Source organism: Neovison vison, chromosome 3 (assembly GCF_020171115.1).
Source record: "Neovison vison isolate M4711 chromosome 3, ASM_NN_V1, whole genome shotgun sequence".
In the NCBI taxonomy this organism is placed as follows: domain Eukaryota; kingdom Metazoa; phylum Chordata; class Mammalia; order Carnivora; family Mustelidae; genus Neogale; species Neogale vison.
This window is the reverse complement of record NC_058093.1, coordinates 234758098-234898089: the sequence shown is the minus strand read 5'-3', so window position 1 is coordinate 234898089 and position 139992 is coordinate 234758098. Positions and strand designations below refer to the sequence as shown.

Genomic DNA, 139992 nt, shown 5'->3' with positions numbered 1-139992 from the left:
CTTTTGAGGCCCATTGGCATGAAAGATGCTTCTCCATCCCTTCACTTTCAGTATGGGTGTGCCTTGAGGTTCAAAACGGGTCTCTTGTAGACAACATATGGATGGGTCCTGTCGTTTTATCCAATCTGCAACCCTGTGCCTTTTTATGGGTGCATTTAGGCCACTCACATTGAGGGTGATTATTGATAGATAGGTTTTTACTGACATCGTGTTACCTTTGAAGTCTTTCTTTGTGTAGATTGTCTCTATATTTCTGTTCAATGCTATTCTTGGGCTTTTTCCTCCTTTAAAGAAGCCCCCTTAATATTTCCTGCAGTATCTCCTTGGTGGTTGCATAGTCTTATTAGCCTTGCCGGTCTTGGAAACTCTTTATCTCTCCATCCATTTTGAATGTCAGTCTTGCTGAATAAAGTATTCTTGGCTGCATGTTCTTCTCATTCAGTGCCCTGAATATATCTTTCCAGCCCTTTCTGGCTTTTCAGGTCTCTGTGGACAGGTCTGACATTATTCTGATGGGCTTTCCTCTGTACCTAAGGATCTTCTTTGTCCTAGCTGCTTTCAGGAGGTTCTGCCTACAATTATAATTCTTCATCCTTACTATTAGGTGTCTCGAGGACTTTCGAGAATCTGTAATCATGGGGGGAAACCTTTCTGCCTCTAGTACATAAACTCTGATTCCATTCACGAGATTTGGAAAATTTTCATGAAGAACTCATTCCACTATATCTTCTAGACTTCTTTCTTTCTCCTCCCCTTCAGGGACTCCAATAATTCTGACATTGGAACGTTTCGTGGCATCATTTATCTCCCTGATTCTGTTTCCGTGGCTTCTAAGCTGTTTGTTCCAGGCTTCCTCCCGATCCTTTCTCTGTATCTGTTTGTCCTCCAGATCACTAATTCTATCTTCTGTCTCAGTTACTCTAGTGTTGAGAGAATTTAGATTAGATTGGAAGTCATTGAGAGCATTGTGAAGCTCATCTCTGCTAGCTTCCAGCTCTTCCCTAATATTGAAAACATGATCTCTGGTCGTTTTCAGTTCGGCCATAATCAATTCCGTTTGGTCATCCATGGCTTTCTCCAACCTAGCTATTGCTTGGATAATTGTTAGCCTGAATTCTCTTTCCAATATATTGTATATGTTGATAGCCATTTGCTCTGTTGCAGAAAGTCCATCCTCTCTATTTTTCTTCTGTTGGGCATTCCTCCTCCTAGTTATTTTGGTGAGAGATGCCTGAACGGGTGTAGCTGGGTGTATCAACTGTTGTGCAGTCAAGGTGCACCCTGGAATGCTTCTGAGCAATCAGGGTTCCCCACTCAAATGAGAGGAAAAAGAAAAGGAAAAGAAAAAAAGAGAGAGGGAGAGAGACGGGAAAGAAAGGTGAGATAAAAGAGAAGGTTTCGCCCAAATGGGCCCCAAGGTAAGATTTACGAAGTATACAAACAGACACAGACAAACAAAAAGACTGATAAAAGTATATGACAAGGGACGCCTGGGTGGCGCAGTTGGTTGGACGACTGCCTCTGGCTCAGGGCGTGATCCTGGAGTCCCGGGATCGAGTCCCACATCAGGCTCCCAGCTCCATGGGGAGTCTGCTTCGCTCTCTGACCTTCTCCTCGCTCATTCTCTCTCTCACTGTCTCTCTCTCTCAAATAAATAAAATAAAATCTTTAAAATAAAAGTATATGACAAGAGAAAAAATATATATATGCAAATAAAGGAAGAACCTCGTCAAAAAGAAGAGTGTAAGATTTATATACTATCAGGACAAACACAAAACCCAGAAATAATGGTGGAAGAAAAAGATGGGAGAGTGGTTGTAAATTCTCAGTGTGAGTGAGGAAGTTTGATTTGATTTGTCCTGGAGGTATCTTGATATCTTTGTTAAAGGACTCAACTTTCCTAAGATAAGGGGGGATTAGGAGTTGGTTTACCTATAGGGGTGGCATTGATTGGGGAAATGGGATTACCTTGAAGTTTAACTCTATATGAATATTAGAAAATAAAAATTAAAAAAGAATAAACTAAACTTATACTAAAATTAAAAAAAATTTAAATAGAAATGCAAAAGGAAAACACAGGTGTATGTATCTAAAAGTTCAGGTGAGAAGGTTATTATGGAATTTGATGTACTGCACATCTCACTGTGATGGTAAATAGGTTAAAAAATTATCTATATAATAATAAAAAATTAACCATATAAAAAAATGAACCAGAATAGTGGGATCGAAATAATAATAAAAATTATGAAGTAGTGGTGGTTGTTCTCTTGTCATTTTTTTTTCCTTACCCAGTTGGTTTTCTGGGGGAGGGGCCTGCCACATGGGTTTTCAGTCCCTGAAGTTCTCTCAGCTAAGTCTTCCCGCCCCCCTCAAGGGGGTGGATCTGAGGAAACTGGTTTTTTCAGGGTTTTGTTCTCTGGAGGTTTTTATATTTGTTCACTTTTGTTTTTATCTCTCGCCTTGACTGCTTTTGATGGTTTTTGTAGGTTTAGAGGAAAGCAAACTGCACCCGGACCTCCCTCTCAGAGAGAAGCCTCAGTCTGGCTGCAGAGCCCATATAAATCCCCCTTGGCAGCTGGCAGAGCAGGTTCCCTGTCGCGGTCACCGGGGACTCAGGATTTTTTGCTTGTACCCAATACCACGGCAGCGGCAGCGGCAGCTGTCTGGGCAGCTCTAGACCGCCAGAGAAGTTCCAAGCAGCGATCGCACAATGAGATTTTCCCGCTGGCCTGGGCTGGGAGTGCCTGGTCTTTCCGGAGAGCACCCGATTGGCGTTTCTGTGCACCTCTCTCGGGAGGGCGCCAGGCAGGACTCGGACTCTGATGACACGGCAGCGCGCTTGCGTGGGGACTGCAAAAAGGCTGTGCTTCTGTTGGCTGGCGAGGCTCCCAGCCCTTCAAGGGAGCCAGGCGCCATGCACTCTCAGGCACGCTGGTGGTTCAGGGATCTAGACCTGGTATCTCTGTCACACTCTCTCTGGCTCTGTGCCAGGGGTGGCTGTCCTGGGTCTGGGGACTTAAGCCCCGACCCTAACACCCCGATTCCCGCAATTTCCCCCCCGGTGATCCTTTGCTCTTTTTGAGTGCTTTCTACCAGACTCCCGAGTTAATACTGGTCCCCAGGCACAGGGCACTCTCGTATTGGGATATTACTTTCCAACGGGTCACCTCTGGTGGCTCCCTCGCCTGTTTGTTTATCCTCCTATATCAGTCCTACTTTCCCACTCTGCTTTACCTGCCCACTGGCGTCGTCTGCTCCAGTACAGATCCAGACGTGTATAATTCTGATATCAGGCTGATTTAGTGGGTGAGGGTCAGGGTCAGGGCTAGGATTAGGGTTTGGGTCAGGCTCACAGTCACGGTCAGAGTTAGGGGTTAGTGTTAGGGTTAGGGTAAGGTTAGGGTTAGAGTTAGGGTGAGGGTTAGGGTTAGACATCTTTAGGGTCAGGGTTAAGGTTAGGGTTAGGGTAGGGGTCAGGGTTAGGGTTAGGTTCGGGGTAAGGTTTAGGGTCAGGCTCACAGTCAGTGTCTGGGTAAGGGTTTGTGTCAGATTAAAGGTCAGTGTCAGGGTTAGTTTTAGGTTCAGGTTCAGTGTTAGGGTCAGTGTCAACATCAGGGTTAGGGTCAAGTTTAGGGTAAGGTCAGCTTTACGTTTAGGTTCTGGGTTAGGATTAGGGTCAGGATCAAGGTAAGTTTTAGGGTTAAGGTTCTGGTCAGGCTCACGGTCTGGGACAGATTTAGGTTTATGGCCAGCTTCAGGGTCAGTGTTAGGATCAGGGCTAGGTCAGAGTCAGGGTTCACTTTTGGGTTAGGGTCAGGGTTCTGTTTAGTGTCAAGTTTAGGATCAGGGTCAGGTTCGGGCAAAGTTCGTGGTTTGGGTTATGGTTAGGGTCAGGTATAGGGTCAGAGTTAGCGTGTAAGTTTTGGGTTAGGGTTAGGGTTAGAGTTATGTTGAGGGATAGGCTTAGACCGTGTTAAGGTCAGGGTCAGGGTTATGGTTAGGGGTTAGTGTTAGTGTTAGTGTTAGCGTTAGGTTTTGTTTCAAGACCCATGTTAGGGTCAGGGTTAGGGTTACTATTAGTGTTAGGGTTAGGGTCAGGCTCACAGGGTCAGGGTTAGTGCTAGGGTCAGGGTTAGTTCTAGGGTCAGGTTCAGGGTCACTGTTAGGTTCAGGGTTAAGTTTAGGGTCAGGGTCAGTGTCAGCGACAGTGTGTAGGTCAGGGCCAGGTTCAGTTTTATGGTCAGGGTCAGGCTTTGGTTTAGGGTCCAGGTTCGGGTCAGGGACAGGGTTAGATTTGGGTCAGTGTTAGGGTCAGGGTTAGGTTTAGGTTCAGGGTCAGGGTCAGGTTGAAGGTCAGGGCCAGGTTTGGTTTTAGTGTCAGGGTCAGGCTTTGGTTTAGGGTCAAGTTTCGGTTCAGTTTCAGGGTTAAGTTCAGGGGAAAGGTTTGGGTTTGGTGTTAGGGTTAGGGTTAGTAGTACGGTTATGGTTAGGGTTAGGGTTAGACAGCGTTAGGGTCAGGGTTAGGGTTTGGGTTAGGGTAGGGTTTAGTGTTACCGAGAGGGTCAGCGTTATGTTTACGTTCTGGGTCCCTATTAGGGTCAGGGTAAGGGTTACCTTTAGGGTTAGGGTTTGGGTCAGGCTCACAGTATGGTCAGGGTTAGGTTTTGGGTCAGTGTTAGGTCCGGTTCAGGGTCACGGTTAGGGTCTGGGTCAGGGTTAGGGTAAGGTAGGTTTAGGTTTAGGTTCAGGGTCCAGATCAGGGTCAGCCCCAGGCTTAGGTTTAGGGTTATGGTTCTGGCCTGGCTCATGGCCAGGGTCATGGTAGTGTCACGGCTATGATTAGGGTGTGGGTCAGGCCCACAGTCAAGATCCACATCAGGGTTAGGGGTTAGTGTTAGGGTTAGAATTAAGGTTAGGGTTAGAGTAAGGTCAGGGTTAGGGTTAGACGTTGTTAGGGTCAGGGTTAGCTTTCGGGTTAAGGTAGGGGTCATTGTGAGGGTTAGGTTCTGGGTTACGTTTAGGGTCAGGCTCACAGTCAGTGGCAGTGTTAGGGTTAGTGTCAGAGTAAGGTCAGGGTCAGGGTTAGGATTAGCGTCAGGATCAGTGTTAGGGTCAGGGTCATGGTCCGGGTCAGGATTAGGGTCATGGTTAGGGTAAGGTCAGCTTTACTTTTAGGTTCTGGGTTAGAATTATTGTCAGGTTCAGGGTTAGGTTTATGGTCAGGTTCACCTTCAGTGTCAGGGTTAGGGTAGTGTCAGAGTAATGGTCAGTGTCAGTATTAGGATTAGGGTCAGTGTCCGGGTTAGGTTCAGGGGAAAGTTTTGGGTTTGGGGTTAGGGTTAGGGTTAGAAGTAGGGTTATGGATTTATGGTTTAGGATTAGTGTCAGGTTTAGGATTAGGGTCAGATTAGGGTTAGAGTTAGGTTGAGGGTTAGGGTTAGAGCGGGTTAGGGTCAGGGTCAGGTTTAGGGTTAAGGGTTAGGGTTAGCTTTAGGTTTCGGGTCTGGCCCGAGTTAAGGTCAGGGTCAGGGTTACATTTAGGGTTAGGGTTAGGGTCAGTCTCACAGTCAGGGTCAAGTTTAGTGTTTGGGTCAGGGTTAGGTCAGGGTCAGGGTTATGAGTAGGGTCAGGGTCAGGATCACAGTTAGGGATGAGTCATGGTTAGGGTAAGGTTAGGGTTAGGTTTAGGTTCAGGGTCCGGATCAGGTTCACCATCAGGCTTAGATTTAGGGTTAGCATTCGGGTCAGGATAATGATCAGAGTCATGGCCAAGGTCATTATCAAGGCTAGGGTTATGGTTTGGGGTCAGGGATAGGGTTAGGTTCAGGGTTAGGTTTAGGGTCTGGTTCACATCAGTGTCAGGGTTAGGGTTAGTGTCAGAGTAAGGATCAGGGTTAGGATTAGGGTCTGGTTCAATGTTGGGATCAGGGTCAGGGTCAGGGTTGGGTCATGGTTAAGGTAAGGTCAGTTTTACGTTTAGGTTCTGGGTTAGGATTAGGGTCAGGATCAGGGTTAGCTTTAGGGTTAGGGTTCTGGTCCGGCTCAAGTTCTGGTTCAGAGTGAGGTTAACAGTCACCATCAGAATCAGCGTTCGGGTCAGCGGTAGGGTCAGGGCCAGGGTTCTGTTTAGGGTCAGTGTCATGGTTCTGTTTAGGGTAAAGGTTAGGGTCAGGGTCAGGTTTAGGCAAAGTTAAGGGTTAGGTTTATGGTCAGGGTTAGGGATAGGGTCGCGGTTGGGGATAAATTTTGGGGTTAAGGTCAATGTTAGAGTTAGGTTGAGGGTTAGGGATAGACCGGGTTAGGGTCAGGGTCAGGATTAGGGTTAGGGGTTAGTGTTAGGGTTAGGGTAAGCGTTAGGTTATGGGTCAGGGCCCGTGTTAGGGTCTGGGTCAGGGTTATGTTTAGAGTTAGGGTTAGAGTGATAATCACAGTCAGGGTCAAGTTTAGTGTTAGAGTCAGGGTTATGGTCAATATTAGGGTCAGGGTTAGGTTAGGGGTCAGGTTCAGAGTCAGAGTGAAGGACAGGGCCAGGGTAATGTTGAGGATCAGGGTCAGGCTTTGGTTAAGGTCCAGGTTCGGGTCAGGGAAAGGGTTAGATTTGGGTCCGTGTTAGTGTCACGGTTAGGTTTAGGGTCAGGGTCAGGCTTTGGTTTAGGGTCAAGTTTCGGTTCAGGGTCATGGTTAGGGTTAGGGGTTAATGTTAGCGTTAGTGTCAGCGTTAGTTTTCGGGTCAGTGCCCGTGTTAGGTTCAGGGTCAGGGTTACATTTAGGGTTAGGTTTAGGGTCAGGCTCACAGTCAGGGTCAGGTTTAGTTTTAGGGTCAGGGTCAGGGTCACTGTTAAGGTCAGGGTTTGGTTTAGGGTCAGGGTCAGGGTAAGGGTGAAGGTCAGTGCCAGGGTCAGGTTTAGGGTCAGGGTCAGGATTTTGTTAGGGTCAAGGTTTGGTTCAGGGTCAGGGTTAGGTTCAGGGGAAAGGTTTGGATTTGGGGTTAGAGTTAGGGTTAGAAGTAGGATTATGTTTAGGGTTAGGGTTAGACAGTGTTAAGGTAAGGGTTAGGGTTTGAGTTAGTGTAGGGGTTAGTGTTAGGGTTAGTGTCAGCATTAGGTTTAGGTTCAGGGTCCGTATTAGGGTCAGGTTTAGTGTTACATTTAGGGTTAGTGTTAGGGTCGGGCTCATAGTCACGGTCAGTGTTAGGGTTAGAGTCAGGATTAGGTCATGGTCAGGGCTAGGATTAGAATCAGGATCAGGGTTACGGTTAAGGATGAGTCAGGGTTAGGGTAAGTTCAGGGTTAGGTTTAGGTTCAGGGTCCAGATCTGGGTCAGTGTCAGGCTTAGGTAAGGCTATGGTTCGGATCAGGATCACGGTCAGGGTCATGGTCAGGGTCAGGGTCAAGTCCAGGTTTAGGGTTTGGGTCAGGCTCACCTTCAGTGTCAAGGTCAGGGTTAGGTGTTAGTGTTAGGGTTAGGGGTAGGTATAGGGTTAGAGTTAGGGTCAGGGTCAGGGATAGACGTCATTAGGGTTATGGTTACCGTTAGGGTAGAGTTGGGGTCAGAGTCACTGTTAGGGTCAGGGTTAGGTTTAGGGTCTGGGTCAGGGTCAGGTTCAGGGTGAAGGTCAGTGCCAGTGTCAGGTTGACGGTCAGGGTCAGGCTTTGGTCTAAGGTCCAGGTTCGTGTCAGGGGGAGGTTTTGATTTGGGTCAGTGTTAGGATCAGAGTTAGGTTTAGGGTCAGGGTCAGGCTTTGGTTTAGGGTCAGGTTTCAGTTCAGGGTCTGGGTTAGGTTCAGGGGAACGATATGTGTTTTGGTTAGGGTTAGGGTTAGAAGTAGGGTTATGGTTAGGGTTATTATCAGGGTTAGGGTTAGTTTCAGAGTAAGGGTCAGGGTTAGGATTAGGGTCTGGTTCAGTGTTAGGATTAGGGTCAGGGTCATTGTTAGTGTCATGGTTAGGATAAGGTCAGCTTTACGTTTAGGTTCTGGGTTAGGATTAGGGTCAGGATCAGGGTTAGCTTTACGGTTAATGTTCAGGCCAGGCTCAGGGTCTGGGTCAGAGTTAGGTTTACAGTCAAGGTCCGTGTTAGGATCACGTTTAGGGTCAGGGCCAGGGTTCTATTTAGGGTTAATGTCAGGGTTCTGTTTAGGGTCAACGTTCGGGTCAGGGTTAGGTGTAGACAAAGTTCAGGGTTAGGTTTATGGTCAGGGTCAGGGATAGGGTCACAGTTAGGGTTAAAGTTTGGGGTTAGGGTCAGGGATAGAGTTAGCTTGAGGTTTAGGATTAGACAGGATTAGGGTGGTGGTCAGGGTTAGGGTTAGGGATTAGTGTTAGAGTTAGGTTAGGATTAGGGTCAGGTTCAGGGTTAGGTTTAAGGTCAGGCTCACATTCAGTGTCAGGGTTAGTGTCAGAGAAAGGGTCATGGTTAGGATTAGGGTCAGATTCAGGGTTAAGATCAGCATCAGGTTTAGGCAAAGTTCAGGGTTAGGTTTATGGTCAGGGTCAGGGATAGGGTCAAACTTAGTGTTAAATTTTGGGTTTTGGGTTAGAGTTAGAGTTAGGTTGAGGGTTAGGGTTAGACCAGGTTAGGGTCAGGGTCAGGGTTAGGGTTAGGGGTTTGTGTTAGGGTTAGTGTCATTGTTAGGTTTTGGGTCAGGTCCCGTGTTAGGGTCACGGTCAGGGTTATATATAGGGTTAGGGTTAGGGTCAGGCTCGCAGTCACGGTCAGGGTTAGTGTTAGGGTCAGGGTCACTGTTAGGGTCAGGGTTAGGTTTAGGTTCAGGGTCAGGATCAGGGTGAAGGCCAGTGTCAGGTTCAGGTTTAGGGTCATGGTCAGGCTTTGGTTTAGGGTCAAGTTTCATATCAGGGTCAGGGATAGTTTCAGAGGAAAGGTTTGGTTAGGTTTAGGGTTAGAAGTAGGATTATGGTTAGGGTTAGGCTTATACAGTGTTAGGGTAAGTGTTAGGGTTGGAGTTGGAATTAGCGTAGGCGATAGTGGTAAGTGGTAAGTCAGCATAGATTTAGGTCAGGGTTCGTATTAGGGTCAGGTTTAGAGTTACCTTTAGGGTTAGTGTTAGTTTCATGCTCACAGTCACGGTCAGGATTAGGGTTAGAGTCATGGTTAGGTCAGGGTCAGGTTTAGGATTAGGGTTAGGGTCAGGGTCAGAGTTACGGATGAGCAGGGTTAGGGTAAGATCAGGGTTAGATTTAGGTTCAGGGTCCGGATAATGGTCAGCGTCAGGCTTAGGTTTAGTCTTAGGGTTGAGTTCAGGATCACTGTCAGGGACAGGGTCAGGGTCACGGCTAGGGTTAGGGTTTTTGTCAGGCTCACAGTCAGGGTCAAGGTCATGGTTAGGTGTTAGCGTTTTGGTTAGCCCCGCACCTGGGTCATTGACCCATCACTGCAGGGTCTCTTGATAAACCTGGGCAGAAGAGTGTGGCCCCGCCACCATATCCCACCTAGCCAGCCTTCACCTGACCCCTTATCAGCCTGCTTCTGCTCGGGTAGTCTCCAACTAGATGAGCTCTCTTTACACACACACACACACACACACACACACACACACAAACACAAACACGGCAAGAAGACCGAAGCCCACACAGGTCGATCAGAAGGTTTGGGACTCTCTGACTCTGAGCCCCCCGGTGTCACCATTTGATTCTTTTTGCCAAAGGGCCAGAGGCGTCGGGGAAGCCTGACATGACCTGCCCAGTGAGGTGGCATGTCTGGAGGGCAAGCTCTCCTCTGCCTGCATCTTCTGGGCTTCGGTAGACAGCACAAGAACATGTCGCTTCCTTCAGGATGTTCCCAGAAATGAGCTGGGCAGCGTGGTTTTCTCTGGAATGTGGGTGCCTGTATACGTGGGTTCCAATTCTGTTGGGCCCTGTCGACAGGGAAGTGAGGTCACCACTGTCTGGGGGCTCCTTACCGGACTTCCTGTTCCCACCCGAACTCTCTGAGGGCGCCCCTCCCCCAGCTGCTCAAGGCTCACCCTCCACCCCATGCCCTGCCTATCCAGTGACCCCCACACATCCTCCCTTAAGTCGCTGAGAGGCCTCGGTGCAGCTGTTGTCCTTGCTGGGAGGGCACAGACCTGGGTTCAGACCGGGCTCCTGCTCCTGCCCAGGACTGTGATCCCGCACACACCCTGTGGCTCTCAGGGCCTCCCCAATCTCCCTGTCTGCACATTGGGGGTATTCTGGCTTCTTCTTCTGGGGATGTCATCAGGGGTAGGACCTCTCCATACGTTCTATCCCCGCTCTCCCAGGAGGCATGTACACACAGTTGGCAAGGTACCTGAGAGCCTGGGGCTGGGCGGGAGAATGGAACATAGCCCAGAGAGGCCTGGATCTGCTCTGGGATCTAGGCAAAGCCACCCTCCTCCTGCCCCGTGGCAAGGTTGCAAGTGCATGGCCTCTGACCTTGGTCACACAGACTTCCCGGGGCTTCCATTAGGTTGAGGTCCAAGCGCGTTGTCTGCACCCATGTGCTGGCCAGCCCCCACAGTGGTCCCCGGGCATTCCCGAATCCATCCTCCCAGGGTGAATGGCCCGTGGGACTGAGAAGGGGAAAAAATGTTTGATTGTCATTTCCATGCTGATGGAGGAAAGTCTGGGACTTCTGCTGGTTCCCTCTCTCCTGTGTTCAGTGTCTCTCTTTGTCTTTGTCTTTGTCTTTGTCTTTGTCTTTGTGTCTGCGTCTGTCTCTGTTTTTGTGTGTCTCACAGGAGCAGGATCTGTGGGCTCCAGGGCTGATGGGAGAAACCTCCGAAGTCTCCCTTGTCCCTGTTTCCCTCTCCTGTGCTGGTGCTTGGTTCCTTGCTATGTAAGGCCTTCTCACCCTGAGCAGAACACTGACTCTGGAACCTCTTCCCAATGGGGGTCCTGAGGCTGCAACAAGGAGGGTCCTGACCTTGGTCCCCAGGCCAGGGGCCTAGTGCTCTGCACATTCTGCAAGCCCACAATATCAGCCCACCAAATCTCCAGGCTGTCTTCTGCTCAGAAGGACCTTGAGGGAGTAGAAAGCATTTTCCCAAGCCTGGGAGCACAGTGGGTATCGGATAGAGATTCAGGCCAATAGGCTCTTCTACAAGCCTTTGGGAGACTAGGGACACCCTGTCTCTATGGCCCCATTGATAGAAGTGTTAGGGGAGGCCTTCAGTGTTGTAGCCCTGTCCACACTGGGTGGTTACCTCTTCCTACTTCCAGTAGTCCAGGGTGGTGATGGACACCATGCCCCAGACACTGTCCCCACCCAGTGCCCTGCAAAGCCCCTGGGCCCCTTGGGGATCCCTTGACCATCAACTCGTCCTGTCTCCCCTCCCCATGCTTTGGATCTTGGTCCTGGCCAGGAGTCTTGATGCCCCTGACCCCATGGGCGAGCTGTTTCCAACCTCTTTCTTTTTTCCCCCTTGTTACCCTCCATTTTCCCAGGATGTCTCCGCCTCTGACCCCTAACTGGTGCACCAGGCTCAAAGACCTCCATTCTGAGAGGGCCAGGTGTGCACAGGAGACATGTACACAGCACCTGTACCATTACCCAGCCTTGTGGTGGATGTGTATGCAACCATGGCACTGTTCCCGACTGATCCCCCATGGTCCCTCACCACTGCCAGGTGGTCTGTGGCCCCATAGTCTGCTGAGCACCGAAACCATGCCTATTCTGGGAAGCAAGGCTCAGGGTACATGGCCAGGCGGGTTGGACATCTGGGGATGCAAAGGTCATCGAGTACTCCCCACCCAGCGGGCCTAGAATTCAGAATCTCTCCCAGGGTCCCGTTCAATGTGGGGTTGAGCCAGAGGACTTGGAGACATCAGTGGAGGCCAAGTCAGGGCAGGGAAATCAGTGGGCCCCTTCCACTTCTCTCTCCCCCTGCTTGGTCTTCCTGGTGGTTCCCTGGACAGAGGTCCAGCCTGTCCTTAGATTTAGCCCTGGCTTGAGTCAGTGGGTGGGAAGGAGGACAGGGAAGGTTAGGGTTTGTCTTAGGGGTTTGGGTTAGGTTGAGGGTCAGGTTCACGGTCAGGGTTAAGGTTAGAGTTAGGGTTAGGGCCAGGGTTATGTTCAGAGACAAGGTCAGGGTCAGGGCCAGGGTTAGTATTAGGGTCAGGGCCAGGGTTCGGTTTAGGTTTAAGGTTAGGGTCAGGGTCAGTGTTAGGGTCAGTGTTAGGGTCAGGGTTCAGTTTAGTGTAGGGTCAGGGTCAGGATGAATTTCAGGGCCAGGTTCAGATTTAGGGTCAGGGTCAGGTTTTGTTTCGGGCAAGGTTCAGGTCAGGGTCAGGGTTAGGTTTGGTTCAGGGTTAGGGTTAGTGTTAGGGTCATGGTCAGGGTTAGGTTCAGGGAAAAGGTTTGGGTTTAGGGTTAGGGTTAGGGTTAGAAGTAGGGTTATGGTTAGGGTTAAGGTTAGACAGAGTTAGGGTCATGTTTCGGGTTTGGGTTAGGGTAGGGGTTAGTGTTATGGTTAGGCTTAAGGGTAGGGTTAGAGTTAGTGTCAGGTTTTGTGTTAGACGTCGTTAGGGTCAGAGTCGGTGTTAGGTTTAGGGTAGGGGTCAGGGTTAGGGTTTGGTTTAGGGTCAGGCTCACAGTCAGTGTCAGGGTTACGGTTAGTGTCAGAGTAAGGGTCAGGGTTAAGATTAGGGTCAGGTACAGTGTTAGGATTAGGGTCAGGGTCAGGTTTAGCGTCATGGTTAGGGCATGGTCAGCTTTATGTTTAGGTTCTGTGTTAGGATTAGGGTCAGCATCAGGGTTAACTTTAGGTTTAGGATTCTGGTCCGACTCACGGTCTGGGTCAGAGTAGGTTTGCGGTCCTGATCAGGGTCAGTTTTAGGGGCAGGGTTAAGGTCAGTGCCTGGATTCGGTTTAGGGTCAGGGTCAGGCTTCTGTTTAGGGTCAAGGTTACGTTCAGGGTCAGGCATAGGCAGAGTTCAAGGATAAGGTTATGGTCAGGGTCAGTGATAGCTTCTGGGTTAGGGTTAAATTTGGCTTTATGGTTTGGTCAGGGTCAGGCTTCTCTTTAGGGTCAAGGTTACATTCAGGGTCAGGTTTAGGCTAAGTTCAGGCAGAAGGTTATGGTCAGGGTCAGTTTTAGGGTCTGGGTTAAGATTAAATTTGGGGTTAGGGTTAGGGTTAGTGTTAGTTTGAGGGTTAGGTTTAGACCGGGTTAGGGTCAGAGTCAGGGTTATGGTTAGGGGTTTGTGTTAGTGTTAGGGTCAGCTTTAGGTTTCGGGTCAGGGCCTGTGTTAGGGTCAGGTCAGGGTTACATTTAGGGTTAGGGTTAAGGTCAGGGTCACTGTCAGTGTCAGGGTTATGGTTAGGGTGAGGGTCAGGGTCACTGTTAGGGTCAGGGTTATGTTTACGGTCAGGGTCAGGTTCAGGCTCAGGGTGAAGGTCAGGCCCAGGTTCAGGTTGAGGGTCAGTGTCAGGCTTTTGTTTAGGGTCAAGGTTCGGTTCAGGGTCAGGGTTAGGTTCAGGGGAAACGTTTGGGTTTTGTGTTAGGGTTAGGGTTAGAAGTGGGGTTAGGGTTAGGGTTAGGGTCAGACAGTATTAGGGTAAGGGTTAAGGTTTGGGTTAGGTTAGGGGTTAATGTTAGGGTTAGGGTCAGTGTTAGGTATAGGTTCAGGGTCCATATTAGGATCAGGGTTAGGGTTACCTTTAGGGTTAGGGTTAGGGTTAGGGTCAGCTCACTGTCACTGTCAGGATTAGGGTTAGGGTCATGGTTACGTCAGGGTGAGGGTTAGGATTAGAGTCAAGGTCAGGGTCATGGTTAGGGATCAGTCATGGTTAGGGTAGGGTCAGTGTTAGGTTTAGGTTCAGGGTGGATCAGGGTCAGCTTCAGGCTTATGTTTAGGCTTAGTGTTCAGGCCAGGATCATGATCTGGGACAGGGTCAGGGTTATGGCTAGGATTATGGTTTGGGTCAGTCTCACAGTCTTGGTCCTGGTCAGGGTTAGGGTTAGTGTTAGGATTAGGGTTACGTTTAGGGTTAGTGTTAGGTCAGGGTTAGGGTTAGACATCATTACGGTCAGGGTTAGCATTAGGGTTAAGGTAGGGGTCAGGGATAGGTTTAGGTTCAGGGTTAGGTTTTGGGTCAGGCTCACATCCTCTTCAGGGTTAGGGCTTGTGTCAGAGTAAGGGTCAGGGTCAGTGTTTGGATTAGGTTTGGTGTCAGTGGTGGTGTCAGGGTCTGGGTCAGGGTTAGAGTCTTGGTTAGGGTAAGGTCAGCTTTACGTTTAGGTTCTGGGTTAGGATTACGGTAGGATCAGGGTTAGCTTTAGGTTTACGGTTCTGGTCAGACTCACGGTCTGGGTCAGAGTTAGGATTACGGTAGGGTCAGGGTAAGATTTAGGGTCAGCGTTAGGGTCAGGGCCAGGGTTCGGTTTAGGGTCAGGGTAAGGTTTCTGTTTAGAGTCAAGTTTAGGTTCAGGGTCAGGTATAGGCAAAGTTCAGGGTTAAGGTTATGGACAAGGTCAAGGATACTGTCACGGTCAGTGTTAAAGTTTCTGGTTAGGGCTAGGGTTAGAGTTAGGTTGAGGATTAGGTTTATTCCGTGTTAGGGTCAGGGTCAGGGTTATGGTTAGGGGTTAGTGTTAGGGTTAAGGTCAGCATTAGGTTTTTGGTCAGGGCCCATGTTAGGGTCTGTTTCAGGGTTACATTTAGGATTAGGGTTAGGGTCAAGTCACTGTCAGGGTCAAGGTCACTGTGAGGGCCAGGATTAAGTTTAGGGTCTGGGTCAAAGTCAAGGTCAGGGTGAAGGTCAGGGCCAGTGTCAGGTTGAGGGTCAGCGTCAGACTTTGGTATAGAGACCAGGTTCGAGTTAGGGACAGGGTTAGATTTGGGTCAGTGTTAGGGTCAGGGTTAGGTTTAGGGTCCGGGTCAGGGTAAGGGTCAGGGTGAAGATCAGGGCCAGGATCAGGTTTAGGGCCAGGGTCAGGCTTTGGTTTAGGGTCAATTTTCGGTTCAGGGTCAGGGTTAGGTTCAGGGGAACGATTTGGGCTTGGGGTTAGGTGTAAAATTAGAAGTAGGGTTATGTTTAGGGTTAGGATTAGACAGCATTAGGGACAGGGTTAGGGTTTGGTTTAGGGTAGGGTTTAGTGTTAAGGTTTGGATCAGCGTTAGGTTTAGGTTCAGATTCCATAATAGGGTCAGGGTTAGGCTTACCTTTAAGGTTAGTGTTAGGGTCAGGCTCACAGTCATGGTCAGGTTTAGGGTTAAGATCAGGGTTAGGTCAGGGTCAGGGTTAGGATTAGGGCCACGGTCAGGGTCACGGTTACGGATGAGTCAGGGTTAGGGTAAGGTCAGGGTTATGTTTAGGTTCAGGTCCGGATTAGGGTCAGCATCAGACTTAGATTTAGGATTAGGGTCCAGGTCAGGATCTCGGTCAGCGTCAAGGTCAGGGTCAGGCCTAGGGTTAGGTTTTGGGTCAGGCTCACAGTCAGTGTCAGTGTCAGGGTTAGGGCTTAGTGTTAGGGTTAGCCCCGCACCTGGATCATTGACCCGTCCCTGCAGGGTCTTAGGATAAACCCTGGGCAGAAGAGTGCAGCCCCCACACCCGATCCCACCTAGCCAGCTTTAACCTGCGGTGTGAAGATGACCTGCCCACCAGGCATCTGACCCCTCATCAGCCTAATCCTGCTCGGGGCGACTCCATCCCTGATGAACTCTCGTTACACACACACACACACAAACACACAAACACACACTCACACACACTGGGAGAAGACCTAGGACTACACGGGTTGATCAGAAGGTGTGGGACTCTCTGACTCTGAGCCCCCCGGTGTCACCTTTTGATTCTTTTAGCCAAAGGGCAGAGGCATGGGGAAAGTCTGACATGACCTGCCCAGTGAGGGGGCGTGTCTGGCGGGTGAGCTCTCCTCTGCTAGCATTCTCTAGGCTTCGGTAGACAGCACAAGGACATGTCGCTTCCTTCAGGATGTGCCCAGAAATGAGCTGGGATGGGGTGTTTTCTCTGGAATGTGGGTACCTGGATATGTGGCTTCCAATTCTGTTGGGCTCTGTCATCAGGAAAGTGAGGTCACCACTGCCTGGGGGCTCCTTTTTTTTTTTTTAAGATTTTATTTATTTATCAGAGAGAGGGAGAGAGCGAGCACAGGCAGACAGAATGGCAGGCAGAGGCAGAGGGAGAAGCAGGCTCCCTGCTGTGCAAGGAGCCCGATGCGGGACTTGATCCCAGGACGCTGGGATCATGACCTGAGCCGAATGCCTGGGGGCTCCTTAACAGACTTCCTGCTTTCACCACACTTCCCTGAGGGCTCCCCTCCCCCAGCTGCTCAAGGCAAACACTCCACCCCATGCCTGTCCTTGCAGTGATCCCAACACAGACTGCCCCCAATCCCTGGGAGGCCTGGGTGCAGCTGTTGTGCCCGCTGGGAGGGCACAGAGCTGGATTCAGGCCGGGCTCCTGCTCCTGCCCAGGACTGTGAACCCGCACACACCCTGTGGCTCTCAGGGCTTCCTCAGCCTCCCTGACTGGACATTGCGTGTGTTCTGGCTTCTTCTTCTGGGGATGCCATCAGGGGTAGGTACTCTCCATGAGTTCCATCCCCGTTCTCACAGGAGTCTGGTGCACACGCTTGCCAAGGCACGGGTGTGCCTGGGGATGAGCGGGGGAATGGAACATAGCCCAGAGAGTCCTGGATCTGCTCTGGGATCCAGCAAAACCACCCTCCTCCTGCCTGAATCCCATCCACCGTGACAAGGTTGCAGTGCATGGCTTCTGTCCTTGTGGACACAGGCTTCCCGGGACTTCCATTAGGTTGATGTCCAAGGGCCTCGTCTGCTCCCATGTACTGGCCAGCCCCCACAGTGGTCCACGGGCATTCCTGGATTCGTCCTCCGAGGATGGATGGCCCGTGGGACTGATAAGGGGACAAAATATTTGGCTGTGATTTCCAAGCTGATGGAGGAAAGTCTGGCAGTTCTGCTGGTTCCCTCTCTCCTGTGTTCAGTGTCTGTCTCTGTCTTTGTCTTTGTCTCCGTGTCTGCGTCTGTGTCTGTCTCTGTTCGTGTGTGTCTCACAGGAGTAGGATCTGTGGGCTCCAGGGCTGATGGACGAAACCGCCGGTGTCCCCCTTGTCCCTGTTTCCCTCTCCTGTGCTGGTGCTTGGTTCCTTGGTAAGTAAGGCCTTCTCACCCTGAGCAGAGCACGGACTCTGGAAACTCTTCCCAATGGGGACCCTGAGGCTGCCACAAGGAGAGTCCTGACCTTGGTCCCCAGGGCAGGGGCCTAGTGCTCTGCCACATTCTGCAAGCTCACAATGTCAGCCCCCAGAGCCTCCAGGCTGTCTTCTGCTCAGAAGGACCTCTAGGGAGTAGAAAGCATGTACCCAAGACTGGGAGCACAGTCGGTCTCGGATAGAGATTCAAGGCCAACAGGCTCTTCTACAAGACTGTGGGAGACTAGCGACACCCTGTCTCTATGGCCCCATTGATAGAAGAGTAAGGGGAGGCTTTCGGTGTTGTAGCTCTGTCCACACAGAGTGGTTACCTCTTTCTACTTCCAGTAGTCCAGGGTGGTTATGGACACCAGACCCCAGACACTGTCCCCACCCAGTGCCCTTGCAAAGCCCCTGGTCCCCTTGGGGACCCCTTGAGTATCATCCCGTCCTGTCTCCCCGCCCCATGCTTTGGATCTCAGTCCTGGTTAGGAGTCCTGATGCCCCTGACCCCATGGCCGAGCTGTCTCCCACCTTTTTCTTCTTTTACCCTTTTTACCCTCCATTTTCCCTTAGTGTCCACCTCTGACCCCTAGCTGGGCAGAGCGGTCTGTGTGTGTGTGTGTGTGTGTGTGTGTGTGTGTGTCTTGCATGCGAGCGCTCAAACACATATGCCTCTAGCTATCTGGGGATGTCTGAAGTCATGTCCCCACATGGGGTGGGGTGGGTAGCTCTCCCCAAGGATCTGAGAAGCTCTCATCCTCCATGCAAACCTCATGGGAGGATTAGGGTTAGGGTTAGAGTTAGTTGAGGGTTAGGTTTAGACAGGGTTTGGGTCAGGGTTAGGGTTAGGGTTTAGTGTTAGGGTTAGTGTCAACATTAGTTTTCAGGTCATGGCCCGTGTTAGGGTCAGGGTCAGGTTTACATGTATGGTTAGGTTTAGAATCAGGCTCACAGTCAGGGTCAGGGTTGGTGTGAGTGTCTGGGCCTGGGTCAGTATTAGGGTGCGTGTTAGGTTTAGGGTCAGGGTTAGTGTCAGGGTCAGGGTGTCGGTCAGGGACTGGGTCTGATTTAGGGTCAGTATCAGGTATGGTTTAGGGGCAAGTTTCAGTTCAGGGTCAGGGTTTGGTTTGGGTCAGGGTTAGGGTTATGGTTAGGGTCAGGGAGAGGGTTAGGTTCAGGGGAAAGGTTAGGGTTTGGTTTTAGGGTTAGTTTTAGAAGTACGGTTACGGTTAGGGTTAGGGTTAGACTGTGTTAGGGTCAGGGTTAGGGTTTGGGTTAGGGTAGGGTTTCGTTTCACCATTAGGGTCAGCATTAGTTTTAGGTTCTGGGTCCGTACTAGGGTCAGCATTTACGGTTACATTTAGGGTTATGGTTAGGGTTAGGCTCACTGTCATGGTCAGGGTTAGGGGTAGATTCAAGGTTAGGTCAGGGTCACGCTTTCGGTTAGGGTCTGAGTCAGGGTTAGTGTAAGGTCAGGGATAGGTTTATGTTCAGGGTCCGAATCAGGGTCAGCGTTAGGCTTTGGTTTTGGTTAGGGTTCGGTCTGATTCATGGTCAGGGTCTGGGTCAGGGTAAGGGCTGCTTATGGTTTGGGTCAAACCATAGTCAGGGTTAGGGTCAGGGTTTTCGTTTAGTTTTTGGCTTAGGGTTAAGGTTAGGTGTTGAGTTAGGGTCAGGTTTAGGGTTAGACATTGTTAGGGTGAGGGTTATCGTTAGGCTTAGGGTAAGGGTCAGGGTTAGTGTTAGGTTTCAGGTTTAGGTTTATGGTCAGGCTCACAGTCGGTGTCAGGGTTAGGGTTGGTGTCAGAGTAATGGTCAGGGTCAGGGTTAGGATTCGGGTCAGGTTCAGTGTAAGGGTCAGGGTCAGTGTTAGGGTCATGGTTAGGATAAGGTCAGCTTTACATTCAGATTCTGGGTTATGATTAGGGTCAGGACCAGGTTAGCATTTGGTTTAGGGTTCTGGTCAGGCTCACGGACTGAGTCAGAGTTAGGTTTAAAGTCAGCGTCAGTGTCAGTGTTAGGGTCAGGTTTAGGGTCAGGTCCAGGGTTAGGTTTAGGGTGAGGGCCAGGATTCTGTTTAGTTTCAAGGTTCAGATCAGGGTCAAGTTAAGGCAAAGTTAAGGGTTAAGGTTAGATCAGAATCAGAAATAGGGTCAGGGTTAGGGTTAAAAAATGGGGTTAGGGTGAGAAGTAGAGTTACTTGCAGGGTTAGGGTAAGACTGGGTTAGGGTCAGGGTAAGCGTTAGGTTTAGGGGTTAGTGGTAGGGTTAGGGTCATTGTTATGTTTCGTGTCATGGTCCATGTCAGGGTCAGGGTCAGGATTACGTTTAGGGTTACAGTTAGGGTCAGAATCACAGTCAGCTTCAGGGTTAGTGTTTGGGTCAGGGTCAGGGTCACCATTAGGGTCAGGTTTAGGTTTATGGTCAGGGTCTGGGTCAGGGTCAGGGTGAAGTTCAGGGCCAGTGTCAGGTTTAGGGTCAGGATCTGGTTTTGGTTTAGGGTCCACGTTCAGCTCACGGACAGGGATAGTTTTGGGTCAGTGCTATTGTCAGGGTTAGGTTTAGGGTCAGGATCAGGTGAAGGTCTGGGCCGGGGTCTGGTTTATGGTCAGGGTCAGGATTTGGTTTAGGGTCAATGTTCGGTTCAGTGTCAGGGTTAGGTTTAGGGGAAAGGTTTGGGTTTGGAGTTAGGATTAGGGTTAGATGTAGGGTTATGGTTAGAGTTAGCCATCATAAAGGTCTGGGTTAGGGTTTGGGTTAGGGTAGGGTTTAGTGTTAGGGTTAGCCTCAGCATTAGGTTTAGGTTCATGGTCGGTATTAGATCAGGGATAGGGTTAACTTTAGGATTACGGTTAGGGTTGGGAACACATTCACGGTCAGGTTTAGGGTTAGGGTCAAGCTTAGGAGGGTGTCAGGCTTTGGATTAGGGTCAGGGTCATGGGCAATGTTAAGGTCAGGGCCAGGGTCAGATAAAGTGTCAGGGTGAGGCTTTGGTTTAGGGTCCAGGTTCGGGACGGGGGCAGGGTTAGTTTTGGGTCAGTGTTAGGGTCAGGGTTAGGTTTAGAGTCAGGGTCAGGGTCAGGATCAAAGTGAAGATCAAGGCCAGAGTCAGTTTAGGGTCAGGGTCAGGCTTTGTTTTAGGATCAAATTTCGGTTCTGGGTCAGGTTTAGTTCCAGGGGAGCCATTTGAGTTTTTGGTTAGGGTTAGGGTTAGCAGTATGGTTATGTTTAATTTTAGGGTTAGACAGCGTAGTGTCTGGGTTGGGGTTGTTTTGGGTTGGGGTTTGTGTTAGGGTTAGGGTCAGCGTTAGTTTGAGGTTCAGGGTCTTATTAGGGTCAGGGTTAGGATTACCTTTAGGGTTACGGTTAAGGTTAGGCTCAAAGTTTGGTCAGTGTTAGGATTAGGGTCAGGATTTGGTGAGGGTCAGGGTTATGATTAGGGTCAGAGTCAGGGTCAGGGTTATGGATGAGTCAGGGTTAGAGTAAGGTCAGGTTAGGTTTAGGTTCAGGGTCTGGATCAGGGTCAGCATCAGGCTTAGATTTATGATTAGGGTTTGGGTCAGTATCAGGGTAAGGGTCAGAGAAGGTCACGGCTAGGATTAAGTTTTGGGTCTGGCTCACAGTCAGGGTCAGGGTCGGGGTCAGGGTCAGGGGTTAGTATTAGGCTTAGCCCCGCAACTGGGTCATTGACCCGTCCCTGTAGGGTCTCAGGATAAACCCTGGGCAAAAGGGTGCAGCCCCCACATTCGCTCCCAGCAGTCTGCCCTAACCTGGGGCATGAACATGACCTGACAACCAGGCATCAGTCCCCTCTTAAGCCTGCTCCTGCTCAGGGCATCTCCACCCCCGATGATCTCTCTTTACACACACACACACACACACTCAGGGAGGAGTCCTAGGGCTAAACGGGTCAATCAGAAGGTGTGGGATTCTCTGAAACTGAGCTCCTCGGTGTCACCTCGCGATTATTTTGCCAAAAGGGCCAGAGGCGACGGGGAAGCCTGACATGACCTGCCCAGTGAGGGAACTTGTCTGGCGGGCGAGCTCTCCTCTGCCTGCATTCTCTGGTCTTCGATAGACAGCAGAAGAACCTGTCGTGTCCTTCAGGCTGTTCCCAGAAATGAGCTGGGCAGGGTGGTTTTCTCTGCAATGTGGGTGCCTGGATCCATGCGTTCCAATTCCGTTGGGCTCTCCATTGTCCCTGTTTCCCTCTCCTGTGTTGGTGCTTTTTTCCGTGCTGATTAAGGCCTTGTCACCCTGAGCAGAGCACGGACTCTGGAACCTCTTCCCAAAGGGAACCCTGAAGCTGCAACAAGGAGGGTACTAACCTTGGTCCCTAGGCCAAGGGCCTAGTGCTCTGCATCATTCTTCAAGCTCACAATGTCAGCCCCCCGAGCCTCCAGCCTGTCTTCTGTTCAGAAGGACCTCCAGGGATTAGAAAGCATTGACCCAAGACTGGGAGCACAGTGGGTCTCGGATAGAGATTCAAGGCCTACAGGCTCTTCTACAAGCCTGTGGGAGACTAGGGACACCCTGTCTCTATGGCCCCATTGATAAAAGTGTAAGGGGAGGCCTTCCGTGTTGTTGCTTTGTTCACACAGGTTGGTTACCTCTTCCAACCTCCAGTAGTCCAGGGTGGTGATGGACACAAGACCCCAAACACTGTCCCTACCCAGTGCACTTGCTGAGCCCCTGGTCCCCTTGGGGACCCCTTAACCATCATCTAATCCTGTCTCCCCTCCCACGCCTTTGCATTTCGTTCCTGGCCAGGAGTCCTGATGGCCAGCTGTCCCCATGGCCGAGCTGTCTCCAACCTCTTTCTTCTTTCACCCTTTTTACCCACCATTTTCCCTTGGTGTCCACCTCTGACTCCTCGCTGGGCAGAGATATGTGTGTGTGTGTGTGTGTGTGTGTGTGTGCATGCGAGCGCTCAAACACATAAACCTCTTGCTGTCTGTGGATGTCCGAGGTCATGTCTCCACATGGGAAAGGGTGGGTAGCTCTCCCCAAGGATCTGAGGACCTCTCATCCTGCAGGCAAACCTCATGGGAGGGTTAGGGTTACGGTTAGAGTTAGGTTGAGGGTTATGTTTAGACAGTGTTTGGTTCTGGGTCAGGGTTAGGGTTAGGGGTTAGTGTTAGGGTTAGGGTCAGCGTTTGGTTTCGGGTCATGGCCCCTGTTAGGGTCAGGTTCCGGTTTAAGTTTATGGTTAGGTTTAGTGTCAGGCGCACAGGCAGGGTCAGTGTTAGTGTGAGCATCAGGGTCTGGGTCAGTGTTAGGGTGAGGGTTAGGTTTAGGGTCAGCATCAGTGTTAGGTTCAGGGTGAAGCTCATGGACAGGGATAGATTTAGGGTCATATTCAGGATTTGTTTTATTGGCAAGGTTCGAGTCAGTGTCAGAGTTAGGTTTGGTCAGGTTTATGGTTAGGGTTAGGGTTAGGGTCAGGGAGAGGGTTAGGTTCAGGGGAAAGGTTAGGGTTTGGTTTTAGGGTTAGGGTTAGAAGTACGGTTACAGTTAGGGTTAGGGTTAGACTGTGGTAGTGTCAGGGTTAGAGTTTGGGTTTGGGTAGGTTTTCGTTTTACTCAGGGTCAGCATTAGTTTTAGGTTCTGGGTCCATACTAGGGTCAGCATTTAGGGTTACATTTAGGGTTAGGGTTAGGGTCAGGCTCACAGTAATGGTCAGGGTTAGGGTTAGGGTTTAGTTTAGGGTTAGAGTTAGGGTTAGGGTTAGGGTTAGGATATGATCAGGCTCATAGTCAGAGTCAGGGTCAGGGTTTTCATTTAGTTTTAGGCTTAGGGTTAAGCTTAGGATTAGAGTTAGGTTGAGGGTTAGAGTTAGACATTGTTAGGTTCAGGATTATCGTTAGGCATAGGGTATGGGTCAGGGTTGCATTTAGGTTCAGTGTTAGGTTTATGGTCAGGCTCACAGTCAGTGTCAGGGTTAGGGTTAGTGTCAGAATAAGGGTCAGGGTCAGGGATAGGTTTGGTGTCCGGTTCAGTGTGAGGGTCAGGTTCAAGGTCAGGGTTAGGGTCAAGGTTAGGTTATGGTCTGCTTTATGTTTAGATTCTGGGTTATGATTAGGGTCAGGATTAATTTAGCATTAGGGTTAGTGTTCTGGACACGCTCACGGTCCTGGTCAGAGTTAGGTTTATGGTCAGTGTCAGTGAAAGTATTAGGGTCAGGTTTAGGTCAGGGCCAGGGTTCTGTTTAGGGTCTGGGCCAGGGTTCTGTTTAGGGTCAAGTTTCCGATAAGTGTCAAGTTTCGGCAAAGTTCAGGGTTATGTTCAGGTCAGATTCAGGGATAGGTTCAGGGTTAGGTTTAAAGTATGGGGTTTGCGTGAGTATTGGAGTTAGTTTGAGGATTAGGGTTGGACCGGTTTAAGGTCAGGGTCAGCGTTAGGTTTAGGGGTTAGTTGTAGTGCTAGGTTCATTGTTATGTTTTGCGTCATGGTCCATATCAGGGTCAGGGTTAAGTTTAAGGTTACAGTTAGGGTCAGAATCACAGTCAGCTTCAGGGTTAGTGTTAGGGTCAGGGTCAGGGTCACCGTTAGGGTCAGGTTTAGGTTTATGGTCAGGGTCTGGGTCAGAGTCATGGTGAAGTTCAGGGCCAGTGTCAGGTTTAGGGTCAGGATCTGGTTTTGGTTTAGGGTCCACGTTCAGCTCAAGGAAAGTGTTAGTTTTGGGTCAGTGCTATTGTCAGGGTTAGGTTTAGGGTCAGGGTCAGGTGAAGGTCTGGGCCGTGGTCTGGTTTATGGTCAGGGTCAGGATTTGGTTTAGGGTCAATGTTCGGTTCAGTGTCAGGGTTAGGTTTAGGGGAAAGGTTTGGGTTTGGAGTTAGGATTAGGGTTAGAAGTAGGGTAATGGGGGGTACAAGATGGCGGGGTACTAGGAAGAGGCGTCTTTTTAGCTGGTACCCCAAAGTGAGCTGATTACCTTCCAAAGAACTCCGATCACCCATGAAATCAGCCTGAGATCAGAATTATATACGTCTGGATCTCTACAGGGGCAGAAGTCGCCAGTGAGCAGGTAAAGCGGAATGGGAACGGCGGACTGATATCAGAAGATAAACAAAAGGGGGAGGGAGCCACCAGAGGCGACCGGTGCGAAAGTAATACCCCAATACGAGTGAGAGTGCCCTGCGTCTGGGGACCAGCATTAACTTGGATACTGGTTGAAAGCACTCCAAAAGAGCAAAGGATTGCGGGGGTAAATTGTGGGAATCGGGGCGGCTAGGGACAGGGGCTTAAGTCCCCAGTCCCAGACGGCCTCCCCAGCATGGAGGCAGAGAGAGTGCGGCAGAGAAACCAGCTCCTGGTCCCTAAGCCACCAGCGCGCCCCAGAGCTCGTGGGTTCTGGCTCCTGTGAGGGGATGGGAGCTGCGCTGGTCTGCAGAATGCGCTACCCTACCCTACCCTGTTTTAGGGTGGAATGTTCTGTATATATCTACCTGCCCTACCACAAAGCTTGAGATGCGCGCGCATGTCCCTCGAGCTCTCCTGGGTTACTAAGGCCCGGGGGCGCTTCTTGACCTGCGCCATTGTTTCAAAGTCTAAGCAGCGCGCGCGTGAAACTCTTCCCCGGACAGAGGCGCGCAAAAGTGCAGCCTGCAGCTTACGGACCAGCGCCCCGTTCACAGTGCCCCAGACGCGCGCCCGACCCACAGCCGCCTCTGAAAAGAGGTGCTCGCAAGCCGGGCACTCTCAGCCTGGGCCGTCGGCAACATCTCAGTGTGCGATCGCTGCTTGGAACCTCTGTGGCGGTCAGGAGCTCCCAGACAGCTGCCACTGCCTTGGCTTTGGGGACGAGCAAAAGATCCTGCGCCCCCAGGGTCTGCAACTTGGAACCTGCGCTGCCAGTGTCCAAGGGGGAATTTATTCAGCTTCTGCACCCAGACTGAGGCTTCTCTCTGAGACGGAGATCAGGGTGCGGTTTGATTTCTTTTAATACTACAAAAACCATCAAAGGCGGTCAAGGTGAGAGGAAAAAAAGTGAACAAGCAAAAAAAAAAAAAAAACCGCCAGAGAACAAAAGCCTGAAAAAAACCAGTTTCCCCAGAGCCCACCCCCTTGAGTGGGGTGGGGGTCTCAACTCAGGAAACATCATTGACTGACAACCCATGTGGCAGGCCCCTCCCCCAGAAAACAAACCAAGAAAGAAAAAAAAAAAAGGACTACAAGAGAACCACCACTACTTCATAGGAAAACTTGTATTATTCACTCGTTTCCACTATTCCGGTTCATATATATATATATATAGATATAGATATAGATATATATACATAGGTAATTACACATAGGTAATTTTTTAACCTATTTACCACCACAGCGAGCTGCACAATACATCAAATTCCATAATACCTTTCTAACCTGAACTTTTTGATACATACACCTATGTTTTTCTTTTGCATTTTTATTTTTTGAATTCCTTTTTTTAAAATTTTAGTTTGGTTTAGTCTAGTATATTCCTTTTTATTTTTATCCTCTAATATTCATATAGAGTTAACTTCAAAGTAATCCCCTTTCCCCAATCAATACTACCCCTATAGGTAAACCAAATTTTAATCCCCTTTATCTTAGGAAAGTTCAGTCCTTTAACAAAGATATCAGGATACATCCAGGAAGAATCAAAACAACCTTCCTCGCACACACTGAGAATTTATAAGAACTCTCCCATCTTCTTCCACCAGTGTTTCTGTGTTTTTTGAGTTTGTCCTGATAGCATATAAATTTTACACTTGTGGTTCTTTTTGACGAGGTTCTTTCTTTATTTGCATATATATATATTTTTTTCTTTTCTTCTTTCTCTTGCCATATAATTGTATCAGTCTTTCTATCTCTTTTTGTTTGTCTACTTCATAAATCTTACCTTGGGGCCCATCTGTGCTGAACCTTCTCTTTCATCTTCCCTGTCTCTCTCTCTCTCTTTTATCTTTTTTTCTTCTTCTTTGTCTTCTTTTCCTTTTATTCTTTTTCTTTTTCTTTTCTTTTGTCTCTCATTTGGGTGGGGAATCCTGATTGCTCAGAAGTGTTCCAGGGTGCACCTTGGCTGCACCAGAGTTGATACATCCAGCTACATCTGTTCAGTCTTCTCCCACCAAAATGACTAGGAGGAGGGATGCCCAACAGAAGAAAAATACAGAGGATGGACCTTCTGCAACAGAGCTAACGGCTATCAACATAGACAATATGTCGGAAAGAGAATTCAGGCTAACAATTATCCCGGCAATAGCTAGGTTGGAGAAAGCCATGGATGACCAAACAGAATTGATTAGGGCTGAACTGAAAGCGACCAGACAGGATGTTCACAATGTTAGGGCGGAGCTTAAAGCTACCAGGGAGGAGGTCCACAATGCTCTCAATGAGTTCCAATCTAATCTAAACTCTCTCAAAGCTAGGGTAACTGAGACATAAGATAGAATTAGTGATCTGGAAGACAAACAGATAGAGAGAAAGGATCAGGAGGAAGCCTGGAACAAACAGCTTAGATCCCACGAAAGCAGAATCAGGGAAATAAATGATGTCATAAAGCGTTCCAACGTCAGAATTATTGGAATTCCTGAAGGGGAGGAGAAAGAAAGAAGTCTAGAAGATATCGTGGAACAAGTCCTTCATGAAAATTTTCCGAATCTCGCGAATGAAACCAGCGTTCATGTACTAGAGGCTGAACGGTCTCCACCCAAGATTATACACTCCAAAAAAACATCATGACACCTGATAGTCAAATTGAGAAATTATAATTGTAGGTATAATCTCTTGAAAGCCGCCAGGGCAAAGAGGCTCCTTACTTACAGAGGGAAGCCCATCAGAATAACGTCAGACCTGTCCACAGAGACCTGGCAAGCCAGAAGAGGCTGGCAAGATATATTCAGGGCACTAAATGAGAAGAACATGCAGCCAAGAATACTTTATCCAGCAAGACTGACATTCAAAATGGATGGAGAGATAAAGAGTTTCCAAGACCGGCAAGGCTTAAAAGACTATGCAACCACCAAGCCGATACTGCAGGAAATATTAAGGGGGGTTCTATAAAAGAGGAAAAATCCCAAGAATAGCATTGAACAGAAATATAGAGACAGTCTACAGAAAGAAAGACTTCAAAGGTAACTCGATGTCAATAAAAACGTATCTATCAATAATCACTCTCAATGTGAATGGCCTAAATGCACCCAGAAAACAGAACAGGGTTGCAGATTGGATAAAACGACAGGACCCATCCATATGTTGTCTACAAGAGACCCATTTTGAACCTAAAGATACACGCAGACTGAAAGTGAAGGGGTGGAGAAGCATCTTTCATGCCAATGGGACTCAAAAGAAGGCTGGGGTAGCGATTCTCATATCAGATAAATTAGACTTCAAACTAAAGACTGTAGTCAGAGATACAGAAGGACACTACATAATCCTTAAAGGGACTATCCACCAAGATGATCTAACAATTGTAAATATCTATGCTCCCAATATGGGAGCAGCCAATTACATAAGAAAACTGTTAATCAAGATAAAGAGTCATATTGATATGAATACACTAATCGTAGGAGATCTTAACACGCCTCTTTCAGAATTAGACAGATCATCGAAGCAGAAAATCAATAAAGAAACAAGAGCATTGAATGACACATTGGACCAGATGGACCTCATAGATATATACAGAACATTCCACCCTAAAACAGCAGAATACTCATTCTTCTCAAGTGCACACGGAACCTTCTCCAGAATAGACCACATACTGGGTCACAAATCAGGACTCAACCGATACCAAAAGACTGAGATTATTCCCTGCATATTCTCAGATCACCAATGCTTTGAAACTGGAGCTCAATAACAAGGAAAAGTTCCGAAGGAACTCAAACACCTGGAAGCTAAAGACCACCTTGCTTAAGAATGCTTGGATCAACCAGGAGATCAAAGAAGAACTGAAACAATTCATGGAAACCAATGAGAATGAAGACACTTCGGTCCAAAACCTATGGGATACAGCAAAGGCGGTCCTAAGGGGAAAATATATAGCCATCCAAGCCTTGCTCAAAAAAATTGAAAAATCCAGAACACACCAGCTGTCTCTACACCTTAAAGAACTGGAGGATCAACAACAAATCAAACCAACTCCACACATAAGCAGGGAAGTCATCACTATTACAGCTGAGATCAATGAGGGAGAAACCAGAGATACAGTAGAACGTATCAATGAAACTAGAAGCTGGTTTTTTGAAAGAATAAATAAGGTCGATAAGCCACTGGCTACACTAATCCGAAAGAAAAGAGAGAAATCCCAAATTCATAAAATTGTGAATGAAATGGGAGAGATCACAACTAACGCCAAGGAAGTAGAAACAATCATCAGAAGTTATTACGAACAGTTATATGCCAATAAGCTTAGCAACCTAGATGAAATGGATGCATTCCTGGAAAAATATAAACTACCAAAATTGAACCAGGAAGAAATCGACAACCTGAATAGACCGATATCTAATAACGAGATTGAAGCAGTGATCAAAAAACTCCCAGAAAACAAGAGCCCAGGACCTGACGGATTCCCTGGGGAATTCTACCAAACCTTCCAAGAAGAAATAACACCTATTCTCCTGAAGCTATTTCAAAAAATTGAAGCAGAAGGAAAACTTCCAGACTCTTTCTATGAAGCCAGCATTACCCTGATCCCCAAACCAGGCAAGGACCCTACCAAAAAGGAGAATTTCAGACCAATATCACTGATGAATATGGATGCTAAGATTCTCAACAAGATCCTAGCCAACAGGATCCAACAGCACATTAAAAAGATTATCCACCATGATCAGGTGGGATTCATCCCTGGGCTACAAGGATGGTTCAACATTCTCTAATGAATCAATGTGATACAACAAATTAATATGAGAAGAGAGAAGAACCACATGGTCCTCTCAATTGATGCAGAAAAAGCATTTGACAAAATCCAGCATCCGTTCCTGATTAAAACACTTCAAAGTATAGGGATAGAGGGAACATTCCTGAACCTCATCAAATCTATCTATGAAAGACCCACAGCAAATATCATCCTCAATGGGAAAAAGCTTGCAGCCTTCCCATTGAGATCAGGAACAAGACAAGGATGCCCACTTTCACCACTCTTGTTCAACATAGTATTAGATGTCCTAGCAACAGCAATCAGACAACAAAGAGAAATAAAAGGTATCCAAATTGGTAATGAAGAAGTCAAACTTTCTCTCTTCACAGATGACATGATTCTTTATATGGAAAACCCAAAAGACTCCACCCCCAAACTACTAGAACTCATAGAGCAATTCAGCAGCGTGGCAGGATACAAAGTCAATGTGCAGAAATCAGTGGCTTTCTTATACACTAACAATGAAAATACAGAAAGGGAAATTAGAGAATCGATTCCATTTACTATAGCACCAAGAACCATAAGATACCTGGGAATAAACCTAACTAAACAGGTAAAGGATCTATACTTGAGGAACTATAGAACACTAATGAAAGAAATTGAAGAAGACACAAAAAGATGGAAGACCATTCCATGCTCTTGAATCAGAAGAATAAACATTGTTAAAATGTCTATACGGCCTAGAGCAATCTATACTTTTAATGCCATTCCGATCAAAATTCCACCGGCATTGTTCAAAGAGCTGGAGCAAATAATCCTAAAATTTGTATGGAATCAGAAGAGACCCCGAATTGCTAAGGAAATGTTGAAAAACAAAAATAAAGCTGGCGGCATCACCTTACCTGATTCAAGCTTTATTACAAAGCTGTGATCACCAAGACAGCATGGTACTGGCATAAAAACAGACACATAGACCAGTGGAACAGAGTAGAGAGCCCTGATATGGACCCTCAACTCTATGGTCAATTAATCTTTGACACAACAGGAAAAAATATACAGTGGAAAAAAGACAGTCTCTTCAATAAATGGTGCTGGGAAAACTGGACAGCTATATGTAGAAAAATGAACCTCGACCATTCTCTTACACCATACACAAAGATCAACTCAAAATGGATAAAAGACCTCAACGTGGGACAGGAATCCATCAGAAGCTTAGAGGAGAACATAGGCAGTAATCTCTTTGATATCAGCCACAGCAACTTCTTTCAAGATACGTCTCCAAAGGCAAAGGAAACAAAAGCGAAAATAAACTTCTGGGACTTCATCAAAATCAAAAGCTTCTGCACAGCAAAGGAAACAGTCAAAAAAACAAAGAGGCAACCCACGGAATGGGAGAAGATATTTGCAAATGACAGTACAGACAAAAGGTTGATATCCAGGATCTATAATGAACTCCTCAAACTCAACCCACACGAAACAGACAAACACATCAAAAAATGGGCAGAAGATATGAACAGACACTTCTCCAATCAAGACATAGAAATGGCTATCAGACACATGAACAAATGCTCATCATCATTAGCCCTCAAGGAGATTCAAATTAAAACCACATTGAGATATCACCTTACACCAGTTAGAATGGCCAAAATTAACAAAACAGGAAACAACATGTGTTGGAGAGGATGTGGAGAAAGGGGAACCCTCTTACACTGTTGGTGGGAATGCAAGTTGGTGCAGCCTCTTTGGAGAACAGTGTGGAGATTCCTCAAGAAATTAAAAATAGAGCTTCCCTATGACCCTTCAATTGCACTCGTGGGTACTTACCCCAAAGATACAGATGTCGTGAAAAGAAGGGCCATCTGTACCCCAATGTTTATAGCAGCAATGGCCACAGTCGCCAAACTATGGAAAGAACCAAGATGCCCTTCAACGGATGAATGGATAAGGAAGATGTGGTCCATATACACTATGGAGTATTATGCCTCCATCAGAAAGGATGAATACCCAACTTTTGTAGCAACATGGACGGGACTGGAAGAGATTATGCTGAGTGAAATAAGTCAAGCAGAGAGAGTCAATTATCATATGGTTTCACTTATTTGTGGAGCATAACCAATAGCATGGAGGACAAGGGGCGTTAGAGAGGAGTAGGGAATCTGGGTAAATTGGAAGGGGAGGTGAACCATGAGAGACTATGGACTCTGAAAAACCGTCTGAGGGGTTTGAAGTGGTGGGGGGTGGGAGGTTGGGATACCAGGTGGTGGGTATTATAGAGGGCACGGCTTGCATGGAGCACTGGGTGTGGTGAAAAAATAATGAATACTGTTTATCTGAAAATAAATAAATTGGAAAAAAAAGAAGTAGGGTTATGGTTAGAGTTAGACAGCATAAAGGTCTGGGTTAGGGTTTGGGTTAGGGTAGGGTTTAGTGTTAGGGTTGGCCTCAGCATTAGGTTTAGGTTCATGGTCGGTATTAGATCAGGGATAGGGTTAACTTTAGGATTACGGTTAGGGTTGGGAACACATTCACGGTCAGGTTTAGGGTTAGGGTCAAGCTTAGGAGGGTGTCAGGCTTTGGATTAGGGAGAGGGTCAGGGTCACTGTGAAGGTCAGGGCCAGGGTCAGATAAAGGGTCAGGGTAAGGCTTTGGTTTAGGGTCCAGGTTCGGGACAGGGGCAGGGTTAGTTTTGGGTCAGTGTTAGGGTCAGGGTTAGGTTTAGAGTCAGGGTCAGGGTCAGGGTCAAAGTGAAGGTCAGGGCCAGGATCAGTTTAGGGTCAGGGTCAGGCTTTGCTTTAGGGTCAAATTTCTGTTCAGGGTCAGGTTTAGTTCCAGGGGAGCCGTTTGAGCTTTTGATTAGGGTTAGGGTTAGCAGTAGGGATATGTTTAGTCTTAGGGTTAGACAGCGTAGTATTAGGGTTAGGGTCAGCATTAGTTTGAGGTTCAGGGTCCTATTAGGGTCAGGGTTACGATTACCTTTCGGGTTACAGTTAAGGTTAGGCTCAATGTCTGGTCAGTGTTAGGATTAGGGTCAGGGTTTGGTTAGGGTCAGGGTTATGATTAGGGTCAGAGTCAGGGTCACGGTGATGGATGAGTCAGGGTTAGAGTAAGGTCAGGTTAGGTTTAGGTTCAAGGTCTGGATCAGGGTCAGCACAGGCTTAGATTTATGATTAGGGTTTGTGTCAGTATCTGAGTAAGGGTCAGAGTAAGGTCACGGCTAGGTTTAAGTTTTGGGTCTGGCTCAAAGTCAGGGTCAGTGTCAGGGTCAGGGTCAGGGGTTAGTATTAGGCTTAGCCCCACAACTGGGTCATTGACCCGTCCCTGTAGGGTCTCAGGATAAACCCTGGGCAAAAGGGTGCAGCCCCCACATTCGCTCCCACCAGTCTGCCCTAACCTGGGGCATGAACATGAGCTGCCAACCAGGCATCAGTCCCCTCATAAGCCTGATCCTGCTCAGGGCATCTCCTCCCCCGATGATCTCTCTTTACACACACACACACACACACACACACACACACTCAGGGAGGAGTCCTAGGGCTACACGGGTCAATCAGAAGGTGTGGGATTCTCTGAAACTGAGCCCCTCGGGTTCACCTCGCGATTACTTTGCCAAAAGGGCCAGAGGCGACGGGGAAGCCTGACATGACCTGCCCAGTAAGGGAACTTGTCTGGCGGGCGAGCTCTCCTATGCCTGCATTCTCTGGGCTTCGGTAGTTAGCAGAAAAACCTGTCGTTTCCTTCAGGCTGTTCCCAGAAAAGAGCTGGGCAGAGTGGTTTTCTCTGGAATGTGGGTGCCTGGATACGTGCGTTCCAATTCCGTTGGGCTCTCCGTTGTCCCTGTTTCCCTCTCCTGTGCTGGTGCTTGGTTTTTTGCTTAGTAAGGCCTTCTCACCCTGAGCAGAGCACGGACTCTGGAACCTCTTCCCAAAGGGAACCCTGAAGCTGCAACAAGGAGGGTCCTGACCTTGGTCCCCAGGCCAAGGGCCTAGTGCTCTGCATCATTCTGCAAGCTCACAATGTCAGCCCCCCGAGGCTCCAGCCTGTCTTCTGCTCAGAAAGACCTCGAGGGATTAGAAAGCATTTACCCAAGACTGGGAGCATAGTGGGTCGCGGATAGAGATTCAAGGCCTACAGGCTCTTCTACAAGCCTGTGGGAGACTAGGGACACCCTGTCTCTATGGCCCCATTGATAAAAGAGTAAGGGGAGGCCTTCAGTGTTGTTGCTTTGTTCACACAGGTTGGTTACCTCTTCCAACCTCCAGTAGTCCAGGGTGGTGATGGACACCAGACCCCAAACACTGTCCCTACCCAGTGCCCTTCCTGAGCCCCTGGTCCCCTTGGGGACCCCTTGACTGTCATCCCATCCTGTCTCCCCTCCCCCGCCTTTGGATTTCGTTCCTGGCCAGGAGTCCTGATGCCCCTGACCCCATGGCCGAACTGTCTCCAACCTCTTTCTTCTTTCACCCTTTGTACCCACCATTTTCCCTTGGCATCCACCTCTGACCCCTCGCTGTGCAGAGATGGGTGTGTGAGTGTGTGTGTGTGCGCGTGTGTTTGTTTTCTGCATGCGAGCGCTCAAACACATAAGCCTCTTGCTGTCTGGGGATGTCTGAGGTCATGTCCCCACATGGGAAAGGGTGGGTAGCTCTCCCCAAGGATCTGAGGAGCTCTCATCCTGCAGGCAAACCTCATGGGAGGGTTAGGGTTAGGGTTAGAGTTAGGTTGAGTTTTACGTTTAGACAGGGTTAGGGTCTGGGTCATGGTTCGGGTTAGGGGTTAGTGTTATGGTTAGGGTCAGCGTCAGGTTTCACGTCATGGCCCCTGGTAGTGTCAGGTTCAGGTTTAAGTTTATGGTTAGGTTTAGTGTCAGGCGCACAGGCAGGGTCGGTGTTAGTGTGAGCATCAGGGTCTGGGTCAGTGTTAGGGTGAGGGTTAGGTTTAGGGTCAGCGTCAGTGTTAGGTTCAGGGTGAAGCTCATGGACAGGGATAGAATTAGGGTCATACTCAGGCTTTGTTTTATTGGCAAGGTTTGGGTCAGTGTCAGAGTTAGGTTTGGTCAGGTTTAGGGTTAGGGTTAGGGTTAGGGTCATGGAGAGGGTTAGGTTCAGGGAATGGTTAGGGTTTTGTTTTAGGGTTAGGGTTAGTAGTACGGTTACGGTTAGGGTTATGGTTAGACTCTGTTAGGGTCAGGGTTAGGGTTTGGGTTAGGGTAGGGTTTCGTTTTATCATCAGGGTCAGCATTAGTTTTAGATTCTGGGTCCATACTAGGGTCAGCATTTAGGGTTACATTTAAGGTCAGGGTTAGGGTCAGGCTCACAGTCATGGTCAGGGTTAGGGTTAGGGTTAGGGTAGGGTTAGGGTTAAGGTTAGGGTCAGTGTTAGGGTTAGGGTTAGGGTTAGGGTTAGGGTAAGGGTTAGGTTATGTTCAGACTCACAGTCAGAGTCAGGGTCAGGATTTTCACTTAGTTTTAGGCTTAGGGTTAAGGTTAGGATTAGAGTTAGGTTCAGGTTTAGAGTTAGACATTGTTAGGTTCAGGATTATCGTTAGGCATAGGGTAGGGCTCAGGGTTAGGTTAGGTTGAGGGTTAGGTTTATGGTCAGGCTCACAGTCAGTGTCAGGGTTAGGGTTAGTGTCAGAATAACGGTCAGGGTCAGGGATAGGTTGGTGTCAGGTTCAGTGTTAGAGACAGGTTCAAGGTCAGGGTTAGGGTCAAAGTTAGGGTAAGGTCTGCTTTATGTTTAGATTCAGGTTATGATTAGGGTCAGGATTAATTTAGCATTAGGGTTAGTGTTCTGGACATGTTCACGGTCTGGGTCAGAGTTAGGTTTATGGTCAGTGTCAGTGAAAGTATTAGGGTCAGGTTTAGGTCAGGGCCAGGGTTCTGTTTAGGGTCTGGGCCATGGTTCTGTTTAGGGTCAAGTTTCGGATAAGTGTCAACTTTCGGCAAAGTTCAGGGTTAGGTTCAGGTCAGATTCAGGGATAGGTTCAGGGTTAGGTTTAAAGTATGGGGTTAGGTTGAGTATTGGAGTTAGTTTGAGGATTAGGGATGGACCGGTTTAAGGTCAGGGTCAGCGTTAGGTTTAGGGGTTAGTTGTAGGGAAGGGTCATTGTTATGTTTTGTGTCATGGTCCATGTCAGGGTCAGGGTCAGGGTTACGTTTAAGGTTACAGTTAGGGTCAGAATCACAATCAGCATCAGGGTTAGTGTTTGGGTCAGGGTCAGGGTCACCATTAGGGTCAGGTTTAGGTTTATGGTCAGGATCTGGGTCAGGGTCAGGGTGAAGTTCAGGGCCAGTGTCAGGTTTAGGGTCAGGATCTGATTTTGGTTTAGGGTCCACGTTCAGCTCAAGGAAAGTGTTAGTTTTGGGTCATTGCTATTGTCAGGGTTAGGTTTAGGATCAGGGTCAGGTGAAGGTCTGGGCCGTGGTCTGGTTTATGGTCAGGGTCAGGATTTGGTTTAAGGTCAATGTTCGGTTCAGTGTCAGGGTTAGGTTTGGGGGAAAGGTTTGGGTTTGGAGTTACGATTAGGGTTAGAAGTAGGGTTATGGTAAGAGTTAGCGTAATGGTCTGGGTTAGGGTTTGGGTTAGGGTAGGGTTTAGTGTTAGGGTTAGCCTCCGCATTAGGTTTAGGTTCATGGTCGGTATTAGATCAGGGATAGGGTTCACGTAGGAGTACCGTGATTGTTGGGAACACATTCACGGTCAGGTTTAGGGTTAGGGTCAAGCTTAGGAGGGTGTCAGGCTTTGGATAAGGGTCACGGTCAGGGTCAATGTGAAGGTCAGGGCCAGGGTCAGATAAAGGGTCAGGGTGAGGAACCTGGTTTAGGGTCCAGGTTCGGGACAGGGCAGGGTTAGTTTTGGGTCAGTGTTAGGGTCAGGGTTAGGTTTAGAGTCAGGGTCAGGGTCAGAGTCAAAGTGAAGGTCAGGGCCAGAGTCAGTTTAGGGTCAGGGTCAGGCTTTGTTTTCGGGTCAAATTTCGGTTCAGGGTCAGGTTTAGTTCCAGGGGAGCCGTTTGAGTTTTTGGTTACGGTTAGGGTTAGCAGTAGGGTTATGTTTAGTTTTAGGGTTAGACAGCGTAGTATCACGGTTGGCGTTGTTTTGGGTAGGGGTTAGTGCTAGGGTTAGGGTCAGCATTAGTTTGAGTTTCAGCGTCCTATTAGGGTCAGGGTTAGCATTACCTTTACGGTTACGGTTAAGGTTAGGCTCAAAGTTTGGTCAGTGTTAGGATTAGGGTCAGGATTTGGTTAGGGTCAGGGTTATGATTAGGGTCAGAGTCAGGGTCACGGTGATGGGTGAGTCAGGGTTAGAGTAAGGTCAGGTTAGGTTTAGGTTCAAGGTCTGGATCAGGGTCAGCATCAGGCTTAGATTTATGATTAGGGTTTGGGTCAGTCTGGGTAAGGGTCAGAGTAGGGTCACGGCTAGGTTTAAGTTTTGGGTCTGGCTCAAAGTCAGGGTCAGGGGTGAGTATTAGGCTTAGCCCCGCAACTGGGTCATTGACCCGTCCCTGTAGTGTCTCAGGATAAACCCTGGGCAAAAGGGTGCAGCCCCCACATTCGCTCCCACCAGTCTGCCCTAACCTGGGGCGTGAACATGACCTGCCAACCAGGCAACAGTCCCCTCATAAGCCCGCTCCTGCTCAGGGCATCACAACGCCCGATGATCTCATTACACACACACACACACATACACACACACACACACACACACACACACTCGGGGAGGAGTCCTAGGGCTACACGGGTCAATCAGAGGGTGTGGGATACTCTGAATCTGAGCCCCTCGGTGTCAACTCGCGATTATTTTGCCAATGGGCCAGAGGCGACGGGGAAGCCTACATGACCTGTCCAGTGAGGGAACTTGTCTGGCGGGCGAGCTCTCCTCTGCCTGCAATCTCTGAGCTTCGATAGACAGCAGAAGAACCTGTCGTTTCCTTCAGGCTGTTCCCAGAAATGAGCTGGGCAGGGTGGTTTTCTCTGGAATGTGGGTGCCTGGATACGTGTGTTCCAATTCCGTTGGGCTCTCCATTGTCCCTGTTTCCCTCTCCTGTGCTGGTGCTTGGTTCCGTGCTGATTAAGGCCTTGTCACCCTGAGCAGAGCACGGACTCTGGAACCTCTTCCCAAAGGGGACCCTGAGGCTGCAACAAGGAGTGTCCTGACCTTGGTCCCCAGTCCAGGGGCCTAATGCTCTGCATCATTCTGCAAGCTCACAATGTGAACCCCCCGAGCCTCCAGCCTGTCTTCTGCTCAGAAAGACCTCGAGGGATTAGAAAGCATTGACCCAAGACTGGGAGCACAGTGGGTCTCGGATAGAAGATTCAAGGCCTACAGGCTCTTCTACAAGCCTGTGGGAGACTAGGGACACCCTGTCTCTATGGCCCCATTGATAAAAGAGTAAGGGGAGGCCTTCAGTGTTGTTGCTTTGTTCACACAGGTTGGTTACCTTTTCCATCCTCCAGTAGTCCAGGGTGGTGATGGACACCAGACCCCAAACACTGTCCCTACCCAGTGCCCTTCCTGAGCCCCTGGTCCCCTTGGGGACCCCTTGACCGTCATCCCATCCTGTCTCCCCTCCCCCGCCTTTGGATTTCGTTCCTGGCCAGGAGTCCTGATGTCCCTGACCCCATGGCCGAGCTGTCTCCAACCTCTTTCTTCTTTCAACCTTTTTACCCACCTTTTTCCCTTGGTGTCCACCTCTGAATCCTCGATGCGCAGAGATGGGTGTGTGTGTGTGTGTGTGTGTGTGTGTGTGTGTGTGCATGCGAGTGCTCAAACACATATGCCTCTTGCTGTCTGGGGATGTCCGAGGTCATGTCCCCACATGGGAAAGGGTGATAGCTCTCCCCAAGGATCTGAGGAGCTCTCATCCTGCAGGCAAACCTCATGGGAGGGTTAGGGTTACGGTTAGTTAGGTTGAGGGTTACGTTTAGACAGGGTTTGGGTCTGTGTCAGGGTTAGGGTTAGGGGTTAGTGTTAGGGTTAGGGTCAGTGTTAGGTTTCGGGTCATGGCCCCTGGTAGGTCAGGTTCAGGTTTTAGTTTATGGTTAGGTTTAGTGCCGGGCGCACAGGCAGGGTCAGTGTTAGTGTGAGCGTCAGGGTTTGGGTCAGTGTTAGGGTGAGGGTTAGGTTTAGGGTCAGCGTCAGTGTTAGGTTCAGGGTGAAGCTCATGGACAGGGATAGACTTAGGGTCATATTCAGGATTTGTTTTATTGGCAATGTTCGGGTCAGTGTCAGAGTTAGGTTTGGTCAGGTTTAGGATTAGGGTTAGAGTTAGGGTCAGGGAGAGGGTTAGGTTCAGGAGAAAGGTTAGGGTTTGGTTTTAGGGTTAGGGTTAGAAGTATGGTTATGGTTCGGGTTAGGGTTAGACTGTGTTAGGGTCATGGTTAGGGTTTGGGTTAGGGTAGGGTTTCGTTTTACCGTCAGGGTTAGCATTAGTTTTTGATTCTGGGTCCATACTAGGGTCAGCATTTAGAGTTACATTTAGGGTTAGGGTCAGGCTCACAGTCATGGTCAGGGTTAGGGTTAGGGTTAGGGTTAGGGTCAGGGTTAAGGTTAGTGTTAGAGTTAGGGTTAGGGTTAGGGTTAGGTTATGGTCAAGCTCACAGTCAGAGTCAGGGTCAGGGTTTTCAGTTAGTTTTAGGCTTAGGGTTAAGGTCAGGATTAGAGTTAGGTTCAGGGTTAGAGTTAGACATTGTTAGGTTCTGGATTATTGTTAGTCGTAGGGTAGGGGTCAGGGTTAGGTTTAGGTTCAGGGTTAGGTTTATGGTCAGGCTCACAGTCAGTGTCAGGGTTAGGGTTAGTGTCAGAATAAGGGACAGAGTCAGGGATAGGTTTGGTGTCAGGTTCAGTGTTAGGGTCAAGTTCAAGGTCAGGGTTAGGGTCAAGCTTAGGGTAAGGTCTGCTTTATTTTTAGATTCTGGGTTATGATTAGGGTCAGGATTAATTTCGCATTAGGGTTAGTGTTCTGGACACGCTCACGGTCTGGGTCAGAGTTAGGTTTATGGTCAGTGTCAGTGAAAGTATTAGGGTCAGGTTTAGGTCAGGGCCAGGGTTCTGTTTAGGGTCAAGGTTCGGATAAGTGTCAAGTTTCGGCAAAGTTCAGGGTTAGGTTCAGGTCAGATTCAGGGATAGGTTCAGGGTTAGGTTTAAAGTATGGGGTTAGGGTGAGTATTGGAGTTAGTTTGAGGATTAGGGTTGGACCGTTTTAGGGTCAGGGTCAGCGTTAGGTTTAGGGGTTAGTTTTAGAGAAGGGTCATTGTTATGTTTTGTGTCACGGTACATTTCAGGGTCATGGTCAGGGTTACGTTAAAGGTTACAGTTAGGGTCAGAATCACAGTCAGCTTCAGGGTTAGTGTTTGGGTCAGGGTCAGGGTCACCATTAGGGTCAGGTTTAGGTTTATGGTCAGGGTCTGGGTCAGGTTCAGGGTGAAGTTCAGGGCCAGTGTCAGGTTTAGGGTCAGGATCTGGTTTTGGTTTAGGGTCCACGTTCAGCTCAAGGAAAGTGTTAGTTTTGGGTCAGTGCTATTGTCAGGGTTAGGTTTAGGGTCAGGGTCAGGTGAAGGTCTGGGCCGTGGTCTGGTTTATGGTCAGGGTCAGGATTTGGTTTAGGGTCAATGTTCGGTTCAGTATCAGGGTTAGGTTTAGGGGAAAGGTTTGGGTTTGGAGTTAGGATTAGGGTTAGAAGTAGGGTTATGGTAAGAGTTAGACAGCGTAAAGGTCTGGGTTAGGGTTTGGGTTAGGGTAGGGTTTAGTGTTAGGGTTAGCCTCAGCATTAGGTTTAGGTTCATGGTCGGTATTAGATCAGGGATAGGGTTAACGTAGGAAGTACCGTGATTAATGGGAACACATTCACGGTCAGGTTTAGGGTTAGGGTCAAGCTTAGGAGGGTGTCAGGCTTTGGATGAGGGTCTGGGTCAGGGTCACTGTGAAGGTCAGTGCCAGGGTCAGATAAAGGGTCAGGGTGAGGAACCTGGTTTAGGGTCCAGGTTCGGGACGGGGCAGGGTTAGTTTTGGGTCAGTGTTAGGGTCAGGGTTAGGTTTAGAGTCAGGGTCAGGGTCAGGGTCAAAGTGAAGGTCAGGGCCAGAGTCAGTTTAGGGTCAAGGTCAGGCTTTGTTTTCGGGTCAAATTTCGGTTCAGGGTCAGGTTTAGTTCCAGGGGAGCCGTTTGAGTTTTTGGTTACGGTTAGGGTTAGCAGTAGGGTTATGTTTAGTTTTAGGGTTAGACAGCGTAGTATCACGGTTGGCGTTGTTTTGGGTAGGGGTTAGTGCTAGGGTTAGGGTCAGCATTAGTTTGAGGTCCAGCGTCCTATTAGGGTCAGGGTTAGGATTACCTTTACGGTTACGTCCCTGTAGGGTCTCAGGATAAACCCTGGGCAAAAGGGTGCAGCCCCCACATTCGCTCCCACCAGTCTGCCCTAACCTGGGGCGTGAACATGACCTGCCAACCAGGCATCAGTCCCCTCATAAGCCTCATAAGAGTAGGGGTTAGTTGTAGGGAAGGGTCATTGTTATGTTTTGTGTCATGGTCCATGTCAAGGTCAGGGTCAGGGTTACGTTTATGGTTACAGTTATGGTCAGAATCACAGTCAGCTTCAGGGATAGTGTTTGGGTCAGGGTCAGGGTCACCGTTAGGGTCAGGTTTAGGTTTATGGTCAGGGTCTGGGTCAGGGTCAGGGTGAAGTTCAGGGCCACTGTCAGGTTTAGGGTAGTATCTGGTTTTGGTTTAGGGTCCACGTTCAGCTCAAGGACAGGGTTAGTTTTGGGTCAGTGCTATTGTCAGGGTTAGGTTTAGGGTCAGGGTCAGGTGAAGGTCTGGGCCGTGGTCTGGTTTATGGTCAGGGTCAGGATTTGGTTTAAGGTCAATGTTCGGTTCAGTGTCAGGTTAGGTTTAGGGGAAAGGTTTGGGTTTGGAGTTAGGATTATGGTTAGAAGTAGGGTTATGGTTAGAGTTAGACAGCGTAATGGTCTGGGTTAGGGTTTGGGTTAGGGTAGGGTTTAGTGTTAGGGTTAGCCTCAGCATTAGGTTTAGGTTCATGGTGGTATTAGATCAGGGATAGGGTTAACTTTATGATTACGGTTAGGGTTGGGAACACAATTCACGGTCATGTTTAGTCTTACGGTCATACTTAGGAGGTTGTCAGGCTTTGGATTAGGGTCAGGGTCAGGGTCATTGGGTAGGTAAGTGCTAGGGTCAGATAAAGTGTCAGGGTGAGGCTTTGGTTTAGGGTCCAGGTTCAGGACGGTGGCAAGGTTAATTTTGGGTCAGTATTAGGGTCAGGGTTAGGTTTAGAGTCAGGGTCAGGGTCAGGGTCAAAGTGAAGGTCAGGGCCAGAGTCAGTTTAGGGTCAGGGTCAGGCTTTGTTTTCGGGTCAAATTTCGGTTCAGGGTCAGGTTTAGTCCAGGGGAACCGTTTGAGTTTTTGGTTAGTGTTAGGGTTAGCAGTAGGGTTACGTTATGTTTTAGGGTTATACAGCGTAGTGTCATGGTTGGCGTTGTTTTGGGTAGGGGTTAATGGTAGGGTTAGGGTCAGCGTTTGTTTGAGGTTCAGCGTCCTATTAGGGTCAGGGTTAGGATTACCTTTAGGGTTACAGTTAAGGTTAGGCTCAAAGTTTGGTCAGTGTTAGGATTAGGGTCAGGATTTGGTTAGGGTCAGGTTTATGATTAGGGTCAGAGTCAGGGTCACGGTGATGGATGAGTCAGGGTTAGAGTAAGGTCACTTGAGGTTTAAGTTCAGGGTCTGGATCAGGGTCAGCATCAGGCTTAGATTTATGATTAGGATTTGGGTCAGTATCTCGGTAAGGGTCAGAGTAGGGTACGGCTAGGTTTAAGTTTTGGGTCTGGCTCAAAGTCAGGGTCAGGGGTGAGTATTAGGCTTAGCCCCGCAACTGGGTCATTGACCCGTGCCTGTAGGGTCTCAGGATATACCCTGGGCAAAAGGGTGCAGCCCCCACATTCGCTCCCACTAGTCTGCCCTAACCTGGGGCGTGAACATGACCTGCCAACCAGGCATCAGTCCCCTCATAAGCCTGCTCCTGCTCAGGGCATCACCACGCCCGATGATCTCTCTTTACACACACACACACACACACACACACACACTCGGGGAGGAGTCCTAGGGCTACACGGGTCAATCAGAAGGTGTGGGATTCTCTGAATCTGAGCCCCTCGCTGTCACCTCGTGATTATTTACCAAAAGGGCCAGAGGCAAAGGGGAATGCTGACATGACCTGCCCAGTGAGGGAACTTGTCTGGCGGGCGAGCTCTCCTCTGCCTGCATTCTCTGGGTTTCGGTAGACAGCAGAAGAACCTGTCGTTTCCTTCAGGCTGTTCCCAGAAATGAGCTGGGCAGGGTGGTTTTCTCTGGAATGTGGGTGCCTGGATACGTGCGTTCCAATTCTGTTGGGCTCTCTGTTGTCCCTGTTTCCCTCTCCTGTGCTGGTGCTTGGTTCTGTGCTTAGTAAGGCCTTGTCACCCTGAGCAGAGCACGGACTCTGGAACCTCTTCCCAAAGGGGACCCTGAGGCTGCAACTAGGAGTGTCCTGACCTTGGTCCCCAGGCCAGGGGCCTCGTGCTCTGCATCATTCTGCAAGCTCACAATGTCAGCCCCCCTGAGCCACCAGCCTGTCTTCTGCTCAGAAGGACCTCGAGGGATTAGAAAGCATTTACCCAAGACTTGGAGCACAGTGGGTCTTGGATAGAGATTCAAGGCCTACAGGCTCTTCTACAAGCCTGTGGGAGACTAGGGACACCCTGTCTCTATGGCCCCATTGATAAAAGAGTAAGGGTCGGCCTTCAGTGTTGTTGCTTTGTTCACACAGGTTGGTTACCTCTTCCAACCTCCAGTAGTCCAGGGTGGTGATGGACACCAGACCCCCAACACTGTCCCTATCCAGTGCCCTTCCTGAGCCCCTGGTCCCCTTGGGGACCCCTAGACCATCAGCCCATTTTGTCTCCCCTCCCCCACCTTTGGATTTCGTTCCTGGCCAGAAGTCCTGATGCCAGCGGTCCCCATGGCCGAGCTGTCTCCAACCTCTTTCTTCTTTCAATCTTTTTACCCACCATTTTCCCATGGTGTCCACCTCTGACCCCTCGCTGGGCAGAGATGTGTGTGTGCGTGTGTGTGTGTGTGTGTGTGCATGCGAGCGCTCAAACACATATGCCTCTTGCTGTCTGGGGATGTCCGAGGTCCCACATGGGAAAGGGTGGGTAGCTCTCCCCAAGGATCTGAGGAGCTCTCATCCTGCAAGCAAACCTCATGGAGGGTTAGGGTTAGGGTTAGAGTTAGGTTGAGGGTTACGTTTAGACAGGGTTTGGGTCTGGGTCAGGGTTAGGGTTAGGGGTTAGTGTTAGGGTTAGGGTCAGCTTTACATTTCGGGTCATGGCCCCTGGTAAGGTCAGGTTCAGGTTTAAGTTTATGGTTAGTTTTAGTGTTAGGCGCACAGGCAGGGTCAGTGTTAGTGTGAGGGTCAGGGTCTGGGTCAGTGTTAGGGTGAGGGTTAGGTTTAGGGTCAGCGTCAGTGTTAGGTTCAGTGTGAAGCTCATGGACAGGGATAGATTTAGGGTCATATTCAGGATTTGTTTTATTGGCAAGGTTCGGGTCAGTGTCAGAGTAAGGTTTGGTCAGGTTTAGGGTTAGGGTTAGGGTTAGGGTTAGGGAGAGGTTTAGGTTCAGGGGAAAGGTTAGCATTTGGTTTTAGGTTTAGGGTTAGAAGTACGGTTACGATTAGGGTTAGGGTTAGACTGTGTTAGGGTCAGGGTTAGGGATTGGGTTAGGGTAGGGTTTCGTTTTACTGTCAGGGTCAGCATTAGTTTTACGTTCTGGGTCCATACTAGGGTCAGCATTTAGGGTTACATTTAGGGTTAGTGTTAGGGTCAGGCTCACAGTCATGTTCAGGGTAGGGTTAGGGTTAGGGTTAGGGTTAGGGTTAAGTTTAGTGTTAGAATTAGGGTTAGGGTTACGGTTAGGGTTAGGGTTAGGGTTAGGGTTAGGTTTATGGTCAGGCTCACAGTCAGAGTCACGGTCAGTGTTTTCAGTTAGTTTTAGGCCTGGTTTAAGGTTAGGGTTATAGTTAGGTTCAGGGGTAGTGTTAGACATATTTAGGCGCAGGGTTATCTTTAGGCATAGCGTAGGGTTCAGGGTTAGATATAGGTTCAGGGTTAGGTTTATGGTCAGGCTCACAGTCAGTGTCAGGGTTAGGGTTAGTTTCAGAGTAAGGGTCAGGGGCAGGGATAGGTTTGGTGTCATGTTCAGTGTCACGGTTAGGGTCAAGGTCAGGATTAGGGTCATGGTTAGGATAAGGCCTGCCTTATGTTTAGATTCTGGGTTATGATTAGGGTCATGACTTAGTTTACCATGAGGGTTAGTGTTTTGGTCAGGCTCACGGTCTTGGTCAGAATTAGGTTTATGGTCAGTGTCAGTGAAAGTATTAGGGTCACGTTTAAGGTCAGGGCCAGGGTTCAGTTTAGGGTCAGGTCCAAGGTTCTGGTTAGGGTCAAGATTCGGATCAGGGTCAAGTTTTGGCAAAGTTCAGGATTAGGGTCCGGTTAGATTCAGGAATAAGTTCAGGGTTAGGGTTAAAGTATGGGGTTAGGGTGAGAATTAGAGTTAGTTTGAGGATTAGGTTTAGACTGGTTTAGGGTCAGGGTCAGCGTTAGTTTTATGGGTTAGTTGTAGGGTTAGAATCATTGTTATGTTTTGTGTCATCGTCCATGTCAGGGTCAGGGTCGGGTTTACTTTTAGGCTTACAGTTAGGGTCAGAATCACAGTCAGCTTCAGGGTTAGTGTTAGGGTCAGGGTAGGGTCACCGTTAGGGTCAGGTTTAGGTTTATGTTCAGGGTCTGGGTCAGGTTCAGGGTGAAGTTCAGAGCCAGTGTCAGGTTTAAGGTCAGGATCTGGTTTTGGTTTAGGGTCCACATTCAGCTCAAGGACAGGGTTAGTTTTGGGTCAGTGCTATTGTCAGGGTTAGGTTTAGGGTCAGGGTCAGGTGAAGGTCTGTGCCGGGGTCCGGTTTATGGTCAGGGTCAGGATTTGGATTGGGGTCAATATATGGTTCAGTTTCAGGATTAGATTTAGGGGAAAGGTTTGGGTTTGGAGTTAGGATTAGGTTTAGATGTAGGGTTATGGTTAGGGTTAGGGTTAGACAGCCTTAAGGTTAGGGTTAGGTTTTGGGTTAGGGTAGGGTTTAGTATTAGGTTTAGCCTCAGCATTAGGTTTAGGATAGTGGTTGGTATTAGATCAGGGATAGGGTTACCTTAAGGATTGCGTTTAGGGTCGGGAACACAGTCACGGTCAGGGTTAGGCTTAGGATTAGGGTCAGGCATAGGACTGTGTCAGGCTTTGAATTTGGGTCAGGGTCAGGCTCAGGGTGAAGGTCAGGGCCAGGGTCAGATAAAGGGTCACGAAGAGGTTTTGGTTTAGGGTCCAGATTCGGGTCAGGGCAGGGTTAGTTTTGGGTCAGTGTTAGAGTCAGGGTTAGGTTTAGAGTCAGGGTCAGGGGCAGGGTGAAAGTGAAGGTCAGGGCCAGAGTCTGTTTAGGGTCGGGGACAGGCTTTGTTTTAGTGTCAAATTTTGGTACAGGGTCTTGGTTAGTTTCAGGGGAATGGTTTGAGTTTTTCGTAAGGGTTAGGGTTAGTAGTAAAGTTATGTTTAGTTTTAGGGTTAGACAGCGTAGTGTCATGATTAGTGTTTGGGTTGGGTAGGGTTAGTGTTAGGGTTAGGGTCAGCGTTAGGTTTATGTTCAGGGTCCTTATAGGGTCACGGTTAGGGTTACAGTTAAGGTCAGCCTCAAAGTTGGGTCAGTGTTACGGTTAGGTTCAGGATTTGGTTAGGGTCAGGGTTATGATTAGGGTCAGAGTCCGGGTCACGTTTAGGGATGAGTCAGGGTTAGAGTAAGGTCAGGTTAGGTTTAGGTTCAGGGTCTGGATCACGGTTTGCATCAGGCTTAGATGTATGATTATGGTTTTTGGTAGGATCTCGGTCAGAGTCAGTGTCAGGGCTAGGGTTAGGTTTTCGGTCAGGCTCACAGTCAGGGTCAGGGCCAGGGTCAGGGCCAGGGGTAGTATTAGGGTTAGCCCCACACTTGGGTCATTGACCCGTCCCTGCTGGGTCTCAGGATATACCGTGGCAAAAGGGTCCAGGCCCCACATACCATCCCACCTAGTCGGCCCTAACCTGGGGCATGATCATGACCTGCCAACCAGGCATCGGATCCCTCATAAGCCTGCTCCTGCTCAGGGCATCTCCATCCCTGATGATCTCTCTTTACACACACACACACACACACACACACAGACACACACACGGGGAGGAGTCCTAGGTCTACATGGGTCAATCAGAAGGTAATCTCACACCTTGGTTTCACCTCAGCCCCTTGGTTTCACCTTGTGATTATTTTGCCAAAAGGGCCAGAGGCGACGGGGAAGCCTGACATGACCTGCCCAGTGAGGGAAATTGTCTGGCGGGCGAGCTCTCCTCTGCCTGCATTCTCTGGGCTTCAGTAGACAGCACAAGAACATGTCGTTTCCTTCAGACTGTGCCGAGAAGTTAGCTGGGCAGTGTGGTTTTCTCTGGAATGTGGGTGCCTGGATACGTGGGTTCCAATTCCGTTGGGCTCTGTCATCAGGGAAGTAAGATCATCCCTGCCTGGGGGATCCTTACGGGACTTCCTGCTCCCATCCAGAGATCCCTGAGGTCACCCCTCCCACAGCTGCTCAGGGATCACACTCCACCCCATGCCCTGTCCATCCAGTGACCCACACACAGCCTCACCACAACCCCTGGGAGCCCTGGGTGCTGTTATTGTCTCTGCAGAGAGGGCACAGAGCTGTGTTCAGACCGGGCTCCTGCTCCTTCTCCTGCCCAGGACTGTGAGCCCGCACACATCCTGTGCCTCTTAGGACCTCCTCGGTCTCCCCGTCAACACATTGGGGGTTTTCTGGCAGTTTCTTCTGGGAACGCCTTCAGGGGTAGGCCCTCTCCATGCGTTCCATCCCCGCTCTCCCAGGAGTTTGTTGCACACACTTGGCAAGGCACGGGTGTGCCTAGGGATGGGCAGGGGAAAGGAACATAGCCCAGAGAGGCCTGGATCTGCTCTGGGAGCCAGCAAAACCACCCTCCTCCTATCCGTATCCCATCCCACGTGACAAGGTTGCAGTGCATGGCTTCTGACCTCGTGGACACAGACTTCCTGGGACATCCATTAGGTTGAGGTCCAAGTACCTTGTCTGCGCCCATGTACTGGCCAGCCCCCATAGTGGTCCGCGGGCATTCTCGCATCCGTCCTCCTAGGATGGATGGCCCGTGGGACTGATAAGGGGACATAATATTTGGCTGTCATTTCCAAGCTGATGGAGGAAAGTTGGCAGTTCTGCTGGTTCTCTCTCTCCTGGGTTCAGTGTCTATCTCTGTGTATGTCTTTGTCCTTGTCTCTGTGTCTGCGTCTGTCTCTGTTTTTGTGTGTCTCACAGGACCAGGATCTGTGGGCTCCAGGGCTGATGGGCGAAACGGCCGGTGTCTCCCTTGTCCCTGTTTCCCTCTCCTGTGCTGGTGCTTGGTTCCTTGGTAAGTAAGGCCTTCTCAACCTGAGCAGAACACTGACTCTGGAACCTCTTCCCAATGGGGACCCTGAGGTTGCAACTAGGAGGGTCCTGACCTTGGTCCCCAGGCCAGGGGCCTAGTGCTCTGCATCATTCTGCAAGCTCACAATGTCAGCCACCGAGCCTCCAGGCTGTCTTCTGCTCAGAAGGACCCCGAGGGATTAGAAAGCATTGACCCAAGACTGGGAGCACAGTGGGTCTCGGATAGAGATTCAAGGCCAACAGGCTCTTCTACAAGCCTTTGGGAGACTAGGGACACCCTGTCTCTATGGCCCCATTGATAGAAGATTAAGGGGAGGCCTTCAGTGTTGTTGCTTTGTTCACACAGGTTGGTTACCTCTTCCAACCTCCAGTAGTCCAGGGTGGTGATGAACACCAGACCCCAAACACTGTCCCCACCCAGTGCCCTTTCAAAGCCCCTGGTCCCCTTGGGGACCCCTTGACCATCAGCCCATCCTATCTCCCCTCCCCCGCCTTTGGATTTCGTTCCAGGCCAGGAGTCCTGATGCCCCTGACCCCATGGCCAAGCTGTCTCCAACCTCTTTCTTCTTTCATGTTTTTACCCACCATTTTCCCTTGGTGTCCACCTCTGACCCCTCGCTGGGCAGAGCTGGGTGTGTGTGTGTGTGTGTGTGTGTGCATGCGATCTCTCAAACACATATGCCTCTTGCTGTCTGGGGATGTCCGAGGTCATGTCCCCACATGGGAAAGGGTGGGTAGCTCTCCCCAATGATCTGAGGAGCTCTCATCCTGCAGGCAAACCTCATGGGAGGGTTAGGGTTAGGTTTAGAGTTAGGTTGAGGGTTACGTTTAGACAGTGTTTGGTTCTGGGTCAGTGTTAGGGTTAGGGGTTAGTGTTAGGGTTAGGGTCAGCGTTAGGATTCGGGTCATGGGCCCTTTTAGTGTCAGGCTCAGGTTTAAGTTTATGGTTAGGTTTAGTGTTAGGCGCACAGGCAGGGTCAGTGTTAGTGGGAGGGTCAGGGTCTGGGTCAGTGTTAGGGTGGGGGTTAGGTTTAGGGTCAGCTTCTGTTAGGTTCAGGGTGAAGGTCATGGACAGGGATAGATTTAGGGTCATATTCAGGATTTGTTTTATTGGCAAGGTTTGGGTCAGTGTCAGAGTTAGGTGTGGTCCGGTTTAGGGTTATGGTTATGATCAGGGAGAGGGTTAGGTTCAGGGGAAAGGTTAGGGTTTGGTTTTAGGTTTAGGGTTACTAGTACGGTTACGGTTAGGGTTAGGGTTAGACTGTGTTAGGGTCAACATTAGGGTTTGGGTTACGATAGGGTTTTGTTTTACCGTTAGGATCAGCATTAATTTTAGGTTCTGGGTCCGTACTAGGGTCAGCATTTAGGGTTACATTTAGGGTTAGGGTTAGGGTCAGGCTCACATTCATGGTCAGGGTTAGGGTTAGGGTTAGGGCTAGGGTATGGGTTAAGCTTAGGATTAGAGTTAGGGTTAGGTTTAGGGTTAGGGTTAGGTTTATGGTCAGGCTCACAGTCAGAGTCAGGGTCAGCGTTTTCAGTTAGTTTTAGGACCGGGTTGATTTTAGGGTTATAGTTAGGTTCAGGGTTAGTGTTAGACATTGTTAGGGGCAGGGTTATCGTTAGGCGTAGCGTAGGGGTCAGGGTTAGGGTTAGGTTCAGGGTTAGGTTTATGGTCAGGCTCACAGTGTCAGGGTTAGGGTTAGTTTCAGAGTAAGGGTCAGGGTCAGGGATAGGTTTGGTGTCATGTTCAGTGTTATGGTTAGGGTCCAGTTCAGGATTATGGTCATGGTTAGAATAAGGCCTGCTTTATGTTTAGATTCTGGGTTATGATTAGGGTCCTGACTTAGTTTAGCTTTAGGGTTAGAGTTCTGGTCAGGCTCACGGTCTGGGTCAGAGTTAGGTTTATGGTCAGTGTCAGTGAAAGTTTTAGGGTCAGGGCCAGGGTTCAGTTTAGGGTCAGGGCCAGGGTTCTGTTTAGGGTCAAAATTCGGATCAGGGTCAAGTTTTGGCAAAGTTCAGGGTAAGGGTCAGGTCAGATTCAGGGATAAATTCAGGGATAGGTTTAAAGTATGGGTTTAGGGTGAGAATTAGGGTTAATTTCAGGATTAGGGTTACACTGGTTTAGGGTCAGGGTCCGCATTAGTTTTATGGGTTAGTTGTAGGGTTAGAATCATTGTTATGTTTTGTGTCATGGTCCATATCAGGGTCAGGGTCAGGGTTACCTTTAGGGTTACAGTTAGGGTCAGAATCACAGTCAGCTTCAGGGTTAGTGTTAGGGTCAGGGTAGGGTCAACGTTAGGGTCAGGTTTAGGTTTATGTTCAGGGTCTGGGTCAGGGTCAGGGTGAAGTTCAGAGCCAGTGTCAGGTTTAGGGTCAGGATCTGGTTTTGGTTTAGGGTCCACGTTCAGCTCAAGGACAGGTTTAGTTTTGGGTCAGTGCTACTGTCAGGGTTAGGTTTAGGGTCAGGATCAGGTGAAGGTCTGGGCCGGGGTCCGGTTTATGGTCAGGGTCAGGATTTGGATTGGGGTCAATATACGGTTCAGTTTCAGGATTAGATTTAGGGGAAAGGTTTGGGTTTGGAGTTAGGATTAGGTTTAGAAGTAGGGTTATGGTTCGGTTAGGGTTAGACAGCCTTAAGGTTAGGGTTAGGTTTTGGGTTAGGGTAGGGTTTAGTTTTATGTTTATCCTCAGCATTAGGTTTAGGATCGTGGTTGGCATTAGATCAGGGATAGGGTTACCTTAAGGATTGCGGTTAGGGTCGGGAACACAGTCACGGTCAGGGTTAGGGTTAGGGTTAGGGTCAGGCTTAGGACTGTGTCAGGCTTTGAGTAAGGGTCAGGGTCAGGCTCCGGGTGAAGGTCAGTGCCAGATAAAGGGTCATGAAGAGGTTTTGGTTTAGGGTCCAGGTTCGGGTCAGGGGCAGGGTTAGTTTTGGGTCAGTGTTAGAGTCAGGTTTAGGTTTAGAGTCAGGGTCATGGTCAGGGTCAAAGTGAAGGTCATGGCCAGAGTCTGTTTAGGGTCAGGGTCAGGCTTTGTTTTAGGGTCAAATTTTGGTTCAGGGTCATGCTTAGTTTCAGAGGAATGGTTTGAATTTTTGGTTAGGGTTAGGGTTAGCAGTAATGTTATGTTTAGTTTTAGGGTTAGACAGCGCAGTGTCATGATTAGGGTTTGTGTTGGGTAGGTGTTAGTGTTAGGGTTAGGGTCAGCGTTAGCTTTAGATTCAGGGTCCTTATAGGGTCAGGGTTAGGGTTACCTTTAGGGTTACAGTTAAGGTCAGCCTCAAAGTTGGGTCAGTGTTACGGTTAGGTTCAGGATTTGGTTAGGGTCATGGTTATGATTAGGTTCAGAGTCAGGGTCACGTTTAGTGATGAGTCAGGGTTAGAGTAAGGTCAGGTTATGTTTAGGTTAAGTGTCTGGATCACGGTCAGCATCAGGCTAGATTTATGATTAGGGTTTTTGGTAAGATCTCGGTCAGAGTCAGTGTCAGGGCTAGGGTTTGGTTTGGGATCAGGCTCACAGTCAGGGTCAGGGCCAGGGTCAGGGTCAGGGGTTGGTATTAGGTTTAGCCCCACTCTAGGGTCATTGACCCGTCCCTGCTGGGTCTCAGGATATACCCTGGCAAAAGGGTCCAGCCCCCACATTCGCTCCCACCTAATCTGCCCTAACCTGGGGTGTGATCATGACCTGCCAAGCAGGCATCTGAACCCTCATAAGCCTGCTCCGGCTCAGGGCATCTCCATCCCCGATGATCTCTCTTTACAGACACACACGCACACACACACACACACACACACACAAACACACACACGGGGAGGAGTCCTAAGTTTACATGGGTCAATCAGAAGGTGTGAGATTCTCTGACTCTTAGCACTACGGTTTCACCTTGCGATTATTTTGCCAAAAGGGCCAGAGGAGATGGGGAAGCCTGACATGACCTGCCCAGTGAGGGAACTTGTCTGGCGGGCGAGCTCTCCTCTGCCTGCATTCTCTGGGCTTCAGTAGACAGCACAAGAACATGTCGTTTCCTTCAGACTGTGCCGAGACGTGAGCTGGGCAGTGTGGTTTTCTCTGGAATGTGGGTGCCTGGATACGTGGGTTCCAATTCCGTTGGGCTCTGTCGTCAGGGAAGGAAGGTCAACCCTGCCTGGGGGATCCTTACGGGACTTCCTGCTCCCATCCAGAGATCCCTGAGGGCACCCCTCCCACAGCTGCTCAGGGCTCACACTCCACCCCATGCCCTGTCCATCCAGTGACCCACACACAGCCTCACGCCAACCCCTGGGAGACCTGGGTGCTGCTATTGTCTCTGCAGGGAGGGCACAGAGCTGGGTTCAGACCGGGCTCCTGCTCCTGCTCCTGCCCAGGACTGAGAGCCCGCACACATCCTGTGGCTCTTAGGACTTCCTGAGTCTCCCGGTCTGCACATTGGGGGTGTTCTGGCAGTTTCTTCTGGGAACACCTTCAGGGGTAGGCCCTCTCCATGAGTTCCATCCCCGCTCTCCCAGGAGTCTGTTGCACACACTTGGCAAGGCACGGGTGTGCCTAGGGATGGGCAGGGGAAAGGAACATAGCCCAGAGAGGCCTGGATCTGCTCTGGGAGCCAGCAAAACCACCCTCCTCCTCCCTGTATCCCATCCCACATTTCAAGGTTGCAGTGCATGGCTTCTGACCTCGTGGACACAGACTTCCTGGGACATCCATTAGGTTGAGGTCCAAGGGCCTCGTCTGCGCCCATGTACTGGCCAGCCCCCATAGTGGTCCACGGGCATTCCCGCATCCGTCCTCCTAGGAGGGATGGCCCAATGGACTGATAAGGGGACATAATATTTGGCTGTCATTTCCAAGCTGATGGAGGAAAGTTGGCAGTTCTGCTGGTTCTCTCTCTCCTGGGTTCAGTGTCTATCTCTGTGTATGTCTTTGTCCTTGTCTCTGTGTCTGCGTCTGTCTCTGTTTTTGTGTGTCTCACAGGAGCAGGATCTGTGGGATCCAGGGCTGATGGGCGAAACCGCGGTGTCTCCCTTGTCCCTGTTTCCCTCTCCTGTGCTGGTGCTTGGTTCCTTCTTGGTAAGTAAGGCCTTCTCACCCTGAGCAGAGCACGGACTCTGGAACTTCTTCCCAATGGGGACCCTGAGGCTGCCACAAGGAGGGTCCTGACCTTGGTGCCCAGGCCAGGGGCCTAGTGCTCTGCATCATTCTGCAAGCTCACAATGTCAGCCCCCAAGCCTCCAGGCTATCTTCTGCTCAGAAGGACCTCGAGGGATTAGAAAGCATTGACCCAAGACTGGGAGCACAGTGGGTCTCGGATAGAGATTCAAGGCCAACAGGCTCTTCTACAAGCCTTTGGGAGACTAGGGACACCCTGTCTCTATGGCCCCATTGATAGAAAATTAAGGGGAGGCCTTCAGTGTTGTTGCTTTATTCACACAGGTTGGTTACCTCTTCCAACCTCCAGTAGTCCAGGGTGGTGATGAACACCAGACCCCAGACACTGTCCCCACCCAGTGCCCTTTCAAAGCCCCTGGTCTCCTTGGGGACCCCTTGACCATCAGCCCATCCTGTCTCCCCTCCTCCGCCTTTGGATTTTGATCCTGGACAGGAGTCCTGATGCCCCTGACCGCATGGCCAAGCTGTCTCCAACCTCTTTCTTCTTTCACCGTTTTTAGCCACCATTTTCCCTTGGTGTCCACCTCTGACCCCTCGCTGGGCAGAGCTGGGTGTGTGTATGTGTGTGTTTGTGTGTGTGTTTGTGTGTGTGTGTGCATGCGAGCTCTCAAACACATATGCCTCTTGCTGTCTGGTGATGTCCGAGGTCATGTCCCCACATGGGAAAGGGTGGGTAGCTCTCCCCAAGGATCTGAGGAGCTCTCATCCTGCAGGCAAACCTCATGGGAGGGTTAGGTTTAGGTTTAGAGTTAGGTTGAGGGTTACGTTCAGACAGGGTTTGGTTCTGGGTCAGGGTTAGGGTTAGGGGTTAGTGTTAGGGTTAGGGTCAGCGTTATGTTTTGGGTCATGGCCCCTTTTGGGGTCAGGCTCAGGTTTAAGTTTATGGTTAGGTTTATGTCAGGTGCACAGGCAGGGTCAGTGTTAGTGGGAGGGTCAGGGTCTGGGTCAGTGTTAGGGTGAGGGTTAGGTTTAGGGTCAGCGTCAGTGTTAGGTTCAGGGTGAAGCTCATGGACAGGGATAGATTTAGGGTCATATTCAGGATTTGTTTTATTGGCAAGGTTTGGGTCAGTGTCAGAGTTAGGTTTGGTCCAGTTTAGGGTTATGGTTAGGGTCAGGGTGAGGGTTAGGTTCAGGGGAAAGTTTAGGGTTTGGTTTTAGGTATAGGGTTAGAAGTACAGTTACGGATAGGGTTAGGGTTAGACTGTGTTAGGGTCAGAATTAGGGTTTGGGTTAAGGTAGGGTTTTGTTTTACCGTTAGGATCAGCATTAATTTTAGGTTCTGGGCCCATACTAGGATCAGCATTTAGGGTTACATTTAGGGTTAGGGTTAGGGTCAGGCTCACTCTCAAAATCAGGGTTAGGGTTAGGGTTAGGGTTAGGGTTAAGCTTAGGGTTACATTTAGGGTTATGGTTAGGGTTAGGGTTAGGGTTAGGTTTATTGTCAGGCTAACATTCAGAGTCATGGTCAGTGTTTTCAGCTAGTTTTAGGCTTAGGGTTAAGGTTAGGGTTAGATTTAGGTTCAGGGTTAGGGTTAGACATTTTTAGGGGCAGGGTTATCTATTAGCCTAGGGTAGGGTTCAGGGTTAGGGTTTGGTTCAGGGTTAGGTTTATGGTCAGGCTCACAGTCAGTGTCAGGGTTTGGGTTAGTTTCAGAGTAAGGGTCAGGGTCAGGGATAGGTTTGGTGTCATGTTCAGGTTTATGGTTAGGGTCAAGATCAAGATTAGGGTCATTGTTAGGATAAGGCCTGCTTTATGTTTAGATTCTGGGTTATGATTAGGGTCATGACTTAGTTTAGCATTAGGGTTAGTGTTCTGGTCAGGCTCACGGTCTGGGTCAGAGTTAGGTTTATGGTCAGTGTCAGTGAAAGTATTAGGGTCAGGTTTAGGGTAGGGCCAGGGTTTAGTTTAGGGTCAGGGTCAGGGCCAGGGTTCAGTTTAGGGTCAAGATTTGGATCAGGGTCAATTTTTTGCAATGTTCAGGGTTAGCGTCAGGTCAGATTCAGGAATAGGTTCAGGGTTAGGGTTAAAGTATGGGATTAGGGTGAGAATTAGAGTTAGTTTTAGGATTAGGTTTAGACTGGTTTATGGTCAGGGTCAGCGATAGTTTTATGGGTAAGTTGTAGGGTTAGAATCATTGTTAAGTTTTGTGTCATGGTCCATGTCAGGGTCCGGATCAGGGTTACGTTTAGGGTTACAGTTAGGGTCAGAATCACAGTCAGCTTCAGGGTTAGTGTTAGAGTCAGGGTCCGTTCATCGTTAGGGTCAGGTTTAGGTTTAAATTCAGGGTCTGGGTCAGGGTCAGGGCGAAGTTCAGAGCCAGTGTCAGGTTTAGGGTCTGGATCTGGTTTTGGTTTAGGGTCCACGTTCAGCTCAAGGACAGGGTTAGTTTTGGGTCAGTGCTATTGTCAGGGTTAGGTTTAGGGTCAGGGTCAGGTGAAGGTCTGGGCCGGGGTCCGGTTTATGGTCAGGGTCAGGATTTGGATTGGGGTCAATATACGGTTCAGTTTCAGGATTAGATTTAGGGGAAAGGTTTGGGTTTGGAGTTAGGCTTAGGGTTAGATGTAGGGTCATGGTTAGGGTTAGGGTTAGACAGCCTTAAGGTTAGGGTTAGGTTTTGGGTTAGGGTAGGGTTTAGTATTAGGTTTAGCCTCGGCATTAGGTTTAGGATCATGGTCGGTATTAGATCAGGGATAGGGTTACCTTAAGGATTGTGGTTAGGGTCGGGAACACAGTCACGGTCAGGTTAAGGGTTTGGGTCAGGGTCAGGGTCAGGCTTAGGACTGTGTCAGGCTTTGAATTGGGGTCAGGGTCAGGGTCAGGGTGAAGGTCAGGGCCAGGGTTAGATAAGGGTCATGAAGAGGTTTTGGTTTAGGGTTAAGGTTCGGGTCAGGGGCAGGGTTAGTTTTGGTTCAGTGTTAGAGTCAGGGTTAGGTTTAGAGTCAGGGTCAGGGTCAAAGTGAAGGTCAGGGCCAGAGTCTGTTTAGGGTCAGGGTAAGGCTTTGTTTTAGGGTCAAATCTTGGTTCAGGGTCATGGTAAGTTTCAGGGGAATGGTTTGAGGTTTTGGTTAGGTTTAGTGTTAACAGTAAAGTTTTGTTTAGTTTTAGGGTTAGACAGCGTATTGTCATGATTACTGTTTGGGTTGGGTAAGGTTAGTGTTAGGGTTAGGGCCAGCGTTAGGTTTACGTTCAGGGTCCTTATAGGGTCAGGGTTAGGGTTACCTTTAGGGTTACGGTTAAGGTCAGGCTCAAAGTTGGGTCAGTGTTACGGTTAGGTTCAGGATTTGGTTAGGGTCAGGGTTATGATTAGGTTCAGAGTCAGGGTCACGTTTAGGGATGAGTCAGGGTTAGAGTAAGGTCAGGTTGGGTTTAGTTTCAGGGTCTGGATCACGGTCAGCATCAGGCTTAGATTTATGATTAGGGTTTTTGGTAGGATCTCGGTCAGAGTCAGTGTCAGGGCTAGGGTTAGGTTTTCGGTCAGGCTCACAGTCAGGGTCAGGACCAGGGTCAGGGTCAGGGGTTAGTATTAGGGTTAGCCCCACACTTGGGTCATTGACCCATCCCTGCTGGGTCTCAGGATATACCCTGGCAAAAGGGTCCAGCCCCCACATTCGCTCCCACCTAGTCTGCCCTAACCTGGGGCATGATCATGACCTGCCAACCAGGCATCGGATCCCTCATAAACCTGCTCCTGCTCAGGGCATCTCCATCCCTGATGATCTCTCTTTACACACACACACACACACACACACATACACGGAGAGGAGTCCTAGGTCTACATGGGTCAATCAGAAGTTGTGAGATTCTCTGACTCTGAGCCACTCGGTTTCACCTTGCGATTATTTTGCCAAAAGGGCTAGAGGCGACGGGGAAGCCTGACATGACCTGCCCAGTGAGGGAACTTGTCTGGAGGAAGAGCTCTCCTCTGCCTGCATTCTCTGGGCTTCAGTAGACAGCACAAGAACATGTCGTTTCCTTCAGACTGTGCCGAGAAGTGAGCTGGGCAGTGTGGTTTTCTCTGGAATGTGGGTGCCTGGATACGTGGGTTCCAATTCCGTTGGGCTCTGTCGTCAGGGAAGGAAGGTCAACCCTGCCTGGCGGCTCATTACGGGACTTCCTGCTCCCATCCAGAGATCCCTGAGGGCACCCCTCCCACAGCTGCTTAGGGCTCACACTCCACCCCATGCCCTGTCCATCCAGTGAACTACACACAGCCTCACCCCAACCCCTGGGAGACCTGGGTGCTGCTGTTGTCTCTGCAGGGAGGGCACAGAGCTGGGTTCAGACCGGGCTCCTGCTCCTTCTCCTGCCCAGGACTGTGAGCCCGCACACATCTTGTGGCTCTCAGGACGTCCTCAGTCTCCCCGTCTGCACATTGGGGGTGTTCTGGCAGCTTCTTCTGGAAACGCCTTCAGGGGTAGGCCCTCTCCATGTATTTCATCCCCGCTCTCCCAGGAGTCAGTTGCACACACTTGCCAAGGCACGGGTGTGCCTAGGGATGGGCAGGGGAAAGGAACATAGCCCAGAGAGGCCTGGATCTGCTCTGGGATCCAGCAAAACCACCCTCCTCCTCCCTGTATCCCATCCCACGTGGCAAGGTTGCAATGCATGGCTTCTGACCTCGTGGACACAGACTTCCTGGGACATCCATTAGGTTGAGGTCCAAGGGCCTCGTCTGCGCCCATGTACTTGCCAGCCCCCATAGTGGTCCACGGGCTTCCCGCATCCGTCGTCCTAGGATAGATGGCCCGTGGGACTGATAAGGGGACATAATGTTTGGCTGTCATTTCCAAGCTGATGGAGGAAAGTTGGCAGTTCTACTGGTTCCCTCTCTCCTGTGTTCAGTGTCTATCTCTGTCTATGCCTTTGTTCTTGTCTCTGTGTCTGTGTCTGTCTCTGTTTTTGTGTTTCTCACAGGACCAGGGTCTGTGGGCTCCAGGGCTGATGGGCGAAAAGGCCGGTGTCTCCCTTGTCCTTGTTTCCCTCTCCTGTGCTGTTGCTTGGTTCCTTGGTAAGTAAGGCCTTCTCACCCTGAGCAGAGCACTGACTCTGGAACCTCTTCCCAATGGGGACCCTGAGGCTGTCACAGGAGGGTCCTGACCTTGGTGCCCAGGCCAGGGGCCTAGTGCTCTGCATCATTCTGCAAGCTCACAATGTCAGCCCCCAAGCCTCCAGGCTATCTTCTGCTCAGAAGGACCTCGAGGGATTAGAAAGCATTGACCCAAGACTGGGAGCACAGTCTGTCTCGGATAGAGATTCAAGGCCAACAGGCTCTTCTACAAGCCTGTGGGAGACTAGGGACACCCTGTCTCTATGGCCCCATTGATAGAAGATTAAGGGGAGGCCTTCAGTGTTGTTGCTTTGTTCACACAGGTTGGTTACCTCTTCCAACCTCCAGTAGTTCAGGGTGGTGATGGACACCAGACCCCAAACACTGTCCCCACCCAGTGCCCTTTCAAAGCCCCTGGTCTCCTTGGGGACCCCTTGACCATCAGCCATCCTGTCTCCCCTCCCCCGCCTTTGGATTTCCTTCCTGGCCAGGAGTCCTGATGCCCCTGACCCCATGGCCAAGCTGTCTCCAACCTCTTTCTTCTTTCACCATTTTTAGCCACCATTTTCCCTTGGTGTCCACCTCTGACCCCTCACTGGGCAGAGATGGGTGTGTGTGTGTGTGTGTGTGTGTGCATGCGATCTCTCAAACACATATGCCTCTTGCTGTCTGGGGATGTCCGAGGTCATGTCCCCACATGGGAAAGGGTGGATAGCTCTCCCCAAGGATCTGAGGAGCTCTCATCCTGCAGGCAAACCTCATGGGAGGGTTAGGGTTACGGTTAGAAATAGGTTGAGAGTTACGTTTAGACAGGGTTTGGTTCTGGTTCAGGGTTAGGGTTAGCGATTAGTGTTAGGTTTAGGGTCAGCGTTAGGTTTTGTGTCATGGCCCCTGGTAGGGTCAGGTTCAGGTTTAAGTTTATGGTTAGGTTTAGTGTCAGGCGCACAGGCAGGGTCAGTGTTAGTGGGAGGGTCAGGGTCTGGGTCAGTGTTAGGGTGAGGGTTAGGTTTAGGGTCAGCTTCTGTGTTAGGTTCAGGGTGAAGCTCATGGACAGGGATAGATTTAGGGTCATATTCAGGATTTGTTTTATTGGCAAGGTTTGGGTCAGTGTCAGAGTTAGGTTTGGTCAGGTTTAGGGTTATAGTTAGGGTCGGGTAGAGGGTTAGGTTCAGGGTAAAGGTTAGGGTTTGGTTTTAGGGTTAGGGTTAGAAGTACGGTTACGGTTAGGGTTAGGGTTAGGGTTAGACTGTGTTAGGGTCAGAATTAGGGTTTGGGTTAAGGTAGGGTTTTGTTTTACCGTTAGGATCAGCATTAATTTTAGGTTCTGGGTCCGTACTAGGGTCAGCATTTAGCGTTACATTTAGGTTTACGGTTAGGGTCAGGCTCACTGTCATGGTCAGGGTTAGGGTTAGGGTTAGGGTTAGGGTTAAGCTTAGGGTTAGAGTTAGGGTTAGGGTTAGGGTTAGGGTTAGGTTTATGGTCAGGCTCACAGTCAGAGTCACGGTCAGTGTTTTCAGTTCGTTTTAGGCTTAGGGTTAAGGTTAGGGTTTGGGTTAGGTTCAGGGTTAGGGTTAGACATTGTTAGGGCAGGGTTATCGTTAGGCGTAGCGTAGGGATCAGGGTTAGGTTTAGGTTCAGGGTTAGGTTTATGGTCAGGCTCACAGTCAGTGTCAGGGTTATGGTTAGTTTCAGAGTAAGGGTCGGGGTCAGGGATAGGTTTGGTGTCATGTTCAGTGTTACGGTTAGGGTCAAAGTCAGGATTAGGGTCATGGTTAGGATAAGGCCTGCTTTATGTTTAGATTCTGGTTTATGATTAGGGTCATGACTTAGTTTAGTTTTAGGGTTAGTGTTTTGGTCTGGCTCACGGTCTGGGTCAGAGTTAGGTTTATGGTCAGTGTCAGTGAAAGTATTACGGTCAGGTTTAGGGTCAGGGCCAGGTTTCAGTTTAGGGTCAGGGCCATGATTCTGTTTAGGGTCAAGATTCGGATCAGGGTCAAGTTTTGGCAATGTTCAGGGTAAAGGTCAGGTCAGATTCAGGAATAGGTTCAGGGATAGGTTTAAAGTATGGGGTTAGGGTGAGAATTAGAGTTCGTTTGAGGATTAGGGTTAGACTGGTTTAGGGTCAGGGTCAGCGTTAGTTTTATGGGTTAGTTGTAGGGTTAGAATCATTGTTAAGTTTTGTGTCATGGTCCATGTCAGGGTCAAGGTCAGGGTTACTTTTAGGGTTACAGTTAGTGTCAGAATCACAGTCAGCTTCAGGGTTAGTGTTAGGGTCAGGGTATGGTCACCGTTAGGGTCAGGTTTAGGTTTATGTTCAGGGTCTGGGTCAGGGTCAGGGTGAAGTTCAGGGCCACTGTCAGGTTTAGGATCAGGATCTGGTTTTGGTTTAGGGTCCACGTTCAGCTCAAGGATAGGGTTAGCTTTGGGTCAGTGCTATTGTCAGGGTTAGGTTTAGGTCAGGGTCAGGTGAAGGTCTGTCCTGGGGTCTGGTTTATGGTCAGGTCAGGATTTGGTTTAGGGTCAATGTTCGGTTCTGTGTCAGGGTTAGGTTTAGGAGAAAGTTTTGGGTTTGGAGTTAGGATTAGGGTTAGAAGTAGGTTATGGTTAGAGTTAGACAGTGTAAATTTCTGGGTTAGGGTTTGGGTTAGGGTAGGGTTTAGTGTTAGGGAATGCCTCAGCATTAGGTTTAGGTTCATGGTCGGTATTAGATCAGGGATAGGGTTACCTTTAGGATTACGGTTAGGGTTGGGAACACATTCACGGTCAGGGTTTGGGTTAGGGTCAAGCTTAGGACTGTGTCAGGCTTTGAATTAAGGTCAAGGTCAGGGTCAGGGTAAAGTCAGGGCCAGGGTCAGATAAAGGGTCCAGTTGAGGCTTTGGTAGGGTCCAGCTTCGCTTCAGGGGCAGGCTTAGGTTTGGGTCAGTGTTAGAGTCAGGGTTAGGTTTAGAGTCACTTTCAGGGTCAGGGTTAGGATTAGGGTTAGGTTTAGGGTCCGATTTTGGGTCAGCGTGAGGCTTTGGTTTCGGTCCAGGTTCGGGATAGGGCAGGGTGAGTTTTGGGTCTGTTTTAGGGTCAGGGTTAGGTTTAGAGTCAGGGTCAGGGTCAGGGTCAAAGTGAAAGTCAGGGCCAGAGTCAGTTTAGGGTCAGGGTCAGGCTTTGTTTTAGGGTCAAATTTTGGTTCAGGGTCAGGGCTAGTTCCAGGGGAACCGTTTGAGTTTTTGATTAAGGTTAGGGTTAGCAGTAGGGTTATGTTTAGTTTTAGGGTTAGACAGCGTAGTGTCAGGGTTGGGGTTGGGTTGGGTAGTGGTTAGTGTTAGTGTTAGGTTCAGCGTTAGGTTTAGGTTCAGGGTTCTTATTAGGGTCGGGGTTAGGGTTACCTTTAGGGTTACGGTTAAGGTTAGGCTCAAATTTGGGTCAGTGTTAGGATTAGTTTCAGGATTTGTTTAGGGTCAGGGTTATGATTAGGGTCAGAGTCAGGGTCAGAGTAAGGTCAGGTTAGGTTTAGGATCAGGGTCTGGATCAGGGTCAGCATCAGGCTTAGATTTATGATTAGGGTTTGGGTCTGTGTCTCGGTAAGGGTCAGAGACAGGATCACGGCTAGGTTTAAGTTTTGAGTCTGGCTCACAGTCAGGGTCAGGGTTAGAGTCAGGGTCAGGGGTTAGTATTAGGGTTAGCCCCGCAACTGGGTCATTGACCCGTCCCTCAAGGGTCTCAGATAAACCCTGGGCAAATTGGTGCAGCCCCCACATTCGCTCCCACCTAGACTGCTCTAACCTGGGGTGTGAACATGACCTGCCAACCAGGCATCAGTCCCCTTATAAGCCTGCTCCTGCTGAGGGCATCTCCACCCCCGATGATCTCTCTTTACACACACACACACACACACACACACATTCGGGGAGGAGTCCTAGGGCTAACGGGTCAATCAGAAGGTGTGGGATTCTCTGACTCTGAGACCCTCGGTGTCAACTTGCAATTATTTTGCCAAAAGGGCCAGAGGGGACGGGGAAGCCTGACATGACCTCCAGTGAGGGGACCTATCTGGCGGGCGAGCTCTCCTCTGCCTGCATTCTCCTCGCTTCAGTAGACAGCACAAGAACCTGTCGTTTCCTTCAGGCTGTGCCCAGATATGAGCTGGGCAGGGTGGTTTTCTCTGGAATGTGGGTGCCTGGATACGTGGGTTCCAATTCCATTGGGCTCTGTCGTCAGGGTGTAAGATCAACAATGCCTGGGGGATGCTTACGGGACTTCCTCTTCCATCCTGAGATCCCTGAGGGCACCCCTCCCACAGCTGCTCAGGGCTCACACTCCACCCCATGCCCTGTCCATCCAGTGACCCACACACAGCCTCCCCCCAACCCCTGGGAGGCCTGGGTGCTGCTGTTGTCTCTGCAGGGAGGGCACAGAGCTGGGTTCAGACCGGGCTCCTGCTCCTGCTCCCGCCCAGGACTGTGAGCCTGCAAACATCCTGTGGCTCTCAGGGCCTCCTCAGTCTCTGCGTCTGCACATTGCGGGTGTTCTGGCATTTTCTTCTGGGCATGCCTTCAGGGGTCGGCCCTCTCCATGCGTTCCATTGCCGCTCTCCCAGGAGTCTGGTGCACACACTTGCCAAGGCACGGATGTTCCTGTGGATGGGCGGGCGAATGGAACATAGCCCAGAGAAGCCTCGATCTACTCTGGGATCCAGTAAATCCACCCTTCTCCTGCCTGTATCCAATCCCCCGTGGCAAGGTTGCAGTGGCATGGCTTCAGACCTTGTGGACACAGACTTCCTGGGACATCCATTAGGTTGAGGTCCAAGGGCCTCGTCTCCGCCCATATACTGGCCATCCCCCACAGTAGTCCGCGGGCTATCTCGCACCCGTCTTGCTAGGATGGATGGCCTGTGGGACTGATAAGGGGACAAAATGTTTGGCTGTCATTTCCAAGCTGATGGAGGAAAGACTGGCACTTCTGCTGGTTCTTTCTCTCCTGTGTTCAGTGTCTGTCTCTGTCGTTGTCTTTGTCTTTGTCTCTGTGTCTGCATTTGTCTCTGTTTTGGTGTGACTCACAGGAGCAGGATCTGTGGGCTCCAGGGCTGATGGGCGAGACCGCCGTTGTCTCCCTTGTCCCTGTTTCCCTCTCCTGTGCTGGTGCTTGGTTCCTTGGTAAGTAAGGCCTTCTCACCCTGAGCAGAGCACGGACTCTGGAACCTCTTCCCAATGGGGACCCTGAGGCTGCAACAAGGAGGGTCCTGTCCTTGGTCCCCAGGCCAGGGGCCTAGTGCTCTGCCACATTCTGCAAGCTCACAATGTCAATCCCCCGAGCCTCCAGGCTCGCTTCTGCTCAGAAGGACATCAAGGGAGTTCAAAGCATGTACCCAAGACTGGGATCACAGTGGGTCTCGGATAGAGATTCAAGGCCAACAGGCGCTTTTACAAGCCTGTGGGAGACTAGGGACACCCTGTCTCTATGGCCCCATTGATAGAAGAGTAAGGGGAGGCCGTCAGTGTTTTGCTCTGTCCACACAGGGTGGTTACCTCTTCCTACTTCCAGTAGTCCAGGGTGGTGATGGACACCAGACCCCAGACACTGTCCCCACCCAGTGCCCTTGCAAAGCCCTTGGGCCCCTTTGGTACCCCTTGACCATCAGCTCGTCCTGTCTCCACTCCCCATGTTTTGGATCTCGGTCCTGGCCAGGAGTCCTGATGCCCCTGACCCCATGGCCGAGTTGTCTTCAACCTCTTTCTTCTTTCACCCTTTTTACCCACCATTTTCCCTTGGTGTCCACCTCTGACCCCTAGCTGGGCAGAGCAGTCTGTGTTTGTGTAGATGTGTGTGTCTGTGCATGGGAGCGCTCAAACACATATGCCTCTATCTGTCTGGCGATGTCCGAGGTTATGTCCCCACATTGGATGGGGTGAGTAGCTCTCCCCAAGGATCTGAGGAGCTCTCATCCTCCAGTCAATTCTCATGGGAGGTTTAGGGGTAGGGTTAGTGTTAGGTTGAGAGTTAGGTTTAGACAGGGTTTGGGTCAGGATCAGGGTTAGGGTTAGGTGTTTGTGTTAGGGTTAGGGTCAGCGTTAGGTTTTGGGTTATGGCCCGTGTTAGGGTCAGGGTCAGCTTTACCTTTATGGTTAGATTTAGGGTCTGGCTCACAGTGAAGGTCAGGGTTAGTGTGAGATTCAGATTCTTGGTCAGTGTTAGGGTGAGGGTTAGGTTTAGGGTCAGGGTCAGTGTCAGGGTCATGGTGAAGGTCAGGGACAGGGTCAGATTTTGAGTCAGGTTCTGGTTTTGGTTTAGGAACAAGGTTCGTGTCAGGATGATTGTTATGTGTGTGTCAGGGTTGGATTAGGTTTAGGGTTAGTGTCAGGGTTAGATTCAGGGTAAGGTTAGGGTTTGGTGTAAGGGTTAGTGTTAGAAGTAGGGTTATGGATAGGGTTAGCGTTAGACTTTGTTTGGGTCAGTGTTAGGGTTTGGGTTAGGGTAGGGTTTAGTTTTACCATTGTGTCAGCATTAGTTTTAGGTTCTGGGTCCGTGTAAGGGTCAGGGTTTAGGGTTACATTAGGGTTAGGTTTAGGGTCAGTCTCACAGTCAAAGTCAGTGTTCGGGTTAGGATCAAGGTTAGATCAGGGTCAGACTCACGGTTAGAGTCTGATTCAGTGTTAGTGTAAGGTCAGGGTTAGGGTTCTGGTCAGGCTCACGGTCTGGGTCTGAGTTAGGGTTAGGGTCAGGGTTAGGGTTAGTGTCACACTTAGGACTGGGTTAGGCTTAGGATTAGGGTCAGGGTCAGGGTCAGGTTGAAGGTCAGGGCCAGGGTCCGATTTGGGGTCGGGTGAGGCATTGGTTTCGGGTACAGGCTCGGGAGATGTGCAGCGTTAGTTTTGAGTCAGTGTTAGGGTCAGGGTTAGGTTTAGAGTCAGGGTCAGGGTCAGAGTCAAAGTGAAGGTCAGGGCCAGAGTCAGTTTAGGCTCAGGGTCAGGTTTTGTTTTAGGGTCTAATTTCGGTTCAGGGTCAGGGTTAGTTTCAGGGGAACGGTTTGATTTTTTGGTTAGGGTTAGTGTTAGCAGTAGGGTTATGTTTAGTTTTAGGTTTAGACAGCATAGTGTCAGGGTTACAGGTTGGGTTAGGTAGGGATTAGTGTTAGGGTTAGGGTCAGAATTAGGTTTAGGTTAAGGGTCCTTATTAGGGTCAGGGTTAGGGTTACCTTTAGGCTTAAGGTTAAGGTCAGGCTCAAAATACGGTCAGTGTTAGGGTTAGGGTCAGGCTTTGGTTAGGGTCAGGGTTATGATTAGGGTCAGAGTCAGGGTCACGGTTAGGGATGAGTCATGGTTAGAGTAGGTCAGGTTAGGTTTAGGATCAGGTTCTGGATCAGGGTGAGCATCAGGCTTAGATTTAGGATTAGGGTTTGGGTCAGGATCTCGGTCAGTGTCAGAGTCAGGTTCAGGAATAGGGTTAGGTTTTGGAACAGGCTCAAAGTCAGGGTCAGGGTCAGGGTAAGGGTTTAGTGTTAGGGTTGGCCCTGCACCTGGATCAAAGAACAGTCCCTGCATGGTTTTAGGATAAACCCAGGGAAAACGGGTGCTGCGGCACACCCGCTCCCAGCTATCCTGCCTTGACCTGGGACGTGAACATGAGCTGCCAACCAGGCATCGGACCCCTCATAAGTCTGCTCCTGCTCTGGACTCTCCGATGAGCTCTCTTTACACAGACACACAAACACACACACACACACACACACACACACACACACAGAGGAGACCTAGGGCTACACGGGTCACTCAGAAGGTTTGGGACCCTGACTCTGAACCCCTCGGTTTCACCTTGCGATTCTTTTTGCCAATATGGCCAGAGGCGTCAGGGAGGCCTGATATGATCTGCCCACTGAGGGGACTTGTCTGGCGGGCGAGCTCTCCTCTTCCTGCATTATCTGGGCTTCGGTAGACAGCACAAGAACATGTCGCTTCCTTCAGGCTGTGCCCAGAAATGAGCTGGGCAGGGTGGTTTTCTCTGGAAAGTGGGTGCCTGGATACGTTGGTTCCAATACCGTTGGGCTCTGTCGTCAGGGAAGTAAGGTCACCACTACCTGGGGGCTCCTTACCGGACTTCCTGCTCCCTTCCAGAACACCCTGAGGGCGCCCCTACCGGAGCTGCAGAGGGCTCACACTCCACCCCATGCCCTGTCCATCCAGTGATACACACACAGCCTCCCCCCAACCCCTGGGAGGCCTGGGTGCAGCTGTTGTTTCAGCGGGGAGGGAACAGAGCTGGGGTTAGAACGGGTTCCTGCTCCTGCCCAGGACTGTGAGCCCGGACACATCCTGTGACCCTCAGGGCCTCATTAGTCTCCCCGTCTGCACATATAGGGTGTTCTGGCTTCTTCTTCAGGGGATAGTTCAGGGATAGGCCTTCTATATGCATTCCATCGCCGCTCTCCCAGGTGTCTGGTGCACACACTTGCCAAGAAACGGGTGCTTGGTGATGAGCAGGGAATGGAATATAGACCACAGAGGCCTGGATCTCCACTGGGATCCAGCAAAACCACCCTCCTCCTGCCTGTATTCCATCCCCCGTGGCAAGGTTGCAGTGCATGGCTTCTGACCTTGTGGACACAGACTTCCCGGGACTTCCATTAGGTTGAAATCCAAGGGCTTCGTCTGTGCCCATGTACAGGCCAGCCCCCATCGAGTTCAACGGGCATTCCCGCATCCATCCTCCTAGGAGGAATGGTCCTTGGGACTGAAAAAGGGACAAAATGTTTGGCTGTCATTTCCAAGCTGATGGAGGAAAGTCTGGCACTTCTGCTGGTTCTTTCTCTCCTGTGTTCAGTGTCTGTCTCTGTCTTTGTCCTTGTCTTTGTCTCTGTGTCAGGGTCTGTCTCTGCTTTGATGTGTCTCACAGGAGCAGGATCTGTGGGCTTCACGGCTGATGGACGAAACCGCCGTTGTCTCCCTTGTCTCTGTTTCCCTCTCCTGTGCTGGTGCTTTGTTCCTTAGTAAGTAAGGCCTTGTCACCCAGAGCAGAGCACTGACTCTGGAAAATCTTCCCAGTGGGGACCCTGTAGCTGCAACAAGGAGGGTCCTGACCTTGGTCCCCAGGCCAGGGTCCTTGTGCTCTGCCAAATTCTGCAAGCTCACAATGTCAGCCCACGAGCCCTCAGGCTGTCTTCTGCTCATAAGGACCCCGAGGGAGTAGAATGCATGTACCCAAAACTGGGAGCACAGTGGGTCTCGGATAGAGATTCAAGGCCAACAGGCTCTTTTACAAGCCTGTGGGAGACTAGGGACACCCTGTCTCTATGGCCCCATTGATAGAAGAGTAAGGGGAGGCCGTCAGTGTTGTAGCTCTGTCCACACAGGGTGGTTACCGCTTCCTACTGCCAGTAGTCCAGGGTGGTGATGGACACCAGACCCCAGACACTGTCCCCACCCTGTGCCCTTGCAAAGCTCTTGAGCCCCTTGGGGATCCCTACACCATCAACTCGTCCTGTCTCCACTCCCCATGTTTTGGATCTCGGTCCTGGCCAGGAGGTATGATGCCCCTGACCGCATGGCCGAGCTGTCTCCAACCTCTTTCTTTTTTCACCCTTTTTAACCACCATTTTCCCTTGGTGTCCACCTCTGACCCCTAGCTGGGCAGAGCGGTCTGTGTGTGTGTGTGTGTGTGTGTGTGTGTGTGTGTGTGTGTATCTGTGCTTGGGAGCGCTCAAACACATATGCCTCTACCTGTCTGGTGATGTCCGAGGTTATGTGCCCACATGGGATGGGGTAAGTAGCTCTCCCCAAGGATCTGAGGAGCTCTCATCCTCCAGGCAAACCTCATGGGAGTGTTAGGGGTAGGGTTAGAGTTAGGATGAGAGTTAGGTTTAGACAGAGTTTGGGTCAGGGTCAGGGTTAGGGTTAGGGGTTTGTGTTAGGTTTAGGGTCAGCGTTAGGTTTCTGGTCATGGCCCTTGTTAGGGTCTGGGTCACTTTTACGTTTATGGTTAGATTTAGGGTCTGGCTCACAGTCAGGGTCAGGGTTAGTGTGAGGGTCAGGTTCTGGGTCACTGTTAAGGTGAGGGTTATGTTTATGTTCAGGGTTTGTGTCAGGGTCAGGTGAAGGTCAGGGACAAGGTCAGATTTTGGGTCAGGGTCAGGTTTTGGTTTACGGGCAAGTTTCGTGTCAGGATGAGGATTATGTTTGGGTCAGGGTTAGGGTTAGGGTTAGGGTCAGGGTTAGGTTCAGGGTAAGGTTAGGGTTTGGTGTTAGGGTGAGTGTTCGAAGTAAGGTTATGCTTAGGGTTAGCGTTAGACTTTTTTAGGGTCAGGGTTAGGGTTTGGGATAGGGTAGGGTTTAGTTTTACCATTAGGGTCAGCATTAGTTTTAGGATCTGGGTCCGTGTAAGGGTCAGGGTTTAGGGTTACATTTAGGGTTAGGTTTAGGGTCAGGCTCACAGGCAAGGTCAGGGTTCCGCTTTGTGTCAAGATTAGATCAGGGTCAGACACTCGGTTAGGGTCTGTCAGGATAAGTGTAAGGTCAGTGTTAGGTTTAAGTTCAGGGTCCAAATCAGTGTCAGTGGTAGGCTTTAGTTTAGATAGGGTGGGTCTGGCTTATGGTCAGGGTCATGGTGAGGTTCAGGTCTGGTTAGGTTTGGATCAGGTTTACAGTCAGATTCAGGTTCAGGGTTTTCGGTGAGATTCAGGGTTAGGGTTAATGTTAGGGTTAGAGTGAGTGTCAGGGTTAGGGGTTGACATTGTTAGGGTCAGGGTAACCATTAGGCTTAAGGTAGGGGTCAGGGTTAGGGTTAGGTTAGGTTTAGGTTTATGGTCAGGCTCTCAGTCAGTGTCAGGGTTAGGGTTTGTGTCAGAGAAAGGGTCAGTGTCAGGGTTAGGATTAGGGTGAGGTTCAGTGTTCGGGTCGTGGTCAAGTTCAGGGTTAGGGTCAGACGTAGGATAAGGTCAGCTTTACGTTTAGATTCTGGGTTATGATTATAGTCAGGATCATGTTTAGCTTTGGGTTAGGGTTCTGGTCAGGCTCACGATCTGGCTCAGAGTTAGTGTTAGTGTTAGGGTCAGGGTTAAGGTTAGGGTCAGGCATAGGACTGGGTCAGGCTTAGGATTAGGGTCAGGGTCAGGATGAAGGTCAGGGCCAGGGTCCGATTTCGGGTCAGCTGAGGCTTTGGTTTCGGGTCCAGGTTCGGGACAGGGGCAGGGTTAGTTTTGGGTCAGTGTTAGGGTCAGGGTTAGGTTTAGAGTCAGGGTCAGGGTCAGAGTCAAACTGAAGAGCAGGGCCAGAGTCAGTTTATAGTTAGGGTCAGGCTTTGTTTTAGAGTCAAATTTTGGTTCAGGGTCAAGGTTAGTTTCAGGGGAACGGTTTGAATTTTTGGTTAGGGTTAGGGTTAGCCGTAGGGTTATGTTAAGTTTAGGGTAGGACACCATAGTGTCAGGGTTAGGGGTTGGGTTGGGTAGGGGTTAGTGTTAGGGTTAGGGTCAGCGTTAGGTTTAGGTTAAGGGTCCTTATTAGGGTCAGGGTTAGGATTACCTTTGCGGTTACGGTTAAGGTCAGGCTCAAAGTACGGTCAGTTACAGGGTTAGGGTCAGGATTTGGTTAGGGTCAGGGTTATGATTAGGGTCAGAGTCAGGGTCACGGTTAGGGATGAGTCATGGTTAGAGTAGGTCAGGTTAGGTTTAGGATCAGGGTCTGGATCAGGGTCAGCATCAGGTTTAGAGTTAGGATTAGGGTTTGGGACAGTATCTCGGTCAGGGTCAGAGTTAGGGTCAGAACTAGGGGGTTAGGTTTTGAGTCAGGCTCACAGTCAGGGTCAGGGTCAGGGTCAGGGTCCGGAGTTAGTGTTAGTGTTAGCCCCACACCTGGGTCATTGACCTGTCCCTTCAGGGTCTCAGGATAAACCCTGGGCAAAAGGGTCCAGCGGCACACCCGCTCCCAGCTAGCCTGCCTTAACCTGGGGTGTGAACATGACCTGCCAACGAGGCATCGGACCCCTCATAAGCCTGCTACTGCTCGGGACATCACCTCTGATGAGCTCTCTTTACACACACACACACACACACACACACACACACACACGGGGAAGAGACCTAGGGCTACACGGGTCAATCAGAAGGTTTGGGACTCTGACTCTGAACCCCTCGGTTTCACCTTTCGATTCTTTTTATCAATATGGCCAGAGGCGTCAGGGAGGCCTGACATGACCTTTGCGTTTGTACAAGTGAGGGGACTTGTCGGACGAGCAAGCTCTACTCTGCCTGCATTCTCTGGGCTTCGGTAGACAGCACAAGAACATGTCGTTTCCTTCAGGCTGTGCCCAGAAATGAGCTGGGCAGGGTGGTTTCTCTGGAATGTGGGTGCCTGGATACGTGGGTTCCAAATCCGTTGGGCTCTGTCGTCAGGGAAGTAAGGTCACCACGGCCTGGGGGCTCCTTACCGGACTTCCTGCTCCCATCCAGAACACCCTGAGGTCACCCTAACCAAGCTACTCAGGGATCACACTCCACCCCATGCCCTGTCCATCCAGTGATACACACACAGCCTCCCCCCAAATCCTAGGAGGCCTGGGTGCAGCTGTTGTCTATGCTGGGAGGGAACAGAGCTGGGGTTAGACTGGGTTTCTTCTCCTGCCCAGGGCTGTGAGCCCGGACACATCCTGTGACTCTCAGGGCCTCCTCAGTCTCCCCGTCTGCACATTGGGGGTGTTCTGGCTTCTTCTTCAGGGGATGCAATCAGGGTAGGCCCTCTCCACACGTTCCATCCCCGCTCTCCCAGGAGTCGGGTGCAGAAACTTGCCTAGGAACGGGTGTGCTTGGTGATGAGCGGGGGAATGGAATATAGCCCACAGAGGCCTGGATCTCCGCTGGGATCCAGCAAAACCATCTTCCTCCTGCATGTATTCCATCCCCCATGGCAAGGTTCCAGTGCATGGCTTCTGACCTTGTGGACACAGACATCCCGGGACTTCCATTAGGTTGAGGTCCAAGGGCTTCGTTTGCGCCCATGTACTGGCCAGTCCCCATAGAGGTCCGCGGGCATTCCCGCATCCGTCCTCCTAGGAGGGATGGCCCGTGGGACTGAAAACCGGACAAAATGTTTGGCTGTCATTTCCAAGCTGATGGAGGAAAGTCTGGCACGTCTGCTGATTCTTTCTCTCCTGTGTTCAGTATCTCTCTCTGTCTTTGTCCTTCTCTTTGTCTCCGTGTCAGGGTCTGTCTCTGTTTTGATGTGTCTCACAGGAGCAGGACCTGTGGGCTCCACGGCTGATGGATGAAACCGCCATTGTCTCCCTTGTCCCTGTTTCCCTCTCCTGTGCTGGTGCTTGGTTCCTTGGTAAGTAAGGCCTTCTCACCCTGAGCAGAGCACGGACTCTGGAACCTCTTCCCAATGGGGACCCTGAAGCTGCAACAAGGAGGGTCCTGACCTTGGTCCCCAGTCCAGGGGCCCTGTGCTCTGCCACATTCTGCAAGCTCACAATGTCAGCCCCCCGAGCTCTCAGGCTTTTTCTTCTCAGAAGGACCTCGAGGGAGTAGAAAGCATTGACCCAAGACTGGGAGCACAGTGGGTCTCGGATAGAGATTCAAGGCCAACAGGCTCTTTTAAAAGCCTGTGGGTGACTAGGGACGCCCTGTCTCTATGGCCCCATTGATAGAAGAGTAAGGGGAGGCCTTCGGTGTTGTAGCTCTGTCCACACAGGGTGGTTACCTCTTCCTACTTCAAGTAGTTCAGGGTGGTGATGGACACCAGACCCCAGACCCTGTCCCCTCCCAGTGCCCTTGCAAAGCTCTTGAGCCCCTTGGGGATCCCTACACCATCAACTCGTCCTGTCTCCACTCCCCATGCTTTGGATCTCGGTCCTGGCCAGGAGGTATGATGCCCCTGACCACATGGCCGAGCTGTCTCCAACCTCTTTCTTCTTTCACCCTTTTTAACCACCATTTTCCCTTGGTGTCCACTTCTGATCCCTAGCTGGGCAGTGTGGTGTGTGAGTGTGTGTGTGTGTGTGTGTGTGTGTGCATGGGAGTGCTCAAACACATATGCCTCTACCTATCTGGTGATGTCCGAGGTTATGTCCCCACATGGGATGGGGTGATTAGCTCTCCCCAAGGATCTGAGGAGCTCTCATCCTCCAGGCAAACCTCATGGGAGTGTTAGGGGTAGGTTTAGGGTTAGGTTGAGAGTTAGGTTTAGACAGAGTTTGGGTCAGGGTCAGGGTTAGGGTTAGGGGTTTGTGTTAGGGTTAGGGTCAGCGTTAGGTTTCTGGTCATGGCCCGTGTTAGGGTCCGCTTCACCTTTACGTTTATGCTTAGATTTAGGGTCTGGCTCACAGTCGGGTCAGGGTTAGTGTGAGGGTCAGGATCTGGGTCAGTGTTAGGGTGAGGTTTAGGTTTAGGTTCAGGGTTAGTGTCAGGGTCAGGAGAAGGTCAGGGACAGGGTCAGATTTTGGGTCAGGGTCAGGTTTTGGTTTACGGGCAAGTTTCGTGTCATCATGAGGATTATTTTTGGGTCAGGGTTAGGGTTAGGGTTAGGGTCACGGTTAGGTTCAGAGTAAGGTTAGGGTTTGGTGTTAGGGTTAGTGTTCGAAGTAGGGTTATGCTTAGGGTTAGTGTTAGACTTTGTTAAGGTCAGGGTTAGGGTTTGGGTTAGGGTAGGGTTTAGTTTTACCATTAGGGTCAGCATTAGTTTTAGGATCTGGATCCGTATAAGGGTCAGGGTTTAGGGTTACATTTAGGGTTAGGTTTAGGTTCAGGCTCACAGGCAAGGTCATGGTTCTGCTTAGTGTCAAGATAAGGTTAGGGTCAGACACTCGGTTAGGGTCTGAGTCAGGATTAGTGTAAGGTCAGGGTTAGGTTTCAGTTCAGGTTCCAAATCAGTGTTAGCCTTAGGCTTTAGTTTAGGTTAGGGTCGGGTCTGGCTCATGGTCAGGGTCATGGTGAGGTTCAGGGCTGGTTAGGTTTGGGTCAGGTTCACAGTCAGGTTCAGGGTCAGGGTTTTCGGTGAGATTTAGGGTTAGGGTTAATGTTAGGGTTAGAGTGACGGTCAGGGTTAGGGGTAGACATTGTTAGGGTCAGGGTTACCGTTAGGCTTAAGGTAGGGGTCAGGGTTAGTGTTAGGCTAGGGTTAGGTTTATGGTCAGGCTCACAGTCAATGTCAAGGTTAGTGTTTGTGTCAGAAAAAGGGTCCGTGTCAGGGTTAGGATTAGGGTGAGGTTCAGTGTTCGGGTCATGGTCAAGTTCAGCTTAGGGTCAGACTTAGGATAAGGTCAGCTTTACGTTTAGATGCTGGGTTATGATTATAGTCAGGATCATGTTTAGCTTTGGGTTAGGGTTCTGGTCAGGCTCACGGTCTGGTCAGAGTTAGTGTTACGATTAGGGTCAGGGTTAGGGTTAGGGTCAGGCATAGGACTGGGTCAGGCTTAGGATTAGGGTCAGGGTCAGGGTCAGGATGAAGGTCAGGGCCAGGGTCCGATTTCGGGTCAGCGTGAGGCTTTAGTTTCGGGTCCAGGTTCGGGACAGGGGCAGGGTTAGTTTTGGGTCAGTGTTAGGGTCAGGGTTAGGTTTAGAGTCAGGGTCAGGGTCAGAGTCAAAGTGAAGGTCAGGGCCAGAGTCAGTTTATAGTTAGGGTCAGGCTTTGTTTTAGAGTCAAATTTTGGTTCAGGGTCAGGGTTAGTTTCAGGGGAACGGTTTGAATTTTTGGTTAGGGTTAGGGTTAGCCGTAGGGTTATGTTAAGTTTAGGGTAGGACACCATAGTGTCAGGGTTAGGGGTTGGGTTGGGTAGGGGTTAGTGTTAGGGTTAGGGTCAGCGTTAGGTTTAGGTTAAGGGTCCTTATTAGGGTCAGGGTTAGGATTACCTTTGCGGTTACGGTTAAGGTCAGGCTCAAAGTACGGTCAGTTACAGGGTTAGGGTCAGGATTTGGTTAGGGTCAGGGTTATGATTAGGGTCAGAGTCAGGGTCACGGTTAGGGATGAGTCATGGTTAGAGTAGGTCAGGTTAGGTTTAGGATCAGGGTCTGGATCAGGGTCAGCATCAGGTTTAGAGTTAGGATTAGGGTTTGGGACAGTATCTCGGTCAGGGTCAGAGTTAGGGTCAGAACTAGGGGGTTAGGTTTTGAGTCAGGCTCACAGTCAGGGTCAGGGTCAGGGTCAGGGTCCGGGGTTAGTGTTAGTGTTAGCCCCACACCTGGGTCATTGACATGTCCCTTCAGGGTCTCAGGATAAACCCTGGGCAAAAGGGTCCAGCGGCACACCCGCTCCCAGCTAGCCTGCCTTAACCTGGGGTGTGAACATGACCTGCCAACGAGGCATCGGACCCCTCATAAGCCTGCTACTGCTCGGGACATCACCTCTGATGAGCTCTATTTAGACACACACACACACACACACACACACACACACAAGGGGAGGAGATATAGGGCTACACGTATCAAACAGAAGGTTTGCGACTTTGATTCTGAACCCCTCGGTTTCACCTTGCGATTCTTTTTGCCAATACGGCCAGAGGCGTCAGGGAGGCCTGACATGACCTGCCCAGTGAGGGGACTTGTCTTGTGGGCGAGCTCTCCTCTGCCTGCATTCTCTGGGCTTCGGTAGAAAGCACAAGAACATGTCACTTCCTTAAGGCTGTGCCCAGAAATGAGCTGGGCAGGGTGGTTTTCTCTGGAATGTGGGTGCCTGGATACGTGGGTTCCAAATCCGTTGGGCTCTGTCGTCAGGGAAGTAAGGTCACCACGGCCTGGGGGCTCCTTACCGGACTTCCTGCTCCCATCCAGAACACCCTGAGGTCACCCTAACCAAGCTACTCAGGGATCACACTCCACCCCATGCCCTGTCCATCCAGTGATACACACACAGCCTCCCCCCAAATCCTAGGAGGCCTGGGTGCAGCTGTTGTCTATGCTGGGAGGGAACAGAGCTGGGGATAGACTGGGTTTCTTCTCCTGCCCAGACTGTGAGCCCGGACACATCCTGTGACTCTCAGGGCCTCCTCAGTCTCCCCGTCTGCACATTGGGGGTGTTCTGGCTTCTTCTTCAGGGGATGCCATCAGGGTAGGCCCTCTCCACACGTTCCATCCCCGCTCTCCCAGGAGTCGGGTGCAGAAACTTGCCTAGGAACGGGTGTGCTTGGTGATGAGCGGGGGATTGGAATATAGCCCACAGAGGCCTGGGGGAGGCCAGTGTGGGAGCGCGCGACTTGAGGGGTGGGGGGCTTGGCTGGCGGGGGAGGGGGGGTGTCCCCGGGCTCTACCTCCCGCGGCTGGGGCTACCCTCGGAGCCGCGGACGCCGCGGCGTGCGCCTGGGGCCTCCAAAACTGTTTCCAAACTGCCAGGACCGGAGGTGGGCGCGTGGGGGCTCTGAGGGAAATGGCTGGGTTTTGTTTTTTGTTTTTTGTTTTTTTTTTTTGTCGGGGAGTGTGATTGTTTAGACTCTGGGAACCATGGGGGGGAGGCAAGACGACTCAAGACGAGTTGCAATCGAGGTATCTGCTCCGGCTTCCTCCTCTGCCCTGAGACCCCCTCCTCCTTGGAGCTGAGCTAGGGAGGGGAAACCAGGATTTTAACCAAATTAGCATTCACATTCCTGGGAGGATGTAGCCCTCGCCTGGACCTGGGTGATAGAAGCTTTTTGCTCTGTTTTTATTTTTGGAGAGGAGCGCCCTGTAATTGTCCTAAACACATGCTTCTCCCCCCCCCTTCTTCCTCCACCAGCAGAGGAGAGAGTCCCCCTTTTTTGCATTTATCTTTTCCTTCCCCTTTCTTTATTAAAGGTCCGGGAGCGGCGGCGGCCAATCAGCGCGCGGCTTCCATTTTGTGAGTTCAACTCCGAGGCTCCCGGGCTTCACGGGGACGCATTTGCAGCCCCCTCTGCCTCTCCTCTCGGGCCGCCGAGGCGAAGAAGCCGCCTTGCTGGGGCTTCGTGGTGGTGTATTTCATATTGGGGCTCTTTTCGGGGTTTGTAATTTGGCCGTGGGTAGGTAATTGGCTGGAGCAGGGCGGCAGGGCGCGGCAGCCAATCAGCGCGCGGCTTCTATAGGGCTTGAGTTATTAGACGCTGATCTCAAAACATCGTTCATCAGACACCAAGGAGAGGCCAACAGATGAGGGGAGCCATTTTTCTGCAATGGAATTAAATGGCCAAGTGGGTTTTTCCTTTGTTGCAAATGGGGAATGTTTTTCCTTTGACTCCACCATCCAGTTCAGGACGCCTCAGTGTTGTGTTTAACATTTGTCAACAGGCTAAAGGACTCAAAATTGGAAGAATGAAGAAGACTTTTTAAAAAGATCTGGATTTTTCCTTATGACTTGGAATCCATCTTTGTCTTGTATAACTAGGTCATAGCACACCATTAATGTCAGCAGTTAACAATTTTGAATTCCAAAAAACCTAAGTAAATGACATATTTAATTTTTTTTCCTCTTTTTTTTTCTTGGGTGGGGTGGGGGGAGCTTGGAGCTGTCTTAATCTGTATTCTCTTGACTGACTGAACAATAAATTTTTAAATATATATAGTTTCCTCTATTAAACACTTAAACCTGGCCATCTTATTAACTCCTTCTGCTCTCTTTTTAACAAGGTAATGTTTTAAATGTATAGTTTTAGGACTAGCGAAATGGCAGCAACAAAAAATTGTAAGCAGTTGTTACTCTTTTAAGTTTTTAAAAACCTTTTACATTGTAAGTACCCAATCCATTGTGTCCTTACGCAGTGCAGTTTCTATGTTAATGTTGCTGAGATGTCCTTAATTTTCTGAACCTTCATCTGCATGTTATGTCTTTGTCGCTCTTGTCTAATATAAGCCAGTTAAAATGCTTTTAGACGATTTTGCTTTTTAGAAAGCTAAGGTTTTAGCTTTAAGCTTTTGAAAATGTTTACAGCCATAAATGCTAGTCAGCTTTCTTCCCAGTAACATGTACACTTTCTTTGAAAATCGATCTATTTGAAGAAAAACAGCTCTGGTTTTCTCGTCTTGGTAGGGGAGTGGGTGAGGGAAAGGAAGACCTTCTCTTTGTGTACAGAGACTAAAGCCGTCACAGGAAACTAGATTAAAACTGGAAAACAAGTCCTAGCTGGTTGGAGCCAAACACCAACGTTAACTCGCGGGTATTTTCTATGGTGGTTGGGATGGCCGTGCGTCTTTTGCCTTTTGTTTGATTTGACTGTGTATTTTCGCCTTTTGTCTCTTAATGACGATCACACCATTGCTATATCCAGAGCAGTAAACAGTCCTCAGCGAAGCCGCCTTTTGCCAACCCAACCCTGGAAAGTTTGCAGAAGTGGAAGGAGCAGAAAATGCCATGAGAGTGTAACTTACAAAAAGGTAACAACAGGAAAGACACCACCATTCTCCCCCAAATCCTAACTAAACAATCCCCCCCAAAAGATATTTTTTACATAACACGTCCAAAACCTCCGCCCAGCTTGATCTTCCAGACTCCATGGCACCGGGCTGAGCGGGTAAGTTTTAAAAAAAAAAAAAAAAAAAAGGCCTTTTGCCCCTTCGAGGAAATCTTTTTTCGAGCAGGCCAAGGGGCTGCAGATGCTTGGGAGCCGAGGGGAGAAGGAGGTTTCTGGAGCTTTAGGTTTGGCAGCCGGATGGGGAGGGGTGGGGGTACGAGGAGGGCTCCTTAGACCCTTCTGCCCCGGAGGCGAGGGAAGGTTCTCCCCCAGCGAGCTCGGGGATCCATGGAACTGTCTGCGCTCAGCGCCCCCCGGCTTTTCTAGGTCTGCGCCTTGATGGTGAAGTGTTTTGGCGGTGGGGGGGGGGGCGGTTAAAAGACAAGGAAACGTCCCCGCTCAGCCTAGGAACTCTTTCTCTTTTGATTGTGGGTCTCGCACTCTGAAGCCGGCTTTTCGGGGCTCCGGGGCGTGCCTGCGCTTCCTAAGCAAAAAAAGGACAAAAGGCCGGCGTCCATGTTGGCACCATGACGCAGCATCTCTCCTGCCTGCCACCGAGCGGTGCCTGTTCTCCCGGCCGCGCTCGCTCCTCCCTCCCAAACACGAGTTTTATTTTCAGGTTCAGAGCAGAGCTGTCAGCCGGGGCCCGGGGCCGGGGCCGGGGGGCAGGCAGGCGGGCGGGCCGGGCTGCCGGTGGCTAAATGGCGGCCGCCCTCCTCCTTCCTCCCTCGTTCCTTCCCCGGTTGTCGTTGGGGGCCTGGGGCTGATGGTGGCCCCTCGCCGGGCCGGGCCCCGAGAGCCCGCAGGCCACAGAGCCCCAGGTCGGAGGGTGGCCGCGGAAACTGCTGCGGGGGGCCGCGGGCTCGGGGGCGTCGCGCGCCCGAGCTCCCGCACTCGCCTCCGCGGGGCGAGACGGCCAGACGGGCGCCATTTCGCGCGCCGCCCGCGGCTCGGGCGGTGGCGGCTGCTGCGCGCCAGGCGGGAGGAGGGAAGGAGGCGGCGGAGCCGGGCGAGGGGGGGAGGGGAGGCCGGCGCGCCGCCGCCCGCGTTCCAGGCCGCCGCCCGCGTGGACGCCCCTGGCCCGGGGAGGCCTCGACGACGACCGCGGGCTCCGCAGAGGTCTCGGACCCCGCGCCGGACTCGGGGCCCAGGCGGGCACGAGGAGGCCTCATGGCTAGGCGGGGCCGTGGGAGCCAGTAGCAAAGGACCACGGGGACGGTCAGGGCCTCGAGGCTCCCCCTGACTCCGACCGGTGCCTCCCGAGGCGGGGGCAGCCTTCCTCGCGGGCCGGCCCTGACCCTAGGCCGCTCTCCGAGCCCGAGGGGTGGGGGCCCCCTTGGTCCCCAGTTTGGGCTCGAGGCCCTCCCGGAGGCCACCGACGTCCTGATTTGGTCGTTCAGGGCACACCCTCCAACCCCGCGCTCCGGAGGGGTGGTGGGGTGGGGAAAGAGTGTAGCCTGGGAAAGCTGAGCGGGCCTTCCCCGGGATCCCCCGAGGCGGAGGGCTCTAGGGTAAGCCCTCACATCTCCGGCCCTTTCTCGGAGAGGGGACGTGGACCGGGCGGGCCTTTGGAAATGCAGATGAGTCGCCTCCTGCTGCTAGTCGCCCGGGCTGAACCTTCGTGACTCAGCGGCACCCCCCCCCATCCTTTCCAGAGTGAGGGCGCCTGGGCAGATGGAAAGGGGGGGGCTATTGTGAGGCTCCCTTTCAAAGGGGAACCTGCCCGGTTTGTGGCTGTCAAGTCCCTAACAAACCCTCCGACTTTGTCCTGTCAGGCTTTTGGCTGGAGGAAGGGCAACAGCCCGGTACCTCCAGAGTGAACCACCCTCCTTTGGACAGCAGGAGCAGGCCTGATTTCACTCTGACAATAAAGGTAGGTGTGAGTCCTTTGCCAGCCTGTGAGGGAGATGTGGGGGGCTTGGGCCTGGAGCCCAGGGAGGGCGGGCACCCCAAACCCGCTAAGCTGGTTCTGCAGCCCCTCCCCCTCACAGATGTGCGGGAGTGTGTGTGTGTGTGTGTGAGAAGTCGGCTCCCTGCTGGGCCTGCTAGGTCCATCCATCCCCGCCTGTCAGCTTCTGTTGTCAAGCGTTTGGGCCGTGCAATTCTCTGCCGTATTGAGCCGCATAGGAGACTGCTTGCAAGCATTTCCCACTTGTGTGTTGGGGGTGGGGGGTGCGCGGAGGGCCCTGGGTGCCTCTTCTGAAAGGCACTGTCTGCTGCCAGGAAGCCCGGCCCTACTCTGGCCCTCCCTTCCGGTGCTGAGTGGGGGCGTGTGGGGTGACTGTGTGAGCCGGCCTCTTCCCTCTGCTGTCTAGCTGCTAGGGAGGTGGAGAACACGAGGACCTGAGATCTGGGGCCAGCTTCTTCTTGAGAAAGAGGTTTCTTGACCCTTCTCCCCATTCCTGGGAATTCCACCTTTCTCTGCGCCACCCCCCCCCAAATCCTGTTTCTAAAATCAGACAAAAGGATTTGAAACCTGGCTAGCCACTTACGTGCTGTAGCTCTGCTCGAGCTGCTTAGTCTCTGAGCCCGTTTCCCCCATGCACAGATGGGGCTGGGTCCTGATTCCCAGTCTTGGGCATGCGGGGTAGAACCCACCGCAGGGCCCAGTTTTCCACTCGGTAGGCGGGGTCTGAGAACTTGTATTTTCTAACAAGGTCCCAGGTGATGCTGATGGTTGCAAGCCGAGGACACGTTTTGAGAACCTTTGGGCTGGGTAACACCAGGAGGTTTTGTGAGGACGGGAGCTAGTGCACTTGGAAACCCCAAGCTCAGGGCCGACCCAGTTGTTAGCTTCCGAGTGTTGGCCACTCTCTTCTTACTCAAGAGGACTGCTGATCGTTTCCCACTGTCTCCAGGAAGCTCCACAGCTGGAGGTGGTGTGGCCCTTGATCTCTGCCCTCTCCCCCCTGTGATCTCTAGTTAAGGGATTACTTTGATGAACCATTTGGGCCCAGGTGCCACCAGGCCTGCACCACCCCATCAGGACTGAGGTCTGGCTTCCTTGTGGGATGAGCCCGGCCCACTTTGATCCCACCCCTCAGTGTGAGGGCTAAACTGAGGTTTGGGGGAGCCGGAAGGGCTTGACCTGGAGGTTTGGTTGAGAGCCACCTTGGCACTTGATCAAGGGAGGCTCTAAGTCCAGTGGTTGTGCCGGTGACCTTGGGTGAGTCTCTCCTGTGTGCAATGATAATAAAGATGCAGGCTGGAAACAGGAGTGGGAGGATTAAGTGCGATTAAGGGGGCTTGGCCTCACGTTCTGGCTACACACTACTTGGCCTCCATTCCCTTGTGGCTGCAGGGAGTGGGGGTTGGGCTGTCTCTGAGCTCCTCCCCCACCAACCCACCCCCAAGGCACGTGGCAAAGCCTCAGGGCAAAGGGGAAGACTAAGTTTTCCCTAGGCAGGGAGCCAGTTCCATTTTTCCTCCTGTGTGGTTGGAGTCGGAGTGGTGGCCTGCCCTCAGCTGTTCCACGATCAGGTCATGATTTGGGGTCACTCTCCCAGAACACAAGAGAGTAGAAGTGACTCACCCAAGGTCACGAGGCCATCACTGGCAGCCAGGATGGGATTCCAGGTGTCTTGACTTGCAGCCCATCGCCTGTGTCCATGGCACCCCCCCCACCCCAGCTGTCTGGGTTATTTTGGGCTCCCTCCCGTGCCAGCTGTCTGCTGGCATCATTGCCAGGAAGCTGGGGAAACTGTCTGGTTGAAAGTAACCAGCGTGGTGCTCTTGGCTCTTTCTGGCCCCTTCGCTCGGGCGCATGAGGGTCTCCAGTCCCAGATCAGCTGGGTTTGTCCATCTTGTGCTTTGCTGGGCGTATGGGGGGGGTTCACTCTGCTGCTGCACCTGGCACCAGACGCTCTTCCCCCTGTTGGCCGGTGGGGAGCACTTCGTAAAAGTTGATGAGGTTCACATTCTTCTTATCCCATGGGGCTCTTCCTTCCACTCCGGCTCCAAACTCTTAGGATTTAAATTCGGTTCTATTGAATTGCTTTCAACCCCCTTGATCCTCACGTGACTGGCTTGCTGCCTGAGGGTGTCCTCCCTCCCTTTAGATAGAGTCCTTAGGGCTTAGGGAGACAGGGGTCTTTATGTCATACAGGCATCGGGTAGTTAAATAATTCGTTTAAACCCCCCCCATCCTAGCCACAGCCTGAAGGGCTGTAGCCTGCTCCTCCACTCCCGCCCTTGGCACAATTAGGGAGCAATTAGGTGCGAAACTGCGGTCTGGTTGTGTGAGGGAGAGGTGTCCCGGTGACCTGTAAGGGTCATGCCCCCCTCCCTACTTCCCTTTCTTTTTTTACCTCTTTCACCTTTCTTTGTCCCCCCCTCCCCCCACCCCAGCCCATCACCTCCTGGGGGCAGGGAGAGGCGGAGCAGACTGTCTGTCCTCTGGCCGTGGTTCCTCCTGGCTCAGAGGCTGGCCCCGCCCCCGGTCTCCCAGCGAGCCCAGGGCGGGGCTGCTCCTGGCGCCAATCTGGTAGGGCCATCCTGGAGAGGGCCACGCCAGCGGAAGGGCGGCCCAAGGCTGGGAGGTGGCTGAACCTGCCTTGCTACTGGACACCAGGGTCCCGCCTCTTCCGGCCCATCCACCGAGAGCCCCGGCCTGGAATACGACCTTTTGGACCCTCTGGGTGGAGACTGGCTCTCCCTAGACCGTGGCTAGAGGCACCCCGCCATCTTGGAGGCCGCCTGGGTCTGGCGCTGTTTCCAACCGGCCAGTGACCTCAGCAAGTCCCCGCCCCTATGGGAGCTGAGGTTCTCCCCATGTGAACCAGGAGGAAGAAGGTGGATGATGACCTTTTGAGCTGTTTCCGAGTCCGGCTTTGTAAGGAGAGCTTTTTGTGTCTCAGCATGACCTCCCCAGCAGCACCACCAGGTACTGAGCCCTGGAGAGAGTCCTTGACTCCCAGGCTATACCCCTGGCCACCTTCCATCGCCGGTACCTCAAAGAATAGCTCGGTTTCTTCTGTCTCATCTGGGGTGGATGACTTCTCAGGTGTGAGGTGACCTTTTAGGATATTCTGAGGTACCAGGGAAGTAGAAGCTGGAAGAGTTACCTTCCCCATCCTGTGCTGATCAGACTTTGACAAGACAGAAACGGATCTGGCCCTTAGTTCTCTCCTGAGCTCTGCTGGCCTTAAAGTCTAGCACAGGCCAAGTGAGTTCACCCCACAGATGTATGCTGGCCTGCTCCCCTAGGCCTCAGTGTCGAACAGCTCTCTGTTAAGATCCAACCTACAGACTCTTTCTTGTTTTCCTAAACCTCTCCAGGAATTCCTGGTGACTAGAAGGTGAATGACTTGGGTCCTCAGAACTGCTCACAGGTAAGGGAGCAGGGCTCCCCGGGCGTGTGGGCAGGCCCAGCTCCTCAGCCGGCCTGCCCTGGCCCAGCTGCCTCTGAGGAAGCTCTCAGCAGCTGGCCTGGCTCCTGGGTATTTTTAGGTACAGATCCAGCCCCTACACCACCACTGGAGCCCCGTCCAAATCAAACACACTCCAGGCCGTGTGGGGCTGGGGTTGTGCCAGCCTCTTGGCGAGCCGGGGGTGGGTGAGTGGGTGGGGGAACGGCTGGGGCCAGTGTCAGCTGTTCTGCCTCCATGCACGCAGGGCTGGGAAGCCTTGCTTTTCCTCCCGGACATCCCTCCCTCCCTCCCATCCCCCCACCCACTCAGTTTTGTAGAAGCCATTTGTTCTGTCTTAAGTTGGGATCAGAGTCCTGTTTCTCAGATGGAGAAAATGGCAACTTGAGGTCAGGGATTTTGAGGAAATTTCGTCAGGAGGTGTGGTTAACCCCCAGGTGACAGTTTGCTTAGAGTGGGGCAACTGAACTCTCTCCCTCCCCTCCTCTTGCCCTCCAGCCCCTCCCTGAGCTTCAGGGTCCCTGATTCAGGGTCAGGTGCAGGGCTGACTTGTGAAGGTAAGTGGTCCTCCCCTCACTCAGAGGCTTTTTCCATCCTTCCTCTCCTGCTGGCCTCAGGCTGCCACTACAGAAGTGTGACCCCAGCCCTTCCTCACCAGCCAATCACAGATCCTCTTGGGTCACCAGAGAGCTTGCTGAACTGGCTTTGGCTGGGCACTTCTTTTCAGGAGCTTTCTGTCCCATACCCTTCTTGAACCTGGCAGCAGGGCCCTCCCTGATCTAACCCCAGTTACCTTGACAACCATGTCTGGCCTCACTGCCCAGGTGCTGTGGAACCTGACTGGGTTTTCCAGCTACCGTGCCTTTGCCCAGGGTACCCATCCTGCTCCCACTGGTCCGCTGTCCCAACACTGCTAGCTTGGGCTCAACCTTCCCCGAACCCTACAGAGGTTCTGGTCTCTAAATTGTTCACATCTCCCAGACTCTTTTGGACTGCTTCCCCAAGATAGCTCCTTCCAGGCAGGAACACAGTTGCCTCTCAATAAACTTGTTTTGCAAAAAAGGAATGAATGAGTTGCTGTAAATTTGTATGGGGGGGTGGGTGCTTGACCCAGCAGGTGGCCCTCTGACCCAATGAGGAGGTGGTGGGGCGGGCGTAGGACTCACTTGACCTGGAGCTGGGCCTTCCCTCCTTTTCCCAACTCTGGGCTCTTTTTTTTTTTTGGTAAGCGTCCACGAGCGGTCGCTCCTGCCCTCTGGTGGTCAGACCCTGCCTTGCTTCTGCGGAAAACCTACCGGGCCTTTTGAGAATTGCCAAGGTGGCAATTTCCTCCGTGAACTAAAGTTTACCTGGTCTTTGCTGAGAACTTGAAAATTGAAAATCTTCTTGGGGGGTTGTGGCTAGAAGATCCTGAGTCCTTCCTCTCTGAGGAAACTACCAGAGTAGACAGGGTAGGACCTGTCTCTCTCTCCCCCCCTGCCTCAATCAATGCCCACCAGCCACACACCGGCTCCAGAGGAGCCTCTCCTGACTGCCGGCCTGGCTTGTGCAACGGACGGTTGGCCCAGGGTCGCGGGGAGGGAAGACAGGAGTGATCTCAGCCAGGCAGCAGCCCCAGTAGTACCTGCACATTGCGCTCGATAAATAGCTATTTTGATCAGGGAAGTGGGAGGGTTGGTGACAGTCCTTGGCATGAAGATACAAAGCTGCAGGGGCGCCTGGGTGGCTCAGTGGGCTAAGCTGCTGCCTTCGGCTCAGGTCATGATCTCAGGGTCCTGGGATCTAGTCCCGCATCGGGCTGTCTGCTCTGCAGGGAGCCTGCTTCCTCCTCTCCCTCTCTCTGCCTGCCTGTCTGCCTACTTGTGATCTCTGTCTGTCAAATAAGTAAATAAAATCTTTAAAAAAAAAAAAAACGATACAAAGCTGCTGGTTGGAGGGCGCTTAATCAAATTTCAGGCTGGGGTGGGTGTTACGAGGGAGCCCAGCTTACCTCAACTAGATCTGCCCTGGCTTTACCCATTCCTTCCTCGACGGTGTTTTCCTCGGTTCATGCCTCTGCCCCTGCTAGAAAGAGACTTCCGCCCGCGTGGTTTGGGGCCAACCCCAAAGGGTATTGTTCCGGAGTCGTTCACCTGCTCTCCAAGCTGCCCGCCCCAAGGCGATTGCCCGCCAGAGGGCGCCAGACGTCCACCTTGCGCTCTTGGGGAGGTGATGGGGGTAGGTGAGTGAAACCGCTATTCCCCAACCCCAACCCCATCACTGGCTCCCGTAGGGCTGGTCTAGGTGAGCAGACACGGGCCCCATGCCAGCATCCTCCCTGGCACTAACAACCTACCTCGTGGGGGACCAGGTCAGAAGCCGACTTGCCCCAGGCCACACAGCTGAGGCGGGGAAACGACCAGGGGTTTTTCCCTGAGCCTGAGACCGAGGCTCCTGGACTCCTGGTGCTGGGGCAACGATCCGCCAATCAAAGGGTCTCTGTCCGATGGAGGGGGGGCGAACCGGCCAATCAGAGGTGCCCTGCCGAAGGCGGAGCCTGCCAATCAGAGGTGCCCTGCGAGGAACGGCGGAAACGATCGAATCTTGTCGGTGGGGGGCGCGCCTTGACATGAAGGGAAGGGAGTGGGAGCCGCGCTTCAGGCTGAGTGCCCCCGTTTCTCAGTTGCCTCAGTTTCCCTGGGAATGAAAAGTGAACGCCCCGGTCCGGGACCGAACAGAAAGGAAAACTGAGGCTGGGAGGTGGGCCCGGGTGGCTGCCTGGCGGAGGCGATGCCGGCACATAGTGGGCGGGGTTTATCTCGCCCCGCCCCCTGGATTCCGCCCCCGCTCCCGATCGTTCAGCCCCAGAAGACTGCCCCGCGCGCGGTTGCGGGTGCCGGCTGCTCACAGCTATGGATGCCCCCGGGGCCCCGGGCCCGAATGCGGGCCCGGGCAGGAAGGAGCTGAAGATCGTGATCGTGGGTGACGGTGGCTGCGGCAAGACATCATTGCTTATGGTGTACAGCCAGGGCTCCTTCCCTGAGGTGAGGCCCGCCGGGGGGTTGGTGGGGGTGAGACTGCGGGGCAAACGGGCTTGGGACCACTGGGGGCGACGGACGGCCTTCAGCCTGCCCCTTGAGCCTGGACCCCGGCTCCCCGGCGTCCTGTGCGTAGAGAGGCAGCCGCCACCCCGGGGCGCCCCCTCGGGAATTCCAGAGCCCAGCAGGGTGAGGGGAGCTGAGCTGGATGGGGTGAAGGGGGGCGGCGCAGCTGAGCCCTGGGCCCCCCCCGTCGCACCCCTTAAGAACCGGCCGACCCCTTCTCCGACAGGACTACGCCCCATCCGTGTTCGAGAAGTACACGGCCAGCGTGACTGTGGGCAGCAAGGAGGTGACCCTGAACCTATACGATACCGCCGGTGAGTGCGCCTGCGCACCGAGGGTCCCGGGTGCCCGAAGGGTTTCCCCCGCCGGGGCGACCCCCTCCGGGCATCCCCGCCCACCAGCCGCTGTGGGGCCCTGACCTCCCAGCACTCCTGAGGGCCGCGAGGGGCTCTGGCAGGGTGGCCCTGGAGGCTCAGAGGGCCTCAGTCACCCCATATTTGAAAGGAGGGGACTTGAATGAGAGGAGCTCCTGGGCCACCCTGCTAGCACTAATGTGCTGAGAACCCATGGCTTCATTCCTCTCCTGTGGTTCTAGAAAACCGTGGGCATCGCTTCTGCTTCCCATGGTTCCAGGCTTTCGTGTGTTGCATGCTGTGGTCTCTTAAGATTCTGTGGGCTGCGGATTTGAGTCTCCTGGTGCTAGGATCCTGTGGGCTGAATTTCTGGGTCCTGTGGTTCTAGAATACTCTGGGCTACAGATCAGAGCCTGTGACTCCAGGATTTTGTGGTTGACACTCCTGAGGCTCCAGGGTCCTGTGGACATAAATTCTGGGTTCCACACTAATTCTGAGTTCCACACTCCTGGGATTCCATCTGGTACAATACACGGTTCTGGAATTCTGTGGTCATTTTGAGCCTGTAGTTCTAGGATTCTGGCTACAATTCTGTGTCTTTCTTGTTCCCTGGGAATAAACCAAACACCGAGGAAGGAGCAGAGCTCCCAAATCCAGAATAAGATTCTCTTGGCCACCTGTGGCTCCTAATGCAAGTGGATTTATGCTAATCCTGTCAGTTCTCAGAGACCCTGTTTGGGGAGGGGGGGTATCCGGCGGCACGGGGGAGGGGGGCCGGGGGGGGGGCTGTTGTTGGGTGTCTGCCCTCAAGGAGCCTCCATCCTGCCCTCAATCCCCTCCTGGGCTGAACCACTGGGGAACAAAGGTCAGGATCTCACCCCACCTCTCTGTCTCAATGTTTAGTGACCTGCATGGAACCACGTCATCGGGTGCCCTGTCCCCTGCCAGCCAACCCTTGTATATGCTAGGGGAAGTCTCCACTAGCCTTGGATGGAGCCAAAATCCAGACATCCCCTAACCGTAGGCAGCCAGTGGCATCTATCCGTTCCACCGTGCAGAGAATCAGAAAAGGGATTGGCCCATCCCCAGGCCCCTCCTCCATTCCTGATTTCAGCAGCCTTTACTGTATGGTGGACCCTGCCCTGTAGTGGCTTCTAGGGACCCCCTCTTGTTGGTTGAGGGCCCCAAAAGTGTCCCCCCCCAACAGGGCCCTGTTCCCAGCCCTGAGAACTGAGAAAGGCAAAGGTTGCTGAGAAACTCCCTCAGGAGCATTGTGAGAGCCGTAAAACTTATGGTATTTCTGGGATACTTTCAGTTTCACATACTTTCTGTCGGGAACCCAGGGAGGGCCAGGCCCATGAGCCCCACTTTGTGGGTGAGGTGCCAGTTTTCACTCTTCTCTGTCCTCCAGGACCTCAGGGCCTCTCCTATCAGATCCCTGGGGTTCACTATTCATGGAAGCCTCCCCCATCAGACCCAGCACAGGGGCCACTTCTGGTCTTTGTGGCCGCACCCAGAGAAAGATGCTCAAAGAACATGTTAGGGCCGATTGTGGTGTGGAGGTTCCAGAAGTTTTCTGTTTGGTGTAAAGGACGGACTTGCACTCACAGCTGCTGCAGGAGAGACTGGAGAGGCTCCAGGCCCGGTCATCAGAGGCACGTGGCCACCACAGCAATGATGCTCTTCCCGCCACATGCTTTGGAGTCAGACCTAGGCTTTGATGCTGGCTCCCCGGCTATGTGTCATCTGGGCCTCAGTTTCCTCATCTGTAATCAGGGCTAACTAGATTAGTCTTGAGAATTAAATTAGATCCATGTGATGTGTAACACGGGGGTTGGTCCTTGGGAAGGGCTAATTGTTGTCATGATTTTTTAAGCCCCCTCCACCCCTGCCCGGCCATTCAGGCTCAGACCCAAGTCCAACCTGTTGGGATTCGAAGGCCTGAAGAGCTCCAGGCTGGCCTCCACCCTGCCCTCCCCGAAGGACCATTGCAAGCAGCAGAGAAACAGAGCTGGGGGTTGAATGACTCAGTGGAGTCCTAGGAAGTCGATTGGCTTCATGGTCAGCAAGAGAGCCCAGGGATGAATGAATATTCAAGGAGAAAGAAATGTGGCCACTCCTTCTGGGGTGTCCCTCTGTGACCCAGGAAGCCCTGTCACAAGGAACGTGAAGGAGAGACTGGGTCATTCCGTTTCCATGTGCCAGTGCCCAGCACGGTGACTGCGGAATGAATGCAAAAGAGATTGGAGGCAGAGGCTCTCCTGGAGAATGTTCCATGTGATAAAGGCAGTGAGATTGTCTCTACCTGTGGTTGGACAGAGATAAAAAATCAGTGGCAGGAAAGGAGGCCCAGTGGACCAAGTAGAGGGAGAGAGTAAGGGGGGTGAGGGGAGTGGCTGAGCCAGAGACAAGGCTTGTAAAGGTTGTAGACGGTTCTGGAACCTGCTGAGCTAGACCCCGTGGTGGGGGATGGTGGTGCAGAGTGCCATCTTTCCAACTGACCACCGGTGACCAGAGCTATGGAACAGGGTTGGCACTGGAAGGCCGAATTTCTCCATAGCCAGGACCTGGGCCGTAGGGGTCTGCGTGGGAGGCCAGTCTGGCTGCTGGTCTCCATCCTGCGGAAGCAGACGCAGACACCACAGCAGTGGGAGGGAGGTTGGAGGGGCGACAGAGCTCTCAGTGCTGACAGGAGGGGAGGCAAGCACAGTGAGCTCTTGCCCTACCAGCCTCACCGGCTGTGGGCCTGACACCCTCAGAGGCAGGAAGCTGTGGTGCGGTCGGAGGTTTGCTGGGCAGAGGGGAGGCCGAGGCAAGGTGGGATGATAAGACACCGGCTAGGGGTAAAGCTGTCTGGGTCTTGGGGTGGGGCCCAGGGGCGGGGCGTTCAGGATGGGATGAGGGTTGCCCGGGGAGGTGGGGAGCTGTGGTCCCCTTCCCAGCCTGAGATGGAAACAATGGGAACAGTGAGGTTTGGGACGGACAGAGGAGTTGCTGAGTCAGGGAATCAGGGCCCAGGGGGCTAAGAGCCAGAAGGCCTGGGGGCTTGAAGAGCTGAAGCCTCCAGTCAGAGTGGCCTCCTAGGCTCCAGGCTGGGCCTGCGCAGCCCCTCCTTCCTCTGGGGAGGAAACGCAGGTGGGTGGGGAAGTGGGTTCCTCTTCTGGCAGCTTCCCCTTCTCACACTGCCTGCGCCCCTCCCCTGACCAACGCCCTGGCTGGAGCTGGTAACCACCAGCTCTCTGTGTGTCCAGCAGATACGGGGATCACTGTGGCCCAGGGACACCCTCTTCTCAGCTTAGCTCCAGGCCTTAGAGACCCCTGCCTCTGGAAAGTGACTGACACAACAGAGCTCCTTCCCACAAAGGAAATACTCTCGTATGAGGTGAGAGCCTCACTTGCTCCCTGCCCCACAGCCCCACCAGCTTCAGGAAGATGGGCCACTTTCAAGGGAAGCTGTGGCCCAGAAGACCTTTCCTGGCTACAAACAAATGCATCCCTTTGCACGTAACTCCGTGCAGGCCCATCTGCAGAGGCCAGAGTGGGACCCCGGTGTGCTGCTGGACAGGGGACTCGGCCCCTTTAAGTCTTGGCATTAGTGTGCATCAACGGGGAGGGCCAGAGTATCACCTTGTGGCTGGGGGCCCCCTAAAGCTTGTGGGTCCAAAGATCTGGGGTTAGATCCCCGCCCAGGCCCCCATCCCCAGAAGTTTCTGTTTTAACCGTAACCATAGTAGCAGTCCTTCACCTTTGTTCAGCTTTGCTTAGCCTACAAGTCCTTTACATCCGGTATGGGGGGCAGGGTAAGCATCCCCTCTGCTGGATAACTGAGCTCCAGAGAGGGGGAAGGCACCCAGGTCATAGAACGAGTCTGCGTGTAGCTTGGTTCTCCTGACTCCTATGGGAGAGGCGTCTAGGGGGGACACAAGGTCAACATGTCCATCTTTTGCAGGCCTGGTCCCCACGTGGAGGTCCACACTGAGTCTTGCGAAAAGTTGAGCCAGGCCCAGTCAAGTCAGGAAGGCAGCCTGGAGGAGGGAGCTAGGATCCAAGCTGGCTGCCCATCCCCTCCCAGGGCCGCTACTCCCTTTCTCTCTCTCTCTCTCAATACCTGTGTTGGCAGCCTTTTGGTCAGGCCTGGGACTTGTAGGGTGAGGACAGTTCCCTAGCCTCTGGAGTGGGCTGAGAGAGAGGCATCCCCCCCCACCCCAGTAGTCTTACGGAGCTTCTCCTTAGCTGTGCGACCTTAAGGCAACTCACTTCACCTCTCTGTGCATCAGTTTCTGCATCTGTAAAATGCGGCGGCAATCGCCTTACCTTGTTAGCGTCATAATGAGGTATGACGGCTTAGTGTAGGCGCTGGGCTTCAAGCGAAGCCGTGAGCAAGCGTAAGAGCCTTCATGACAAGGGGGCATTGCTACGTGTGTGGTTGATTGTCACCCCTTTTAGTATTGTTATCAAACTCACCGCTTCTCAAGTACCTATTTCACAGGTGAGGAAACCATTCGTACGGAAATGAGGTTGATTCCCAATTGGGAAGTCCGGAGAAGCCTTCCTGGGAGAGTCTGTGGCAGTTTTAGAGTGGCGTGGCCCTGGAGTGACCCTAGTGTTGACCGAGTTGGCGCTCCAGCTCACAGGGAACCTGTCTACGACCTTGGAAAAGGTCCCTCTCGGCCTCATGGGCTCCTTACAGGAAGAACTTTCTCGGCCTGGCTTAGCTCCCCAGGGCGGCAGCTTAAGTGGACACAGGTGACAGAAATGAAATGCCCTTGCGGGAAACCGGAGAGGTTAGCGTGACACCTTAACCCACACTCATTTGTTTGTTCCTTCACCACTGGCCTGGCGCCGTAACTGTCCTCGGGGCTTCTGTGTTCATGGGGCAGACAGAGCCAAACCAAAACCCAACATATGGAAGAATAACAGAGCCATGGTGGGGGGTGGGGCAGCAGTCAAGGGAGCTCTCCTGGAGGAGGTGGTATTTCTGCAGACGTGAAGGAAAGGAGGGAGCAAGGCATGCTACCTGGGCAAGAACCTTTTGAAGAGGGATGGGCAAGAGCAGAGGCCCCCGGGGCAGGGGGCAGGCTCAGTCTGACTTCTTCCTCCCAGCCCCTGCAGCCCGACTTCTGCTGAAATCCTCCCCAGCCCGAGTTACTAAACCCCTGGGCCGTAGCAGCCCTGCTCTCTGCTGCATCAGACCGGAGCGGAAAGGCTTCAGGCAATGAGTAGCCAGGCCTGACTGGACACCTGCCAGGCGTCGGTGATGATTTTTAAGGACAGACAAGGTCCCTTACTCAGTACTCAGGGCACTTACAGGCCCTGGGGAGGCAGGCCCAGGCTGTGGACACCCAGGGCGGGGGGCAGATGCTGTGTGGTGAGGGAAGGCCTTGGTCAGGAGGAGGGAAGCTGACAGAGCCCAGGAGGCCCATTTTGCAGCTACTTGTCCACTCCCGCCAGATTTTTTTTTTTTAAAGATTTTATTTATTTATTTGACAGACAGAGAGCACAAGTAGGCAGAGAGGCAGACAGAGAGAGAGGAGGAAAGCAGGCTCCCTGCCGAGCAGAGAGCCCGATGCGGGGCTCGATCCCAGGACCCTGGGACCATGACCTGAGCCGAAGGCAGAGGCTTTAACCCACTGAGCCACCCAGGCGCCCCTCCCGCCAGATTTCTAACAGATCAGACATGCACGTTGTAACATCGTAGGGGCCCAGAAGCTATGTTTGCACAATGCAGAACCAACTAGAGCACCGCTGGCTGTCAGCAGCACAGCTCCACCGGGACCCGGACAGACTGGAGCTAAGCCCTGGCTGGGTCACTGGTGCAGTGACCTCGGGGAGGTCACTTCTCTTAAGTTCAGTTTCTGTGGAAATGGAAATATTCTTCACTTCCTGTCTAGCCCATCAGGTGATGGCTGTAAGGATTTCTTAACTGTTCATAGGCAGAAGCACTCTAAATGTGTGTAAAGCATAAAGTGGTGTTACTGTGGAGAAGTAGAGAGAAGACAATTATCTTGAAGAAGGAAATAATGTGGACATTCAGTTTGAATGTCTTAAAGTAAAAGGCTAAGAAGGAAAGGGGGGCTGGTAAGTAGGGAAAGCATTCCAGGTTGGGGGAGGGGAGCAAGTACAAAGGCCCTGAGGTACAAGAGCTTGGTGGGTTTGAGAAACTGTGAGCAGGGGGTTGGGGGCTGGGATGGGGGGGGAGAAAAGGTCAGGGTCTGGGGGTGCCAGGTCATGCGGACCCTTGGGAGAAGTTTGGATTTTATATAAAGGACAATAGGGAGCCATTGAAGGTATTCTTCATTTGAGGGGAGAGAGGCAGGATCTTATCTTAGATTCAACCAACTGCCGGGTGGAGAATGGGTTGTTGAGGGGCAGCATGGATCACAGGAGGCCAGTGGTGATTTGCATGGGGATGGAGCCATGCTGTCCAATAGAACTTTCTGTGGTGATGGGATGTCGGGTATCCACACTGCCTGTTACGGGAGCCACTAGCCCTGTGTTGCAATTAATCACTTGAAATGTAGCTAGTGCAATGGAGAACCTGAATTTTTAATGTTAATTAGTTTAAACAGCCACATGGGGCTAGCAGCTACCCTACCAGACAGTACAGGTCTAGAAAGACATGGACTAAGATTAGGAGAGGGGACAGTTTGTAGGACGCGAGCAAACCTACAGGACACCCCCACTGAGATGTGAATGTGGCCCGTGGGCTGGGTTGGAGCACAGAGTCTGCGGTGGTTGCCCCAGCTGGCTGCCTTTCTCCGCGAGATGATGGAACGCTAGTTCTTAGAAATCTGCAGGCACTGTCCTGGGGTGAAGCCGCTGAACGCGCACAATTACGCTTGCCTGTTGAAGTGTTTACATAGAAGAGGACAAGTGGGGCAAAATATAAACACTCAGGAATCTCAGGAAGGGAGTTTTTTTTTTTTTTTAAAGATTTTATTTATTTATTTGACAGACAGAGATCACAAGTAGGCAGAGAGGCAGGCAGAGAGAGAAAGGGAAGCAGGCTCCCTGCCGAGCAGAGAGCCCGATGCGGGGCTCGATCCCAGGACCCCGAGACCATGACCTGAGCTGAAGGCAGAGGCTTAACCCACTGAGCCACCCAGGCGCCCCAGGAAGGGAGTTCTTGGCACCATTTTTGCAACTTTTTTCTAAGTTTGAAATTGCCAACGTAAAAAAATTACTAAAAGGCATTAAAAAAAAAACATTAAAAAACCACACCGAGCCTTGGCAGCTGATTCAGTGGCACAGGTGAGGGGCCGGGCACCAGCTGTACCCCCACCACTTTCCTCCTGGGGTTCACAGAAGGGCAGGAGGAATTCAACCCAAGGCCAGGCCTCTGGGCCTGGGGGTCCCCTCCCAGATCCTGCAGTGGCCTGGTCGTGCCCCAGACCCAAACCTTCTTCTGGGAGGGGAGCTGATCTGGCCCGAGTCTGTTCTCTTCAACCTGAGCGCCAGGGCAAGCTGGGGGGTTGGGGAGGGGGTTGGCAGTAATTGCCAAGGACATAATTGCTAGCAGTTTCTCCTGCTTCTCATGATTACCCTGTAATCAGACCTGGTTCTGAGCCCTGCCTGGGTTTTATCTCCTCTTATCTTTGCTACTGTGGGCTGCCCCCTCTGTTTTATAGAGGAGCAAACCCAGGCCTTAGAGACAGAGCCCAGACTCAAGTGGACAAGGAGGGGGTGCCTCCCTGACCCCTACCTCCTCTCCCATTCCAGGGCAGGAAGATTATGACCGGCTTCGGCCCCTGTCCTATCAGAATACCCACCTTGTGCTCATCTGCTATGACGTCATGAACCCCACCAGCTATGACAATGTCCTCATCAAGGTGAGGCCCGTGACGCAGCCAGCCTGTCCTGGGGGTGGGGCCCCCGAATCTGGCCTTAGCCCTGAGGCCTGCCCTCTCCCTCCGCAGTGGTTCCCTGAGGTGACACATTTCTGCCGTGGGACCCCCATGGTGCTCATTGGCTGCAAGACAGACCTGCGGAAAGACAAGGAGCAGCTTCGGAAGCTCCGGGCGGCCCAGCTGGAGCCCATCACCTACATGCAGGTCAGGAAGGGGTCCCCCACCCCCATCTCATTTAATCCTTACAACCCTGGGGCTCGGGCTGTTCCCATCCCGTCACACAGGGGAGAAACGGAGACCCCGAGAGACAAGGTTGAGAGGGACACGACTGACCCGCAGCGGAGCCAAGATCCTGTCCCTCCTGCTGCACGGGACTGGAGAGGCAGGCTTTGCTCGAGAGCAGGGCTCCCCTAGCCGTGAGGGTCGTAGGCAAAACCAAACCCTGCGGCTTTTCTGGGTGAGGCGTGGGACAAGAAAAGGAACACAAAGGAAAACTAGTAAAAAAGTTTAATAAAGAGGAATAAGCATTAATAAAAGTAAATTTTGGAAGAAGAGCTAGTTTTTACTGTCCTCGCCAGCTCCGTTTCCTGGATGGAGCTTGTGGGAAGGGACGGGGTGGGGGGAATGGAGGAAGCCCTTTTTGTCTGGAGGCCTCTAGCTCTTGTCACAGGCCTGGCGCACACAGAGGCCCGGCGTTGGGACGCAGCCCCCTCTCCACCTGAGGTGGTGGTGGGGATGTGGGGGCCAGTAGGGAGGGCAGGGTAGAGGCAAGGATGGGGCTTCTCCGCTGCAGCTCTTGGGCCACACCACAGGCCCTTCCGTTCCATCCACAAACACTGCTGGGGACTGGGCCTGGGATGGGGGAAGGGCCTAGACCTTTGCCCCGCTTTGGAGAGTCCCCAAAGCCAGCTCCAAGTTCCCAGATCCATGGGGGGGCTGTCAGGAGGTGCCCCATGCTCCAGGCTCATCTAATGCCAGCCCCTCCCTCCAACCCAGGGCCAGAGCGCCTGCGAACAGATCCGAGCCGCCCTCTACCTGGAATGTTCTGCCAAGTTTCGGGAGAATGTGGAAGACGTCTTCCGAGCAGCGGCCAAGGTTGCCCTCAATGCGCTGAAGAAAGCACAGCGGCAGAAACGCCCGTTGTGCCTGCTGCTCTGACCCCTCCAGGCAGGGCATACAGCCCTCATGGCAAGACTGACAGGGCCTAGGCTGCTAGGCCCGGACTGTACCCCAAGATCCTGCTCTGTCCCCAGCTTTCCAATGGCACTTTGAGTTAGGGGTCTCCGTGTGTCTGGAGCCTGTGGCTAGACTTTTAGAACATTCTGGAGATCTCTCCTTTCCCAGCTGGGGCTCTGGCCATGAACTCACCTCAGGGTTCCCATGCCTGCAAGGAGGTGGGTGAGGGTCCCAGACTCAGTCCCTCTGTACCCTAGAATCAGCATTTGTCCCTAGGACGCGGGAGTACACAGCCTCCCCCCAGCCATGTGTGTCCCCCTTTGCACACCCGATAGGTCCTGAGAACCTATGCTTGAAACAGCCACCTCTGGTACGTGCGTGGATAAATGTGGATTTGTCAGCACTCCACACGGCCCCCCACCAAGCCCGCCGCTCCTGCGTCACCCGCCTCCCTGGGCTCCTGAGATAGGCACGGCTGCTTCCTCCAGCTTCTGGCTTCCTTCCTCCAGGAACGTGCGGGCCACAGTGGGATGGGGACTTATCGGGACAGCGCACGCACCAGCCCGGACATGGGGGCTGGCACCGGCCCCTACCCCTCACCCCCCCGAAGACTTCAGTCTCAACCTTCGGCTCGGCTGCCATCTTCCCAGAGCTGGGTGCACATGCCCAAGGGGGAGAAGAGACTTTCTCAAGAAGCAAAAGGTACCCTGGCCCACCCACCCAAGCCCTGCTCCAGGGCGCCTCACCTGCAACCCCCCCACTGCCGGAAACTCAAGACAAAGAGTGACATCAGCTGCAAGTGATCGTGGGCAAGTCACTTCTCAATGCAGACTGTTTCCCTATCTGCAAAAGGACAGTACTGACTCATTTTAATAGTCATCACGCTCCCTCCTCTCCCTCACAGCCTCCACTGCTGCCAAGCTGAGACTATCCTGGCCTCCTGCAAAAACATGCAACCCCCGGCTGTAGATTCACTGAACTTTCTGGAAGGTCTGGGGCCAGGAGTTTTTAAACAATTGCTCCAGGTGATTCTAATGCCCTGGAGAAGGAGAGCTGCTTACTTCCTGGGTGAGCTACAGGTCCGTGTTACTGAAGCTGGGCAGGAGCCCCCTCAAGCCATCCCAGGGATCTCCTGCCTCAGCCCCCACTAAGCCTAAGCCTCTGAAGTCAGCTGCTGGAAAGAGAAAGAGAGAGACTCCTGTATCCCATCCCATCCCATCCCACCGCACCCCACACTGGTTCCCCAAGGCCTCATGGACAAGTGATGGTATAGAGTGGCGGTTAGCAAACCATACTCTGTGGACCAAATCTGGCAGCTGTGTGTTTTTGTAAATAAAGTTTTGTTGAGACTCAGCCACACCCATTTATTTAGGTATTGGCGGCTTTGGCCCTACAGCTGCTGCTGAGGGAAATGGGGACCAGTTATCTGGCCCTTTACAGAAGATGCTTGCCGACTCATTAGTCTCAGGAAAACCCAGGTGCCTCAGGGCCAGACAGAAGACCCAAAGGAGTGAGAGAGGGCAGGTATGAAAGGGAGCGGCGGGTGTGTGGCACCCAGAAAGCAAGTACCCCATCCTAAGCAGGCAGCTAGCCCAGTCCAGAGTTTTCCATTTTTCTAAGGAAAGTAGAAATCTGGGTTTTTATGCAGACTCTTGCTGGGGTGGAAGGGAAACTTCTTAAAAATGTAACAGTTCAAAAAACGCAAACTCCTCTGGAGGCCCAAGCAGGACTGAGGGTGCCGGCTGTGAACTCCGCCCAGAGGACCCGTAGGGAGGTAGTTAAGGGGAGCTGAGACTCGTGTGTGGGAGAGGGCTGCAGCTTGTGGGGGAGCGGAGGCAGAACATTCCCCCAAGCCTGCCGGCTTCTTCACCCTCTCTTCAAATACAGAATCGGACACAAGGTGCCCAGCGGGTTTGTCCTGACCTCCCAAGTGCCACCTAGAAGGGAACCTGCTCAGACTCTCTCCACCGCATTCCAGAACCTGAGGGGAAGGGAGGGAAAGTGGGGAGGGTGGGTGAACTCCACGATGGCCTGAGTCTCAGCCAGCGCCGAAGTGCGGGTCCCACTCTGAGAACTCGCTGCAAGGATTCCGGGAAGTGGGCTGAGGGGTGGAGGTCAGGAAGCCAAACTCAAGTGTCAAAAAAAAAAAAAAAACCAACAACAACAACAAAAAAAAAAACCAACCGCCCACGGGATGCGGAGGCTGGGGCGCCCTCTGGTGGTCACAGCGAACCCTCCCGCCTCCGGCCCACGCGGGTGGGGGCGTGGGGCCAAGCCCAGCGGGAGGAAGGGCAGCTGTCCCCGGGTGGCCGGCAGCCTGGGAACCGCAAAGAGCACAAGGCACAGACAGACAGTGGTTCTCTGAGAACTTAAATACCCCCACCGCAGAGCAGCGGTGGCCAGGAGAGCTTACAGCAGAAGCGGTGGGCCCCGGGGGCGGGAGGTTCCACAGGACGCCGGGGGCTTTCCTTCCACCCACTGGGGATCAGTAAGGAGCCGGTTGGCACCCCAGCGAGGCACATCCAGACCCCAACCTGAGGGGCTCCCTGAGGCTTTCGGCCACCCCACCCCAGGAAGACTGACCCAGGCTCAACCGTAGCCAAGAGCGCAGCGAGGGAAGACTGCGGGTTCCGGGGCAGTCAGGAGGAGGCCATCGTGAATAGGTCATAAATAGGGAGGCTGGGGCAGGCGAAGGTTGTACGGACAGGCAGGACTCACGTTCCTCTTGTCCGCCAGGGACCGGGACCTTGGCCCTCCTTCCCGCCATGCGCTGGCCCCCGAGCTGGCTGCTGCCAGTGGCCACAGACACCGTGAGGAGAACTGGGCGGCAATGGGGCGGGCTGGAACCCCCTGCAGTCTTCAACCCCCCAAGGGGGGGGCGGGGGGGGGCGCACAGGTCCCTTGGTTCACAGCTTCTTCCCCTTGTTTCTGTTCTTCTGGAGTTTCGCATGCACGACTTTGAGTGTGGTCAGGAAATTGCCCAGGAAGAGGACGAGGAACGTGAGCGCCAACACGAACACCTAGGCAGGGGCATGAAGGCGACAGGGGAAGGGGTGGCAGGGGGAGGAGAGGAAAGGAAGAAAAGGTTGAGTCTGCTCTGGTCAGCTCGCTCCTGAGACACCTCTCTGGCGAACCACACCCCCCTCCCCGCTACCCACCCTCACCCCCTGCCCCGTGACCTTGCAAGCCCTTAGCACAAGCCACTGGCAAACTGCAGAGTTCCCACAGCAGAAAGCAGAGATCTGGGCTAACTGCGTGGGAAGGTGTCTCCTCTGGCAGCCCCACAGCATTCAGTAGGGTTTTCAGATACTTGGGGGTCTCTGGCTTCCCGAATTTCCTCCCACAGTCTCCCAGGCCCCAGTGGCAGGGTGCTCTGGGCACAGGGCCCCATGGTGGGGAGCGAAGGGGTAGCTGAGGAATTCTCTCCAAGCTAGCCCAAGCGTCCTCTGGACCCCCCCACCCTCATCCCATAGCCACAGGCACATGCACACGCCTGCGCGTGCATGTACACACACACACACACACACACACACACACACTGACCCCATACCTGCCATTCTCTGCATTCTTCGTGGCTGGAGAGCTCAAACAGCGTGACAGCATTGTAGAGCTGCCAGAACTGGAAAGAGGGGAGGCAGGCAACACTTATCCCCAACGGATTCCCACAGACACCCATGTGGGGAAGCCCTGGGAGTGGACCAGGTCTCCCAGCTTCTGGTATCAACTGTCCTATGACACTGAGAGCCCCCCAAAATGAAACTGGGGCACCCTAGGCCAGAGCAGCCTAAAAATCTGGGGCTCAGCATGCTGGTGCTGAGAGCCATTTCTGGCTCCTGCCTATGGCCCAGGACCCAGGGGCTATCTCTGCCCCAGAACTCAGTGGGGCCAGCTCAGGGATGGCTGGTGAATGCGGGAGACGCCTGAGGACCTTTTGTTCCCAGGGGTCAGCCCAGAACAGGGGATACCCACAAATTCCAGGGGACTCACATGGCCACAGAACAGGAAAGGCAGGAGGAAGGTGAGGCCCCGCCACATCCAGGACTGGAATCCTTCTGTGGAGACGAAGGAGGAAGTGAAGGGCCGGTGTGAGGGGGTTCATTTGCCCCCACAGCCCCACCAAGCGCCTACTGCCTAGCCATGCCAGTCCCCCAAGATTAACCATGTGGGACGGGGTGGGGGGGGCAGCCCTCACCTGTCATCAGTGTGTGAGCACTCAAGTATGAAAATCACCCAGAGACCGTGCACAACACCCGTCACGGGACCTGACCGCTCTCACGCCTCAAGTCATCACGAACTCACAGGGCTTGACAATGCTTACAGAAAGCTGATGGGCCAGGCACCAGTTTTTGATAATGTCTTTGATCTGCACGGGGTTTTGCATTTTATAATGGACTTCTGCACCTATCATTTCAAGTAAGTCTTGACAAAGTCGGGCCTACTCTGCAGAGTAATTCGGTAGAAATGACCATCTCAAAAGATTTGAGAATTTTATTAGTTTCCTGTGAAAGTTAAGACTCCTCCAAGTTAAGAGTTAAGAAACTCTTAAGAAAGTTAAGAGTTCTCCAAGCTCTTCTGACTGGGCACTTGACCCGTGAGTTAAAGAAGCTGAGCACAGGGGTGCTGGAGTGGCTCAGTAGATTGAGTGACTGACTCTTGATTTCAGCTCAGGTCATGACCTTAACGTCCTGAGATCAAGCCCCATGTCAGGCTCCAAGCTGGACATACAGCCTGCTTAAGATTTTCTCTCTCCCCCTCTGACCCTCCCCATTGGGTTCTCTTGCTCTCTTTCTCTAAAAAGAAAAAAAAAAATATATATATGTATATTATATATAAAAGTTAAGCACACATTCCCAATGCATCTCTCTACATATTTATATGTAGCCATATTTTTTATTTTTATTTTTTTAAAATATTTTATTTATTTATTTGTCAGAGAGAGTGAGCACAGGCAGACAGAGTAGTAGGCAGAAGCAGAGGGAGAAGCAGGCTCCCTGCCAAGCAAGGAGCCCAATGTGGGACTCGATCCCAGGACGCTGGGATCATGACCTGAGCCGAAGGCAGTAGCTTAACCAACTGAGCCACCCAGGCATCCCTGTAGCCATATTTTTTAATTATTATTTTTTTTATTCATTTGACAGACACAGATCTCAAGTGGGCAGAGAAGCAGAGAGAGAGGGGGAAGCAGGCTCCCCGCTGAGCAGAGAGCCCAATGTAGGGCTCGATCCCAGGACCCTGAGATCATGACCTGAGCTGAAGGCAGAGGCTTAGCCCACTGAGCCACCCAGGTGCCCCGATACATAGCCGTATTATTTTTTAAGTAGGCTCCATGCCCAGCGGAGAACCCAACTCATGACCCTGAGATCAAGACCTGAGTTGAGATCAAGAATCAGATGCTTAACAGACTGAGCCACCTGTGCCCATATATGTAGGCATATTACACAAATTATACATGCACAACATAATGCATGTATAATTACATGTATTACAAAGCACAGACCAAAAAATAGGCCTTTAAAAAGGATAAGAGGGACAACTGGGTGGCTCAGTTGGTTGGACGACTGCCTTCGGCTCAGGGCGTGATCCTGGAGTCCCGGGATCGAGTCCCACATCAGGCTCCCAGCTCCATGGGGAGTCTGCTTCGCTCTCTGACCTTCTCCTCGCTCATGCTCTCTCTCACTGTGTCTCTCTCTCAAATAAATAAATAAAATTTAAAAAATAAATAAATAAATAAATAAAAAGGATAAGACATGGGGTGCCTGGGTGGCTCAGTTGGTTAGGCAACTGCCTTCGGATCAGGTCATGATCCAGAGTCCTGGGACAGAACCCCGTCCCGTGTCAGGGAGGAGCCTGCTTCTCCCTCTCACTCTGCCTGCTGCTCTGCCTGCTTGTGCTCCCTCTCTCTCTCTCTCTGTCAAATAAATAAATAAAATTTTTAAAAATAAATAAATGAATAAATAAATAAATAGGATAAGGCAGAAGCCAGCACGGAGGCCTGGCACACAGCTGGCCACAAGCTTGTCAACTGAAACAGAATCCACGATGAATTATGAAAAGCAACTCAGGTAAAGGGCGGCAGCCCAGGCGTTGTGTGGTAGGTGCTGTTATGTTCTTACTGGTTCATGCTCCCAGGGCGGTGAGTAGCGGTGAGGTCTGGGGGAGCAGGGAGGGGCCGGTACTTGTCCCCACCTTCCATCCCCTCCCCAGGCTGGAGGCTACTCACCCACTGTGAGGTCCAGATGATTCCTCTCCCCCAGGGCACGCAGCCGGTAGAGGCAGCCTCTCTGGTAATAATATTGCAGGAACTGGACACAGCCTATAGGGGGAGCACAGCGCCTGGCTCAGGGCCCAGAGGACTGGATGCCACCACAGCATACACACATGCACACGCAGGGGTCTTCACAGCCCAGAGGGCGCCCTCTCTCACCCCAACAAACACACACACACACACACACACACACACACACTTCAGCCAGAACCTACTTTATCCCTTCTCCAGAATACAATGAGAGCAGGTTATCTGAAGACCCAACTAAGCGCCCATGAGATTAGAAACTTCTAGAGCAGATGCTTGCTGGAATGGTGGCACCGTGCCGGGAGCTGTGTCTAATGCCAAGATGGCAAGAGACACTTTCAGACAATGGGATACTTAGTCGTTACCAAAAATGAGGTAGAATTCTGTGTCTTGACATAGAAAAATACCCTTCGTTATTGTTAAAAAAAAAATAAACAGGTTATAAGCAAAGCTCTGTGGACAAAGGGATCCCATATTTATAGACAACATAATGAAGTACATAAGCATATATAAATCAAACTGAAAGGACATAGACCAATCAACAGTGATCACTCCTAAGGGTGAGATTATACATAATTTTCATTCTTGCCTTTACAGATTCGAATTTGTTGGCAGGATTTTATTTAAAAATCAATTGTATTTTTTGAGTCAGTAATATGTACACAATAAAATTCAAAGGAAACAAACAAGTACTTGGCAAAAAACAAAACTCTCTTTCTGTCCCTATCCCCCACTATCCAAGCTCCCCCTTCTCAGAGGGGACCCTTAGGACTGGTTTACTCTATATAAAATCCAGAACTAATCTTTTTTTTTTTTTTTAAGATTTTATTTTTAAGCTACCTCTATACCCAGCGTGAGGCTTGAACTTACAACCCCAAGATCAAGAGACATTTGCTCTAACGACTAAGTCAGCCAGGAGCCCTAATCTAGAGCTATTCTTAAATGAGAAAAAGAACATATACTTTATTTCCATTTTGAGGTAGTGTCCCCAACACCACTCATATCCCAAAAGTCACCATTGGTCCCCAGCTGTGACACAGGGAAGAAAAGGCAGCAGTGGGGGTTCCTGAAGGTAGGGATAATCAGGCTGTCCCTCCCCTAGGACTGGGTGGTGATCTCGGGGCAGAGAGCTCTTTGCTGGATTTCTGGGACCGTCCCCTGCCCCAAGCTCCCTTCAACACTAGACACACCCCTCACAAGGGAAGAGGGATGACAGAGGCCTCCATCAGCAAAAGACCTGGAAACTGGAAACTGGAAACCATACCCCCTCCCCTGAATCCAGGCAAGAGGCACTCACTCTGAAAAATGGAAAACGCTAAAAACTGATTACGAAACTTCTGATAAATCAGTCCATTGGGCCTGCGGAGAAGTGGGGAAAAGCAAAGGTGAGGTGTGCTGTGAAATCAGACATTCATCCCTGCCCCTCTCCATTCCAGCCAAGAGAAAGGAAAAGCTTTTAATTAAAAAAAATTATTTAAGTAATCTCTACACCTAATGTGGGGTTCGAACTCACAACCCCAAGATCAAGAGTCGCATGGTCCAACAACTGAACCAGCCAGGTGCCCTCAGAAGAAAAGCTTTTACAATTAAAGGGAGGTCCCTGATTTCTGTCCTTCTTTAGCAGCAGTGTCCCTGGGGCTGGACCTGATCACTTTCGTCATTGCTCTAACCCCGTTCTAGAAGCAGGGGGGCCAGTATCATCATTCTGAAGCCTAAGTTCTCACTGATCTCCACTCTCTCCGTCTGCCTCCTTTCGAGCCTCATCCCTGTAATTCTTTCTGTCCATTACTCCCTATCACCTCTGTCCCAGCAGGCAGACCACCGCGACATCCCCAGAAACCTCCCAGCTGGCTTAGGGGATCCCTGTGGCCCGGTTGTAAGCTCACGCTTTCCTTCTTGGCCTAAAAGTCAGCCCATACCAGGAGCCTCAAAGGTATCCCTCGCCCACCACCAGCTCCCCATTCACGGGTCCCCCATGAGACACTCACCAGGTCAGCATCACTCCAGAGAGGAACGTGGACACATAGTGGTGAGACACCCACCAGCCTTTAATTCTTGGAGATAAGAGAAGGAAAGGGGGTTCAGGTCGGGAGGGAAACACAGGTGGCTCTTGCTTCCCAGACTATGAGTGTATCGGCTACTCTGCGGGCCTCCAGCCAAGACACAGGCCCAAGCCATGATTTTTCCCTCTCCTTTGTCCTCCAGAGATGCACGATCACATGTAAACCACCCACAGATTGGTCAAGAGGCCCACAGAAGCACTTGGGCCTCCAGGGGCTTCCAGCTACCCTAAAAGCACATCCCTCACCGCACCCCAACTTCAAGCTCTGTCTCCCTGTCCTCTCCTTGAAGCTCTTGAACCTGCCAAGCCCATTACCATCTCAGGGCCTGTTACGGACAGAACTGTGTGCTCCCCAAATTCCTATGTTGTAGTCCTAACCCCCTTAGGGCTAGTACCTTAGAATTTGACTGTATTTGGAGGTAAGGACTTTAAAGAGATAAGTAAGGTTAAATGAGGTCCTAAGGGTGGGCCCTAACCCAACAGGGCTGGTGTCTGTGCAGGGAGGAGACACCAGGGGTGGGTACGCTCACAGAGAAACGGCTCCCCGAAGACACAGTGGCATCTGCAGGCCAAGGAGAGGCCTCAGGAGAAACCACTGGGGCTGGCACCTCGATTTTAAACTTCTAGCCTCTGGAACTGTGAGAAAATAGATTTCTATCTTTTCAGCCGTCCAGCCTGTGGTCATTTGTTACGGCAGCCCACAGGGACCAACAGGGCCTTCAGACTGCTGTTCTCTCTGCTCTGAGAACTTGGCCTGCCTGGCTCCTGGTCCAAATTCAAGTTTCGGACCAACTGTCACCTCCTCCGAAAGGCCTTCTCTGGCTACCTTATCTATAACAGCCAGGAAGCCCCACTCTAGATCACACTGCCCGGTTTTATTTTCTTCATGGGGCTTACCACTATCTGAAAGTATTCATTTCTTCCCCTCGGTTTGTTCTCTGACCCCTCTTCCCCACTCACATGTAAACATCAGGAGAGCTGGGGTCTTGTCTGTGTTCTTCATTGGTGTATCTGTGACACCTGGCTCCGAGCAGGTGCTCAGTGTGTTGAATTAACACAGCATACGTGCACACATGCGCGTGCACACACACACACACATTCACGCTCTCCCAAAGCTATAGATACCTGTTATCCCACACAGACACAGAGAAATGCCAGAGTGCCCACACAGCATCTCAGCATCCCAGACGCACTTTCTCCCCGGGAGCTCATGCCCTGGGCTCATCCACTCCCCCATCGGCAGCAGGCCCTTGCCCAGCCCTGGACTCCATGTGTCTAGTCCGGAGGCTGTGGGAACCCTGGTTTCAGAACCCGGTACTCCCCCAACTGAGGGCTCTCATTCTACAGCAGGGGAGGGAGGCTCGTTGTCACCCCGTCCTCCGTGTTAATGTCCCAGCCTAGGCTGAAAGCTGGACCCTCAAACCCTTACCCTTCAAAGTCCTTGAGTCTGTCTCTGGCCTCTGCTGGCCTCCTCCAGCCCCTGTCTCGGAGCTCAAGGAACACAATGTGGCAGTGATTTGCTTTGCCAAATACAGCCTGGGAACAGCGGGGCTCCTGCCTCCCAAGGACGGGGCGGTACAAACTGGGTGCCTCAAACTCTCACCAGTGCTAGATTCCAAGCTTTAAAATTTCAGCCAGTCTTACTGGGTGAAAATTGGTATGTTATTGAGGCACGGCATTCACGAGCCCCTCAGCCATCTGCACACTCCAGGGTGCTGAGCTGATTTTGTACACGTTTATGCAACCATATTACTGTCACTTAATTCAAATGTCATACAATTCCCCCATTTAAATTATACACGTCAACGGTTTTTAGTACATTCACACAGTTGAACAACCATGAGCACTTTCAAATTTGAGGACATTTTTATCACCCCAGAAGAAACCTGGACCCATTAGTGGTCACTCTTTGGGCCTGTTTTGCCACGGAAATACAGCCTGCATAGCCTATGGGCATTGTAATGAGTAGACAGCAGACAACCAATTAAGAGTGGTACACACAGCTGCGGTGTGGGACTAGCGCGGCCTGCTATCTGGGAATTGTGCCCGAGCATACCACGGCCCTCCTTTCGGGACACCTTTGCCACGTGGGCACCACTCAGAGGCACAGCAGCCACAGACTGTTTCTGGCTTTGAGCTTCGGGTCACGTGATAGATGGGGGAATGGCTTCCACACTGAGGATCCCTCCCTGCTGGCCGCCCCTACACGGCTTTATCCCAGGAAAGGCCCCTCTAATAGCCAGTTGGAAGCAGGCTCCCATGGGCTGGCTGGCCAGAAAAGCAAACACGATCCCTGATTCATTATTTATTCTGGCCCAGAACTAACTGCAGAGGACATCTGCTGTTTTGCCTCTCTGTCAATCACCCCACCTCCGCTCCACCCGCTACGTTCTGGTTGCACGTCAGGCCTTTCTCCGGGTGAACCACCTCATCCCCACACTCAGTCTGGGTGGCTGAGGGGGAGTGGGAGTGATATAACTGGGCACGTGACTCAGAGCCAGCCAACCAGGGCTCTGCATCCCCTTCCCCAGCCACACTGATTGGCTCAGGAATGAGCATGTGACCTCATCCGAGCCAATCAGAAATCTTGTGTCAAAATTACAACTCAACCTGCGAAGGAAAGAACTCTTTTCCTGTGAGACTGTCAGTCTGGTGGGGTGGTGGTCTGGGCTGCCAGAAGCCTGCGCTTCGAAGTGGGGGCAAGAGATCAGGGTGGAGGATGGTTAACACTATGTGAGCCCTTGGCACCTCCTTGAACCATTGATATACAGGTACACTTTAGAGATACTGTGGCTTCCCTTTCAGGGAATAAAAGCAAATGTCGCGATAAAGCGAGTCGAATGAAGTTTCTGGTTTTCCAGGGCCTCTCAAAGTTACGTTTACACTATACGGTAGTCTAGTAAGTGTGAAATAGCAGGTCTAGAAGAACAATGTACATACCTTAATTTAAAAAAAAAATAGTGCTAAAAAATGCTAACCATCATCTGGGCTTTCAGCAAATTGTAATCACTGATTTCAGATCATCATAACAAATATAATAATAATGAAGAAGTTTAAAATACTGCAAGAATTTATCAAAATGTGACAGACACAAAATGAGCAAATGCTGTTGGGAAAATGGCGCCAACAGACCTGCTGTACACGAGGTTGTCACAAACATTTAATTTGTAACACACACACACAATACCTGCATAGTGCAATTAGACAAGGTATGCCTATCTATGTTCCCCCGTCATATTTACTCTTATCAGGCAGTTTCCCTCATTTTCAGGATTTCCAAGGGAACTTGATTTGCTTATTGCATTGAGCTAATGAGCTACAGCTCCCAGTCCTTCCAGAAGATAAAGCACCAAGCCCACCCCACCCATTCCAGACCCCAGCCCCCACCACATCCAAACCCCTGCCCCAGGCCAAAGCAGGCAGTCAGGCTCAGAAGAACAGGACAATTCCAACTTCAGATACAGGCTGAAGTGTTAGGCACACGAGGTCTGGCTTTGGAACTTCACTTCTACCCCACCTCCAGGGCCCTGTCCTCCTCCTCATTTTCCTGGTGTGCCCCACACTTGCAGGGACCTCCGCTCAGTCCTGTTCCCTTCCCTCTAGTAATCACACCACACACTGCCCCCCCCACAGATGCCCACCACACACAGCTCGTCACACTAGATAAAGAGCTGACCAGAGTAACTCTTAATAAAGTAAGTAAACTTTAGTAACTCTTACTAAAGTAAGAGTAACTCTTACTAAAGTGTTAGTGATTGTTAGAGATGTGGCATGCCTCTGAAGACAATATGAATCCATCAGAAGGATGAAACTATAAGACTGACAGCAAGCTCATGGGAACAGCTAGAGAATTTATGACAAGGAGTCCTTGCCATTTGCCCTGGCCCTCTCTCCCCACTACCTGCCACCCTGGCTCCCTCCAACGACACCCAAAAGCAGGAAGATACTATTCAGTAAAATTAAGGAAGACTATGAATGTTATTTCCTTGGTAAGATTTTCTACTTCAGTGTTTCCCAAAGCATGGGGTGCGTACCACCAAGTTTTAGATGACACTCAAGCCTAACACTCTGTGATACTGAACCAGGTGGTGAGAGGTCATCTGTTCAGTTCTTTGGTCTCCCGATTAAGTCAAGGAATCTCTTTAACGCCTCTCAAGGCCCACTAATCTCCCTTTTTATACACAAGTACATACAGGGAGAGACAGCAGGCCTCAGGCTCAGAACCTCCCGGAAGTGAGAATAATTGACTTCAATATGTTATAGAAGGAAAACAAAAGGAGATTTTTTATACTACTTCCTCTTTCCTGCAACTGATGCTGGCTTTCCACGTACAGTGATGAAATAAAATTTCCTTTTAAAATAAACTAGTATTTACTTAAGTTAAAAAGAAAAAAAAAGGGAGGTTGATTTAGAATGTTGAAAATTATCATCCGGATGATACACGGAAAAGGCAAAAATGGCGAGGATAGGTCACGAATAAGTGCTGTTTGAGAAACACTGATCTTTTCTAACGGGCTACATGCTACAGGGCTGCATACCTAAAAAATCGCTGGGCCCCTGGTCCTTACCTCTGGGCTCTACCTTCAGGTTAAGGCCCGGCAGGGCAGGGATCTGCCATAAGAGACCACTGGGCAGAAAAGTGAAAAGGTGGCAAATTATTTAGGGGTTTGCAGACACCCCCAATCTTAAATACACAGTTCATGACGTTCCTTACTAGCGCCCAAGAGGGAGGAAGCAGGGAGGGGCTGGGAGGTTGTCACCTCCTGTTTCAGGGAAAAACAGGGACAAGCTTGGTACACAGAGATGAAACAACTTACCCCAGAAAGGAAATCAGACCTATGGAAAATGGGTCCCACAGGTGGCAAATCATGGGTCTTAACTGGGCCCCAAGACTCTCAGCTCAGAGAAAGGTAGGGTAGAAAGGAGAATGACAAAAGAGCAGGGCTCCTCATATTTGCAGCCCCTCAGAGGTGGGGACACCCCCAACTGTGCCTTCAGTCACTTAGCAATGCTGAGGCACATGTCCCCATGGGGCTGTAAAATAGCCCAGGGAGGGGACTTCAGTTGCCCGGGGTCACAGAGCCACTCAGCAACAGCCGTGGGACTAGAACTCAGGAACCCTCATTCCCAGCTTGGCTGTCTTCCTCCTTAGCACTGCCTGTGTAATAAGGCAGGTTTGAACCAAGACCCTCACTACCTGTCCTCCATGGTCCCCATCTCCCTGTGGGGGACCACCTACTCTTGTCACCATGATCCATTCATCCTTCTAACGACACTATCTCAGTTTTCCTCTGGGGACCCACCCACTGTCCCCTTGACATTCAGCTCCTGGGCTTCTGATGGTGGCTTGCAGGGGCAGGCACGAGGCTCAAGCCTTACCGGTCAGAGTTGTGCATTCTCTGACCACAGTGATGGGTTCAGAGACAGGCACAGGATTCAGCAGGCGCCAATGGGACTCAGTGAGACTCTTGGAAAACAGCAAGGTGCCCTATTTTGCTGGGAATGCTAGAAATAAAAGACGTGGGCCCAGAGCTCCGGGATGCCTTTGCATGGAGCCTGAGAATGAAGACAGCATCACAGAAGGCAGAAGGGAGGGATGGAGAGAAAGGGGATCCTGATGCCATTGTTTAAACACCTGGATTAAGCCTGACCTGAAGTCAGTCCCAGCGGACCTGTTCCTTGAGAGGAGAAAACCAGTTTTCTGTTGTGTTAAACCTCTCTGAGTTAGAGTTCTTGGTAAGCAGGAGACCACAGAAGGTGGCCCCACACAGCAGACATGGTTTTCCTCCACCCTGGGGCAGTCAGGGACACCCTGCCCCTCCCCGGAGGAAGGGGAATATGGGCTGAGGGTGCCAGCCCTCACATGCATCCCTTCCATGACAGACCTCCCTTTAGCTCCCCGAATGCCCCCCGCAAAACCGGGCCCCCAATTACCTTGAGCCATTGCTGATGAGAATACTTTCTCGAATTGTCAGGGTGCAGTAATACCACACCAGCAGGAAGTTAAAAACTTCGTCTGTCACCCTGATGGAAAAAAACAGTCCCGGGGAGGAGCGCAGGCATGAGAACCATGGATGGCGCTCACCAGCCCCCCCCCCCGCCCCGTCTCCCCCAGAACAGCAAATCAGGCTGACTCTGGGAACAACCCCCGCCCCCAACCCCATCCTGCAGAAGACAGAGTAAGCGTGGCTGCCACCTAGCCTGCCTGTCCCCCTCCTCACCTTTCTGCCAGAATCCTGCTTGCTTTTAAGGTTCTAGCTGAGGTTTTGTCCCTTCCCTGAGCACTGGGACACCCTCGTTCCCTTCTACGTTCTTACTGTCTGATGTAAAATTTTTGGTGGAAGAGCATCAGGAGGACTTCAAGCAGAAAACTGAGTGTCTTCAACTGTCTACAGTGTAAGTGTAATTTACAAACGTCAATTCCCTTCCTTCCCCTTAAAAGATCTATAAACTTTGTTGCACTTACAAAAGAATTCTTTTTTTTTTTAAAGATTTTATTTATTTGGCAGAGAGAGACACTGCAGGAGAGGGAACACAAGCAGGGGGAATGGGAGAGGGAGACGCAGGCTGCCCGCTGAGCAGGGAGCCCCATATGGGGCTCAATCCTAGGACCCTAGGATCATGACCCGAGCCAAAGGCAGACGCTTAATGACTGAGCCACCCCAGTGCCCACAAAAAAATGCTTATGGCCCGAATGGTCTGTAAGATGAATTAAGAACCCCCTGCCTCCTCTGCAGTCTCGTGGCCCAAAGCTGGGCAGAGAGGCCTTAGGACAGCACAGAGGGGCTGGAGCCAGTGCTGTGCCCGGTTCAGAGCGGAGAGCTGGCAGACACATGGCATGTGACCTCACCAGAGACCTCCCCTCACCACTGCCCTGGCCTCAGCTTCGCTGTGAGATTCGTGGGCTGACCCCCTACCTGAGTATGGCTGGGTGAAGGGTCCCGGGGCAGAGCCCATAACAGACAGCCCCTCGGAACCTCCCCTACCACTGACTCTAATGGAGGCTCTAGCTTCCAACCCAAAGGGAAGCCCCTCTGTCCTTTCCAGTGCTAGACAAATCCTTTCACGACTGTGGGGAGGGGGGGGTATCCACCTGCACCAGGGAGGGAGAAACTCCCCATCTCCTCCATTTCCCCGAACGGGGACAATTACAATAAACCTGGGAGGGAAATGGAAAGGTAGGACTCAAACAGTAAGAGCTGAAGTTGGAAGGTTGGCTTTTAAGCGATGTCACCCTGTTCTGTGGTCACAGATGACAGACTTTCAACCCCAAGCCCTCCTGAGCCATCGCCTGTGGAGGGCCAGGAACCATTGCCCTGGGAGGGCCAGGAACAGACTCTGGAAGCACAGGGCCTGAGTTCAAATCCCAGTTCTGCCTCTTCCGAGCTGTGGGATGAGGGGCAAGTCGGTGACTCTCCCGTGCGATCACTCCTGCACTGAAGCGGGAGAGTGACAGCAGCTCCCGCGTAGGCGGGAGTTTAACCCAGGAAGCATGGGGAACGGGGCCTGGGGCATAGGAAGGGCTCCCTGCAGTCCCCGCTGTAACTCTGGGAAGGATCACAGAGTACCCAAAGCCTGAGAAATGAGTCTCAGATGCTGAGTTCTGAGGAAATCAAAAGCCTACTTGACTTGAAAGGGGTGTTGGGAGGGGGAGGGCCTCCCCAGGGCAGAGGGTCACTCAGACACTGACTTCCGAGCTCCCCTTCAGGCAGTAGGCAGGCCCAATAGTGAGTCGTGAGCTGTGGTTACCAGAATGTTTCTCGCTGGGCCTTTCCTACACCTTCTCCATAGAGAGGGGAGTAAAAGTAAGGTTTTATGGCCCCAGCACTTCAGAGAAATGCTTGAGGTGCTTGAGTGTATGAGCTCCCTGTTGCAGCTGTAACAAAAGAATTAGTGGCTGAAAGCAACACACATTTATTCTCTTATAGTTTTGGAGGTTGGAGGTCTGAAATGGGGAGGGCTGGGTTCCTTCCGGAGGCTCTTGGGGAGAGTGCCCTTGTTGACCTGGGCCGGCTTCTAGACACTCCTGCATTCCTTGTTTTGTGGCATCACGTTTCCATCTCCGACTCTGACCTTCAAACCTCCCTCTTATAAGCATCCCTGGACTTACTGAATAATCCAGGAAAATCTCTTCTCAAGTTCCTTCACTTAATCTATCTGCAGAGATGTTGTGCCAAGCAAGGTCACACATTTGCAGATTCTGGGGATTAGAACACGCACCTCTTCGGGACCGTGAGTCGGGCCACGCCAGGCCAGCTCTAATTACTGGGAACTTGCAACGCTGCAGGCATTTCATGTGGACGATCTCTCTGAATCCTCGTCCAACCCTACAAGATGGCTTCCTGTGACAGATGCACTTAACCAACCGCATCTGCGCCCATTGACAGAGCTCCTGACAGCCAGACCCTGCCGTTCCTGGCATGCCTGGCTTTCTCAGCCCCGCTGGTGTGAGAGGCAGGTCGGGGCCAGGGGGAACTGCTGCCCTCTGGAAGCGGTCCTCAACTCCCCTAACCAACAGCAGCTGGAAGATAAATACCCTTGCTCCCTCGTCCCTCAAGTGGGTAAATGAGGCATGTTCCATGCTGTCCCCCAGTTCTCCAGATGCCTACAGGGGAGCACCTCCTGTCTTACTTCCCATTCTCCTACCAATGTTTCCTGGGATCACCTCTGAAAGACTACTGGTACTCAAATGCTTGTCTTGGGGTTGCCTCTGGGAGACACACAACAAGACAGGACAACTTCCCATTTTACAGATGAGGACACTGAGGCCCAGGGAGAGGAAGCGAGCTGCCCCGGAGTGAGATCCAAAACCAAGCCCCAACTAACCTGAGCTTAACTCCAACCACCTTTTTCCTGCAGCTTTAAAACCAAATCCTGACAGAGAACAGTACTAACTAGATCCAGCCTCCAGGCCTGAAGGCAGAAGAAAGAGGCATCGCACTCTCCAGCAGCCTCACCAAAACCTCCCAAGGACAGCACGGGCAGATGTCTTGTGGCCACGGGAAAGACAGGAAGCAGACGGAGAGAGAGCAAGGGCTCTACTCAAGGTCACACAATCTGTGAGGGCAGACCTGGACCTCTAGGTAGAAGGGCCTTTCTGTGGGGCCCCCGGCAAGGAAACCATCCCAAGGGGGCGAGAGTAAGGAAAGAGAATCCTGCTCCTTGGATGCACTGGACATTAAGCGGCGGTCTCATCCAGCCTGCCCGGCCTTAGCGCAAAATGCTGGCAGCGATCACAACTGCTCACACTCAGATGGCACTTAAGTGCCAGGCACTACTGTAAACACTGCAAATAGGGGCGCCTGGGTGGCTCAGTGGGTTAAGCCTCTGCCTTCGGCTCAGGTCATGATCCCAGGGTCCTGGGATGGAGCCCCACATCGGGCTCTCTGCCCAGCAGGGAGCCTGCTTCCCGCCCCCCTCTCTCTGCCTACTTAGGATCTCTCTCTCTGTCAAATAAATAAATAAAATCTAAAAAAATAAAAAATAAAGACTGCAAATAGAACCTATCCGGTCCTCTCAGCCATCCTACTAAGGAGCTCCCGTTACCCTCATTTTGTGTGTGAAGAAACCCAGGTGGGGAGAGGTTAGGTTTGCCCAAGGTCACACAGCAGGACAGACTTCCCTGAAGGCAGAACAGAGAGGAGCTGCCTGTCCAGCCTCCCTCCCCCATCCTATTTTTAACCCACGGAAGGTATACTAGTGTTGCCTCAAAATTCACGTCCACCCAGGACCTCAGAATATGACATTTGGAAACAGTATTTTTGCAAATTTAATTAGTTAAGACAAGGTCATAACAGGTTAGGGTAGGCCCTGAATCAAACTGGTGTCCTCCCGAGAAGGCCATGAAACAAACACAGGGACACACAGGGAAGGGGACTACGTGACAAGATTGAGGCACAGGAGGCTGAGAGTGGTGGGAAGCAGCTTTAAGCCGAGGAAGGCCAAGGAAGCTGGCAGCCCTCAGGCTGGAAGAGGCAAGATGGGACCTTCCCCTATAGCCTTCAGAGCGAGCATGGTCCCACCAACACCTTGATTTCAGACTTCTGGCCTCTAGTATTGTGTGAGAATAGATTTCTGTTGTCCCAAGCCAACCAGTTTGTGGAGCTTTGTTATACAAGCCCCGGGAAATGAATACAGAAAGGGACAGGGAGACGGAGAAGCTGAGAGAGCCAGGCTCTCGCTGAACTTTAGAACCAACCACAGGTTTGCCCTTTGAGGGCCCCAGATCTGCCAGCGCCAGGGAATCTGGCTGCACATGGAGAACGTGTCTCCCTTCCCGAGGGGCATGTGAGCAGGCAGTGCCGATGCATGCAGCCTTTAGCCTCTGGGGAAACAGGCCAGCCCAAGGCAGTAGGCAGGCACGGGCCCAGGACCTAAAAGAGGCTTTGTCTGGACATTCAAGTGGCCAGACCAGAAACCCAACTCCCAGCCAAGCCCTTGCCAGCAAATAAGTCTGACACACGGGCCAGATGCCCAAGCTGTACTCTGCTGCCTCCCCTCGAGGCACAAAACCCAGGGCCGGGGGAGGAATGAAACCCCCTGAGGCACTGGCCTTCAGCCTCTCAGAGCCACGTGGCTTCCTCCTGCTCCAGAAGTAGGGGCTGGCGCCTGGCAGAGCCCTCCGCACACAGTGCTAACAAAGTCTGGTGTCACCCCCGCTTTACAGATGGGGAGACTGAGGCTCCTGGAGGGAACCTGCTCATGGTAACAGCCAGTCAGTCCCAAAGCCAGGATTCAAACCCAGGCAGGCTTTTTTTTCTTTTTTCTCTTTTCTTCCTTCCCTTCTTCCTTTCCTTTTTTCTTGCTTTCTCTTTTTATAACTGAAACATAACTCACATACCAAAAAATTCACCCTCTCAAAGTGCCTAATTCATTACTTTTTAGTATATTCACAGAGCTATACATTCATTGCCTCTATCTAATTCTGGAATATTCTCTTCACTCCAAAAGAAACCCCTTCCTCATCAACAGCACCCATTCCCATCACCCATCCCCACCAGCTCCTGACCACTAATCTGCTTTCTGCCTCTATCAATTCACCTGTTTCGGATATTTCATATAAGTGGAATCATACAATACGCGACTGGCTTCTTTCACTGAACATAACATTGTCAGATCCCATGTTGTAGTATGTGTCACTACTGTATTCCTACTTATTATCGGAATAATATTCCATTGTGTGGCTGTGCCACTGAGCTCTTTCCTAACTCCTTGTTATAAGGTCTCTCCAGTAGTGGTTCAGTAGGTATTTGTTGGACGGATGTCGAGTAGACAGGACTGCTGTTCCGTGTGAGAAAAGGCTCTTCTCTACCTACAATCGCCCAAACACTGCAGATGCAGGAGAGAGCCCCCCCCAGCCCCCACCAAACTTACACACACGACGTTTCCTGTTACCTGTAGTGGAGGACAAATCGACAGGCCACAGCCCCTAGGAGCAGGATGATGGTCAGGTAGAGCTTGAACTTCTCATACTCGTCCTTGTAAGCAAATCTGCAGTGACAGACACCCCCCAGGAAAGGTCACGTAACTATTACTATAGTTAACAATAATATAACCGTATCCCGTCTGGGGACACAATCCTCAGCACCATCAGATCCTCTGCCTACCATCAGCCACTGCCCACAGGAACCTCGTGATCCCACTAAAGGAAAGCTCTGGCCTTGAGTGAATGGTGATGGTCAATGAGACAAAGAGGACAGATGAGCAAAGCTTCCCATGTCCCTGGGCTCCTGGGGTAGGTCTCTGGGCTGGTGATGGGGATGGGCAGGGCGTGGAGAAGGGCTCCTCCCTAATCAGCTACGGCAGCAGAAATGCCACACTTCGACCGCCCCTGGGACTGACTGATCTCAGGTGGACAGCACTGCTTGCTTCCCAGGAGAACCGTGTGTGATGAGGGGTGGAACGGAGCAGGGACCGTTTCTCACGGGAGAGTGGCAGTTCTGCTCACCCAATGTACTGACTGCAGGAAAAGAAGGAAGGAACGCTCCCAAGGTGGTCTCCTCCCTGAGCAGGAGAGTGTCAGAAAGACCAAGGGCCACAGCCCACACTATAAATTTTTTTTATTCACACAAAAATTCTAGCTAGTTAATTTCTTCTAAGTCGAAAGGGCAAAATTCCTGGATTCCCTAAAGTCGGGCGGGGGTCAGAGATACTTACTTGGCCTGGTTGCTGAGAAGGGTCACATTCACATTGCCAAGGACAAGATTTAAGTAGAGTCTGGAAGGAAAGCACTGGTGAGAGTTGACTCTTTCCTTACCAGCCCTAGGAATGGGCCCCAACCAAAAACATTCAAACAATAAGCATGCCTTGAGCACTGATGTTAGAAAATAGCATGCTAAACTCAGCAGAAAAGATTCTCACATGGAGAATAAAGACTAACTAGAGAATGAGACAACTGTGACACATGCAGTCATGACTAAACCATTTCCCCCCATCTTAGCTGGCTTAGAGACCAGATTTCCCAGGCACCCATGCAGCTCGTGTGAGCATGGGACTGAGTTCCAGCCAATGAGGTGATGGAATGTGTACAATCTCTACAATCTCTAGGTCAATTTAAAAAGGGTTCTTTTTTTTTTAAGATTTTGTTTATTTATTTGACAGACAGAGATCACAAGTAGGCAGAGAGGCAGGCAGAGAGAGAGGGGGAAGCAGGATCCCTGCTGAGCAGAGAGCCCAATGCGGGACTCGATCCCAGGACCCTGAGATCATGACCTGAGCGAAAGGCAGAGGCTTTAACCCACTGAGCCACCCAGGTGCCCCAGAAAGGGTTCTTTTTTAAAGCTGAAGTATAACCTTCAATATATTTATAGGTATACCTACAGTATATTTTATGCCTGGCTTCTTTCCCTCAATACTATGTCTGGGAGGTTCACCCACATTGTCTGTGTATAGTGTTCCCCTGAGTGGACACCCCACAACTTATTTATCCATTCTACTACCAATACACGCTTAAGTTGTCTTCAGTTTTTGGCTAATAGAAATACACTGCTATGAACAGCTTTTTTTTTTTTTTCTAACTGAGATGTAATTCACATACCATAACATCATTCTTAAAAAAAAAAAAAAAAAATCTTTATTTATTTATTTAAGTGATCTCTACACCCCTCATGGGATTCGAACAACCCTGAGGATCAAAAGTTGCATCCTCTTCCGACTGAGCCCACCAGGGATCCCTGTAACATCACCCTTTTCATGCCCACAACTTCATGGTTTCCAGTATATTCACAACATTGTACAGCAACATCACCATTACTTAATTCTATATCATTTTTTTCAAGATTTTATTTATTTATTTGACAGACAGAGATCACAAGTAGGCAAAGAGGCAGGCAGAGAGAGACGGAGAAGCAGGCTCCCTGCCGAGCAGAGAGCCCGATGCAGGGCTTGATCCCAGGACCCTGGCATCCTGACCTGAGCCAAAGGCAGAGGCTTTAACCCACTGAGCCACCCAGGCGCCCCAATTCTAGACCATTTTCGTCATCCCGAAAAAAAGCCCATACCCATCAGCAGTCACTCCCTTTCCGCCCTCCCACAGCACCTGGCAACCACTATCTATTGCACATGTATGGATTTGCCTATTCTGGACATTTCACTTAAAAAAAGACTCTTGCAACATGGGACCTTTTGTGTCTGGATTATTTGCTGTTGACCTTCTTATACATGTCTACTGGAGGCCAGAAGCACTCATTTCCATTGGCTGTGCAGACAGGAGTGGAATTTCTAGATTATAGAATAAGTATGTTTTTGGCTTTCCCAGGAAACAGCAAACTTTTTTTTTCTAAAGGGTATCTGCTTGCCCTCCGCTCCCTGGAGATGTGACGGTGAGAGCCAGCTTTGGCCGCGTAGGTGAGGACAAGTCCCTGAAGGGTGGTGAACCAGCGAGCTGGAGATGGAAGCACCGAGTCCCTAGATGACCCCATGAGCCCGCCACTCTTGGTCCCCTCAGCTCTGGACTGCTGTGTATGAGAAGAGAAACCTCCCCCTTGTTTGAGCCCCCATATCATTGGGCTTTTGTTACAATAGCCTGTACTCTAATGGCACTAATAAAGATGCAAGTAAAGAGTTACAAAATCTCAGGGGAGGAAGGGTTTAATTCTACAGAGGGAGGAGGGGGTCTTTGGAATGGCTTCACCAAGTTGGTAACATTTGAACTGGGCTTTGAAAGGCGAGTAGAAGGCTGAGAGGAGAAAAGCAAACAGAAGTGTCTTTCTAGCTCTGAATAAATTCTAGGGGCATTTCTGGTCTGATGTCACTGGAACAGAGATGTAAAAAGAACTTCAATCCCCCACCACCACCCCACCACCGCCCCCGCCTAGAGATACAGGCCCTACTTCCTGAAAGAGCAGTGCCATTTCCCTTTGGAGAATCTCTTTTCCCCTCCAGGTCCCGGGGGAAAGCATATGACCCAGCCTTAGCCAACCAAAGCACTGCATCCTCCTGATTGGGTCAATGATGGTCATGTGACACAATGGTCTCAGGCCAATGAGACTCAGTCCTGGGACTTTTCCCAGAACTACAAAAAAACAAAGAGGCTTTCTCTGCTGGAATTGCTAAGCTGGCAGAATGCAAACCCAGAGCGCCTGGGGCCAGCTTGTAGAGAAAGTCTCCCTAAGAGCAAGACACACATGGCAAAGGGAATAAAAGGAAAGCTCATGGAGAGACAGAGCCTAACAGTATCATTTGAGCAGCAGGATCCAGCCAGACCTGCAGCCACATCTGCACCTTGAGGTTACATGAGCCAATAAATTGCCCATTTTTTTGTAAGCACTCTGAGTTGGGCTTTCTGTCATTTGTAATCCAAAGATTTCCAACTGTCACAAAATATGCAGAGGACTGATGAGGCTGGAGCTGGGAAAGTGGACCTGGGTTGCTCTGTAAAAAAGGGTCATGGGAGGGGCGCCTGGGTGGCTCAGTGGGTTAAAGCCTCTGCCTCTGCTCAGGTCATGATCTCAGGGTCCAGGGATCGAGCCCCACATGGGGCCCTCTGCTCAGTGGGGAGCCTGCTTCCTTCCCACCCAACTCAGGGAGTTTTTCCTGTGGCACAAGAGGAGAAGCCAAGAGGAATGGCTTCAAGTGTAAAAGAACTAGTAAGCCTCCTGACCAAGGGCTCTGATTCAGCGCTTAGGCAAAACCGGGAGAAAGGGCCACAGGGAAGGGATGGGAGTGCACTTAGCAGCCTACCTCGGGTTCTGATAGAACACTGTCCGATCTCACTCTGGAACTTCTCCAAAAGTTCCATGGAGAAATGGACTTCTCCAAAGGAGGAAGAATGTTCACATCCAAATCTGGGCTAAGCCGCCTGAGCAGAACACCCCCCTAATGTCTTTGAACCTTGTAGAATTTGGGTACCTGGGTCTGACTCACCAAGCTGTAGACAATACAAGAGCTCCCAGCACAAGGCTAGGCATACAGCAGGCACTCAATACATGTTTGTTCTCAAAGGAAAAAAAAGAAAAAAGAGAGAGAGAGAGAGAGAGAGAAACCAACAAACACACTCTTAAGTGCAGAGAACTGATGGTTACCAGAGGGGAGGGGGCTCGGGAGGGGTGAACTAGGTGACGGGGATGATGGAGTGCCCTTGTTGAGATGAGCACTGGGTGACATACGGAAGTCTTGAATCACTCTGTTGTACACCTGAAAATAACACGATACTGTTTGTTAACTATCCTGGAATTTAAAATAAAAATAAAACCAGTGGGGGCACCTGGGTGGCTCAGTGGGTGAAGCCTCTGCCTTCAGCTTGGGTCTCATCTCACGGTCCTAGGATCAAGCCCCGAATCGGGCTCTCTGCTCAGCAGGGAGCCTGCTTTCCCCCCCCTCTCTGCCTGCCTCTCTGCCTACTTGTGATCTCTGTCTCTGTCAAATAAATAAATAAAATCTTTAAAATAAAATAGAATAAATGTTTGTTCTTTGGGAGAAAACATCTTTCCTCTTCACCTCAGGTGAGACCAGGCATGCAGCAGGTGCCGGAAACCAGATCTTGTATGTGGTTTCTCACAAAAGGTCTTCTGAGATCCCCTCCTGTTCCATGGAGGAATGTATGAGGAAGCCTCCTTCTCTTCCTGCCCTTGCTTCCCTTCTTTCCCCTCAACCTCAAGCCCTAGCAGGGAGGTAGGAGTCACCAGACCAGGTACGCTAGGCCTGGGCATCTGCCCACAGCAGGGGTCCTACCCATTCTTCTTGGGCAGGTAGGCCTCCATGTCGAAGAAGACGTTCTGCCGTTCCTTGATGTTGGCACTCATCTGCTGAATGAGCTCTGCCTCCTCCCGGCTGGCATGCTTCCTGTACCTGTTCAGTCAGAGATGTGGGCACAGGAGAAGCAGGGGTGTTACTCAGACTGGAGGAAGAATGTGGGAGCTCTGGACCCTGCCCTCCCATCTTTCTATCTCGATGCTTCTTACAACCTCAATCAGTCTCCTTGCCTGCCTGGGGATCACAGCACCCATTGGACTCCTTCACCTGTGGGGGAATGAAAGCACTTTCCAAACCATGAAGACATGAGGACTGGGAGGTGAACATATGATCGTGGCCTTAAGAACCGAACTAAGTCATGAGCTTAAGTATTTCCCCCTGGGGATCCCAGACTTCCTACCACCTACACCAAAGACCTACAGCAACTTTCTTCCAGGAAACTACCTCTCATCCTCTTTCTCCCTCTATATGGTTCCAGTAAGGCTCTTCCGTCCCCCAGGTCCATGAACTGAGCACATGACCCAGTACTGCCTAACCAGAGTCTCAGTGATTGGTTTACAAATGAACACGTGACCAATTCCAGCCAATTAGGATCACACCCAGAACTTTTACTGAAAAACAAGTTATTCTCCTGGGGTAACCCAACGAAGAGGAAGGAAGACTGGAGACTTATATCTGGAAAATATAAGTTGGGCACTGCTGGAGGCCACCTGGGTGACCATAAGGGGGCAGTCAGCCTGAGCGTGAAGCCAATCTAGAGGAAGGCAGGATTTAGAAAGGGGGGAAAAACAAACAGATTCCTAAAAACATCTTTCGACCCCAAGATCCAGTGATGTCTGAAGCGACTGCTGTTTTTTTTTCCATTAAAATTTCCATTCTCTGCTTCAGCCAGCTTTGAGCTGGGTTTCTGTCCCTTAAAACCCGAGGAGCTCAGCCTCGCCTACCTCTGGAGTGTGTGCTTCAAGTCCTTCAGGCGCGTCTTCTGCTTGTTGATGGAGCTGCTACACAAAGTCTGGAGCGAGGTCAGCTCCTCCAGCTTCTGCTTGTAGATCCTGTGGGTCTCCTGAGGGATGGAGGGGCCCGAGCAGAGTGTACGGGAGAGTGTGAGTGGGTGGTTTTGCACAGCCGGACATGACCGTGGAAGTCGGTTTGAGAGCTAAGATGATACAACTACTACGATCAGAGAGGTGGCTTAGACAACTAGCACGGGAATTGGGGAACGCAGCACGGCATAGCAATTCTGTAAGAAACTCGCGGTTTTTTCCTACCCAGGTAGGAAATAATGGCAACAGCAGCCAACTATGCCTCTGAGAAGCGAACTCTTGTCAACCTCTACTTGGTCCAGGAGTCAAGAGTCTCCGTGTCAACAGCAGTCATGTGATCCACGCCTGGCCAATCAGTATCCTCCAATGCCCTAGCCACTGATTGGTTCAGAGGCAGCAGACACATGGCTCAAGCTGGGCCAATGAGAGTCAGCCCTGGGACTCTGGTTTAGAATTATTGGTTTAGAAACCCCCTCCTTCTTCTGGGTTTGCTAATCTGGGAGAAAGTACACCCGGGGCTGCTGAGCCAATGAAGCCAAACAGGAAAACAGAATTGCAATGCAGTACGAGACAGAATTCTCACCATCAACTGAGCCCTTAGATCTAACCAGGTCTGAAATGTAACGCTCTTGATGATATGACGCAGAGACTCCTTTTCACTTAGGCCAGTCTGAGTTGGGTTTCTGATCCTGGCAATGAAGAGAGCTTTTGCTAAGCCAACTAAGAAAAGGACACACCTGTTCCCTTAGAGCCAGCCCTCCCTACCCCAGGCTCTGGAAATAACCACTCAGGACCGCAAGGCCTGGGGAAATACAAGAGACTTCACCTCAAGGCAAGGAGAATGAACACATTAACTTAATTTCTTAATCTTGCTGCCCCAGCGCAACTCCCCCAACATTCCGCCATATGCTCAGAAACAAGCCCTTCCCCCCAGTGTTCTGATAATCTAAGACAAGCAAGCACCAACAATTTGGAGGAAACAATATGAGGGACAGGGACCATGAAATTAAAAACAATAACCCAAGGAACATATTTAAAGTGTCTGTTTTCTTGAGTGGGGAGAAATGTATTTACCAGGGAGAGAAAAAGGGGATAGTCAAAGGATGAGGTCAGAGCCTAAACGGGGTCTCCAGATATCTGCCAAGCGGGGTCTCTAGATAGGACAGTCAAGACAGAAAATAAAGAATCGAAGGCAATGAAGTGAACACGTAACAATTAGGAGCAACATCAAAGAACACTGTGAGCAAGTCTCCCCTGAACCCGAGATGAGAGAGCCTGTCCCCTGAATTCACACAGCACCCTCACTCTCTCCTTCCTGGGTCCCCGGAGAGGAAAATCATGTCTTTTACATAACTTTCTCTTTGTATTTATTTATTTTAAAGATTTTTATTTATTTGACAGACAGATCACAAGTAGGCAGAGAGGCAGGCAGAGAAAGACAGGAGGAAGCAGGCTCCCCACTGAGCAGAGGGCCCAATGCGGGGCTCGATCCTAGGACCCGGGGATCATGACCTGAGCTGAAGGAAGAGGCTTCAAGAGGCTATCGTGTGTGTGTGTGTGTGTGTGTGTGTGTGTGTGTGTTCTTGGTCTATATCAGGCAACAGTGAACTACAATCCATAGGCCAAATCTCCAGCCACCAGATTTTGCATGCAGTAAGCTAGGAATGGTTTTTGCCTGGCTGGAGGGAAAAAAAAAATCAAAAGAATATTTCAGGACGCATGAGAAGTCCACGAGGTTGAAATTTCAGAATCCGTAAATAAACTTCATTGGAGCACAGCCACACCCGCTCGTCTGCGTATGGCCGAGGATATGCAGCTCAGCGAGTAGCTGTGACACAGACCATATGGCCCGCCAAAATCTAGGATCCTCATTACCTAGCCTTTCTGCCAAAAAAAAAGTTTGCCTACTCCTTCCTAAACCGTTGGTCGTAGACAACATGCTTCTTTACTCTTAAACACTTCACAGCACCCATTTCCTAAGAATGTGGCATTCTCGGGGTGCCTGGGTGGCTCTGTAGGTGATGCATCTGCCTTAGGCTCAGGTCATGATCCTGGGGTCCTGGGAATGAGCCACCAGTTGGGCTCCCAGCTTCTCCCTCTCCCTCTGATGCTCTATCCACTCCTGCTCACTCTCTCTCTCTCTCTCTCAAATTAAATAAAATCTTGACAAAAAACAAACAAAAACAACAACAACAACAAAAAAAAAACTCAACATTCTCTCATATATCCATAGTACAATGATCAAATCATCGTATCTCTTTAGGTTCCTTTAACAGTTCCTCAACTTTGCTTTTTTTTTTTTTTTAAAGATTTTAGTTATTTATTTGACAGAGACAGACACAGCAAGAGAGGGAACACAAGCAGGGGGAGTGGGAGAGGGAGAAGCAGGCTTCCCGCTGAGCAGGGAGCCTGATGCGGGGCTCGATCCCAGAATCCTGGGATCATGACCTGAGCTGAAAGCAGACACTTAGTGACTGAGCCACCCAGGCACCCCTCAACTTTGTCTTTCATGACATGGACTTTTTTTTTATTTTTAACTTGACACAGAGAGAGAGATCACAGGTAGGCAGAGAGGCAGGCAGAGAGAGAGAGAGAGAGAGAGGAGGAAGCAGGCTCCCTGCCAAGCAGGGAGCCCGATTCAGGGCTTGATCCCAGGACCCTGAGGCCATGACCTGAGCCGAAGGCAGAGGCTTAACCCTTTGGCTTAACCCAGGGACCCCATGACATGGACATTTTTAAAGGGTTCAGTCCAGTTGTTCGGAAGACTGTCCCTCCATCTGGGTTTGTCAGATATTTCCTCGTGAGCCAATTTTGGTTATGCTTCTGGGACAGAAATGCCATTAACATGATGCTGTGCCCTCCATTTCTCCTATCAGGAGGGACACAGTGTCTGTGATGCTAACTTTGCTTGCTGCCCATGCTTTCTCCATTCACAGTGACCAGCTTCCTATCTGTAATTAACAAGCACTCTGGAGAGAGGGAGGCTGTGATTTACTCCCTTTTGAATTCCGGGGCCCTCTACATTCAACTAATCTGCTAGTAATAAAGGAAACCCTCCAGAAAGGAACAGGAATGAATGAATGAATAAATAAATAAATAAATAAATAAATAAATAAAGGAAAACCTCCAGAAAGGGACAGAAAGGATGGGGGCAGAGAGATCCCAAGTATGAGGCCTTGAGTAGGTGGGGCCTCTGACTCCAGAGTCCTCCACAGGAATGAATGAATGAATAAATAAATAAATAAATAAAGGAAAACCTCCAGAAAGGGACAGAAAGGATGGGGGCAGAGAGATCCCAAGTATGAGGCCTTGAGTAGGTGGGGCCTCTGACTCCAGAGTCCTCCATAACAGCAGCTGAGGCTCCTGAAAGATGAAGGGCTCTGCTAACTCCTGGCACTCTGTGGGGTGGGGTTCCCACCACAGAAAGATAAGACCAAGACTGCAACATCAGGCAGCCAGATGCTCACCAGGCTCTCCTGGGTTTAAATTAATATTTAATTTCTTAAGTAAAACATGAAGACATTATCCTTGTTAAAAATTAAAACACTACCGCTATGCCTACAGTTGGCTATGAATATCCCACATCCTGTCTTCCTCCCTTTCTCCAGAGGTAACTGCTGGTACCACTTTCTTCTGTCTATGTATTCTTCCAGACTGTAGCCTGGCATTTCTATGTTCTATATAGACCTATTCCTATATATATGCACATAAATATATATACATACATATGAGAAATGCACACTGTTGTAAAACCAAATTGTTCCTAATGCTTATTACTTCCTTTAGTAACAGGACCCCACTGAGTAGTAGCTAGGCACATGGCCGTCCAGTAACAGACATTTCTCAGCCTCCCCTGCAGCTACGTGTAGCAGCAGGAAGACGAGCTGGCCAAAGGGAGGTGTGACGTGTGTAACGTCTGAACCACACCTTTATAAGGAGCTGTTGGTCCTCTGCTGTCCCTTTCCCTAACAGGGATATGGTGACAACAGGTGCAGTTAGTTACCTTGAAACCAGAGATGGAAGCCGCGTGATGTCAATGGCAAAGCCCACTGTCCCTTCCCCAGCCAAGCCAAGCTCATGTGACCGAGCTTTGCACCTGTGATGGTGTTAAAACATGATCGCCCATCCTTTAGCATCCCTCTCATAGAGGTGGGATCTCTATTCCCTCCTCTTAAATAAAGACAGGCTTGTGGCTGGTGTGACCAATAAAATATGGCAAGAGCAACACTACAGGCTCTGAGAAAAAAAGTCGTGAAGCCCATGTGGCTTCTGCCTTATTGCTGGAACACTACCTTTAGAGCGAACAGTCCAACTACCCTGAGGCCACCATGTTGTATGGAAATCCTAGCCACATAGAGAAGTCACACGTAGGCACTCTGCCCAACAGTCCCAAATGATACGAACATTCTCGTGATTGTAGATCAGACATCTAGATGTGTGGGTAAGGAACCACCAGATGATTCCAGCCACAGCCAAGTAAGCTACTCCCACCCATTCAGTCTTTCCAGCTAAGATCTCCGACATCACAGAGCACAGTCAAGACATTCTCATCATGCCCTGTCTAAACTCCCGACCCACAGACTCCATGAGCAAAATGTAATCATTGTTGTTTCATACATATGAACACACATAACTGAACACCATTTACCCTGGACCACACTTCCCTTTGGACTGTTACATGAGAAAGATGCTATCTCATTTAAGCCTTTTTTTTTTAATTTGGGGATATCTTTGTTATAGCAGCTTAGCTTATATCTTAGCACATACTTTTGATTTTTAAAAATATATTAACGGGGGGCATCTGTGCTCGCTTCGGCAGCACATATACTAAAAAAACGGGGGGCACCTGGGTGGCTCAGTGGGTTGAAGCCTCTGCCTTTGGCTCTGGTCGTGATCGCCTCTGCCTTTGGCTCTGGTCGTGATCCCAGGGTTCTGGGATCGAGCCCTGCATCGGGCTCTCTGCTCAGCGGGGAGCCTGCTTCCCCCCTTCCTCTCTCTCTCTCTGCCTGCCTCTCTGCCTATTTGTGATCTCTGTCTGTCAAATAAATAAATACAATCTTTCCCAAAAAATACACACACACACACACACACACACACACATACATACAGTATCAGGGGCACCTGGGTAGCTCGGTCGTTAAGCATCTGCCTTCAGTTCAGGTCATGGTCACAGGGTCCTGGGATTGAGCCCCACATCGGGCTCCCTGCTCAGTGGGAAGCCTGCTTCTCCCTCTCCCCCTCCCTCTGCTTGTGTTCCCTCTCTCACTGTTTCTCTGTCAAATAAATAAATAAAATCTTTAAAAATATAAATATATATAAACAGTATCAGAATATGGACATGATTCCACAAGTTTCTTTTTATCGTTCAACAATATGTCTTGAAGATCTACCAACATGAGAATGTAGAGATGTACTTCAATCTTTTTAGTGCTAGGCAATATTTCATGCTATGAACATATTACCGTTTACGGAGCCGTTCTAATGCTGGACATTTATTTAGGTTGTTTCCAGTCTCTGCCTGAAACCAACAATGCAACATTGACTAATAGCCTCGCACTGCCTCCCTGGGCACACACACAAGCATCTCTCTAGGGAAGAGAAGAAGGATCACTGGATCAGAGTGTACAGCCTTGTTTTTAGTTTTAATAGATCTTGGCGAACTGCCCACAGAGTGGCTGTACCGATTTACACTCCTACCCACAGCTTATGACAATTGTCAACACCTCACCAGCACTCAGTGACATCTACTTTTCTACAGGCACTTCTCTAATCTCTGCTGGTGATACTTTCTGCTCAATCCTAAGGCATCAGACTGGGTAGGGATAGGAAGTCCATGAGTCTTGCCACATTTTGTCCCCTGCATATGGAGTCACTCCTGCTCCCCCTTGGTTCTTTCTCTCTGCCATTAGCTAGAGCCACTCCCCAGGGGAGATCTTGTATTGGAGACCATACATCTGGGACCAATCTTGTCTTCAGTTCCAGATTCAAGATTTATCAGTTAGGAGGAGGACAACGTGGGGTTGGGGTGGGGGAGTCAGAAACAGGGCCTCAATGTGACATACTCTCCACTCCCGGGGCATTCCTTGCCCACACCCAGACTCTGCAGATTCTATCTCGTACCAGTCCCACAAGCAGCAGGAAAGGTTATCAATTATTTCTTGGATCCTAACTTCTCTTCAGACAGCTGCTTCCTATTCTCGCTCTTTAACTGTGGTAAAATACATATGAAATTTACCGCTTTAATAATTTAAAATTTCGGGTGCCTGGGTGGCTCAGTGGGTTAAGCTGCTGCCTTCGGCTCAGGTCATGATCTCAGGGTCCTGGGATCGAGTCCCGCATCGAGCTCTCTGCTCAGCGGGGAGCCTGCTTCCTCCTCTCTCTCTCTGCCTGCCTCTCTGCCTACTTGTGATCTCTCTCTGTCAAATAAATAAATAAAATCTTTAAAAAATTTTTTTAAATTTCTAAAATTTTTCTTATTTTAATAAAATACATATAATATTATCATCTTAATAATTTAAAAAATATTTTATTTATTTATTCGACAAAGAATAATAATAATAATAATTTTAAGTGTACAATTAGGTGGTATTACATGTGTTCACATCATTGTGAAACCATTGCCACCATCCATCTCTAGAACTTTTTCATCACCGCAACTGAAGCTCCAAATCCATTAAATAATAACTCCATTTTCTGTTTCCCCAGCCCCTGGAAACCACCATCCTACTTTGTCTCTGAATTTGACCCTCCAGATACTCTATATACGTAGAACCATAGATTATGTCTTAAAAAAAAAAAAAACCCAACAGAAGAGAATATAGTTTCATTGAATCATACAACATGTGAACCCTTCTAGTTCTTCATAATCTATGTCTGACTTCTCAGAAATATTTTGGGTGGGTGGAACTAGAGGGTATTATGCTAAGCGAAATAAGTCAATCAGAGCAAGACAATTATCATAGGATATCTCTGATACGAGGAATTTGAGAGGCAGGGTGGTGGAGCTGTGGGGGGTCAGGAGGGAAAAAATGAAACAAGATGGGATCGGGAGGGAGACAAAGCATAAGAGACTCTTAGTCTCACAAAACAAACTGAGGGTTGCTGGGGGTGGGGGGTAGGGAGTGGGTGGTGGACTTATGGACATTGGGGAGGGAATGTGCTATGGTGAATGCTGTGAAATGTGTAAGCCTGATGATTCACAGACCCGTACCCCTGGGGCTAATAATACATTATATGTTAATAAATAAATAATAAAATAAAATAAAGAAAAAATAAAAATAAATAATTTTTTTAAAAAAATACATATTTGGGGGAAAATGCAGAGAGCTTTTGAGGGGAGTGGGGGGAGATAAGAGACTACATTTTTTTAAAATTCCAATCAGTTAACATACAATGTTATATTACTTTCAGGTGTACAATATAGTGATTCAACCCTTCCATACATCACCCGAAGCTCATCACAAGTGCCCTCCTTAATTGCCATCACCTATTTAACCCATCTCCCCACTCCCCTCTCCTCTGGTAATGATCAGTTTGTTCTCTATAATTAAGTTTGTTTCTTGATTTGCCTCTTTTTTCCCCTTTGCTTGTTTTGTTTCTTAAATTCCACATATGAGTGAAATCACATGATATTTGTCTTTCTCTGACTTATTTCGCTCAGCATAATACCCTCTAGCTCCATCTACGTTGCTCCAAATGGCAAGATTTCATTCTCTTTTATGGCTGAATCATAGTCCATTTTATTTATACACACACACACACACACACACATACATATATACCACACCTTCTTTATCCATTCATCATTCGATGGACATTTGGGCTGCTTCCGTATCTTGGCTGTTGTGAATAATGTTAGTATGAACATTTGGGTGTATAAGTATCTGTTTGGAGTCCCTGCTCTCAGTTCTCTTGGGTATATAACCAGAAGTGGATTGCTACATCAAATAGTAATTCCACATTTAATATTTTTTTTAGGAACCACCATACCATTTCCCACAGCAACTGCACCATTTTACAACAGCTCTCTCACTCTCTCCTCTTTTTTTTTTAAAGATTTATTTATTTATTTGACAGACACACAGCGAGAGAGGGAACACAAGCAGGGGGAGTGGGAGAGGGAGAAGCAGGCTTCCCACAGAGCAGAGAGAGCCCAATGCAGGGCTCGAATCTCAGGACGCCAGGATCATGACCCGAGCCAAAGGCAGACGCTGAACAACTAAGCCACCCAGTCCTCCTCAACTGCTGTCTCTTCATGCACTGTCCGTGGGGTGGTTCTGGGAAGTCGGGTGGGGAATACAATTCTTGCCTGCCCTCGGAATCCCCGGCTATCCTCTGCACATGAGCGTGTCTCTAGAAGACCCTCAGACCTGTGTTTGGAAATGCTTCTTCCAGGAGCAGGAAGAGCCACACCGCAGCAATCTAGCCCTGGCTTTCATCCAGTCGGCCTTGAACCTGTAGCCTCAAATGGAATTGGTCACCATATGGAAGCCTTCTATTGTTTCTGCCAACTAGGCAGCTATTCCCCTTCTGGTTAATGTCTCCACAGTTTCTTTGGAAACCCAGCCCTCCCCATACTCAGTTACTGAAATCTGGCTAGGAATGGGGTTGAACTTGCCCCAGGTTCCAGGGCATGTGATCCGGGCCAGGCCAATCAGAATATTAGCCTCAGGACCCAACTGGCTGATTCAGGGACAGGCATTCAAAACCCACAAATCTTAGCGGGCGGGGGGTGGGGGGGCTTTTACCAGAACTGCTTTAAAAGAGCAGCTCTTTTCCACTAGTCTGAAGGAGGAAGAGCTCGTGTGAGCCCAGAGCTAGTGGAGCTGTCTTGCTTGAACATGAATCCAAATGATGGGAAAACGGGGCAGAGGGTCAGATGAAGGCTGAGCCTGGATGGCTCCATCTGAGCCACTGGATCAACTCGTACCTGCAGCTGGTACGCCTCTGACTTCCCAACTACATCAACAAAGAAATGCTGTTTTATTCTGTTTGGCTTTGCCAGTTTGGATTGAATGTCTTTATTTCAGAGGCAAGTGTCAGAATCTAGATTAAAATGCCAAAGCACATGGGGTGCCTGGGTGGCTCAGTGGTTAAGCCACCGCCTTCGGCTCAGGTCATGATCTCAGGGTCCTGGGATCGAGCCCCACATCGGGCTCTCTGTTCAGCGGGGAGCCTGCTTCCTCCCCTCTCTCTGCCTGCCTCTGCCTACTTGTGATCTCTGTCAAATAAATAAATAAAATCTTAAAAAAAAAATAAAATAAAATAAAATAAAATGCCAAAGCACAGAGTTCTCCTTCTAGGCAAAGTTAGCCACACAAAGTAAGAAGAGAAGCCACAAATCTTGGACTCACTATTACCAAACTCTGGCCCTGGGCCCTGTCATCCTAAAGACACCAAAAACAAGGACTTGGAGCCTCGTCGAACGAATCCTTCATCAAGCCAGTAACTAAGCAGACACCTAAAAATGTAGATCTTTGAACAATCAAATTGGGTGTTTTTTCTACAAACCAAAAACCTTAGCCATCATTTTTTAACAATTTTGAGGTGTAATTCACTCATTTTTTAAAAAGATTTTATTTATTTGACAGACAGAGATCACAAGTAGGCAGAGAGGCAGGCAGAGAGAGAGGAGGAAGCAGGCCCCCTGCTGAGCAGAGAGCCCTGAAGCGGGGCTTGATCCCAGGACCCCGGGATCATGATCTGAGCCGAAGACAGAGGCTTTAACCCACTGAGCCACCCAGGTGCCCCTAATTCACTAATTTTATGTGTACAATTCAGTGATGCTTATATATTTGCCAAGTTATGCAACTATTACCACATCATTTTAGGACATTACACCACCCAGTAAGATCCCTCGCGTCTATGACCATGCTCACTCCTCCCTCTGCTCCCCTCCCTCTGGCCCCTGGCAACCCCTACCCTACCTTCTGTCTCTACAGATTTGTCTTTTCTGAATAGTTCACATAAATGGAGTCATACAGTTTTTGTGTGGGGTCTGGCTTCTTTCACTCAGCAAAAAACACTCCTGTTTTTGAGGTTTATTCATGTTGTAGCATACACAAGCGTTCCTGCTTTCTGAAAGTTCACGTTATGCCATTTTGCTTTTACGAAAAACTGCCATTAGTAGAGCAATGGCTTTTTTTATAGAAGTAAGAATCCTCCTTGGATCTCTTTTGGTTGGCAAAAACAGGTACTAATGGAAGTCTTTCAAAAAAGCAGTGGTGGAACTCAAACTTTCGGGAAGCAGGGGATACTCTTTGCTTTACACCATTCTGGCTTATGAAAGGTTTCACCGGAAGGTGGTACTTTCGGATAGTAGGGGGGAAGCATGTATTACTACGTTCTTATGGCTACTTAACAATAAAAATTTAGTATAGATGCATCACACTTTGTTAATCCATTCACCTGTTATCGGGCATTCCAATTATTTCCACTTTTTGGCTATTATAAATAATACTTCCATGAATATGTACAAATCTTTGTGTAGACATATTTTCATTTCTCTTGGGTAGATACCTAGGAATGGAATTGCTGGTCATATGGTAAATGTACATTGAACTTTTTTTTTTTAAAGATTTTATTTATTTATTTGACAGAGAGAAATCACAAGTAAACGGAGAGGCAGGCAGAGAGACAGAGAGGGAAGCAGGCTCCCTGCTGAGCAGAGAGCCCGATGCGGGACTCGATCCCAGGACCCTGAGATCATGACCTGAGCCGAAGGCAGCGGCTTAATCCACTGAGCCACCCAGGCGCCCCTGTACATTGAACTTTTAAAGAAAATTATAAACTGCCAAACCACTATTTTAATTCTAAACTTGGCAGCAGTGGATTGGAACACGGGAAACACCAAACATTGGGAGTCCGCTCTCTGCACACGGTGCAGGGAGTACCAGCTTATTAAATGTGATTGACTCCCACATCAAGTTGCTACCTCTAAAAATAACCCCCAGTGCTGGGGGCACCAAAGTAGACAAGCAGCTGCAAAAGAAAGAAAGAAAAAACTCCATTTGAGAGCACAAAGCAAAGCCCCCAGCCCCTAACTTGTCTAGTTCAAGGCCAAAGAAAAGAAACACACTTGACAGAATATCTAAGGAAGGAGCTTTAAGCAATTAAAAAAAAAAGGATAATTATAAGCACTGCCAGTAAAGAATTAAATGCTAACTATATAAATTTAGTTAAAATCTCCAAAAGAGAAAAAAAAGCATGGTTCACTACTCGACTCTGCAGTAAATAATATCTACATGGTCATAATCACATGTAAATGACGTTGAACCTATAGAACTGCCTTTCTTTTTTCTTTTCTTTCAGTTTTTATTTTAATATTTTATTTATTTGTTTGACAAAGAGAGAGAGAGAGATCACAAGTAGGCCGAGAGGCAGGCAGAGAGAGAGAGGAGGAAGCAGGCTTCCCGCTGAGCAGAGAGCCCAACGCAGGGCCCCGAGATCACGACCCGAGCCGAAGGCAGAGGCTCAACCCACTGAGCCACCCAGGTGCCCCCTTTTCTTTCAGTTTTATTTATTTAAGTAATCCCTGCACCCAACATGGAGCTCGAACTCGTGACCCAAGATCAAGAGTCACAGGCTCTTCCAACTGAGCCAGCCAGGCACCCCGGAGCTGTTTTTCTTTATTAGCGTTTTGGTACTGTTGGGTTACTTTTTGGCCTCCTGCTCATTGTATTGTGAAATATATTCCAGGCATACAAAAAAGAAAATCATAAAATGGATAGAAAATAAACATCAGCGCCCATATTCTCACTCTCAGTTTAACAAAGAGAGTTAAAGGCCCCCTAAGTATTCTTTTGAGATGGCATTTCTATCCTCTGCCCCCAAAGAGGGGAACCCATTTGCTGGTTATTTCTGTCCCCATGTTCGCCCCAGATCAATTCTTTCCCTCTGCCCGAGGAGGCTGACCCCTATGGACAGCATCTCCTGGATGCCATTACCCTGCCTCCCACTTGAGATTGGCCCACGGGATGCACAGCAGGAAGACAGAAGCTGAGGTATTTTTGTTCCTCCTGCCTCCTCTGGTTTGCTGCAGCCTTCAACCATTGCAATGCTGTCCTGCAGCTCTCCTTCCCCAGCAACAAGCTTTGGCCAAACTCTGGTGATGCCCCCCTCCCTCTGCCCTTTTAGGAACAGGACTGGTCCCAGCTCTAGAGGCCTCACCCTTAAACTGCCACACTTCTGTAAACAGTCCCTCCTTTAAACTCCTTTGAGGGGTGCCTGGGTGGCTCAGTCGTTAAGCGTCTGCCTTCGGCTCAAGTCATGATCCCAGAGTCCTGGGATCGAGCCCCACATCAGGCTCCCTGCTTGGTGGGAAGCCTGCTTCTCTCTCTCCCACTCCCTCTGCTTGTATTCCCTCTCTTGCTGGCTCGCTCTCTGTCAAATAAATAAATTTAAAAATCTAAAATTAAACAAAAACAAAAAAACTCCTTTGAGTGAGATCCTTCTGGAAGAGTCATTTGCTTCTCATCAGGGCCCTGCCTGATCTCCACTATACTGAATCTGGCCCATATCACTCCCTTGTACTCCATAAACATGTATCAGCAAGCAATACATAGTATCGGTTAGAATGTGTTTAACTTTATCATACATGTCATACTGTGTATACGTCTCTGCAACTTTCCACTCAATGTTGCTCTTCTTTTAAAAAACATTTATCCAGGTTGACACATGTAGCTCTAGTTTCCTCATTCTGCTCATCATACCTCATTCTAAGAATGCTCAGTGGAATTATCCATTGGAAGAACATTATGTTTCCAGTATTTAGCTGTTAAAAACAAGTGTTCTGAAAATTCATGAACATCTCCACTTGAATATTTAACTTTGCAGATATGTATTACTTCTAACTAAACATGTAGGATGGATCAAAAGAGAGGGAGAGAGAGAAGCGCTAACATTGGCTCTATGAGCTGGGATGCCGATACCTCCTTTCCTACACAGCTAATTACCATCCTTCTATACCACGCACAGAAGACACAAACAAGCAGGTTTCTGTTGGAGGCTTAGGCAATCTGCTGCCTCTCCTGTTCTCTGAGGCCCCAAGCTCTGCCCCCGTGGGAAGATGAGGTTAATGATGCCAGGTCTCAGCATGGCTGTGGAACATCTGGAAATGCCTGCTTAACACAACTTGGCTACATCATAAGATCCAGAATCTGAGTCCACATTTACTGCAAGCATTGTCAGCAATGGAATCTCACAGCATTTTCAGACAGGGGCTCGGCCCAGAAGCATCGCAAAGTTGGTGGGCAACCCGGCAGGTTGCAACTGAGGCATGGCCACAAGCAAAACGTGGTGTCTGGTAGCTGTGCTTCTATCAGAAGTTTTTGAGAGATTACATTTATGTAGTTCTCCTTCCAAGGAATCAAGATCAAATGAAGATTTCTGGATGCTGAGTACACTTCACTAAGACTCATCACCATGAAAACACCACTAAGGACGGCAAGTTGACTTCACCAAAATGGCATCAGTTCTGTATTGGAAAGAACTCTGAGTCATGGGCCAGGATTGATTGGTGATGTCTGTTACAGGAGCGGTAAGTGCAGGTATTAGACAGCGGTGTCAGACATTTGGGAGGCAAGACAACTCTTCATCCCAGAGTTGTCGCTTCTTAGGTAAGTCATATAAGCTCCTTGAAGTTTCCTCAGCTGTGAAGGGGTCCTGAGATGAGTTTTCTGTAACAGGCCATATACTGGTTTATTTTTATAAAATCAGTTTTATTAAGGTATAATGTACATACCAGTCCAACAATTTTCAGGTGTACAACTAAAGGAAATCTGGCAAATATATACAATTGTGTAAACGCCACCGCAATCAGGACATACAACAAAGGTTCACAAACTGCTGGTTCACCATGCCCTTTGGGTCTCAGTACACTTCCCATAGTCTCCAGGCCAAATGATTGAAAAGTATTTATGTCCTAACAACTTAGTAGCCTTTGGTGGGGGGGAGAAGAATACGCAGAAATGGACAGAAACATTTTTATTTCACTCTGAAATAACCAAAATTATTTACTAATGGAATGTGTGAGGCTATTGGGCTCGGCACAAATTCTCAGACTGTGGAATCAGATTGGACACTGTCACCCTCCTTTCTTTTTTCACACGGATTTTCACACAGTACTTGATTTTTTTTTAAGATTTTATTTATTTATTTGACAAAGATCACAAGTAGGCACAGACAGAGAGAGGGAAGCAGGCTCCCTGCTGAGCAGAGAGCCCGATGCGGGACTCGATCCCAGGAACCCAAGATCATGACCTAAGCCAAAGGCAGAGGCTTAACCCACTAAGCCACCCAGGTGCCCCATACACCGTACTTGATTTTATTTATTTTTTTTTAAAGATTTTATTTATTTATTTGACAGAGAGAGAGATTACAAGTAGGCAGAGAGGCAGGCAGAGAGAGAGAGGTGGAAGCAGGCTCCCTGCTGAGCAGAAAGCCCGATGTGGGCCTCGATCCCAGGACCCTGAGATCATGACCTGAGCCGAAGGCAGCGGCTTAACCCACTGAGCCACCCAGGCACCCCACACCGTACTTGATTTTAATCACAGATCACTAAAAACCTAACTTTACAAAGATATGCCATCATCAGAAAAATGTGACCTAACGTGTAAGCATGAACTACCCCAAGTTAGCAGTTTAAACGGTGTAGGACAGATGTCACTGTGTTTCCCTTGAAAACTGAAAATATCCCATGGTGTCCCTGGGAGCTTAATGCAGGTCCTCAGGGGTGCCTTGACACAGTCTGGGAATGACAGACATAAACTACTTCTATGACCCCCCCACAAAAGATGCCTGTCCAGCATCCCTCTCTCTTTTCTTACTACCAGTATTTTCATTTTCCTTTATAGGTCTATCCAGATCGCCCTCATTCTTCTTTCATATGGTTTGTGTGGGACTCCTATGGGAATTACCAAGGAAAAGTCGCTCTGTTTTGGCCAGATTTGCTGAGTTGGGAGATGTCAGCCTGGGGTGGCCAATGCACCTCTTTGCCACAACATGAGAGAGACTGCCTGAGAATAAGGCTGATACAGAAGACACAGAGAGGGGGTGCCTGGGTGGCTATTTGGTTATGCATCTAACCCTTTGCTTCAGTTAGGGTCACGATCTCGGGGTTGTGGGATCGAGCCCCACCTCGGGCTGTACCCTCAGCATGGAGTCTGCTTGTCCCTCTTCCTCTGTTCCTCCACACACTTGCGAATGCACACGCATCTCTCTCTAAAATAAAAAAATAAATAAAATCTAAAAAAAAAAGAAGAAGAAGAAGAAGAAGAAACAGGGAGACACATACACACACACAGAGATATCATTGGAGCCCCTGGACCTAGCCTGGCCTGAAGCCATTTGTCACTGGACTTCCCAATACATGAGCCAATAAATTCCTTTTTTGGCTTAAAGCCAGCTAAATGGGGTTTCTGTCACTTGCAACTAAGAATCCTGACTAATGTATTATACATATGTGTGTGTGTGTGTGTGTATATACATATATATATATATATATTTCAGTGCTTTACTACATATACATTATATATAAAGAGAGAGCACATATAAAGTAATGCACGAATGAAATGAGACCCCACAAGTTCAAAAGCTTCTTTGCAGAGCCAAGAGTCTCAAGATACTTTGGGAGCTCACAGTGTGAGGAACCCCCAAAATATCTGACATACACAGCAGACCTGGGTTCAAATTCCAAAATTCCATGACTTTCAAGTTAGTTAATATCTCTTAGCCTCAGTCTAAAGCAGGGTTGGTCATTTAGATTAAATGGAAGGATCCATGTAACCTACAGTTAGCTCTTACCGTTATTATTGTCAGTCTTTGTTTTGTAGATAAAGAAACTCGAGCTCAGAGTGATGGCTTGGTAAAGGTAAGATACTAGACAGGCATAGGCCTCAGGCCTGAACCCAGGAACTGTGACTCCCTGTCCAGGGGCTTTCCACACAAAGCACTTCTAAAGAAAGAGACCCATTAGGCAATGCAAGATGGAAGAGAAAAGCCTACAAAAGTGTGCCCAGGGCACAGACCTGCCTTAAGCAGTGGTTAAGAGTATAGACCCTGACATTCAACAGCCTGGGTTTGAATCCTGACTCCAGTACTTACAAGACATGTGACTTTAGGTATATGATTTTCCCTCTGTAAAAGGGGACAACAGGATCTCTTTCATAAGGTTTTCATAAAATAATACTGACCTTCTTGCTTCTACCCTGTCCCTCTCGTGTCTATTGTATACACAGCAGCCAGAGAGATGCCTGTTTCATTGGTAGGAAAAGCCAAAATCTTTACAGTGGCCTACCAGGTCCCTGCATTTCTGTAAGGTCAGATTTAGGGAACAGCCTCTTCGGGCCACCTCCTTCCTGGATGGGGAGGGATGGGGTCAGGTTTCCAGTGATGCAAGTCAGGAAATGCTTATTAAATCACCTGCCACAGTGTCTGTAAGTGACCTTCTGTGGTCACATCACAGGCCACAGGGCCAAATGTTTGCTGGTCTCAGACTGATGCTCAATTCACCAGCATGGATGAAACCCCAGCCAGCCAAAACCAAAGTTCCCATAGCCACTTGACCTTGCCCCTGAGTCTAGTGAGGCCCTGGCAGATACAAATCAGTCAAAAGAGAACAGATCCTTTCCTCTAGAAAGTCCCAGAGAGTATGACTTTTGTGGTGAGGGGATTCCAAAGACATTTTGAATCCTCTGTGGTCTGACAATAGGTTTCCTCTTTCCTCTATTCATTTGAAAAAGGGAAGAAGAGGTGAAACACAGACATTAGCTGTGACCCCAAGAAAGAATCAGAGAGATACAAAGATGAAATCCACAAATCCCAGATTCAGAGGCAGATATAGGAAAATTAAGATACACAGGAATTTTCTGGTAAAAAAAAAAATTAATCCTTCCTTTTAGTTCCAATTTGTTCACCTGCCTCCCTGTTGTGACCTCCTTGCCCCCCAATAAATGTCTCCTATCTGAAAGTCTGTCCAACACATACCCAATGACAACGTATACCCTACTTATTATACACATATCCCAGAAACTTTCATCTCAGGAGTTCAAAGCTCTCATATTTATTATGGGGGATGTGGAAATGAGAAGAGAGAGTGGGACCTACCAGCACAATGACAGACATCCAAAATAAGCATTCAGACTACCAAGTTCTAATGGCAGCTTTACTTCTCAAGAGCTGTGTGACCCCCAGTTGAGTGAATTAGATTCTCAAGTTTTAGTTTCCTCATCTATGAAGATACAATGTCTATGACCTTGACACACGGGGGACTCTGTGGCCTTCCATCCATCACTGTCCTCTGACCCAAGAGCTGTCCACTAAACCTTGAGACTAGCAGAGTCCCTCCTCCCCACAGGCCCAGTCCATTCCAGTTCCCCCAGTGCTGAAGAACTGAGTAACGGACACCTCAGTTTCCCCACAGTCAGCTGTCCACCAGCCCTCGCTGTGCACCAGGGAACAAAACCCAGAATTCCCAATTCTTCTCTGTCTCCCACATACCTGCACCAAGTAAGAACACAACAACAAATCCAATGTCTCCTTTGCGAGCTCTGCCTGCCAAGACTAGCTAGGTAATTGCTGTTGATTGCATTAATTGCATGGCTCTGAAGTGTTAAGACAACTCCTCCTCCTAGTGTAAGGCAGGGCAAGGGAAAGGAATTCAGGAACGAAAGCTCCACACAGTAAAACTCTTCTCCCACTCCGGACCCTAACATCCCTTCCATGGCTTCACAGCTGAACATGACCCAAGAGCCCAGTAGGACAAAGTGTTAGGAAGCAGCTGAATCTTCTCGACGGGACTGGAACCAGACGAGTCCCCTGAGAACTGGGTGGGCCCCAAGCCCCAGACGTGAAGGAGAGGGCACCAACCCACACAAGCCACACAGGCCAAGAAAGGCATACCAGTTCTGGATACTTTATTCTCTGCTCATGCCTAAAACAGACCCCTCGCCCCCATCTTCCTGCTTCATCTCTGCAGCAACCCCCTCTTTAAACATCAGGGCCTACTGCCTCAGGTCCAGAAGACCCATCACAGACAATCTCCTCTCCCCTCCTCTGGACCCTGTAAGAGGACAGTCAACTGGAGATGAGAGCTACATGGACAAGGAAAATGTCATGGCTCCAGCCGGGGACAGGAAGAAGTGGGGCAGAGCTGTGCAGTATGGTTTCTGGCAAACAGAGCCCAACTTCAGAGAAAACAGGCACAATCTAGTAGCTGCAGAGGAAAAAGCCCCATCTCCAAAACTGGTCCAGGAGTCCCTCTTGGCCAACCCCAAGGTTTCATGTGTGAGACGTCTCTAGCCACCTGAGTTGGTAGCTGAGACCTGTCTGAACCTCCTTTCAGGGACAGCTTTTCCTGCCAGGGGCAGGGGCAATGCCATTTTCTCAAGGGGCCTCTCTTACATCTGCCCTCTCCCTACTCCGTATAAGGTTCTGGGCCAGATGGGTGAGAGCTGAGAGCAGCCTCTATCACGGAGGGAGGCAACACAGCTGTCAGAAGTGACAGATGCCATCCACAACGCCAAACTCAGCCTGCAGTCGCAGCACAGAAGAGGGCACAGACACCAGAGTCCCAAAGACGCAGAACAGGGGTCTCTAATCCCTGAGCAAAGCCTAGGGGTTCAAGGTGAACGGTTCCCAAGCACATCTCTCAAAATGTAGTTGCAGAAGAGAGCACTGCTCCACCAAAATACAGAAGTTGGGCTGCCAAAAGCAGGTGGACAGGAGTGCGGTTAGGAACGACCCCTGCGTAGGTGGGGGCTGGGCTGTTCTGAGTCCCAGCACATATATGTCCCCTCAGGCCTCCCCCACATGACACACCTGGAAGTTCCCCTCTGAAGCCACAGACCAACTTTCTGCAGAGAAGGAGGTGCGCGGAGCAAAGAGTCGGTGCGAAGGCGGAGTAATGGGGAGCTTCCACCGGGCGCCCCAAGTGGATGAAGAACTGAAGTGCTGGGAGATAGGAGGGTGCTGGCCCACGCGGACCACCAGCCCCCAGTGCCCAGCCATGGGCAGCCCCCTGGATGGTCCCCACCGCCCCGGCTGGGTTGGCAGGAAGGGGAAGGCACCGCACCGCAGGTAGCAGAGTTGCGCGACCAGGTGGCCCGGCCCTACCTGCAATTCCTGAAATTCTCCCTCCAGCTCATGCCACTCGCGCTCGCAACGCTCCAGCTGGCCGGACATGGTGCGGCGGTGAGAGGCGGCGGCAGCGGCGGCGGCGTCAGCTCCCGCAGCGTGGCGCGGGCGGCCACCAGCACCGGAGCCCGTCCGCCCGCGGGCCGCCTTCGGAGGCACCAGCTGTTCCTGCGCAGCCGGAGCCACGCGCGCACCTGACGTCACAGCCCCCGCCCCAGCGCCCGCCCCACCCCCTCGCCAGGAGGCAGGGCCCCGCGCATGCGCACGCACCTCCCCAGCTCCGCCCCCGCGCGCCCGCGCGCGGGGTCGGGGGCGCTGTA

General features: G+C 50.7%; 2 protein-coding genes and 1 long non-coding RNA gene across 3 annotated transcripts; 2 read left to right on the top strand and 1 right to left on the bottom strand.

The window, feature by feature from the left end:
- The first annotated feature begins 74959 nt into the window (after positions 1 to 74959).
- LOC122903461 lies at positions 74960 to 83560 on the top strand. The gene is made up of 3 exons (XR_006383974.1): positions 74960 to 76121; positions 76946 to 77188; positions 78904 to 83560. It is a non-coding gene; the product is annotated as an uncharacterized LOC122903461 (long non-coding RNA).
- Positions 83561 to 85183: 1623 nt separating this feature from the next.
- On the top strand, positions 85184 to 96306 carry RHOF (ras homolog family member F, filopodia associated). The gene is made up of 5 exons (XM_044244339.1): positions 85184 to 85517; positions 85804 to 85891; positions 93650 to 93759; positions 93847 to 93981; positions 94774 to 96306. Exons 1-5 carry the CDS (start codon positions 85386 to 85388, stop codon positions 94933 to 94935), a joined length of 627 nt encoding a protein of 208 aa, XP_044100274.1. The 5' UTR covers positions 85184 to 85385; the 3' UTR covers positions 94936 to 96306.
- Positions 96307 to 97306: 1000 nt separating this feature from the next.
- On the bottom strand, positions 97307 to 139776 carry TMEM120B (transmembrane protein 120B). The gene is made up of 12 exons (XM_044244338.1): positions 139652 to 139776; positions 120443 to 120561; positions 119478 to 119594; positions 115464 to 115523; positions 114702 to 114797; positions 109242 to 109331; positions 103234 to 103299; positions 102543 to 102604; positions 101174 to 101266; positions 98941 to 99005; positions 98504 to 98572; positions 97307 to 97973 (listed from the first exon to the last, which is right to left on the bottom strand). The coding sequence occupies exons 1-12, from the start codon at positions 139718 to 139720 to the stop codon at positions 97860 to 97862; spliced, it is 1020 nt and encodes a 339-aa protein (XP_044100273.1). The 5' UTR covers positions 139721 to 139776; the 3' UTR covers positions 97307 to 97859.
- Between the last annotated feature and the right edge of the window lie 216 nt (positions 139777 to 139992).

What these genes read in the sequence shown, in the direction of transcription:
- TMEM120B (XM_044244338.1), bottom strand. Translation starts at nt 139,720, where the DNA reads ATGTCCGGCCAGCTGGAGCGTTGCGAGCGCGAGTGGCATGAGCTGGAG. An exon ending in CGATTTGTCCTCCACTACAG is followed by an intron (nt 109,332 to 114,701) that starts GTAACAGGAAAC and finishes TTTTTCCATCAG; the next exon opens with GGTGACAGACGAAGTTTTTA. An exon ending in TCTGGAGTGATGCTGACCTG is followed by an intron (nt 102,605 to 103,233) that starts GTGAGTGTCTCA and finishes ACTTCTCCGCAG; the next exon opens with GCCCAATGGACTGATTTATC.
- RHOF (XM_044244339.1), top strand. Translation starts at nt 85,386, where the DNA reads ATGGATGCCCCCGGGGCCCCGGGCCCGAATGCGGGCCCGGGCAGGAAG. An exon ending in GCCAGGGCTCCTTCCCTGAG is followed by an intron (nt 85,518 to 85,803) that starts GTGAGGCCCGCC and finishes CTTCTCCGACAG; the next exon opens with GACTACGCCCCATCCGTGTT. An exon ending in AGCCCATCACCTACATGCAG is followed by an intron (nt 93,982 to 94,773) that starts GTCAGGAAGGGG and finishes CCTCCAACCCAG; the next exon opens with GGCCAGAGCGCCTGCGAACA.